Source organism: Lacerta agilis, chromosome 3 (genome assembly GCF_009819535.1).
Source record: "Lacerta agilis isolate rLacAgi1 chromosome 3, rLacAgi1.pri, whole genome shotgun sequence".
In the NCBI taxonomy this organism is placed as follows: Eukaryota; Metazoa; Chordata; class Lepidosauria; order Squamata; family Lacertidae; genus Lacerta; species Lacerta agilis.
Window position 1 is genome coordinate 115,431,905 of NC_046314.1, and position 112,919 is coordinate 115,544,823.

Sequence of the window (112,919 nt, forward strand, 5' to 3'; positions counted from 1 at the left end):
GTGTGGTGTAGTGGTTAAGAGCAGTAGACTCGTAATCTGGGGAACCGGGTTCGTGTCTCCGCTCCTCCACATGCAGCTGCTGGGTGACCTTGGGCTAGTCACACTTCTTTGAAGTCTCTCAGCCCCACTCACCTCACAGAGTGTTTGTTGTGGGGGAGGAAGGGAAAGGAGAATGTAAGCCGCTTTGAGACTCCTTCGGGTAGTGATAAAGCGGGATATCAAATCCAAACTCTTCTTCTTCTTCTCTTCTTATGAGGAACGGCTTAGGGAGCTGGGTATGTTTAGCCTGGAGAAGAGAAGGTGAAGGGGTGATATGATAGCCATGTTCAAATATATCAAAGGATATCATATAGAGGAGGAAGAAAGGTTGTTTTCTGCTGCTCCAGAGAAGCGGACACGGAGCAATGGATTCAAACTACAAGAAAGAAGATTCCACCTAAACATTAGGAAGAACTTCCTGACAGTAAGAGCTGTTCGGTGGTGGAATTTGCTGCCAAGGAGTGTGGTGGAGTCTCCTTCTTTGGAGGTCTTTAAGCGGAGACTTGACAGCCATCTGTCAGGAATGCTTTGATGGTGTTTCCTGCTTGGCAGGGGGTTGGACTGGATGGCCCTTGGGGTCTCTTCCAACTCTAGGATTCTATGATTCTACCAAACTTAAGTAATAAGGCATGCCTGGCGTGCTCTGGTCCATGGCGTCACGAATAGTCGGACATGACTGAATGACTGAACAACAGCAAACCAAACTTAAAACCATGGAGAGACCTGGTCTGACGTTGGATTCTTATCTCATTATACATGACAAAGCTATCTTTAGCCATCTCACCCCTTGCTTTTTCCTGTAAGACCAATTGCAGTCGTTAACAGTCGTCAACAGGTTTACCACACCTATCAGCCATTCACCCATTCCCACCACCCTTCTGAGTAATACCCCTCCCCACCCTCTCACTATATATAAGGGTCTGGTGACTTCTGTTTCAGTGTATCTGAAGAAGTGTGCATGCACACGAAAGCTCATACGAAGAACAAACTTAGTTGGTCTCTAAGGTGCTACTGGAAGGAATTTTTTTATTTTGGTCCAACATGAGTGGTTAGAGCACAATCCAGCAGCAAGTTCTGAAATTCACTTCCTAGTGCCTTCTCTACAAATTTAATTAATTTTGTATCTGCACAAGAATCACAGGATTGTAGAGTTGGGAGGGCAATCCAGTCCAATCGCCTTCGATCCAGGAATCGCAACTGAAGCATCCATAACTGATAACTTTTGCTTTAAAATCTCAAATGAAGGAGAGTTTGCCGTCCTCAGAGGGAGTCCGTTCTATTGTCAAACAGCTCTTACGCTCAGAAAGTTCTTATGTATTTATTAAATTTGTATACTGCCCTTCATCCGAAGATCTCAGGGTGGTTCACAAGATAACAAAGTCCTTCCTGGTGTTGAGTCGGAATCTCCTTTCTTGTAACTTGAAGCCATGTGTTCGAGTCCTGCCCTCCAGAGCAGCAGAAAACAAGCTTGCTCTTTCTTCCATGTGACAGCCCTTGAGATGTTTGAAGACGTCCATCACATCGCCTCTCATCAATAAATCAAACAGTAGCTCTAATTTGTATGTTGTTGTTGTTCCCCTTCACCATGAGGTTGAAATATATTTGGGAGCAAAGGTAGATATTAAATTTACAGCCTGCTACAATCTAAGAGAAAACATCTTTAAAATGATGTACAGGTGGCACCAAACACCAGAAAAAATGGCAAAAATGTACAGAAATAGATCCCCTTTGTGTTGGAGGTGCAATAAATTGGGTCGTACAAACATATGTGGTGGACATGTCCTGTTTTATGTAATTATTGGAATGATATATATGAAGAACTTAAAAAATTGATAAAATGTACATTCAAAAAAAGACCAGAAATGTTCCTGTTAAGTATTTTGCCAGAAGAGATTAAAAAAAACAGAAAGAGTAATATGTATGTATGGCATAACAGCAGCAAGAATGCTAGTGGCCAGAAACTGGAAAAATAAGGTTGCACCAACTATAGCGGACTGGCAAAATCTAATGACAGAATACTTGCAACTAGCCAAAACAACGGGTAAAATACGAAGACATATAACTCAAGAAGTATGGAAAGAATGGAGGATATTTAAAGAATATTTAATGAATAATGGTATAAATGGAATCCTAATGGCAGATGTAGACTGAACCTTTAAATAAGCAAATAGAAATCGAAAGATGAAAAATACGAATTATAAATGGAAATTATAACTGTACGTTATATTAATACAATATTACAAAATGCAATGGGGATAACTGGAAGTACGAGAATGTGTGTGTGCAAATGTAGAGAGTAGTTATGTATGTAAACATTTATATTTGAAGATGTAGATATATGCGACGTATATGTTTATTTTGTGTGTTTTTAACCATTAAAGAGATATTTAAAAATTTAATAATATATATATGGGAGCAAAGAAAAAGAATACAGGAAATTACGTTCCTTCCTCAATTTCTGAGTTGCAAACACAGGGTGCCAACCTTGGCCTGATCCAGCATACCTCTTTTTAAATTCGTAGTTACAGTTGGTCCACCGGCTTGGAAGTTACTCCTGTTCACCGTTATTATCTCTTACGTGTTGCAAAGAAAGAGAGAGGGAGGAATAACGTATCATTTGACAGCGGGCCAAATCCTGAATGACTGAGAACAGACTGGCTGCGTTAATGGCCCTGCTGGGGAGCTGGCTGACCTCATCCCTTCCGCTATCCTCCTACCAGGGACAGAGATTTACAAATGAGTGATGAATGAGAGTGATAGTCCCCCCGCTCCTCTCCTCCCAACCCAACTCCCTTCCCATGGAGACGGCTGTCATCTTGCTCTCTGTGACGTATGAATAAACTCCAGCCTTCGCAGCTTTCACTGGGGCAGCATATACCATGCAAGCCACCAAGGTGGGTGAAAATGCTGGTACAAGACGGCTCTGCGGTGATGCCTGACTTGGGATGAAGGAATCAGAGAGCCAAGAAAAGGAATGATGCTAAGAAGGGAGGTGCAGGAGGGTGACCCACATTTGCCAAGCTCTGAACTAGTGTATATTGCAAAGTTGCATGGGTCCTCTAGAGGTCTAGCTGCTCTCTGTTTATTTAAAATATTTCTGTAGCAGGGCAGCTCACAACACAAAACACAACACAGTAACATCCACATTAATAAATTGTGGCTGGGGAAACCCAACCAGATGGGCGGGGTAGAAATCATACACACACACACACACACACACATATATATGTGTGTGTGTATATTATATATATATATATATATATATATATATATATATATATATATACATACATACACACACAGATACGTTCAGGATGGGTCGTTTGATGTAGCCACAATGCTCTATAACCGCTTGACTGATTGCCTTCAAATTTGGACACAACATTCCTTGGCCATATGGGAAGGTTCTTAGGTACCTAGATTGCAAAAATATCACACCTTTCCCAGGATATTCGTGATTTTGTGCAAAAAGCGCCCTCCAGTGGACATCAAAGACCACAGGCTGTGATATATTTCAGAGCTTACAGGGTTAAAACTGCTCTGGTCACATGACGTGCTGTTTTTCTGTGAGTCAGCATTTGGGACGCTTTCTCTTTCTGTTCTGCTGTGCCGGGAGTTAGCCATGCCGGGTCGTTTGTGCTGTAAATAATAAAACTTCTACATAAGGAAGAAGCCGGCTCCTGAGAGATTTATTGCTGCAGCTCCTTTACACACAGACCATTTTCCTGCTACGTGAGTGACTCTGAAATAGCTAAAATTGCTCTGCTAACAGCCCAGAAACTGGGAGGGGAACGTAGCAAAGCTGAAAGCATGCTGGACACCATCGCTGGTTCTGGAGAACCAACCCAAGTTTCGTAGGCGAAAGCGGGGTCATGTGCGCGGAGGGGCGGAGCTAGCATTTTTACCAGAGGCAGACAGCATTTCAAATGGAGAAACTGTGGGGAGGGAAGCGAAAACGGGGTCTCCTTCCAGTGGGGAGGGGGGTGTCAGGCAGCCCAGGAGGAGAGAGGAGAGGGAGGCAGGGGGGTCGTCAGAGGGAAGCCGTGCACAAACTAGAGAGAGAGAGAGAGTCTGCGACGAGAGAGGACAGGGAGGGGGGAACGGGAGAGGAAAAAACAACAGGTGACGGGGAAGTCTCAGGGCTGTTTCCGCAAAATGAGCCACAGCAACGCGTGGCCGGGTCTACTAGTAACTATTATAAAATATTAAAATGCAGTAACAGCCAACCACAGTTTAGCCAATGCAACATTGGAAACCATGGCTATAAGGTGGTATGCCCTCCCTCCCCTTGCCCTCCATCTCCAAAGATCCTGGGGGTTGTGTTTTGGTGACAGCCTAAGCATTTTCTGACATTTCTTTAGTGCATTTTGATGCAGTTCTTCAATGAAAATCTCACGTCGGCTAACAATAAAAATGTGTTATGGACATGTAAGAAGTACTTTATTGGAACAGCGAGTCTGCTGTGGAAATGCATTTCTTGTGTTTTGATTAGATGTGCCATATTGTCTCCTGGACAGAGCTCAGTGGAAAACGGATTCTGTGTGTTTACAGCAGCTTGTAATAAGGCAAAAATCCTTATTGACCAGCGCCTGAAGGATATTGAATTGCAGAATAATCTGGCCTCTATCAAGAAATTTAGTGCTTGGTACGCCTATCTGCCCCCCTCCCACTTCGAATCTCGGGCACCATACTTGTCCAACCTAACCATCCCAAAATTTAGGCGGGCCTTTACACTGGCCAGACTAAATATGTTACCCTCAGCTGTGCTTGAAGGTAGATACCAAAAAATTCCTCTCGAGATCCGGCTATGCCCCTGTGGATCCGGCTATGTAGAGACTGTGTCACACGTACTCTTGTCCTGCCCCCTATATAAAGATCTGAGGGATGAGACCATCACGCCGCTCCTATCTGCCACCCCGGGCCGCTCTTGTGAAGCCAAATTGTTTTCACTTCTAGCCGACCAGAACAGCTCGATAACAGAGAAGGTTGCCAGATTTATCGAGAGAGCAAATGAGATTGAGAGCTGCTATCTGAACGACAAAAGTGTAGTCATCCGGATTCCCAAGCATAGGATTTTATTATTATCATTATTATTAATATTTTACTATTTATGCTAAGTTCCAAGAAGCTATTACCTTGAGTTTTAATAGGTTATAAGGTTTTATTGATAACCATATTTGTTGTATTTTTGTTGGTGTTTGTCTTTTGGATGCTATGGCCAGTCGGCTACGCAAATAAAGTTTGAATTCAGCAGCTTGTGCCGGAAACTGGAGATGTCACTGAGTCAGCTTCTGGCTGTGCACACAGTTGATTGGCTGGAAACGGAAGGCATCACTATGCCAGTTTCTGGCTCAGCACACTTCTGATTGGCTAGAAACTGGAGACGTCACGCTGTCACCCCCCTCATCCAGTGTTTCAACATTTACAAAATTCATTCCACCCTTAGAATAATTGTGTGTGTGTGTGTGTAGGGGCAAATTTACATTCAGCTGACTACATGCCTTGTTTTTAAAAAAATTAAAAGGGAACCAGCCTACAGAGGAAAGTGTGATACAGAATTCTGGATCAGCACTTTGTTCAAGGACTAGTATGGTGTAGTCCTTGAGAGTCAGTGTGGTGTAGTGGTTAAGAGTGGTGGAATTGTAATCTGGTGAACCGGGTTCGCGTCCCCTCTCCTCCCCATGCAGCTGCTGGGTGACCTTGGGTTAGTCACACTTCTCTGAAGTCTCTCAGCCCCACTCACCTCACAGAGTGTTTGTTGTGGGGGAGGAAGGGAAAAGGAGCATGTTAGCCGCTTTGAGACTCCTCCGGGTAGTGATAAAGCGGGATATCAAATCCAAACTCTTCTTCTAGTATGCCTGCCACATGGTTGTGAAGTTGGGGTGCTGGGGTAGGGTTGGGGTTGGGGTGGGGAGATCAGGTCATTGGGTTTAACACTCGGTCTCCAATAGGCACCACAAACAGAATGAGAATAAGCCAGCCATAGTTCATGCAAGAGGTCCCAGATTTAATCCCCAATGGCATCTCTAGGTAAGGCTACGAGAGACTCCCGCCTGAAACCCTGCCCTACATTTGGCATTCAGAGATATTTCCTGCCTCTGAATTTGGGCACCTGCACTTCAGTGTTCAAAATTCAACAGGCACCAGGCACATTTTGCGCCCGGCTATCAGCCACTTGCATCCAAGACCCCCGGGTGGCCCCTGACGTGTCCGCTATCTTGAGGTGCCTGCCTGGGGATCCTTGGATGTGGGCTGTTTTCACACACTAGCGACACAACCTGTAGAATTCTATCTGTTATGTATTGTCTGAGCAATCAGAATGAATTTCAGGAACCAGAAAGCCGTATTGAAAAATACAACTTTTGAGCCGTGTGGCCCCAGAATGGCAACTAGCCATTCCGTTTTGGCAACTGCAACCCTGGTTAAAGGAGCCATTTGGCACCTAGCTTATATACCTGAGTTTCTAACCCCTGCTGCATTGGGCTATCCTAATGAACAACCATTACCCTCCATGCTGATAGAAATGTATAAAAATTTACGGATTTTGGAATAGAGCAGTTGCTTTGGGAGACGATCATCAGGCACCCAGTCGAACAAGTACCAAGTCTGGCCGAGTATCATTAATCACACTCCATCACATTACCACCGGTCTGAACACCAAGGAACAGTAAAATGTCACCACCTCCATCCCACACAGAGCCCATGCGGCTAAGAAGCAGGAAGAGGAGCAATCGGTTTCCTGGGAGACTCACTGAAAAGGCACAAATCAGTGAATGAGAGCCTGGAGGGCTGGGAGGAGCTGGAAAGAGCTGGCGGGGTTGAGGCAGCAAAGCCGAGGAAGACGCCTGGGTCTTTGTGGGGCCTGCCACAAACTGACGTGGAACCACAGAGTGCAGAACTGGAACCTGAGAAACAGAGCAGAACTGAAGTTTTCACCCATTTTCACCCATCCCTCTCTGTGCCGAGTGCAGAGTTGGGAAAGGTTCAAGATAGGGTAACCGGCATGTGGAATATGCAGAAAGTGACAAAACGACGGGAAGAATCCGAGAACAGCAGGACCAGGAATTCGTCAAAGACTGGTGTAAATTTACGAACTATTTGAGAGACAATGATTCTCAATGGAATACGTTTATAGGACTTCAGGAAGCTTTGTAGACAAATGTAGAAATATTATTGTAATTATGAATTTTACAGTGATTCATACGCATATGATATTTTAAGCAATGATAGATTTAAGAGGTATAGATTTAAGATAGAAATTTGAAAGCCATTGGGAAGGTCTGAGGGAAGTCACGGCCAAAATGGATGAATGGATGTGAATTTATTTTTTATTCTTTGTAGTTGTCATAGATTAAAATAATAAATTTATTTATTTATTCTAAAGATAGGGTAACCGGAATGATCAAGAGGAAGGAACGGCTCCCCTAGGAAGAAAGGTTGCAGCGTATGGGACTCTGTAGTTTAAGAAAAGGGTTGCCAGTATACTTCATAAACAGGGGTGCCCAAAACTGGGCACGACTCCAGGTGGGGTCTAACAACAACAACAAACAACAACAACATATTTATACCCTGTCCACAATAAAACACCAAACATTAAAAACTTCCCTAAACAGGGCTGCCGTCAGATATCTTCTAAAAGTCAGATAGTTGTTTCTTTCCTTGACATCTGATGGGAGGGCGTTCCACAGGGCGGGCGCCACCACCGAGAAGGCCCTCTGCCTGGCCTCACTTCTTGCAGGGAGGGAACCGCCAGTAGGCCCTCGGAGCTGGACCTCAGTGTCCGTGTAGAACGATGGGGGTGGAGACGCTCCGTCAGGTATACCATGGCAGAATAAAGAGGCACGGTCATATCGCTTGATCTGGACTTTACACTAATGTCCGTTATTTTGTTCTCACGGCAGCCAGCCAGATACCCTCCAGGAAAGCCTGCAAGCAGGACATGAGCGCGAGAGAGCACTCTCGTCTTGCTTCAAAAATGTGTTCCCCAAGGGAAGACTTTCCTTTCTCTTGGTTTGCTGCATGGTTTGGGTGCCGTTTGACACAAAAGCCTGTCCCGGCATTAATTACAGGCTGCCTCCGTCTGCTGCGAAGCACTGACAAATCCTAAATTGCTCAGCACGGGGCGTGTGTGTGTGTGTGAGGATTCTCTCCGCACCCCACCCCAGTTCCCCATAGCCCATGGGCTCAGTTAGGACGCCGTGAGGCCCTTCCTTCTCAGAACGGAGCTGCTTAATTGCTGCCTGGAAGTATATATAATTATAGTTATACGGCCCTCGAAATTCTCTTCCGTTCTTGGATGGAAGATTGCGCAGGGCTCTGGCTTAGCTGAAAGAATTTGCCTTGAAGGGTAGGGAAAGGAATCTTTAAAGGGCTGGGGGTGGGTGGGGAGGGTTGGTTGCAGCTCCAGCCTTCACAGGAACATAAAAACAGCCTGCAGGATCAGGGCAGTGGCCCGTCTAGCCCAGCATCCTGTTCTCACTGTGGCCGACCAGGTGCCTGTGCGAAACTGGCAAGCAGCACCCAAGCACAAGGACATTCTCCCCTCCTGCGGTTCCCATGAACTGGTATACAGAAGCATTGCTTAGCTCGAGTTGTGGAGGCAGTGCATAACCCAGGGGTCGCCAAACGTACCTGGCCTTGGGCCGGTTCCTATAGCACTGATCGCGCGGCAGGCCAGAGGGCGGGGGAGGGTACGCCCACACACTATTTCCAGCGCACTTTTGGGTTGACGGAGTGCCGGAAATAGCTTGGGCGCATGCGCAAGTGTCATTTTCGGCACACTTATGGGTCAGCAGAGCACCTGCATCGAGAGCCAGTGTGGTGTAGTGGTTAAGAGCGATGGACTTGTAATCTGGTGAACCGGGTTCGCTTCCCCGCTCCTCCACATGCAGCTGCTGGGCGACCTTGGGCTAGTCACACTTCTCTGAAGCCTCTCAGCCCCACTCACCTCACAGAGTGTTTGTTGTGTGGGAGAAAGGGAAAGGAGATTGTTAGCCGCTTTGAGACTCCTTCAGGTAGTGATAAAGCGGGTTATCAAATCCAAACTCTTCTTAGAATCATAGAATCCTAGAGTTGGAAGAGACCCCAAGGGCCATCCAATCCAACCCCCTGCCAAGCAGGAAACACCATCAAAGCATTCCTGACAGATGGCTGTCAAGCCTCCGCTTCAAGACCTCCAAAGAAGGAGACTCCACCACACTCCTTGGCAGCAAATCCCACTGTCCAACAGCTCTTACTGTCAGGAAGTTCTTCCTAATGTTGAGGTGGAATCTTCTTTCTTGTAGTTTGAATCCATTGCCCCGTGTCCACTTCTCTGGAGCAGCAGAAAACAACCTTTCTCCTTCCTTCATATGACATCCTTTTATATATTTGAACATGGCTATCATATCACCCCTTAACCTTCTCTTCTGCAGGCTAAACATACCCAGCTCCCTAAACATATCCAGCTCTCTTCCTCTTCTTCTCACAGCAGCCAACCAGATGCCCCAAAGCTAGTAGCCTCTCCTCCATGAATTTGCCTTACTCTCTTTCAAAGCCACCCAAGTTGGTGGCCATCACTGCCTCCTGTGGGAGTGAGTTCCACAGTTTAACTCTGCGCTGCATGGATAAGTTGTTTCTTTAACCTGTCCAGCACTCAATTCTCACGGTGCCTAACCAGATGGAAAAGCCCACAAGCCGGTCTGAGTCCACCAGCATTTTCTCGTCACTTGTGAATCCCAGCAACTGGTCCTGAGAGGCATACTGCCTCCGACAGAGAAGGAAGAGCGTAAATATTGTGGCTGCAAGCCACTGGTAACCTTATCAGTGGCATTCAGGAATTTCCACCCCCCGTGTCTTAGGAATTTTGACTGTGTGCCATTCTGAGTTTTTGTGCAACTCTGGAAGTACAGAGGGGATTGGGGGTTTGTTCCGCTTCAGATTGAGGGGTGGGGGATTGCGTAAAAAGTGTCATCGTTGTAACTTTGCCTGCACGTTTTGCAGGTTTCTGTCTGGTTTTGAAAAGCTGCAGAACCTGCTTGTGCAGATTACGGACCAAGGATGTCCATGTGCCATAGGGAACGTTGCCTTGACATATCACCTTCCTCTCCCTTAAAACCTTTGATCCTATCTGCAGCCTGGCTAAGTTTCATAGAATCTCAGAACTGTAGAGCTGAAGGGACCCCGAGGGTCATCTAGTCCAACCCCCTGCAATGCAGGAATCACAGCTCCAGAATCCCCGACAGAGGGCCATCCAACCTCTGTTTAAATCCTACAATGAAGGAGAGTCCACCACCTTCTGGGGGAGACTGTTCTTCCTGGTGTTTAGTAGGAATCTCATTCCTCGCCACTTGAAGCCATTGGTTCGAGTCCTACCCTCCAGAGCAGTTGAAAACAAGCTTGCTTCATCCTCCATGTGACAGCCCTTCAGATATTGGAAGATGACCTTCATATCTCCTCTCAGTCTCCTCTTTTCCAGGCTAAACATATCCAGCTCCTTCAATCGTTCCTCATCAGGCTTATTTTCCAGACCCTTGATCACCTGGGTTGCCCTCTTCTGCACACCTTCCAGCTTGTCCATATCTTTATTAAACTTTGGTGTCCAGAACTGGACACAGGACTCCAGGTGGGGGTCTGACAGAATACAGTGGGACTATAACTTCCCTTGATCTGGGCACTAAACCTCTGTTCATGCAACGTGGAATTCCATTAGCTTTTTTTGCTGCTGCATCGCAATGTTGACTCATATTCAGCTCAAGCTCTGCAGTTTTCTCAACTGTGAATTTAGAGGTTGCTGTTGCTCATGTTTGTCTTCACCTTCCCCCCCCCCCTCCATGGGATGCAAAAGATGTCAGCAACACTTTTGATGTGAAAAACAAACAGCACAGTGGCTGAAATCTTTTGTTCTATTGAGCTATTTGCAGACATTCATGAAATGTGAAATGAGAGGCGGGGATCAGGCCCTGTTCCATCAGCTCTGCTGAAAGACCAGCTGCATCAGGCACCCCTTTGGTCTGCTTCTATTCTAGGTAAAATAATCATTTCCTATCTAACATTAAAAAGCGGTTCTCAAGTTTACTTTTGCTCCTCTTCCCTCCTTGTCCCTTTTTCCTTTTATGCCATGCCTTTTATACTGTAAGCATGCAGGCAAGGACTGTCTTGTTTTAACTGACTGTATGTAAGCTGTTCTAGGAGCCTTTTCGCCTGAAGAGTAGGGGCACAAATGCTCCAAAAGCAATCATTTGGATTTGAATTTTCCAGAATATTCAGAACAGAATATTTCCAGTTCAAATCACTCTTGCATGTGCTCACTCATCAATCTACTCCTTTCCATTCAATTCTGCATTAAAATTTTCACTTGAATGTGTACAGTGGACGCTCGGGTTGTGAACGCGATCCGTGCGGGAGGCGCGTTTGCAACCCACGCCGCTGCATCTGCGCACGCACGTGACTCAATTCGGTGCTTCTGCACATGCGCAAAGCACGATTTAGCGCTTCTGCACATGCACGAGCGCCGAAACCCGGAAGTAACCCGTTCCGTTACTTCCGGGTTCGGCATGGTGCGCAACCCGAATTCGCGCAACCTGAAGCAGCCGTAACCCGAGGAATGACTGTATTTAAAACAGGGCTTGTTTCTGAAAATATATCTTTCGAAACATATTCCGTTTCAAGACACACATTCTTGGTAGTTCCTTTTGAGCCAAGAACTATGTTGCAACATTTGGGAAGTGTGAAAGCTGGGAGGTAACCAAATCCAAATTCCCCTGGCAGGTACAGATTAGATCAGGTTGTATCGGAATTCACAAATATCAAGTCCCCCTACATATATTTCACGTATCTCAGAAAGGACCGTCCTCTTTTGGCATTGGGGGCCCGTTTGGCAAGCATGAGGTGTCTAACTTCCTGTTTCCATATCTTGAGAATAAGAGCATGCAGCCTTTGCTACTTTTTCCACCACTCATCTCACACATGGCTGGGCTTGGCTGGGTTGCCTTGGGCGTGCTACAACAGTATAGAAAAGCATCGATAACTTGCGGAACTCTCTGCCACAAGATGTGGTGGTTGCTTGCTTAGAAAGTTTCAAAAGGCCATCAAGGAGGGGGAATTCAGAAAATATGAACGTCATAGTGGGGAGGGCTGACGTCCCCTCCCCTGACACTGTAACCTTAGTCCGAATCACGGTGTAATTGTATATACCATATTTTTCACTCCATAAGACGCACCTGGTTTTTAGAGGAGGAAAGGGGGAAAGCCCTGCTTTTTTGAGGATCAGCTGAAAGTGGTGCAGCTTTTTTTGCAAAGGGAGAAGCCCTGCTTTTTTGAGGATCAGCTGAAAGTGGTGCAGCTTCTTTTGCAAAGGGAAAAGCCCTGCTTTTTGAGGATCAGCTGAAAGTGGTGCAGCTTTTTTTGCAAAGGGAAAAGCCCTGTTTTTTGAGGATCAGCTGAAAGTGGTGCAGCTTTTTTTGCAAAGGGAAAAGCCCTGCTTTTTTGAAGATCAGCTGAAAGTGGTGCAGCTTTTTTTGCAAAGGGAAAAGCCCTGTTTTTACGGGGTTCAACTCACAGTTCTGCAGCTTCTAGTCCTGCAGCCATTTCTATAGTTTCCAGACAGATAATCTAATCAGCCAGTCACATGTCACTGGGGAAACAAACAGCCTCCCTCTGCATTCAACAGTGGAGGCCTGGGCAAGGGGCTGGGGCTGGAAAGGGAGCCTTATCTCTATCCCGATCACTTGCTGAACAGCGGTTCAGCGGCTTCCTTTCAACACCCCCTTCTCTCTTTGTAAAAAAAGAGCACGGTCTGCTTTTGGCCCCATGGCAATTCGGCTCCAGGGACCATGCATCCGCTCCATAAGACGCACAGACATTTCCCCTTACTTTTCAGGAGGAAAAAAGTGCGTCTTATGGAGCGAAAAATATGGTAGTGCCCTTCCCCCAAACCCCACAGAGCTGTCTACAACACTAAAGTGAGCCAGGCACCTTCATTAAATGGTTTTCATCGTTTGCAGAAGATGCCCCTCTTTACCCACTGGGCTTCAACAATTAAGATGGGCGGAGGGAACCCTCTGCTGCACACTCTTTAGTTTCTATTGCACTGTTTTATTGAATTGTGATGCTCTGTGATTATATGGGTCATGGCCCCACCTGGGACATGAGGGAGAGGAGCAGGTAAGAAATCTCATGCGCATCTTCATCTGTTTCCTAAAAGAAAACAGCACTGTGGCTAGGACAAGGGTAGCCAATGTGAAACCACCCAGATGCTGTTGGACAATGACGGCCGTCAGGAATGCTGGGAGTTGTGGTTGCCCTGTGAAGAACGGTTGAAGCACCTGCGACTTTTCGGTTTAGAGGAAAGGCAAGGAAGACGCGACGCAGAGGTTTATAAAACCATGCACGGCAAAGAAAACTGCCCTGAGACCTCCAGGTATAGGGTGGTATATAAATTCAAATAATAATAATAATAATAATAATAATAATAATAATAATAGTAATAATAATAATAAGTGGCGAGAGAAACGATTCCCCCCTCTCTCATAGCACTAGAGCTCGTAGAATCATAGAATCCTAGAGTTGGAAGAGACCCCAAGGGCCATCCAGTCCAACCCCCTGCCAAGCAGGAAACACCATCAAAGCATTCCTGACAGACGGCTGTCAAGCCTCCGCTTCAAGACCTCCAAAGAAGGAGACTCCACCACACTCCTTGGCAGCAAATTCCACTGTCAAACAGCTCTTACTGTCAGGAAGTTCTTCCTAATGTTTAGGTGGAATCTTCTTTCTTGTAGTTTGAATCCATTGCCCCGTGTCCGCTTCTCTGGAGCAGCAGAAAACAACCTTTCTCCCTCCTCTATAGGACATACTTTGATATATTTGAACATGGCTTTCATATCCCCCCTTAACCTTCTCTTCTCCAGGCTAAACATACCCAACTCCCTAAGCCGTTCCTCATAAGGCATCGTTTCCAGGCCTTGGGCCATTTTGGTTGCCCTCCTCTGGACACGTTCCAGCTTGTCAGTATCCTTCTTGAACTGTGGTGCCCAGAACTGGACACAGTATTCCAGGTAAGGTCTGACCAGAGCGGAATACAGTGGTACTATTACTTCCCTTGATCTAGACGCTATACTCCTATTGATGCAGCCCAGAATTGCATTGGCTTTTTTAGCTGCTGCATCACACTGTTGACTCATGTCAAGTTTGTGGTCTACCAAGACTCCTAGATCCTTTTCACATGTACTGCTCTCAAGCCAGGTGTCACCCATCCTGTATTCGTGGGCATCCCCCAAAGTTAATTGTTGGAGGACTCAATGCAGAAAAAAGGAAGTCCTCCTTCATGCAGCTCAGTTGAACTGTGGAACTCCCTCACACAGGGTTTAAACCTGAATGGCTTTAAAAGAGGATTGGACACATTAAGAGAAGAGGATAGAGGGCTATCGATGGCTCCTAGCTGGGATAGCTCTGCTCTGCCTCCGCAGTCGGAGGCAGCAATGCTTCTGAATCCCAGTTGCTGGAAGCCGCAGGTGGTGTGCTCGAATCCTCCTTGCTGGTTTCCCAGAAAAGGCATCTGGTTGGCCAGCGTAAGAAGAGGATGCAGGACTAGACAGGCCACTGGTCTGATCCAGCTGCCAGGGACTGGCAGGACTCCAAAGAGTGCAGGACAGAGGCAAGGGGATCCGGGGTGTGACCCAGAACTAGTGATTTATGGGGTTGGACAACACCTGAAAGGAAGAAGCCAAGGAAGGGGGAAGAGTCAGAGCTGTCTAGAAGTGGAGGAAGAAGATGATGCACAACCTACAGACAGGTCAGTAGCCTTCCCACTTTCCCCCGCTGTGCTGTTTCCTAGAACCAGGAGGGTTTGAAGCGGGAAGAGCAGCTGTGACTTCCGTGCCAGAGAAGTCTCAGGTTACAAGTGGGCATCCCGTCAGGGGAGGGTATATAAGCTGGCAGGGGGGCGGAGTCCCCCTGTTGCGGCTGTCAGGATTCGTCCTACACACAAGTAGGACCGTGGCAGAGACACATGCCCGACTGGCATGTTCCCTCCCTCCTGGGCGACCGTTCAGGAGCTTCATAAGCATTCCTCAGCCCGAACATCACAGCGACTGATGCCAGAAGACATCAGCACACTTAGGGATCCGCAGAGGTTTGCGCAGTTGCGTAACAGAACTCAGCAACTCAGCATTTAGGCTAATCTACTTTATTTACATATAAACATACACGGAGCTCTGAAACATGGCTCCCTCTCTCTCTAGCACCAGGCAGCAAAGAGAGAGAACAAAGGACAATAGTCCCACTTCAGGAAGCAGAGTAACACAAACATCCTGCTTTCGTCACATCCCATTCCTGTGGAATCAAAACACACACCATCATCATGTGATAGACAACAATCCCATGACTGCACACAGGGAATGAATCTCCAACAGCCGCAACTGTTCCATGGGGCCTAGACTTGTGGACAGCTGCCTAGAGCCTAGAAGCATGTGTGCAAGCATATCAGAAGAACTGCAGAAGCTGTTATAGGTGCTTGTCTAGTCTCCAAAGAGTTAACCATCAGGTGTGTGCCTTCCTTGACTGGGGGGCCGCAACAGGAGAGCATTCCACAGACATGGAGGGTGCCACTGGGTGGGAGCAGGGAACCTGCAGGAGATAACAGATCTTGGACTGTTGCTTCTCACTGAGCCCAAGTCCGAGACAACCTTGCCCAACCTGGCACCCTCCGGTGACTCGAGACCACAACTCCCATCAGCTCCCCAGATAGTATAGTCATATGATGAGGCTGATGAGGGTGGGAAGCCTCGCTATCTGGGGCTGATGGGGGTTGTGGTCCCACACAGTTGGAGGGCACCCAGGTTGGAGGAAGGCTGGTTAGAGGTAGAGATGAGAGCCAGGACAAATATTGTGGGATGTGAAACACGGGAGCAGTCAAGGACAACATCACTAGAGTGGATATAGAAAGGGGATGTCTGGTCCAGCCAGTCGGAACTTCCTGTTTCTGCTGGGCTGGGACAGACTTCCTCTGCATGTGACTGGAGGTGGGTGTGGCCTCACCTGTGCAGGTAAAACAAAAGCACAGGGACTGGACGCCATCTCCATCTTTTTGACTTCGCTCTTCAAGCAAGCAACATCTGTTTAGCAAAAGGTGCTCTCTTGGCCTGCCAACAGAGGACAAAAGGAGCTATCTCCCCTATGGAATAGTCTCCAACAAGCATGAAACTTTTACTAAGCTAAAGTCTGCCTTCTGGGATCCTGTTGTGAACAGATGTGTGAGTAAACTCTTTTTTATACTTTTATAGAAGACTGTGTTGCATCTTATCTTTTAAGGGGGAAATACCAGGACAGTATTATTATAGAGGTTTTAGCGAACCTGAGCAATGCATCCGCTGTGTGTGTTTAAAAGGGGAATGATATTATTGAACTTGTAAACACAAGTTGGAATAGGAGATCTTAAACAATATATCCTCTCCTGCATCCCTGAACATCCCCACAAATATTTTATTCTGGGCTGTTACATGTGATCTCCCAGGGAAGGATGGGTGGGTGCAACCCAGCCGCTGTGCTGGGGAGCAAGATGAGGAGGCAGGAGAGAAAGAGAGAGAGAAATTGCATCCCTTCTCACCCAGTTTTCACAGCTCTGTTTATTTTGGGCAACAACCAGCTGCCTCCTCCCAATTAAACCTCCATATCTGGAGCAGAGAGTTGCATAACTGAGATGCCCAGATCTGAATATTCCCAGCCGGGTGGGGAGAAAGGGGCACATGCTGAGTCCCCACCCCCCACCCCCCAATTTCCATCAGCTTCACCCTCCTCCCAAACCCTGCCAAGCTGAAGATTCCTCTCTGGGTCTGAGTCCCAGCTTAGCCACCCCCCACAACAGCAAGCGTGCAGCAGGGCGAGAGATCCTCTAACCATAAGCAGAGTGCCATTTCCTTCTCGTGGAGGAACTGCAAGCACCTTCATCCCCTTCAGCCGTTTGGGGAGAGGGGTCTTGTGCTTGAATCCTGCTGGCTGGTTTTCCACAGGTGTGCGGCTGGCTACGGTGAGAACATGGGCCATTGGCCTCATCCAGCAGCCTCTTCTTATTGCTCTTATGGGATCATTAGAGGCAGAACTGCTAGGGACTGAACTGGGTCAGAGGACCATAGATAGATAATTGGGATGCTTCCAAACCCGCCCCCTCCAGAAACACACACAAAACAACCTATAAATTCTGCTAGGCACAAAGGCTATGTTCCATCTCCACTGCCCAAGGCAATATGCATCTGAATACGACTAGCTGGGAATTGCAAGGGGGGAGAGCGTTGCTGTTGTGCTCAGGTCTTGCTTCTGGGCTTCCCGGAGGCGCCTGGCAAAGTCCCTGTGGGGAACAGGATGCAGCCTTTGGTCTGATCCAGCCGCCAGGCTCTTCGAGCCCAAGCTAAGGATGGGGGAAGAATTTGGTTCGGTTCTCTTTTAAAGGAAAACGTACCAAATTTGCACCTTCCAAAACAAACAGCCCACCGAAACACAGACTGCCTTCCCGATCCACAGCTCTCTGAATTTTGCAATGCCATTCTGCAGCAAAGTATATGCAGGAAAAAATGAACGTACTAAAGTGTCAGTTACAGGTAGGTTGCCGTGTTGGTCTGACATAGTCAAAACAAAATAAAAAATAAAAAAATTCCTTCCAGTAGCACCTTAGAAACCAACTAAGTTTGTATTTGGTATGAGCTTTCGTGTGCATGCACACTTCTTCAGATACACTGAAACAGAAGTCACCAGACCCTTATATACAGTGAGAGAGTGAGGAGGGGTATTACTCGGAAGGGTGGTGGGAATGGGTGATTGGCTGGTGGGTGTGGAAAACCTGTTGATGACTGTTAACGACTGCAATTGGTCCTAAAGGAAAAAGCAAGGGGTGAGATGGCTAAAGATAGCTTTGTCATGTACAATGAGATAAGAATCCAATGTTCAGACCAGGTCTCTCCATGGTTTTGAGTGTGCATACTAAAGTGTGCATATGTTAACCAACATATAAACCTGGGAGAAAACAGAGAAAAACCCACGATTCTTTCAAACCCACCTGCCCTGTGCAGTTTCTGCCTTGACTTAGAATCACAGAATCATAAGAGTTGGAAGAGACCCCAAGGGCCATCCAGTCCAACCTCCTGCCAAGCAGGAAACACCATCAAAGCATTCCTGACAGATGGCTGTCAAGCCTCCGCTTAAAGACCTCCAAAGAAGGAGACTCCACCACACTCCTTGGCAGCAAATTCCACTGTCCAACAGCTCTCACTGTTGGCCTTCACCCCGCAACTGATCCAAAAGGCAAGTGTGGGCAAATGCACTTGGCCACATCCTCCCCTCGTTGCTCTTGCCTCTCTTCTACCCTCCATTGTCTTACTCCCACCCCATCTAAAGGGATGCCTGTGGGGAAACCGCAAGCGGGACCCAAGCACAACACCCCCCTCCCCTCCCGTGGTCTCCAGCAAATGGGATGCAGAAGTATTGCTGCCTCTAATTGTGGAGGCAGAGCACAGCCATCAATAGTCCTGTTCACCATGAATTTGTCCAACACCCTTTTTAAAGCCATCACTGCCTCATGTGGCAGAGAGTTCCATAGTTTAACACTGCGCTGCATGAAGAACTCCTTCCTTACATCTGTCCTGGACCTTCTAACATTCAGCTTCATTGGATGCTATGAGAGAAAGTTAGAAAAACTTTCCTCTGTCCACTTTCTCCATGCCATGAATAACTTTATAAACTCCTATCACGTTGCATCTTCCTCGCCTTTTCTCCAAACTAAAAAGTCCCAAACGCTGCAACCTCTGGAGTCACTCCAAACCCTTGATCGTTCTGGTAGCCCCTTTCTGAAATTCTTCCAATTGACTCTACAATATCCTTTTTGAAGCGTGGTGATCAGAACTGTAAGGTAAAGGACCCCTGGAGTCCAGTCAAAGGTGACTATGGGGTTGCGGCGCTCATCTCGCTTTCAGGCCGAGGGAGCCAGCGTTTGTCCTCAGACAGCTTTCCGGGTCGTGTGGCCAGCATGACTAAACCGATTCTGGTGCAACGGGACACCGTGACGGAGCCCAGAGCGCACGGAAATGCCGTTTACCTTCCCGCCACAGGGATACCGATTTATCTACTTGCACTGGTGTGCTTTCGAACTGCTAGGTTGGCAGGAGCTGGGACAGAGCAACGGGAGCTCACCCTGTCACGGGATTCGAACTGCGGACCTTCCGATCGGCAAGCCGAAGGGGCTCAATGGTTTACAGCACAGCGCCACCCGCTGTTCACAGCACTGGGGACTGGGGAGAAGATTTTTGGTGCAAAGGACCCCACCCGACCGCTGCCAGGCCTGAGGTCCTTCAGGCTCCAAGGGTTCCTGCATGCTCCTCCATGTCGCAATTTGCCTCTGGAGTAATGCAGGCAAGATGTTCGCCCTCTCCAGCTCCTTCCAGACTCCAGTCAGTGCCCCAGGCACATTCCTGAACCTATCCAACAACATGGACCTTTCTGGCAGGCTGGAATTCCCTCCCTGCCTGCCTCGTAGGCATAAATACTAGCTTGTTTATTCCTAAAGCTTGAGGTAGGGAAGGAAATTCAGGCTGCCATGTCAGCCTTTGGGGCATGGGCAGAATAAAAGCCTGGAGCACCATGCCGTTCTTCACACCCAGGTGCAATCTCAAAGCAGCGATCTTCAGGGTTCCACAGAGGTCTTCTTCAATCGGATGTTACACAAAACCGGTGACGGGGAAGGAAGAGGTGTTGATGGCAGGAGTGACACACAAACACACCAAAGCTATGTTGTTGTTTTTGGGTGGTGGTAGAGGAAGGGAGTTTGAGGTGCAGGTGGAAATAGGAGGCCTAAGAAAAAAACTGGGGTTTAGCAAAACAAAATAAAATAATAAACTAAAAATCCTTGCAGTAGCACCTTAGAGACCAACTAGGTTTGTTCCTTAGAGACCAACTAAGTTAGAGACCAACTAAGTTAGCACCTTAGAGACCAACTAAGTTTGACCATCAAGAAGGCTGATCGCTGAAGAATTGATGCTTTTGAATTATGGTGCTGGAGGAGACTCTTGAGAGTCCCATGGACTCCAAGAAGATCAAACCTATCCATTCTCAAAGAAATCGGCCCTGAGTGCTCACTAGAAGGACAGATCCTGAAGTTGAGGCTCCAGTACTTTGGCCACCTCATGAGAAGAGAAGACTTGCTGGAAAAGACCCTGATGTTGGGAAAGATGGAGGGCACAAGGAGAAGGGGGAGACAGAGGACGAGATGGTTGGACAGTGTTCTCGAAGCTACTAACATGAGTTTGGCCAAACTGCGGGAGGCAGTGGAGGATAGGCGTGCCTGGCGTGCTCTGGTCCATGGAGTCACGAAGAGTCGGACACGACTGAACAACTGAACAACAACAACAACAACAACAAGTTTGTTCTTGGTATGAGCTTTCGTGTGCATGCATCTGGTATCTGAAGAAGTGTGCATGCACATGAAAGCTCATACCAAGAACAAACTTAGCTGGTCTCTAAGGTGCTACTGGAAGGATTTTTTTATTTTTATTTTTATTTTTTTGTTTTGACTATGGCAGATCAACACGGCTACCTACCTGTAACTGGGGTTTAGCAGAGAGACGTGAAGGTTTCAGAAGATTACTAGAGCTAGACATGCATGTGAGCAAACTGACACATAAAGAAATGTGGGTTTTTATGGGGGGGGGGCATGCAAACAGAGTTTTGCATGTGGAAAAGCTGTGTCTGAATGCCTTACTGCCAATGAGAACCACACTTGTGTTCCGACCAACCCGCTTTTGAGGGTTTTGCAGTGATTGTGTGAACCTGCTCTTAGGGGCATTTCACTCCTTCTGCAGCAAGGATCAAGCCCACCAGATGGACATTCTTGACATGCAAGAAGAAGGCCTTTGCACAAACATCACAGCAGGCAACCTGGAGCGGCTGCCAAGGCTGCTTCCAGGCTGCTATTTTGCAGGAGGGGTTCAACTTGCACAGTTAAAGAGAGGCGCAGAATTCTGGGGAAAGCAGCTGCCTTGCTCCAGTGGGTGCCCTCGGGGTCCCAGGTCCCAATTTGTGAAAACAGACCAGGACGAATGCTCAAATAAGCAGGCCATCCAGAAGAGCCCCAGTAGCACACTCAGCTAATCTATGGATTTCAGATGAGCATGCCTGTGTGATACACCCGTGGGTCGCATTCACACGCTACACTTTAAAGCTCACAGGGGGAAGCAAAGGATAACTCTGGTGCACTTCTCCAAAGGCAGGAACGAGGTTTCACTTTGGGTGCTATTTTGGGACAGATTGTCCCGTGAGAACCCTACGAGTCTGCACACGGACGTAGAGGTTGCGGCTTTGCGAGAAGATGTGCCGGCTTAGACAGCCGAGTGAGTCACGTCGGGCTGCTCAACTTCCTCCCGGCACCCCCTGCCCCACCCACCCTGCTTCCGCTCAGGTTAGCTCCTTGCTGTTATTGGACTCGGTTGCTATGATTCCCCACATCCTTCTCTGAAGCCACAGCACATGGGTGCCCTCGCACATGCGCGCCCCCAAAACCTTTCCTTACCCTTTCCCCCTTCTAAATGGAACATTGACACATGCAACTTGAGCAAAAATAAAAACGAAAAAATGAAAATGAGGGGGTGGATTCTGTGTTGCTTAGCGACAATTATGCCTAGCGACCAAACTGCTTAGCGACCGAGCAAGGACCTGTGATCCCTCCTCCCCTCTCCAAAGAGTTTTCTGCAGCGGAGAAACCTTCCCCTCACTCCAAACACTTCCTTCCCAGCTTGCCTGCATTCTTCTGGTTGATAAAGGTTACCAGGAAACATGCCCACTCCTGGTTCATTGCAAAACACACACACACACACACACACACACAGAGAGAGAGAGAGAGAGAGAGACACAAACGCACAGACTCATGCGTGCACACACAAACACTCTACCTTGCGGGGGAGGCTTCCCAGCAGCCTGCCACTTGCCGCATTTTGCCGGGTGCTTGAAGCTTTAATGCTTCTCAAGAAAAAGAAAGGGAACTTTTTGTGGGGGGGGGGGTTTCATGGGGAGGGCGACCATGGGTTTGGATTGGGCCTGGGGAGCTGGAGATCGATCAGGCAGACACAACGTCGTCAAAAGGGGAGATAGGAAGCTGCCTTCTATACTGGGTCAAACTCTTGTACACCCTGTTCTGACTTACAGAGGCTCCTCTCCAGCGTTCCAGGAAAAACGCCGTGTTCGCTCCGAACTGGTCCTTTTAACTGGAGGTGTCATAACAACACAAGAACATAGCTCAGTTGGCTAGAGCACGGTACAAGTTTGTAGGTTCGATCCCCGTAAGGGACAGCTTCATATTCCTGCATTGGCAGGGGTTAGATGGACTAGATGATGCTCAGGGTCCCATCCAGCTGCATGAGTCTTTGTATGGAAATCAGCCCTGAATGCTCACTAGAAGGACAGATCCTGAAGTTGAGGCTCCAGTACTTTGGCCACCTCATGAGAAGAGAAGACTCCCTAGAAAAGACCCTGATGTTGGGAAAGATGGAGGGCACAAGGAGAAGGGGACGACAGAGGATGAGATGGTTGGACAGTGTTCTCGAAGCTACTAACATGAGTTTGGCCAAACTGCGAGAGGCAGTGAAGGATAGGCGTGCCTGGCGTGCTCTGGTCCATGGGGTCACGAAGAGTCGGACACGACTGAACGACTGAACAACAACAACAAAGGCTTGCTCTGGGTTAATCTCTCAGTAGATCATGTCCTAAAGCTGCACTGAGGATCATCTGTGGCCCTCTACCTTTTTTTCTTTTCTTTGCTGGACTCCAACTCCCATCAGCCCCAGCTACCATGGCCAATGGTCGCAGAATCAGAGAACCGTAGAGTTTGAAGGGAACCCACGGGTCATCTAATCCTTGCAATGCAGGGATCCTGCCAACAGCCATCCCGGGGGGGGGGGCCCTCAAACCACCAACCTTCCGGTTCACAGCCAGGCGCACTGACCAATTGTGCCACAGGAGAGCTTGAATAGCAGAATCATAGAATTGTACAGTTGGAAGAGACGCCATGGGTCATCTAGTCCAAACCCCTGCAGTGCAGGAATCTTTCTGCCCAATGTGGGGCTTGAACCCCTGACCCTGAGATAGACAAGATTTCCATGCTCTACCGACTGTCGAGTCCAGGAACATCTGAAGGGCCAAAGGTTTCTGAACACCTGGACTAAGAGCATTAGTTTGCTGAAGTCGTGGGGTGTTCAGATTTTTATCAGCGGCGCTGAGAACATAACGGTGCCTTCTTTCCAACTTTGGAGCGTCACTGTCCATCCATAAGCATATCCTCCATGAATCTTGCATATCCGTAAGTATATCCTCCATGCTTGGCAGGGGGTTGGACTGGATGGCCTTTGTGGTCTCTTCCAACTCTATGATTCTATGATTCTGTCTGATCTTCTTTTCAAGCCATCCAAACTGGTGGCCGTCGCTGCCTCCTGGGAGAGCGCGTTCCACGGTTTAACTCTGCGCTGCGCGAAGAAGTCTCTGCTGAAGGTTTGTAAGGACGCGCAGCGATTTAAGTTGAACGGGTGATTTGAGCAACTGTTTTGCAAAAGGAAGAGAAAAGGGGAGGCCGCCTTAAAATACATTTAGTTAGAATAACGTGCGGGCTGGCAGTGTTTTAGGAGTGGTGGGGGGGGGGGAGCAGAGGGGCTGGTTTTCTCGCTCCCCACCCCTCTTTTGTAATCCTCAGCCTCCTTTCGTCAGTTTCTCTCCTTTTAACTGTCTGTTCTGAACATCCAGAACAACAACAGCCTTTGAAACCCAGCTGGCTAAGTTAATCTAAGCAGCATCTCCCCTCCTGCAACACACACACACACACACACACAGCCCTTCCTCATCCCACTTCCCCTCCCACACCTGGAACCATAACAGATTGCATAAGAAGCTGTCAAAGAAACTCCCCGTGCCATAGTTGGAAGCGGTTCCACTCCCCCCCCTCCACTCCCCCCCACCACCGCCACCACGTGCTCCATGTTCCTCCGCAGCTCCAGCACAAAACATCATCAGGGGTTTGAGCGGGAGGCGGAGATGACTCACCGCCAGCCATTAAGGAGCGGTGTGCGCGTTTCTTTTGAAAGAAATTAATGGGTTTGCGACGGCAGGAAACCTAGAAACAAGGGCGGAACAACCTGGGCAACAGTGAAGCTTCCTTGAAAGGCCTTCAAGACTGTGCTTCATCTGAAGCTACTGCAGAGTCTCCTTTAAGGACCCAAGAAGACCCTGCAGGATCAGGCCAGTGGCCCATCTAGTCCAGCATCCCGTTCTCACAGTGGCCAACCAGATGCCCCTTTTGGGGAAACCTAGAAACAGGATTTGAGCACAAGAACAACTCTCCCCCCTCCTGTGGTTTCCAGCAACTGGTTTTCAGGACAAAATTAAAAATTAAAACATTATTTCCAGTAGCACCTTAAAGGTAAAGGGACCCCTGACCATCAGGTCCAGTCGTGTCCGACTCTGGGGTTGCGGCGCTCATCTCGCTCTCTAGGCCGAGGGAGTTGGCGTTTGCAGACAGCTTCCGGGTCATGTGGCCAGCATGACAAAGCCGCTTCTGGCAAACCAGAGCAGCGCACGGAAATGCCGCTGACCTTCCCGCCACCTATTGATCTACTTGCACTTTGATGTGCTTTCGAACTGCTAGGTGGGCAGGAGCTGGGACCGAGCAACGGAAGCTCACCCCGTGGCAGGGATTCGAACCGCCGACCTTCTGATCAGCAAGCTCCAGGCTCAGTGGTTTAACACACAGCACCACCTGGGTCCTACCTTCCAGTAGCACCTTGGAGACCAACTAAGTTTGTTCTTGGTATGAGCTTCCGTGTGCATGCACACTTCTTGAGATACACTGAAACAGAAGTCACCAGACCCTTATATATAGTGAGAGGGTGGGGAGGGTTATCTCATTATACATGACAAAGCTATCTTTAACCATCTCACCCTTTGCTTTTTCCTGTAAGACCAATTGCAGTCGTTAACAGTTGTCAACAGGTTTTCCATACCCATCAATCAATCCCCCATTCCCACCACCCTTCTGAGTAATACCCCTCCCCACCCTCTCACTATATTTAAGGGTCTGGTGACTTCTGTTTCAGTGTATCTGAAGAAGTGTGCATGCACACGAAAGCTCATACCAAGAACAAACTTAGTTGGTCTCCAAGGTGCTACTGGAAGGAATATTTTAATTTTTTATTTTGTTTTGACTATGGCAGACCAACACGGCTACCTACCTGTAACTGGTTTTCAGAAGCATCCCTGCCTCCGACCGTGGAGGCAGAGACTAGTCATCAAGGCTAGCAGCCCATGGATAACCCTCCCCTCCTCCAGGAATTTGTCTCATCCTTGCTTAAAGCCACGCAAGGTACAAGAAAGGAGATTCTGCCTAAACCCCAGGAAGAACCTGATGGCAGTAAGAGCTGTTCAACAGTTGAATGGTCTTCCTCGGGAGGTTGTGGACTCTCCTTTCTTGGAGATTTTAACGCAAGGGTTGGGTGGTCTTCTGTCATGGGTGCTTTAGCTGAGATTCCTGCCTTGCAGGGGGTTGGACTAGATGACCCTTGGGGGTCCCTTCCAACTCTACAATTCTAAGTTTGCAGCCATCGCCTCCTCCTGTGGTTCAACTATGCTCTGTGTTCTTTTATCTGCCTCAAATCTTCCAACATTCTCTTAAGATTTAGTGTCAGGAGTATAACGTATTCCTGGACACCGCAGAGTTAGACGCAGACTTTTCTGGAAGCTTCTGGCTGTTGTGAAATTGACTAGACAGCTCAACGCAGGAACTCAGCAACTCACTGGATAACTATATACAGTATTTATTGATTGAAGCAACTAGCATCCATAAGTTACTATTTACAGACTTTACAAAATAAAAGAAATAAAACATAAAATCTTTCCTCTCTTGTCTCTCTCTCTCTCTCTCTACACTGACCACTCACCACACACTAGCCACACAGCTCTCACCCAGAGCTCACCTTATCAGGAACTCACTGGCCAATCACAGGTCGTTGCTAAGGGTCTGAGAGAGAGCAGATCTGGGCTTTCTGCCAACTAGTTAATTGCTTAATTGCTTGGAGATAAGACAGCTGCATTTCTGCACGTAGGCAACTCTGAAATCTCTAACACATTCTCCTTTATTGGATGAATTGCAACTAATTACCAAACTTAAAACCATGGAGAGACCTGGTCTGAACAAAGACATTGGATTCTTATCTCATTATACATGACAAAGCTATCTTTAGCCATCTCACCCCTTGCTTTTTCCTGTAAGACCAATTGCAGTCATTAACAGTTGCCAACAGGTTTTCCACACCCATCAGCCAATCCCCCATTCCCACCACCCTTCTGAGTCATACCCCTCCCCACCCTCTCACTATACATAAGGGTCTGGTGACTTCCGTTTCAGTGTATCTGAAAAAGTGTGCATGCACACGGAAGCTCATACCAAGAACAAACTTAGTTGGTCTCTAAGGTGCTACTGGAAGGAATTTTTTAATTTTTTATTTTGTTTTGACCATGGCAGACCAACACGGCTACCTACCTGTAATGAGAGACGGAGAAAAGGTTTACCTCATCCACTTTCTGCAGGCCTTGAAAAATCTTATAAACTTCTATTATGTCCCCTCTCACCCATCTTTTCTCTAACTAAAAAGTCCCAAACGATGCAAACTTTCCTCACAGGGGAGTCGCTCCACCGCCTTGACAATTTGGGTTGCCCTTTTCTGAACCTTTTTCAATATCCTTTTTGAGGGGAGGCGACCAGAACGGCACGGGGTCCCGCCCCGCCCCCTGATTTCCTCCAACCAGGCTCTTCTTCTGTCCCCTGAGCTGGACCTGCCTTCTGCTTCTTGCCTCCTGCCTTTTACTGCCTCAGCCTTCCCTCACCGTCATGATCAGCTGCTGCTGCCACAGATGGTCCCCGATTTCTCATTTCACAGCCTCCAAATAAAATTTTAAAGAAGTATTTTGCTGCATCCGGCACAAGAAGTTCTGCATCTCTTATTCCTGTTTTCTTTTTCTTTCCTTCGCTTTCTATTTTTAGTGGACTCCATTCTTGATGTCAAACTGCAAACGTGAGGCTGGCTTGGGGGAGAGGTGGGCGGGAGGAAGGAAGGAAGGGGGTAGGCGAATCTGTCAGATTTCTCTCCTTTTTTCCATTTTCTCAGTCTTGTATTCAGTTCTCCACTTTTCTACATCAGTTTGTGGAGGTTTTTTCAAAGCCTCTGTGAAAATTCAGCAGCATTTTGGTGCAAATTTCTCTCTCTCTCTCTCTTTCTCTCTCTCTCCCCCAGACACACACAAACACATACTTTCCCTAATACACACATTTTTTTTGCAAAGCACTATTCCCTAATACAAAGCTATTGTTGTTAAGTTCATGAGTATTTGCATTTCAGTTTTACTCCTTCCCCCAGCACAAACATTTCTGTAACATTACTGGGCTGGGAGAACTGCACTACAAAATTCAGAGAAGTGCAAATTTCAAAGAAAGGCTGTCTTCACTCAATACCAGGGGCGTAGCAAGGGGGGGCATAGGGGGCGGACCGCCCCATGTTCCATAATGGAGGGGGTGACAAATTATCATGGAACAATTACTGCCCTACTAGGGCGTTTCATAAAAAAACTTTTTTTTTTTTTAAAAAAATGCCTGCTCCGAAGGTCTTACCTTACTATACTAGGGATTATATAGCTATATATGAAATTTCATGCATATCGGTTAATATCTCGACCCTCCTCCACCAAAATAGCTGTTCACATGGCTGTTTTCCTATGTCGTGAAGGCTGAAATTTCAGTTCAGTGGAGCACTTACTGTTCCCAACCCTAACCCTGTGGAAAGCCATCTAATTAGACTTTAATTTGATTTTGATATGTTTTCAGGAGGTAATTTAATTATTGTTTGATTTTATACCAATGTTATGTATCTGACATTAGCCACCCTGAGCCTGACTTCGGCCGGGGAGGGCGGGATATAAATAAAAGTTTATTAATATTATTACTTATTATTCCTTTGTAAGAAAATATGATATAACATAAAACCATTTTTGCGGGGGGGGATCAATGGGGGGGGGTGACAAGAAATTTTCCACACCGGGTACCACCTGACCTTCCTACGCCTCTGGGGGGGTGCCGAATTATAATTTTTTTGCCCCCGGGTACCAATTTACCTTGCTATGCCCCTGGTTTTGGTTCCCATTTTGTTTAGGTAGGTTCACCTTTAAATGCCAGCTGTATCAGATTTCTCTCAGTTTCTTAACAGAAGGATCTGCTGGTAGATCTCTGGGATATTTGAAGTAAATTGCCAAGGGTCTGCGGTTCTCAATCGTTTAACAGCAGCAAACAACAAAATGGCTCCCCACCCCCCCCTTCTCCCTCAGAATTAAATCCCTGCACCCAGACTGTTATTATTCTGCAGGAGGTGCATAAGGGAACATTATGTCTATTAAAGTGGATTAACGCACACTGTTGCCCCAGCGTGACAAACCCACTGAAGAAGAGAGAAGAAACAAGATTTTTTCTTTTCTTTTTGCATTGAGGGAAATGCAAGGAGAAGCCTGGGAGGAACGAATGACTAACAGGAAGACATGCAAACACTCGACAAGCAAATTGGGAGAAGAACATAAGGAGAGCCTGCTGGATCAGGCCAACAGTGGCGTATCCAGTCCAGCATCCTGTTCTCACAATGGACAACCCAATGCCCCAATGGAAAACCCACAAGCAGGATCCGAGCACAAGAGAAAATCTCCGCTCCTGTGGTTTCCAGCAGCTGGTATTCAAAAACAGTACAGTACAGTATGCTTGTGAAACATGGACCACTTATAAACGCCATCTCAAGCTCCTCGAAATATTCCATCAACAGTGTCTCCGAAAAATTTTACACATCACTTGGGAAGACAGGCAAACCAATACCAGTGTACTAGAAGAAGCAAAGTGTTTCCTGCTTGGCAGGGGAATGGACTGGATGGCCCTTGTGGTCTCTTCCAACTCTAGGATTCTATGATTCTATGGAAGATCACCAGTGTCAAAGTGATGATTCTTCAACATCAACTTGGTTGGACTGGTCCTGTTGTGCGGATGCCTGATTATCGTCTTCCAAAGCAACTACTCTATTCCGAACTTAAAAATGGAAAGCGTAATGCTGGTGGTCAACAAAAGAGGTTTAAAGACTGTCACAAGGCAAATCTAAAAAAATGTAGTATAAACAGCAACAATTGGGAAACACTGGCCTGTGAGTGCTCCGGTTGGAGAACAGCCTTGACCAAAGGTGTCATGGGCTTAGAAGACATTCGAACTCCGGACAAAAGGGAGAAACGTGCTAAGAGGAAGGTATGTTTGGCAAACCCTCACCGTGATCAACTCCTGCCCAGAAACCAATGTCCCCACTGTGGAAGGACGTGTGGATCCAGAATTGGCCTCCACAGTCACTTACGGACTCATTGTTAAAACCGTGTTTATTGAAGATAATCTTACTTGGCTACAAGGGATCGCCAAAGAAGAAGAAAGAAGATTCAGAAACACGACTGCCTCCAATGGTGGAAAGCAGAGCAGAGCCATCTTGGCTAGCAGCCTTCTCCTCCAATAAATGGATGCTCATTGTCAGACAACCACCCCAGAAACAGCTAAGAGATAATGCTCAGTAAAGATCGAACCTCCGCATAAGCTTTGTGCGACGAAATCATGATGAATGCTCACTAAACATCATTCATCTGGAGGAGCCCGCGGCATAAGTCTCTTGCACTTCGCTCTGGCTGGTGGATTACAAGCTTCCGGTAAAAACAAGCACAGCAACATGAAGTCGATTCCACAAGCCCGAAATCTGCCCATCCCTGGTTTAGGGGACCCATAATCCCTTCTTCTGAACCCCTCAGCAAGCTAAGAATGAATGACTTCTGCCCAGAGCTTGCATTTCCTGCCAGCTTGCAGGCATGTTCTCCAGAAGTAAACAGGAGAAGCTTGCAGGAGATTGGCGCTCTGCCACAAGGCCTGCAAAGCCCTGTCACTTTCGGTTTCTCTTAGCTTCTCATTTTTCTAGCCTCAGGTCCATTTTTTAAAATGTCCTCTTAAACATTTGTCATATGCAAATTTGCCTGACACACACGTTTTGCAAGCTATTTCCCTTAATATTATGTATTTTTATGTATTATTTTAATGAATCCATGCATTTTTGCACAGGCTCTCTCCTAAGGTACGTAGTTCCATACGCATAATTTGCTTGGAGAGCCGAATAACAAAATTCAGGACAGTAGGATTTCCTGTTGGTTCGCATATTATCTCAGAAAGTGTGAATTAGGTAGCTGCGCATTGGAATCTGAACCAGGTCAAATTCCTCTTCCTACTCTACACCAGGCTAATGACCAGAAGCTGTGACCCAAACTTGGGCTCTCCACCAGACCACAGGCAAAAGTCTCTGTGCTTCTGCTTTCGTTTTCTGAAAAGTGGAACCCGGGTTTAGAAATCTCTGCTTACATCATCCAGCATTTTACAACAGGGAGGGGTACCTGCAGGTTACTTTAAACCCAGTCTGATTAATTGATTTTTAAAACATTTTATCAGCTACAAAGGTGCACTGCACAGATAGACAGATGAGATATGCATGTAGCAACAGCATCCTTTTGCACTAAAATCTTCAAAGATGGATAATCTCAAAACAAAAAAAGTTTGCTTCTTGGTTTGCAACCACTGGAACCATTTGGAACCGTTCATAAGCAAACTTGATGCATTCATTTATTTGCAAAGTTGAACGAGCACAGTTAATCAAGAAGACAAATCTGGAGGCAGCCCTCCGAGTATGAACTGTTTGCACGCTTGGAACAAGAACAGTTGCGATGGAGAGGAGAGGGCAGAAAACAAAGCATGGAAACATGTTGGTACCCCCCCACCCCACCCCCGGGAGGCAGGATGGCTACAAGAAACCAGCAGTGTATAGACCAGGGGTAGGCAACCTAAGGCCCAGGGGCTGGATGCGGCCCAATCGCCTTCTCAATCCGGCCCGCAGACGGTCCAAGAATCAGCGTATTTTCACATGAGTAGAATGTGTCCTTTTATTTAAAATGCATCTCTGGGTTATTTGTGGGGCATAGGAATTCATTCATTTTTTATTTATTTTTTCACAAGGTCTGAGGGACATTGGACCGGCCCCCTGCTGACAAAGTTTGCTGACCCCTGGTATAGATACTCAAATGCCAATCATGTGCGCAGAAAGATTCTGAACACAAGAAGCTGCCTTCTCCTGAGCCAGGACTGGTAGGGGAGCTATAGGATTTCAGGTAGGAGATATTCCCAAGTCTGGCTGGAGTTCCAGTTGGAGACTGAACCTGGGACTAAGCCAGCGTCACTCCCCAGAAATGTGAACCAGCACAACTGTTTTGTGACACGAGGCCCCTGTGTAGATATATGTGCTGTGTTCAGAAGAGTTTGGATTTGATATCCCGCTTTATCACTACCCGAAGGAGTCTCAAAGCGGCTAACAATCTCCTTTTCCCTTCTTCCCCCACAACAAACACTCTGGGAGGTGAGTGGGGCTGAGAGACTTCAGAGAAGTGGGACTAGCCCAAGGTCACCCAGCAGCTGCATGTGGAGGAGAGGGGAATCGAACTTGGTTCACCAGATTATGAGTCTACCACTCTTAACCACTACAGCACACTGGCTCTCAGAGATGAGAGGGAAGAACCAGAGAGTGACTGGAAGAAGAAGAAGAAGAAGAAGAAGAAGAAGAAGAAGAAGAAGAAGAAGAAGAAGAAGAAGAACCGGGACTCAAAGCAAATTACCAAGTTAAAACAACACAGATAAAAGGATGCTTAAGCAGTCTTTTCTAGGCTGCATCAACAGAAGTCTAGTGTCCAGATCTAGGGAAGTCATAGTTCCCCTCTATTCTCCCTCACTTAGGCCCCACCCAGAATCCTGCGTCCAATTCTGGGCACCAAAATTTAAGAAGGATGTTGGCAAGCTGGACCATGTGCAGAGGAGGGCGGCCAAGGGTCTGGAAAGTAAGCCTTGTGAGGAATGGTTGAAGGAGCTGGGTGTGTTTAGCTTGGAAAAGGAGATATGAAAACCGTCTTCAGATATCTCAAGGGCTGTCACATGGAAGCAGGAACAAGTTTGTTTTCTCCTGCTCTGGAGGGTAGGACTCGCACCATTGGCTTCAAGTTACAAGAAAGGAGATTCCGACTAAACATCAGGATGAACTTTCTGGCGTTCCGAGTTGTTCCACAGTGGAATGGCCTCCCTCGGGAGTTTGTGGACTCTCCTTCCTTGGAGGTTTTTAAGCAGAGGTTGAGTGGCCACCTGTCATGGATGCTTTAGCTGAGATTCCTGCATTGCAGGGGGTTGGACTAGATGACCCTTGGAGATCCCTTGCAATTCTACCATTCTATGATTCTATCATAGCCAAAAGGCCAAGAAGCGATGTATAAGATAAGTGTAGTTTGTATGATATGGAAAGAATAGACAAATGCAGAGCCCACAAAGGTAGCTCTTACCTAGAGGACACCGAGGAAAATCTCCCAGCCGAGGATTTCAACTCCTGGCTGGAACATTGCTAGTTTAATCACACCGGAGCTGCTTTTTGGGGAGTTCTCATGGCTGCCTCTTCGTTTTCCTCTCCCTGCCCTCCTGCCACCATCATGACTCAGCACCAATGCTCTGCCAGATGTGGGTTCGGCAATCGTTTCATTCTCTGTTTGAACATGTGCAGAGAGTATAACAAACACCTGCTCCATGTTCTTGCCAGGAGCTGATTCACACATGACAACAGCGCCCGGCAGAGAATGCAGAGGGAACAGAGAGAGACTCCGCCAATCCTGGCCTCCTGAGGGGCGGGAGAGAGACGCAAGTGGGTTTTGTGTGAACACATTATGCTTTGCTGCATGCACACATTGAAATGCACCCTGGAGGGGAGCTTATGTATGTCGTGGTCCTGAGAAGGGGCGGAACCAATGATGTTCTTGTCATGTTTTCAAGATGCATATAGCTATGCTTGGTGCAGACCAAGGAAGGCATGCGGCTCAGCTATAAAGCGCGTGCATTGAATGCCGAAGGTCTCAGGTTCAACCCTGGTGTCATCACGTAGCGCTAGGAAAATCTTCTGCATGGAGCCCTAGAGAAAGGCTCTGCTGCTGGATCAGTGTGGACAATGCACTGCGGGAGAGACCAATGGTCTCACTCCAAATAAGAAACCTTCCTCCGTTCCGTCCCGTGATGTGGTTGTGGGGACTTGCAAGGGCGTCTTCGGTTACGGCTTGCAGACTTGTGTGTTGTGTTGCAACCTGGACATGTGGAGAAGCAACCGCGCGGCGGTCTCGCCACACGCCGGACACTGCCCGGAGCTCTCAAGTCCATGTTCTCATGTGGGGGATTTCGTTAACACAATGGGGAAATGGCGCAAGGCACTGGGCTGCCATGAGGGCCTGAAGCCTCGCCATACAGAGTCCAATCCAAGCTGGTGCCCTCCAGGTATTAGGTAAAGGTAAAGGGTCGCCTGGCCGTTAGGTCCAGTCGCGGACGACTCTGGGGTTGCGGCGCTCATCTCGCTTTACTGGCCGAGGGAGCCGGCGTACAGCTTCCGGGTCATGTGGCAGCATGACTAAGCCGCTTCTGGCGAACCAGAGCAGTGCACAGAAATGCCGTTTACCTTCCCGCCAGAGTGGTACCTATTTATCTACTTGCACTTTGACGTGTGGCCAGCATAACTAAGCCGCTTCTGGCGAACCAGAGCAGCGCATGGAAATGCCGTTTCCCGCCAGAGTGGTACCTATTTATCTACTTGCACTTTGACGTGCTTTCAAACTGCTAGGTTGGCCCTCCAGGTATTATGGACTTCAATTCCTATCAGCCCCCCATAGGTGTGGCCATTATAGCTCCAAACACCTGAAGGTCTGGTAAGGATGCTCTATTCCATGGTCTGTGGCATATACTGACCAACCCCAGCCCCTTCCGAGCACTGCCGGCTGATGGGAGTTGCTAGCTGAGTTAAAATAACAAAACCACAGAATTCTGGAGTTGGAAGGGACCCCAAGGGTCTTCTAGTCCAGCCCCCTGCAATGCAGGAATCTCAACTAGATCGTCCCTGACAGATGGCCCTCCAACCTCTGGTTAAAAACCTCCAAGGAAGGAGAGTCCACCACTGCTCATAGAACTCTGCCAAACAGCTCCTACCATCAGAAAGTTGTTCCTGGTGTTTAGTTGGAATCTCCCCTCTCTTGGGCCTGATCCAGCAGGGCTCTTCTGATGTTCGAAATAGGGTCAGGGGAGAAATCGAATTCGGTTCACATTTAAAGCTGCGTCTATCAAATCCATACTTTTCAAAACAATATGGGGACTGAAATACAGCCATCCGTCAAAATTCATCTGAATTGTGAGAGGCAGTTCTCCATTCAACCAACCTTGGTTTTATAAAAGCATATGTTAGAGGAAAATAGGGTAAAAGTAAGAGACAAACTGCTTCTTGGGAGAAAAGCAATGACAAACCTAGACAGCATCTTAAAAAGCAAAGACATCACCCTGCCAACAAAGGTCCGTATAGTTAAAGCTATGGTTTTCCCAATAGTAATGTACGGAAGTGAGAGCTGGACCATAAAGAAGACTGATCGCTGAAGAATTGATGCTTCTGAATTCTGGTGCTGGAGGAGACTCTTGAGAGTCCCATGGACTGCAAGAAGATCAAACCAATCCATTCTTAAAGAAATCAGCCCTGAGTGCTCACTAGAAGGACAGATCCTGAAGTTGAGGCTCCAGTACTTTGGCCACCTCATGAGAAGGGAAGACTCCCTGGAAAAGACCCTGATGTTGGGGAAGATGGAGGGCACAAGGAGAAGGGGACGGCAGAGAATGAGATGGTTGGACAGTGTTCTCGAAGCTACTAACATGAGTTTGGCCAAACTGCGGGAGGCAGGGAAGGATAGGCGTGCCTGGCGTGCTCTGGTCCATGGGGTCACGAAGAGTCGGACACGACTGAACGACTGAACAACAAGAGACAAACACATATTAGGACAAATTGCTTGCAAAACCTAGACAAAACTGCCAAGGAAAAAGCATTTATCCAGAGAAATTTGCACTGAGACGTTGAGAGATTTTCATGAGGATTAAAAAAGGAACCCCGCAGTTTGCTGCAGAAATATTGCGAACCAGATTTAAGATAGGAAAAATGAGAACCAATGTCGACAGATTCTTTCATCCCTTGTGCTAAAGCTATTGCCACCCCCCCCACCCTGCTGTGGGACACTGCAGAAGTACCCCCTTGTTCCTTGCAACTGGGGGACCATTTTTGGACTTCAGGGAAGCCCAAGGCTTTCACTAAAGGAGTCTATAGTCACCCCATCCACATCAAATATTTAAAGCACATTTAAGTAATGTGTTTTTCCCCAAAGTCCTGGGAACTGAACTTTGTTAAGGGTTCTGGGAAGTGTGGTTCTGCGAGAGGTGATCTCCTGCTGCCAGGATTATTATTTTGTTTTGGGGGGGGGATGGGTGGTGGGAAGCCTATGCTAGATACATCTGGACAGGACCTTTCAGAAGCCTTCATACAGATTGACACGCCCCTGCCACGCACACTGAGAAAAACCTGAAATGGGTGGATTTGCGATACCCCAAACGTAACCTCCATTCAGAACTAGAAGGGCTTGGGGGAGAACGTGCCTTTCACACACACACACACACACACACACACACTCCACCCATCGCCCATCCACTCGCTCCCATGGTGACACTCACACAGGCAGCTGAAATACTTGGTGCAGAAAGGAAGAGGTAGGAGTTTCTTCAGAAGAAAGGGAAAAGGGGGAACGCGATGTTCTCTAGCAGCAGCTGCTCTGCTAGAACACTGAGGAGAACGGGAGCCAGCCCAAGACGCAAGGACAAAAAAAATACTGGTACTCTCGTGCGGATGATGCCGCCAAAGAAGGCGTGGAAAGGAAGCTGCCTTAGAGGTGGCCGGGTCAGGCTCTGTGTCCCCCTGGCTCAGGACCGCTGACCCTTCCTGACCGGCAGATGCTCTCCAGAATCTCAGGCAAAGAGAGATCCTTTGCGCCAAGTCCTTTCAAATCATAGGTGCCGGGGGTTTAGACTGGCACCATCTGCATGCAAAGGAATACCCCCCAGATACCCAGGGGGACCAGCTTTCATTCCTGCAATCGGTGGGTGGGTGCACCCCCTGACTGTAGGGCTAGGACGTGGAAAGCAGGCAGGGCAGGGGGGACATCAGGCCTCCCCACATTTATTGAAACTTCTGAACAGAACCTCGGTTCAGAGGCTTATGAAGAAGAAGAAGAAGAGGAAGAAGAAGAAGAAGAAGAAGAAGAAGAAGAAGAAGAAGAAGAGGAGGAGGAAGAGGAGGAGGAGGAGGAGGAGGAGGAGGAGGAGGAGGAGGAGTTTGGATTTGATATCCCCCTTTATCACTACCCGAAGGAGTCTCAGAGTGGCTCACATTCTCCTTTCCCTTCCTCCCCTACAACAAACACTCTGCGAGGTGAGTGGGGCTGAGAGACTTCAGAGAAGTGTGACTAGCCCAAGGTCACCCAGCAGCACATGTGGAGGAGCGGGGAAGCGAACCCGGTTCACCAGATTACAAGTCCACCGCTATTAACCACTACACCACGCTGGCTCTCGGTGTGATAAATGCATGGGATACAAAGGCAGAGGCTAGGATCCTCCTGACACTGTTTCTACAGGGATACATGATTAGGGGTCATAGTTCAGTGGCAGAGCACCTGCTTTGCATATCATGCCGGCGCTGGTGATTTTAACATTTATATGCAGCCCATCGGACTTGGTTGTGCCAGCCACTCGGGGTGACTTCCAACAGCCAGATGGCCGGGTACAAATAATAAATTATTATTATATGATTATATTTAAAAACAAAATAGAGAAGGTCCTGTCCTCAGCATCTCCAAGTAAGTTTGGGAACATCCCTGAACAAAACCCTGGAGAGGAGCTGCCAACCAGTGTTGGCAATACAATGCTAGCTAAATCAATGGTACACAGTAGCTTCCAATTATTTTAATCTGAGAAATTATAAGAGTGGGTTAAGGTTAACCCACCTATCACCCAATGTTAGCGTCATGATCCAATATCTACTTTCAGCATATTAACTTTTCTCAAAAACAGGAGATTTCTCACCCAGCTGCGTCCATATAAGACGGCGTGTCTATTCCTGTCTTCCCATCTACACCAAAGGTGCCCAAACTTTTCGGGGGGGGGGGCTTTCCCCTTGGTTCCATGAATTCATTCCCAGTGCTCCCTACCCTACCTTATAAAAAGCATTATATAGGATAGCAGTTTGCATGACCCAATAAGGAAGACAGTAACACAATAAAATTCAAAACAGCAAAAATTAATTGCGCATTTATTCAAAATCCTCTTACAGCTATTTGGTTAACTTCATTCAACAAAACTGAAAAGGGTGTATACATGGTATCTAACTCTGGTTAAATTAGTAAAAATGTACAGAACTAAAGAAAATAAGTGTTGGAAATGTAGGTACATTCTTTTCATATGTGGTGGGATTACAAAATTGTTAAGGTTTACTGGGAGATGATTTATAATGAAATGAAGAAGATGTTTAAAATAACCTTTGCCAAAAAACCAAAACCTTTCCTATTAGGTATTACAGGAATGGATTTACCAAGATCACAAAAGAAGTTGTTCATGTACACAACCACGGCTGCACGAACATTATTAGCACAACACTGGAATGAAGAAAGTGTCCCAGCTAAAGAAGATTGGCAAGTTAAATTAACGGAATATGCTGAAATGGCAAAATTGACAATGAAATTAAGAGGAAGAGAGGACAGCGAATTATAAGGAAGAATGGAAGGACTTTACTGCATATATACAGAAGCAATGTACAGAGGTTAATACATTGGCAGGATTTTAAGAATACTTGTACCGTGGCACCTCTGGTTAGGAACAGGATCCATTCCGGAGCCCCGTTCGTAACCTGTGACATGCGTAACCTGAAGCGCCGTGTCTGCGCATGTGCGCAACACGATTCTGCGCATGCGCGTGACGTCATTTGACGCGTCTGCGCATGCGTGAACCGCCAAACCTGGAAGTAACACATTCCGTTATTTCCGGGTTTGGCGCGTTCGTAACCCGTGTTGTACGCATCCTGAAGCATTCGTAACACGAGGTACGACCGTAATTTTATTACGAATGGACAATAAGTAATTCAAATGGTTAAAACTTTATAATGGACATGTAGTACATTGATATACAATGGAACCAAGGAAGGGAATAGGGGGAAGTCAACCTGTTTTGTTGTTTTTATTGTTGTTTGTTTTGTTATTGTTATTGTTGAAAAATTAATGAAATGTTATGAGGGGAGGGACTTCATTCGACAAAACGGATGGACTGGACCAGTGGCGCCAGCTTTTCAGTCTGATACAGGCAGCGACCAGTTGACGCGCATCCAGTTGACATGCGGCCACAACGGCGTGCATCACCACACCCCGGAAGTGGCTAGAAAAGGGGACGGGACAGAGGGGGTGAGGGCTGTCAGGATATTTGTACACACCGAGCTGCAAAAGCAGCAGCAAGGCCGACGTGACTATGCGTCTGTTTTTTGTTATCCTGTGAGAAAGCCACCAGTCCTATCCGCTTTCTCACACATGTGATGTTATTGTACTTTACTTTCACTTCTGGCTCGAGAGATGCTGGACACGCAGATGCGCAGCTCTGACTTACTGAGCTGGCAAGCAGAGACATACTCTGCATCTTATCTACAATAAAGTAGTTAATGGCTTGTGGTGTGTTGTTCTTCACGCTGGGGAACAATCGCATATCAATGTGCCCCTGGACTCGAGTAGCCAGGAGTGCACTCAGGCTTCGTCCCTGCCTGGGGGGTCAGTCTCACAACTTGCCCCAGCGGGACGTTGGCTGACAAGGGCGGGACATAATGGGGAGGGGCGGGCTTCTGCACGCTCCGCCGGTGCACATGAGGGTCAGGAACGCAACCCCTGTGCAAACAGCCGTTGCCCGCAGTCATTCACACCCCCAGCAGCCCCTTGCTGCCCCCTTGCCTCTCCCTTGGACTGCAAGAAGATCAAACCTATCCATTCTCAAAGAAATCAGCCCTGAGTGCTCACTAGAAGGACAGATCCTGAAGTTGAGGCTCCAGTACTTTGGCCACCTCATGAGAAGAGAAGACTCCCTAGAAAAGACCCTGATGTTGGGAAAGATGGAGGGCACAAGGAGAAGGGGACGACAGAGGATGAGATGGTTGGACAGTGTTCTTGAAGCTACTAACATGAGTTTGGCCAAACTGCGGGAGGCAGTGAAGGATAGGCGTGCCTGGCGTGCTCTGGTCCATGGGGTCACGAAGAGTCGGACACGACTGAACGACTGAACAACAACAACAGGTAACTCCCTCTGCTGCAGGGCGAAGTACAACCCACTTTGGGACCCACTGATCTACACAGCCCTTGAATTAAGCTGACATTTATGTGTCTGTGCTACGTACATCCCTGGCCCTGATGTCTACTTTTGGTACAGAACAGGAAATATATTAATATCAGTTCGAGATATACATTGCGCCTCGCTTCCCTCACCACAGGCACGTGCTATAAATACATATCACATGCAAACCGCGCAGACACTCATTTTGTCTTCCTCTGTCTTGCAGAGACAAAAGAATCAATGCTCAGCCACAGAACGTGCTTCTGCCTCACTGTGACCAAAGACACCTGCGGACAATGAAATTTCACAGGGTCTTGCTCCCAACAACAGGCTAGGCTAGGCTGGGTTCCGGCCATTCTGAAGCATGGTCAAGCAGACGAATGCCCCAGCCCTTTCAGAAGGGATGGGGGATAGGATTTCGACAGGGGGTTCGGCTCGAGCTAATGATAATCCCCAGGGCTCTTTGGAGAAGCCAACAGACACAACCTTGGCCCTCCAGATGTCTTTTGGCCTACAACTCCCATGATCCGTAGCTAGCAGGACCAGTGGTCAGGGATGATGGGAATTGTAGTTTGAAAACATCTGGATATTGAGGAAGCCTGGTCTAGAAATTGACTGGCTACCTCATCTACTGGCTACCTCAACTACTACTTATCTTTCTAGTTTTCTGTGCCCCCCCCAGTGGGGCTGGACACTTAATAGTGCAACACAGCGCCTGGTGAAAGTTTAACAACAACAACAACAACAACAACAATTTATTTATACCCTGCCCATCTGGCTGGGTTTGCAAACTTCATTCAGGCAGCGGAATTTTTGACCTATTCTTCCCCAAAGAAGTTTTGGGAGGGAGGGGGTTAGGTCCTGGATGTGGTAGCCTTTTCATTTCAACACCACCAACCCCAAATTATCATCAGGTGCGTACACATGAATCCTATTAGCTGGGATACAGGTATTTACACAATGAGATTCCACACTTAAAGACACATACATCACAGGGTGTACAGCTGTAGGAAAATCCGCAGCAAAGGTTTGGGGGGGTTAATCCTCCCCTTTCCAAGGTGTGGCCTTTTTGGTGGTGATGGGGAGGAGAGCTCTAGGCTAGTAATCAGCCCCCACAGTCTCTATCAGCCGCAAAACGCCCACACGTATATTTTAAAATCAACAGCATAAGTACAGTATTGGAAACAGGCAGTACAGTTCTTCTTGGCAAAGCAGTATGATCCCATCTTACACAAGGGCTCATTTCCAAATATTCGAAAAATTAGAGTATCGTGGAAAAGTCCATTTATGTAAGCAACTGTTTTCATTAGCTACTGGAGTTTAATATATGAGATAGACTCATGACATGCAAAGCGAGATATGTCAAGCCTTTGCTTGTTATAATTGTGATGATTATGGCGTACAGCTGATGAAAACCCCAAAGTTGAAATTGTGAATTTGGGGTTCTCATCAGCTGTATGCCATAATCATCATAATTATAACAAATAAAGGCTTGACATCTCTCGCTTTGCAGGTCATGAGTCTATCTCATATATTGGTTTCATCTTTTAAGTTGAATTACTGAAAGAAATGGACCTTTCCACGATATTCTAATTTTTAGAGTTTCACCTGTATACAAGAAAATTGCGTATACTGAAACCCTAGGAACTTCCTGTGGTTAGTGGGTGAGGAGGGGAGAGAGAATCCTCCCCCCCCCCAGAGCCTAGGGATTGCCGATCAGAAAGTCGGCAGTTCGAATCCCCGCGATAGAGTGAGCTCCTGTTGCTTGGTCCCTGCTCCTGCCAACCTAGCAGTTTGAAAGCATGTCAGTGCAAGTAGATAAATAGGTACCACTCCGGTGGGAAGGTAAACGGCATTTCCGTGCGCTGCTCTGGTTTCGCTGGCCACATGACCCAGAGAAACTGTCTGCGGACAAATGCCGACTCCCTCGGCCAGTAAAGCGAGATGAGCGCCACAACCCCAGAGTCGTCTGCAACTGGACTTAATGGTCAGGGGTCCCTTTACCTTTACCCAGCACAAAAGAGCTTTTAAGCTCTCTGCCTTGCTTGGGGGGCAAGGCCCTCTTGGCACGCCGTCTCTGGGATACTCATGCAAGATCTCACAGGACCATCTGAGTTCTCGCGAGATCTCTTGCAAGCGTCCCAGAGCTGGTGCAGTAAGCAGGCCTTGCCTCTTAAGCAAGGCAGAGAGCTTAAAAGCTCTTTACGTGCCAGGTAACCCCAAGCAGACCCAGCACAAGAACAGCTTTTAAACTCTCTGCTTTGCTTGGATTGAATTTGCACGATTTCAGCCAGCCTGCCTTCAACTGTGTACAGTTGAAATCAGGCAAGGTATAAACGTGCGCAAGATATAATCACCGCGCTGCAACTCTTTGGGGCAGGAAGAATCAAATATGGGGAGCGAGCTCAGTTGCACATGCCAAACGGAGGGCTTGTGCTGAGATTTGCATGGGGAATGTTTGAGCAGAACGTAAATCCGGACCTCCCTCAGCTAAATAATAATAATAATAATATTTATTATTTGTACCCAGCCACTCTGGGCGGCTTCCAACAAAAATCAGATACAAAAATATCACACATTAAAAACTTCCCTGAAAAGGGCTGCCTTCAGGTATTTTCTGAATGTCAGGTAGTTGTTTATCTCCTTGACCTCTGATGGGAGGGCGTTCCACAGGGCGGGCGCCACTACCGAGAAGGCCCTCTGCCTGGTTCCCTGTAGCTTTGCTTCTTGCAGTGAGGGAACCGCCAGAAGGCCCTCGGCACTGGATCTCAGTGTCTGGGCTGAACCCCAAATAAAACTACGCTGCCGTCTCCTCCAAGATTCTTGAACTGGATCCTTGTTCTGTGTTATCTGGGATCGCAGCATCTTCACCAGGCATAGGCAAACTCGGCCCTCCAGATGTTTTGGGACTACAACTCCCATCATCCCTGACCACTGGTCCTGTTAGCTGGGGATGATGGGAGTTGTAGTCCCAAAACATCTGGAGGGCCGAGTTTGCCTATGCCTGATCTTCACCATGCACCGAGACAGCAAGTCAATACACCGGGGGAGGCTGTTTTCCCAAATCCTCCCTGTGCCATGTGTGTGTGTGTGTGTGTGTGTGTGTTATTTTGAAAGCCAGGACTCAGCTCTAAAACTAGCTGTGTAAAGTGCCTTTTGCATTGCTAGCCTATCCCCTGAGTTTGGAACAGAGGGAAAGGGTTCCTGGACAAAGGGCCATGGTGTGTAGCCCTGGCAAGCCTGGCCAATGAGCAGGGATGGTGGCAGTTATGGTCCAGCAATGTCTGAGGGGCACCCTGTTGGCTATCCCTGAAGTGCCCTGCTCCCAGCACTTCTCTCCTTTGGAATCAAGCGTTGCCCCGATGCCTGCCTTCCAGTCACCATATACTTGTACACATGCCACCCAATAATAACGGCCTCGTCCCTCCCAACCCAGTATGTGCAAAAGTAAAGGGAATCAGGTTTCTAGATGCTGCAGGTTTAAAAGCAAAACAAGTGTCATTCCAGAAGACACAAAGCATGCACCTCAAGTGGCTGCCACCCTCTGCACCAGCAGAACCCACTGCAAAATCTGATATTTCACTGCCTGGGGTGTGGGTGGGTGAGGATGCCGTTCCAGCTCTCCTGGTGTAGAAGCCACCTCTCGTTTTTTCCCAGCCCTTTTGCTATCCTACCTCTCAAACATCAACAAATGATATTTCCCAAATCTGCAAAAAAAAAAAAAAGCAACACCAACCCACCGTTCTGCACACATGGCTGTGCAACCAAGAAGAAGGCAGGCCGATAAGGATAACTGAACGTCAGTGAGAAATGTGTGGCTTCAGGATCGGATTGCTGCAATGCACTCTGCGTGGGCCTTCCCTTGCGCTCGATCCAGAAGTTGCAGCGCTGTTGCCGACAGGAGGGAGACCCTGTCGGAATGCAACACCTGTGCTTGCAGACCTGCGCCGGTTGCCCAGTTGCTGCCGGGCAAAGTTCAAGGTGCTGCTATTCGTATATAAAGGAGCCCTTAACTGCTTGGGGCCCGTTTCGTTGCAGAATTGCATAACCCATATAGGCCCACTCGACTCCTTCGACCTGCAGAACTGGCACCATTCCAGGTGCCACGCAATATTCGATCCAGGTTGGTAAGAAATCCATATTTTAGTGGGTGTGGCAGTACCAAAACTCTTTAACTTCCCATCTACAGGTGCCTTCGCTGTATTCGCTGAGAGCCAGTGTGCTGTAGTGGTTAAGAGTGGTAGACTCATAATCTGGTGAACCAAGTTCGATTCCCCTCTCCTCCACATGCAGCTGCTGGGTGACCTTGGGCTAGTCACACTTCTCTGAAGTCTCTCAGCCCCACTCACCTCACAGAGCATTTGTTGTGGGGGAGGAAGGGATAGGAGAATGTTAGCCGCTCTGAGACTCCTTCGGGTAGGGATAAAGCGGGATATCAAATCCAAACTCCTCTTCTTCTTCTTCTTCTTCTTCTTCTTCTTCTTCTTCTTCTTTCCAGTGCCTGCTTAAAACCTTTCTAGTTACAAGTAGGTAGCCGTGTCGGTCTGCCATAAAAGGTAAAGGGACCCCTGGCCATTAGGTCCAGTTGTGTCCGACTCTGGGGTTGCGGCGCTCATCTCGCTTTATTGGCGGAGGGAGCCAGTGTACAGCTTCCGGGTCATGTGGCCAGCATGACTAAGCCGCTTTTGGCAAACCAGAGCAGCGCACAGAAACGCCGTTTACCTTCCCGCCAGAGCGGTACCTATTTATGTACTTGCACTTTGATGTGCTTTCGAACTGCTAGGTGGGCAGGAGCTGGGACCGAGCAACAGGAGCTCACCCCGTCGCGGGGATTCGAACCGCCAACCTTCTCATCGGCAAGCCCTAGGCTCAGTGGTTTAACCCACAGTGCCACCCGCGTCTGCCATAGTCGAAACAAAATAAAAAATTCCTTCCAGCAGCACCTTAGAGACCAACTAAGTTTGTTATTGGTATGAGCTTTCGTGTGCATGCACACTTCTTCAGATACACATGCACACAAAAGCTCATACCAATAACAAACTTAGTTGGTCTCTAAGGTGCTACTGGAAGGAATTTTTTTATTTTGTTAAAACATTTCTGTTTAGGAAAGCCTATCCAAAGATGTAGAAGTTGCACTTGTGCTATCTCTTTTCAGTTACTGTTGATTTTAATCATCTTTTGAATGTTTTTACATACTTTGCTTTAACTGTTTTTTAACAAAAAATATTAATGTTTTATTTTATATTTCTGTACACTGCTTAACCCACCCCCCTAAAAATAGGATACAAGTCTTCTTAAATAAATAAATGATTTTTAAAAATCTGTCTCTCGCAGCATAAGCAACCAAGAGTCTTGTGGCACCATCTTAAAAGCTAATAATTTCATAGTTAGGAAAGACCCTGCTTCACTAGGCTGTCCCGTGAAAGCTGTTGCCACGAGAAAATTCCATTTAGCCTCTAAAAGGTGTCACAACATATTGAAATTAATATTTGTTTTTCAATGTACTCGATGGCTTTGTTTTGTAGCGGAATCAAGAGAGTTATAATTACATCGGGGGAGTCTGAGTACTTCTGTTAAATGATGGATCAGTTGCATATGTTTATCTATGCAGCCATAATTTTCATTATATTTAAGCGCCACAATATTCTTTCCTTCTTCTAAAAGTTTCATTCCAATATGAGAAAGCGGGGCCTGATCCAGGGAGGTCCAGTGCAGTTTGGGGCCTGATCCAACGAGGCCCAGCACACTTCCCCCCCCCCCCATTTCTACTTATGGCAGTGCAATCAGCCAAGCCTTGGAAAACCCCGTGCCACCCTGGGGAAACGAGGACACCGGCCACAAATCTGTCACCAGCATTGCCTCCCTGTTTCTGGCTAGGAGATTCTGCAATTGCTCTGATTAAAGAAATAAAATCAAGTCTAAATTTCTACCACCTCAAAAAAAAACAACAACAACCAGCTTTAAAAAAACACAGATACCGGGGAATAATCAGACCCGTCGCAAGAGCCGTCCTCCTTACTGAGCCAGTGAGCTGGTTTTGCATTCTTCGTTCTAGTGATACGGTTTAAGATCCTTTCCACATGAGAGAATTGTAACCCAACACCACACACACACATACATTGTCTGTGCTTTCCCAGAAGTGCGCCTGGGCTGAAGCCATGCGATGAAAACAAAGGCGCAAACACACCGCAACTTTCGCGCAAATGCCTGCGCAGCTCTGGAGAGCGCTTGCCTGAATGCACAGCCCGCGACATCTCCCAGTATCGTTCCTAAAAGCAGGCAGCGCTTGGGTTTCGGGTTGATGCCTGGCCGGCAAGCCAGAACACGCAGTGGCCCACGAGGCAGGAGACTCTGGAGGAGGAAGCCTCGAAATAGGTGCCCCACGGCAGCGAACACCGATCCTCGCCCAGCCGGCCACCTCGCCCTTCGGATCCCCACCCGAAGGGGTGTCTCTCAGCAGCCAGGCTGGGCCTGAAAAGGGGGGGTCCTGGCACATCCAGGCACTTGCACATCTGGGGGTGGGTAAGCCCAGACAGCTGGAAACAAACCTCGCCACCGCCCCTGATCGTTTTGCCTCCTACCTTTCTGCCCACCTTCGAAGCCAGGGCTGTCTGGAGGGTCCCAAAGCACCCCTGCCTCTCGCAGGATGGTCCCGCTTCTCCTGGGCACGGGGGGGGCAAGGGGTCAGGGCCGAAGAAACTGCCTGGTTGTCCCTGTAGGCCCCATCGGCCAAGCGCACCCTCCTTCCCCTCTCCTACTTCCTGGTTGCGCCTACCCTGCAGCTATGTGCGAGTGTGTCAGACTTTCTCCAGCCGACTGCCAAAGCTGTAATATTCCTCCGAGCAAGTAAGGAACCTGCCTTGACAAGCAACACAAACACTCCCCCCCCCACCCTTTCTTTTTGCAACATCTCTCTTGTTTGAAAAAGGTCAGGGAGACTCACCTGAGGTAGATCCGGGCTGATCTTTTTGCAGTTGCCTCTCTCTCTCTCTCTCTCTCTCTCTCTCTCTCTCTCTCTCTCTCTCTCTCTCTCTGCCTTCCGGAGAGATTTTCCTCCTACAAACCAGAGCAGGTGAACAGAACTTTTGAGCTGGCTGCCTGAGCTGAGTGGGAGGGATGATTCGGTCTGGCGGTGTGTTTTTCCTTCTCTCCCCCTCACTTTTTTCTTTCTTTCTTTTTTTCCCTTTTCTGCTTTTTTTCTTTTCCTTTTTCTTTTGTACATCTAACCACTCCCCTATTTCTGTCTGCCCACTTCCTTAAAGAGCTCAGAGGAGGAGGAGAGAGTGTGAAACCAGGGCATGAATATTCTACAAGTGGGGGGACTCCTTCCGAGGGAGAAGGAGCAAGCAGAGGAAACAAAAATCTTGGGTCTGCCTATCCCAGAAAAGAAGGGAGATGTGGCCTGCGATGGGTTCTCTTTCGCAGAAAAAAAACTTCTGTGGATGCAGCAGCGTGCAAGCTTTCGAGTCACACAAGAGTCTGCCAGCTACCAGACAAAGAATTCTGCGTAATACTGATGTTTGCACATTCTAATGGCAATAAGATAGTACCTTTGAACAGGTCCCCTAGCAGTGACCCAAATTTAAAGCCTAAGCATGGCAAAACCAAAACCAAACCCTAGCAGTTTTTTTTTTTTTTAAAGGAATGGAGTTTCATTCTGAGCTAACAGCTTCCGACCCTGACAATGGGTGGAGAAGGTTATTAAGCACTTGCAAAATAAGTGTACTCCATTCTCAGGATTGAGTAGCAGATCTGGAACATAAGGGAAGCCTGGCTGCTGGACCGGACCAGTGGCCCATCTATTTATTTTATTTATATTTTATTTATTAAATTTCTATTCTGCCGAGGATGGCAGGGTGCTCTGCAATATGAAAACACAACGAAAACTTACACCATCTAGCTTGCCACCCTCTTTTCACAGTGGCCAACCAGACGCTACTGCGTGGAGCTTAGTTGCAGAGAGAGAGAAAAGAATGCTTTAACGGTTTTCAAAATGAATCAGATGCTGATAGGAACCTGATCTTCTTTCTTGAAAAAACGTGAAGATTGAGAATGTTGACTCAGGGAAGAAGAGCCGGGTGCCTGGGCCAGTTTGTTTGGGTTTTCTTCTTTGCAGAAAAGCACGCTCAAGGCCACCGGCCTCCCTGTGGTTTTAGCTGCATGACTTTTGAGAAAAGGCAATAGTTCAATGGTGGAGAATGTTTTTTGCATGCAAAAGGTCGCAGGTTCAATCCTGGCAGCAGCTCCAGGTAAGTCTGGGGGAGACCTCTGACTGAAACTCTAGAAAGTCACCGAGCTAGATGGATCGGGGGTCTCAATTCCTATATTCCTATGTGTTGGGCTCCAGCTTCCAACCAACAAGAAACTGCTGGGCTCTGTGTCCTGCAGGTGCTAGGAACCAACAGTCTTTATCTCCCTGCGGCCACTACCCCTCAGTTGCCAGCTTCACACCTAGAGCAGCTCTGGGCACCATGCTCAAATCTAGAGGACTCCACCTTGACAGCGGGATTAAAAAAAATTTTTTTTTGCAAGCCTAGAGTGGGAGTTCATCATGCGAAAGGCTGGACTGGATGAATCCAAAACCGGAATTAAGATTGCCGGAAGAAATATCAACAACCTCAGATATGCTGATGACACAACCTTGATGGCAGAAAGTGAGGAGGAATTAAAGAACCTTTTAATGAGGGTGAAAGAGGAGAGCGCAAAATATGGTCTGAAGCTCAACATCAAAAAAACTAAGGTCACGGCCACTGGTCCCATCACCTCCTGGCAAATAGAAAGGGAAGAAATGGAGGCAGTGAGAGATTTCACTTTCTTGGGCTCCATAATCACTGCAGATGGTGACAGCAGTCACGAAATTAGAAGACGCCTGCTTCTTGGGAGAAAAGCAATGACAAACCTAGACAGCATCTTAAAAAGCAGAGACATCACCTTGCCGACAAAGGTCCGTATAGTTAATGCTATGGTTTCCCCAGTAGTGATGTATGGAAGTGAGAGCTGGACCATAAAGAAGACTGATTGCCAAAGAATTGATGATTTTGAATTATGGTGCTGGAGGAGACTCTTGAGAGTCCCATGGACTGCAAGAAGATCAAACATATCCATCCTTAAAGAAATCAGCCCTGAGTGCTCACTGGAAGGACAGATCCTGAAGCTGAGGCTCCAATACTTTGGCCACCTCATGAGAAGAGAAGACTCCCTGGAAAAGACCCTGATGTTGGGGAAGATGGAGGGCACAAGAAGAAGGGGACGACAGAGGACGAGATGGTTGGACAGTGTTCTCAAAGCGACTGGCATGAGTTTGGCCAAACTACGAGAGGCAGTGAAGGATAGGCGTGCCTGGCGTGCTCTGGTCCATGGGGTCACGAAGAGTCGGACACGACTGAACAACAACAACAACTACAACAGAGTGGGAGATAAGGCTCTCTGCCTTGCAACTTAGATGTTCCCAGCTGGCGAGAAGGGCAGATGGGTCAGAGGTTAAGGTGGTGAGTTTTCTCCAAAGGGCTTTGGTGGAATAATAGAGCCTGTTCCCTGTAGGTTTTGCCATGTTATGCTGGATCCGTAACTAGCTCTAAAAGGGAGCATTGACAATGCAAAAATCTCCCCCTGCAGCTTGGCTTTTAGAGAACTCGTGTAAGCGAACCAAGCCACACGGGGCAGGGGAGTTCTGCTGAATGCAGCCTCTTCTTCGGAGCAGGGAACAGGCAAAGCTGGGAAACGCAGAGACTGCAAGCAGCAGCTTCTCTTCCCCGACATCACAGCCCTCTGGAGACAACCGGCCTCCGGGCCCCAATGGAACAAAAAAGTCCATTTGCAGCGTTTTTCCTTTTCCCCCTCCAAGACCTCGAGAAACCTCTGAGCAAAGCTCCATAAATCACCACTTCCTCCTCAAAAATGGCAAAAATAGGAAATAGTGAAGAATGCCACCCAGCAACCCTGGAGCACTGGGGCAGAGAAGTATTTCTTCCCATTTCCCGTCACTTAAAAGCATGAACTTACTTTTCAAAGGGTGCCCGTCCGTCTTTCAAACAAGCCACTGTTCCAAGGGAAGAGATGCCTGTGGAAGGAGGCAGGTGAATTCTGAGGGACGTGATGGGGGGACCTGGAAAGATTTCAGAGTTAAAAATAACAGCACAGAGAACACCCACACACCCACAGGTTCTTGTGCATGTGCTGCCACCATGTGGCCCTGAAGGGCAGATGCTGCAAATGAGAGAATGTGCCTACGTACTTACATGAGAAGGGCACTTTCCTGAATCCAAAAACCAAAGCCTCGTTCTCAGTGCATCAGACTGCAAGCGGGACAAGGGGGTCCACGTGACTGAATGCAACTCCTTTCAAAACAATTAGGATGGTACCGACACATCCTTGCAGTTAGAAAGCTAGCTTCTCAGGGTCAATGGTACCAGCCTTGCCATCTCCCTGATATGCTAGTTTTCCGTGTGTGAGGAACTGTTTCATATGGAAGGATGTCCCATCGTGCGAGCCTCTACTGGTTGTCTGAAGTGGCACAGTCCAGGTCCCCATAATTCTGAGCAGAAGGGAGGTGATTCTTGAATGCTTTGTACCCACCAGGATGTTCCTCTGCAAGGTGGTCGATTTGTGCAGTTGGATGCCAGCAGATATCTTGCATGGTTCAGTTTGTTAGAGGCAAAAGCACCCTGGAATTGCGAAAATAACGTAACAGAAATTTAGCCAGTTCCTCTTCTGAGATAAAAGGTAAAGGATCCCTGGAAGGTTAAGTCCAGTCAAAGGCGACTATGGGGTTGCGGCGCTCATCTTCTCTCTGCGAAGATGTTGCGAGGATTCTTCCCACGTGTTCCTCAGCTCAGGAGAGTTCTGACTGCACTCCAGGCTGTCAAAACTGTTTTGGCCCAACTTCTCAGCCACACTAACTACTTCCTTCAAATCTTCATCAGTGTCAAACTTTCCTTCTTGGGATTTTTGGGTCTGGATATCAAGCTGTGGGAATACGTTTTTAAGGTGCTCCTGCACCTGTTTGTTTATGTTTACTTTAAGGTAACCTTCCGTGTTAGGAAGGAAGGGCAAAGGATCCAGCAGAGAGTTTGCTGCATGGATCCCTCCGCGTTTGGGGCAAAGTGCGCCAATTTAGCCAATGTAAAGGTCAGTTGATAGTTTCCCGCCCAGAAACTAGCTTAGAGACAAGGTTGTGATTGGTTCTTGTAAATGTTGTGACGATGTTTGATTTCTTAATAAATAGCCTCCGCTCTCTGTAGCGTGTGTGGAGAACGCGCGAGACAAGCCAGAGAGAAACCGAAAGTAAAACCAGCCGCACAGAGCAGTTGAGAGCTTCTTCACCATTGACTGCAGTCTCTTAGTTTTTATTTCTTTTATTTCAAAAGCGTTTATTTGGCCTTCTAAGTTTTGGCCGCTACCTAGCTTAGCCTATCCTTCTCTCCGGAGACCTCCGGAACCTTCAGATACCTGCAGAAAACCTTCGGAAACCTTCAGTAACCTTCAGAACTCACGACAACTACCTTCAGATCATAGCCAGCGGACCCTTTCACGACACAGTGGGAGCAGGAACTCTGGGATTACTGGTCATCCCATCTGCTGGCTATCCCCACATCAAGCCTTATGAGGAACGGTTGAAGGAGCTGGGTATGTGTGTAGCCTGGAGAAGAGGAGACTGAGAGGTGATATGAGAGCCATCACAGGTAAGAAGCAGCAAGCTTGCTTTCTCCTGCTCTGGAGGGTAGGACTCGAACCAATGGCTTCAAGTTGCAAGAAAGGAGATTCTAACTAAACATCAGGAAGAGTTTTCTGACAGTAAGAGCTGTTGGACAGTGGAACGGATTCCTTCGGGAGGTTGTGGACTCACCTTCACTGGGGGATTTAAAGCAGAGGTTGGGTGTCCATCCGTCATGGATTCTTTAGCCAAGATTCCTTCATTGCAGGGGGTTGGACTAGATGACCTTGGGGTGTACCTTCCAACTCTATGATTTATTTTGAGTCCTAGGAATGTACATTCCAGACCCATAACAGATTCATGGTTGTAGATGTACACCCTGACATCCCATAGTTGAATGCATCAGCCATCAGCGACTTCCAGATGTTTCAGACTATTGCTCTCTTCAGTCCCAGCCAGAACGGCCATGAACACCCAAAACATCTGGATGGCACCAAGTTGGAGACAGCTAAGCAGCTGTTGAGAGGAGCCGAGTCCTCCTGATTTGTGATCAAAAGAGAACTCTCAGAATTCTCAACATCCCCATCAAGCTGTTGTCCCCAACCTCCCTTGCCAGGGCATTAAAATTCACAATAAAACCCATGGATGGCTCAGTCAGAATGTGGCAGCCAGACTGGTGACTGGGAGTGGCTTCCAAGACCATATAACACCGGTCCTGAAAGACCTACATTGGCTCCCAGTACGTTTCTGAGCACAATTCAAAGTGTTGGTGCTGACCCTGAAAGCCCTAAACGGCCTCGGTCCAGTAGACCTGAAGGAGCGTCTCCACCCACATTGTTCAGCCTCGACACTGAGGTCCAGCTCCAAAGGCCTTCTGGCGGTTCCCTCACTGCGAGAAGTGAAGCTAGAGGGAACCAGGCAGAGGGCCTTCTTGGTGGTGGCGCCCTCCCATCAGATGTCAAGGAAATAAGCAACTATCTGACTTTTAGAAGACATCTGAAGGCAGCCCTGTTTAGGGAAGTTTTAAATGTTTGATGTTTTATCGTTCTTTTTATATTCTGTTGGAAGCAGCCCAGAGTGGCTGGGGAAACCTAGCCAGATGAACGGTGTATAAACGGTGTATAGACTGGAAAGAGAAGTTGCTGAATTGCAACTCATTACCAAACTTAAAACCATGGAGAGACCTGATCTGAACAAAGACATTGGATTCTTATCTCATTATACATGACAAAGCTATCTTTAGCCATCTCACCCCTTGCTTTTTCCTGTAAGACCAATTGCAGTCGTTAACAGTCGTCTACAGGTTTTCCACATCTATCAGCCAATCCCCCATTCCCACCACCCTTCTGAGTAATACCCCTCCCCACTCTCTCACTATATATAAGGGTCTGGTGACTTCTGTTTCAGTGTATCTGAAGAAGTGTGCATGCACACGAAAGCTCATACCCAGAACAAACTTAGTTGGTCTCTAAGGTGCTACTGGAAGGATTTTTTTTTAAAAAAAATTTGTTTTGACTATGGCAGACCAACACAGCTACCTACCTGTAACTGGTGTATGTATGTACCGTATGTATGTATGTATAAATAAATAAATATCATTAGCAAAGCAAACTCTTAATCTTAGGATCGTTGGTTCGAGCCCCACATTGAGGTTGGACTAGATGACTCTTGGGTCCCTTCTAACTCTACAATTCTATGATTTTATGAAAACCATTATTTATTTCATCATCCTGCAAAAAAAATCTACAGAACTCAAGCAACCTCCAGCAAGAACAGGGGCAAAAATTAAATGGTTATTCACATTTATTTCCTTGGTTTCTGTCCTTGCTCCCGAGTTTGTTCTTGCATAATCATCTGTGGCCTCTTGTTATCAAGATTGCTCTGTATTTTGTCTATCTTTGCTAACTAACGGTTATTTGGCTTCGATACGGCTGTTGAGTACAACTTATTCACTCAGGCTCTTATCACACCGCTCTCTAAACGTGCCATGCGTCAATTTCTGTTTTGCCATCTGCCTTTGCATGCAAGATGAGCTCGCTTGCTAAGAATATTTGGAACGATCTGCTTTTGGGCCAACAGTTAAATGATGCCCAGGGAAGTGAATTATGTGGGATAAGCCATGGGAGAGCAGGTGTGGTGTAGTGGTTAAGAGCGGTAGGCTCGTAATCCGGTGAAGCGGGTTCGCATCTCCGCTCCTCCACATGCAGCTGCTGGGTGACCTTGGGCTAGTCATCCTTCTCTGAAGTCTCTCAGCCCCACTCACCTCACAGAGTGTTTGTTGTGGGGGAGGAAGGGAAAGGAGAACGTGAGCCGCTTTGAGACTCCTTCAGGTAGTGATAAAGCCGGATATCAAATCCAAACTCCTCCTCTTCTTCTTCTTCTTCTTCTTTTCTTCTTCTTCTTAATGGAAGGATGACTACCTTCTGCAATTGCAGAGGGCACTCTTATTTTCCAACCCAGGTAAGGAACTTTTTTCAGTCCAAGGGCCACATACCCTTGTAGAGAACCTCCCAGGGGCCACATTCCAGTGGTGGGCAGGCTCAGAGGCTAAAGTAAAAACCAGGAGAGATCTTTTTTTTAAAAAAAAAAAAAGAGAATGTTTTACCAAGGATGTTATTTTTATTTCAATCAGCTCTGGCGATTGGCAAGGTGGAATATATTTCTAGATATATCTGGTAAGGAGGAGGGGAAAACGAGAATAAAATGTAAGATATTTCCTCTCCTGCTAAAACAGGAGAGGAAATTCTTCATTTGAAAGCGGACACTCTCTACCAGCAGGAATGGCTTCTCAGTAAGGAACTCTGCGTGCTTAGCATAGCCTCCCCAAGCCTGGCGCCCTCCGGGTGTCTTTAGACTACAGTTCCAACCAACTCCAGTCACTGGCGTAGCAAGGACGGGGTGTAGGGGGCGGGCCGCCCCGGGTTCCAGGGGAGGGGGGTTGACACTCCCCGGCCACTCCCCCGCCACCCAGCACCCCGTCCGCGCTTCTTTACGGACGGACAGGGCAGCCCCACAAGCCACCGCTCGCTCGCCCGAGAGCAGCAACGCCGGCCCGGATGCACTACGCGTGCCCGGAAATTCTGGGCATGCGCAGTGCATCCGATGTGCGTCGTGATGCCCCACCCCTAGGGGGGTGCCTCCGCTTCGCCACCCCGGGCGGCGAAGAGGGTTTCTCCGCCACTGGCTCCAGTATCATATGGCTGTGGTGGCTAGAATTGGAGTCCAAAACAGCTGGAGGAAGATTGGGGAAGGCTGGGTTAGAATTTAGCCTGGAGAAGAGAAGGTTAAGGGGTGATCTGATAGCCATGTTCAAATATATCAAAGGATGTCATATAGAGGAGGGAGAAAGGTTGTTTTCTGCTGCTCCAGAGAAGCGGACACGGGGCAATGGATTCAAACTACAAGAAAGAAGATTCCACCTAAACATTAGGAAGAACTTCCTGACAGTGAGAGCTGTTTAGCAGTGGAATTTGCTGCCAAGGAGTGTGGTGGAGTCTCCTTTTTGGAGGTCTTTAAGCGAAGGCTTGACAGCCATCTGTCAGGAATGCTTTGATGGTGTTTCCTGCTTGGCAGGGGGTTGGACTGGATGGCCCTTGGGGTCTCTTCCAGCTCTAGGATTCTAGGATTCTACTCTTTACCATATGCGGCGGACATGTGCAGTGGTAAAAGCTTTCTGGGAAATGATATATAATGAGTTAAAGAAAATGTTTAAGAATCCATTTGTCAAAAAACCAGAAGCTTTTCGTTAGGTATAATAGGTGGAGAGAGACCAAAAGAGGACAAAAGAACTTTTACGTATGCAGCGACGGCAGCGAGAATGCTTCTAGCCCAGAGATGGAAGGATGGAGAAGTACCGACCAGAGAAAAACGGCAGACTAAACTGATGGAGTATGCAGAGATGGCGAAACTGACAGGGAAGATCAGAAACCAGGAAGATCAAGTATTCCAAAAAGACTGGAGTCATTTTTTAATCGATCTAAAAGACGACTGGAAACAGTTAAAATCATTGGCAGGGGTGGAATGACACTTGTAACATGGAATTAATTATGGCATCTATGGATATATAATATATGGATAAGGGTGAAAGATGCAGAATACTTTATTTTAAATATGGAGCCCATGGAGGGAGGGAAGGAGGTTCAGAGGTTTGAAAGAACCTTTTATTTTAATGTTTGTAATGGTTAAAGTTATAATGTATGAAACTATGTAAAACCAATAAAAATACTTTTTTAAAAGAGAAAAAAGGACAAGGCTACTTTCCTGCTCTTCGCAGCTCCTAAGAACGTAAAAAGGGCTTTGGTGGATCGGGCCAATGGCCCATTTAGTCCAGCATCATGTTCCCCCAATGGCCCAACCAGATGCCTGTAGGAGACCCACAAGCAGGACCTGAGCACAAGAGCATCGCTCTCCCTTCCTGCGGTTTCCAGCAACTGGCATTCAGAAGAATTGTTCCCTCTGAATGTGGAAGCAGAGCATAGCCACCCTGGCTAGTAGCCATCGACAGCCGTTTCTTCCAGGAATTTGTCCCATCCTCTTTTAAGGCCTAGAAAGGGAGCAAGCTCATCTGCATTAAACAATTCGTAAAGGTTGAAGAAATGAGGGATCAGATCCCCCTCTCTAGCGCTGAAATTGTTAGCATAGGAACAGCCTGCCGGGTTGTTGTTGTTCAGTCGTTTAGTCATGTCCGACTCTTCATGACACCATGGACCAGAGCACGCCGGGCACTCCTGTCTTCCACTGCCTCCCGCAGTTTGGTCAGACTCATGTTGGTAGCTTCGAGAACACTGTCCAACCATCTTGTCCTCTGTCGTCCCCTTCTCCTTGTGTGAGAGCCAGTGTGGTGTAGTGGTTAAGAGCGGTAGACTCATAATCTGGGGAACCGGGTTCGTGTCTCCGCTCCTCCACATGCAGCTGCTGGGTGACCTTGGGCTAGTCACACTTCTCTGAAGTCTCTCAGCCCCACTCACCTCACAGAGTATTTGTTGGGGGGGGGGGGAGGAAGGGAAAGGAGAATGTGAGCCGCTTTGAGACTCCTTCGGGTAGTGATAAAGCGGGATATCAAATCCAAACTCTTCTTCTTCTTGTGCCCTCCATATTTCCCAACATCAGGGTCTTTTCCAGGGAGTCTCCTCTTCTCATGTGTAACAGCCTTGATTCCTATGTTGCAAGGGGTTGGACTAGATGGCCCTCAGGGGTCCCTTCAAGTTTTACAATTCTGTGATCTGATCCAACCAAGTCTTTAAGGTCCCCACGTTCCTCTAACCAGGTGAGGCGGCATTGCCATTCACATCAACAGTTGCCTCTCCTCACCTTTCTATTCTGCACTGAGAATGATCACACACTTGCATAAATAAACAGCGAGAGACAGGCAGAGAAAGAAGCTCAAGGGCAGGGTAAACATCGTGCATGAACAGTAAACGCCCAAAGATGTCCCTGTCACTCCAGTTTTCCATCTGTAAACAAAGCTTCATACTACTGACGTACATACCTCACCAGGATGAGGAGATGAGTTAGGCTGCTGTCACAGACTCAACGCCTGAACCTCAAATGGGCTCTGGGAAGCTTGCCATGAAAGGCAAGTGGGATGGGTCAGAGTTTACTCGGTTCTTCTTATCCTTCCTGTGCTCCTCTACACTCCCTTCGTAGAATTCCAGCTAGGGATAATCATCTATAAATTGGCTGGCAGTTATGGTGCTGGAGGAGACTCTTGAGAGCGATGAGAAACCTAGACAGCAGAGACATCGCCTTGCCAACAAAGGTCTGTATAGTTAAAGCTATAGTTTTCCCAATAGTAGTAGTAGTAGTAGTAGTAGTAATAATAATAATAATAATAATATTTTATTTGTACCCCGCCCATCTGGCTGGGTCTCCCCAGCCACTCTGGGCGGCTTCCATCAAATATTAAAATACATTTAAAATATCACGGATTAAAAACTGGATGTGAGAGCTGGACCATAAAGAAGGCTGATTGCCGAAGAATTGATGCTTTTGAATTCTGGTGCTGGAGGAGACTGCAAGAAGATCAAACCTATCCATTCTGAAGGAAATCAGCCCTGAGTGCTCACTGGAAGGACAGATCCTGAAGTTGAGGCTCCAATACTTTGGCCACCTCATGAGAAGAGAAGACTCCCTGGAAAAGACCCTGGTGTTGGGAAAGATGGAGGGCACAAGGAGAAGGGGACGACAGAGGACAAGATGGTTGGACAGTGTTCTCGAAGCTACTAACATGAGTTTGGCCAAACTGCAGGAGGGAGTGGAAGACAGGAGTGCCTGGCGTGCTCTGGTCCATGGGGTCACGAAGAGTCGGACACGACTGAACGACTGAACAACAACAAATAACAGTAGTGAGACGCACAAGTCTAGGCAGTGTTCATGGAAGTTCAGGGCTTCCCAGATGACAAGACCCACCCACCTCCCTGATGGGGTTCAAAGCAGAGCAGAGCAACATGTTGGGCACCAGCTTAGCAGCAAATGTTGCCGAAAGGAGGTGTATAAGGCCCCATCCAGCCCAGAGGGCCTTCTGGTGATTCCCTCACTGCGAGAAGTGAGGTTACTGGGAACCTTGCATAGTGGCAACCACCCTGAGGAATGCCCTCCCATCAGATGTCAAAGAGATAAGCTAACAATACAATCTTTAGATGACATCTGAAGGCAGACGTGTAAAGGGAAGTTTTTAATGTTTTAGATGAAGGGAACGCTGTGGATGTAGCCTATCTTGATTTCAGCAAGGCCTTTGACAAGGTGCCCCATGATATTCTTGTAAAGAAGCTGGTAAAATGTGGGCTAGACAATGCTACCATTCAGTGGATTTGTAACTGGCTGACTGACCGAACCCAAAGGGTGCTCATTAACGGCTCCTCTTCATCCTGGATTGAAGTGTCTAGTGGGGTGCCACAGGGTTCTGTCTTGGGCCCAGTCTTATTCAACATCTTTATCAATGGGTAGCCGTGTTGGTCGGCCATAGTCAAAAACAAAATTAAAAAAAAAATTCTTTCCAGTAGCACTAAGTTTGGTCTCTAAGGTGCTACTGGAAAGATATTTTGTTTTATCTTTATCAATGACTTGGATGATGGGCTTGAGGGCATCCTGATCAAGTTTGCAGATGACACCAAATTGGGAGGGGTGGCTAATACCCCAGAGGACAGGATCACACTTCAAAATGACCTTAACAGATTAGAGAACTGGGCCAAAACAAACAAGATGAATTTTAACAGGGAGAAATGTAAAGTACTACACTTGGGCAAAAAAAATGAAAGGCACAAATACAGGATGGGGGACACCTGGCTTGAGAGCAGTACATGTGAAAAGGATCTAGGAGTCTTGGTAGACCACAAACTTGACATGAGTCAACAGTGTGATGCAGCAGCTAAAAAAGCCAATGCAATTCTGGGCTGCATCAATAGAAGTATAGCATCTAGATCAAGGCAAGTAATAGTACGACTGTAATCCGCTCTGGTCAGACCTCACCTGGAATACTGTGTCCAGTTCTGGGCACCACAGTTCAAGAAGGATACTGACAAGCTGGAACGTGTCCAGAGGAGGACAACCAAAATGGTCAAAGGCCTAGAAACGATGCATTATGAGGAACGGCTTAGGGAGCTGGGTATGTTTAGCCTGGAGAAGAGAAGGTTAAGGGGTGATATGATAGCCATGTTCAAATATATAAAAGGATGTCATATAGAGGAGGGAGAAAGGTTGTTTTCTGCTGCTCCAGAGAAGCGGACACGGGGCAATGGATTCAAACTACAAGAAAGAAGATTCCACCTAAACATTAGGAAGAACTTCCTGACATTGAGAGCTGTTGGACAGTGGAATTTGCTGCCAAGGAGTGTGGTGGAGTCTCCTTCTTTGGAGGTCTTTAAGTGGAGGCTTGACAGCCACCTGTCAGGAATGCTTTGATGGTGTTTCCTGCTTGGCAGGGGGTTGGACTGGATGGCCCTTGGGGTCTCTTCCAACTCTAGGATTCTATGTTTTTATATTTGCTGGAAGCCACCTAGAGTGGCTGGGGCAACGAAGTCAGATGGGCAGGACACATATAAAATAATAATAATAATAATAATAATAATAATAATTAAAAGCCTCCCTAGAATCAAGTTCTCAGGGCCACTAACAGCAAAAACAAAGGCCAAATTTTAATGCATACAATAAAACTCACAATGTCAAAGCAACATCAAAGCAGTTTGCAGTTCTGAAGCCTGATGAGGAGGGATCCGCCTTTGGCCAAGCCAGACTGAGTGTCTTCCCCTAATACTAGATTTTCTCGTTCAAGATGCATCGAAGACAGTTTTGAATCCAGCTCCCTTGAGTGTTTGCAGTTCTTCCCCCTTTTGCACCCTCTGCCTGCCAACAACGCTGGCTGTCGGGGTGGGGAGGGAGGCATTTCGGCCGCCTCCCTGGTGTCTGGCTCGTTGCCCCGAGCACCTTGACCCAATTTCTTTGCCAACTTGGAGAAGCCTTCTTGGCACAGGTATGAGATCTGGCTCGCTCAACCGGCTCGGAGCAGCTGCCTTTCCCCCAGCTTGAGCTGGGCGGAGCCTGCAGGCTGCAGCCCCGTCCTACTCGCCTCCGGGACATAAAAGGAAAGACGGAGGCTCCGGACCTCTTTTGCTCTGCAGCGGGGGGGCTGCCAGCTACTTTTGCAAAAAAACAAGAGACATCTGCAAACAGTGGCCATGGCTTCCTTGTTCCCGGGCGAGCTGGCCCGCAGCCCCCGACGACGAAGGAACACAAGGACCTGCTGCCAGGGGTGCCTGCCTGCTTCTCCCAGCTATGAGCCAAGGTAAGGGACGGGAGGAGAGATTTGGGGTGGGGGAGGTATCCCCTGCCCCGAGGATGCTGCAAGGATGCACGCGCGCCACCTGGACCAGCAGCCCGCGTGGCCCGACCTGGTGGCCGCAGCGGTGGCTTCACCATTCGGTCCTCGCGTCTGGCAAACTTGGCTCCGGAGTCGCTCCTGATCGCCTGCCAATAACGGCCGGTTTACACGAGTAGCGCGCGCGTTTTCCTTGGGAAAACATCTGCTTTCCCCCCTCCCCCGTCCCTTTTATTCCCGGGTTGTTGTTTTTAAAATTAGAATAAAAGCTCGCTTCTGCTTTCTTTCGCGCGTAGAACGTGCAGCCCCAGCCCAAGTGCACGTTTACTCCGAAGCAAATCACGTGGAGCCCAACAATACTTGCTCCAAAATTATTTGTTGCATTTATACCCCACCTCCCTCCCCGGAGCTCAAAGTGGCCCACATACATAGTAAAGTACATTTTATATCCTCACAACAACCCTGTCTACAGGGTGACCCAGCTTCATGGCCGGGTGTGGGGTGGAATTTGAACCCCGGTCTCTCCCAGTTCCTAGCCACCGAACTGATTCAATGTTTGCAAAATTGTAGCAGCTCCTGTTAAGTTTCTCAAATCCAAACGCCCTTGAATCGAATTTTGATCGTCCGGAACGTTCGAAGAGATTTACTCCGGAGCGAGTGTGTCTAGACACGCGGTTGAAGCCCCTCCTTCCACGGAAGCGTGCTTGGGATGGGAACCGCCGGAAACCCAAAGCCGCTCCCTAAGAAGTCCAGTTTTTTTCCAGAGCGCTCAGCATTCAAGGGTGTGGGTCTTTGGAGAGATCCTAGGAAACCGGGGGCAGTTACTCCCGAGTAAACGCTCTCCTGGGGCTGCTGATCAGCCGCTTGCAACGGCAAGGCCTATTCCTGAGTAAAGGCGGTGGTGCAGAAGGGAGCGCGCAAAATCCACTTCCCCGCCTCCGGGGCTTTCTTATTTGCTGCGTCAATTCCTGCTCAAGAGGAAACCCATTTCCACCTCGAGAGGCTGGGGCTTGGAAAGATGCCCTGGATGGGCGGCACCCGCTCCTTTCCCCACTGGCCTCATGCGCTGTCAGTCAAAATCAGTTTCCGTATTAAAATGACAAAATAAACTTAGGGTGGGGCTTTCCCTGGAAAGTTTATTAGCAGCCTGCAGCTGTGAGTCATAAACTGGGGGAGCAGCAGCAACAGCTGGTTGCCTCTTGGATTTTTGCAGCTGAGAGTTGTTCCTTTTTCTCCTGCAGCAAGCCCATGGCCAAGCAAGCCTCTTTGCCTTTTGCCCGGCCATTGCCGCCTGCTACTACCATCAAGGAGGAGCTGCTGTGCCCCATCTGCTACGAGCCCTTCAAAGATGCCGTCACCCTCCGCTGCGGGCACAACTTTTGCAAAGGCTGCGTGAGCCGGTCCTGGGAGGACCAGGCCCACCATGTCTGCCCCGTGTGCAAGGCAGCCTGCTCCCCCGAGGAGCTCCGCACCAACCACACCCTGGCCAACATTGTGGAGATGTTCCTCTTGCAGGAGAAGAAGCAGCAGCAGCAGCAGGGGGAGGCTGGGGAGTCCTCTGCCCTCTGTCCCGTGCACGGAGAGGAAGCCAAGCTCTTCTGCCTGGAGGACAAGGACCTGGTCTGCTTTGTGTGCCAAAGCTCCAGGCAGCATGTGGACCACAGGATGAGGCCTGTGGCAGAGATGGCCAAGAACTACAGGGTAAGCTCCCCTGGGGGTCTGGATGGTGCAGGAAGGTCCTCTAAGAGTTGGCGGGCTCTCCGTCATTGGAGGTTTTTAAGCAGACCTTTCAAGGGCCACCTGTCATGGATTTTTTTTTTTTAGTTGTGATTGCAGGGGGCTGGACTAGATAACTCTTGGGGGCCCCTTCCAACTCTACAATTCCCGGATGCTATAAGAGGGAGGAGCCGTTTGTGATTTGAGATCAGCCCAGGCTGGATGTGGGGAACCTTTGGCCTGCTAAATGTTGCTGAACTACAATTCCCATTATCCCTGGCTGTGCTTGCTGAAGTTGGTGGGAGCTGTAGTTCAGTAACACTTGGAGGGCTGAAGACAGATGGACCAGAAACCTATCGTGTTCTACCTTGGCTGCACACAAAGGCTGCCTTATATCTCTGCAACCCCCTTCTGATGGATGTTTAGCAATGCCAGCCTCTGTGCCCCCACTTGCCCATCTTTTAGGCCAGACAGGATGTTGCGTTTGCCATAGTGATGACGGACACCCGCTGGCGAATTCCTCTCCCAGCCACCATAATATCCTCAAGTACCACTAGCTGCATAAATTGGGGTCGCCTCATATCAAAGCCTTCTCTTTGACAATGATTGGGGGTGTAGGAATTTGTTGCATGAGAATCCTGCTTCATGTGACATGAGTGATGTGGGTCCCTCCCTCGGGAGGTTTGTGGACTGTCCTTCCTTGGAGGTTTTGAAGGAGAGGCTGGATGGCCACCTGCCATATACAGGTGAAACTCGAAAAATTAGAATATCATGGAAAAGTCCATTTATGTAAGCAATTGTTTTCATTAGCTACTGGAGTTTAATATATGAGATAGACTCATGACATGCAAAGCGAGATAGGTCAAGCCTTTGCTTGTTATAATTGTGATGATTATGGCGTGCAGCTGATGAAAACCCCAGAGTTGAAATTGTTAATTTGGGGTTCTCATCAGCTGTACGCCATAATCATCACAATTATAACAAACAAAGGCTTGACATATCTCGCTTTGCATGTCATGAGTCTATCTCATATATTAGTTTCACCTTTTAAGTTGAATTACTGAAAGAAATGAACCTTTCCACGATATTCTAATATTTCGAGTTTCACCTGTATTATCTTGTTGCGATTCCTGCATTGCAGGGGGTTGGACTAGATGACCCTTGGGGGTCCCAACTCTGATACCCCATAGCAAATGGGATGGGGAAGGCTGTAGCTCAGTGACAGAGCAACCGCTTTTCATGCAGAAAGTCACAGGTTTGATGATTTGATACCGGTTAAGATCCAGGCATCTCCGGTTAAGGCTAGGGAAGGTAGACCTTTGTTGGAGAGCCTTTGCCAGTCAGTGGAGACAAGGCTGGGCTAGATTAACAGTCCTGCCTGGAAATGAGAGGTGCTAGGGACCTTCTGTATGTAAAGCAGTTGTTCTGCCACTGAAATACAGTTCTTCTCTGGACCAGTGGATTGGGCTGATGGAATTTAAGGATTATGGGGCTGCTGAGGTGCCAGAAAACATTTCTTAATCCTTCTGCCTGCTGTTGAAGTAAAATACAACTCCTCTTGACTATTGCAATATGTATATTCATGCATTAAAAACCCAAACAAACTCGCAAATGGTCCCTTACGAAAGCCGAGGACCACAATCACTAAAATGACATGCACTTTAAAAAAAACCCTGCAGAAGCGTTTCTATTTTAATGTTATAACCTATTTTCCACCACAACATTCTCCAGGGTGGTTGTAGAAACACAGAGCTTTGGTTATGGAAAACAGCAGCAACTTGGATCCTGCAACTATTTCCAGCTTAACGTATCTCGCCGCATGTAATACTTCCTCCAATTCAAAAGTTGGGGAAATATTCCCAAAATAAAAATGCCCACTTTATGATGGAATGAGATAATGAAGTGACCAGGCAGTTTCCGAGGGAGAGGGTTTCCAGCTGCAGAATCACACACTGGGGAAGAGCCCCACTGAATCATCAGGAGATCTGCTGAAGTCCCCATTTAAAGCTATTTCTCTAGAGAACTTATTGCCCTCCAAATGTTGTTGGACTGCAACTGTCATCAGCCCCAGACATGGGGAGATGTACTTCAGGCCAAGAGCAACTGTGTGGACCCGCAGAATTTATCTCTGAAAAACTCCATGTGGATGTTGTAGGGCTTGCAAGCTGACTTGAAAAATAAAAACAAAAATCTCTACAAACCAGATGAAAATCCAGTGTAAAGTGCCAAAATTGCTAAACCTCCGTGGGTGGGGCAAACCAGATTTTGTGCCAAGTTTCCTGGTGCTTTGTGAAATGCCAACAGTATTGCTTGTTTCAATTTGGCAAATTTCTTTGGTTCCTGGCTATTTCCCATGTGGGTATCCTAAAACTTTTTGCAGTATACTGAAAACGAGCCTCAGAACCACCAGTGGAGGGTTGCCCTGATTGTGGGCATTAATGCAGATTAATGCAGTCAAGCTTTGCTTTGGAACTGAGGCTCCGAATGGATTTTGAGTCCCAATGGGGAGATGCTCTTTGAGGTGGTTGCATTGGGTTGCTGTATTGAATGATGGCTGTTGTGGCTTGGAAGAAAGGATAGTGAGCTTGAAATGGGTTTTGAAGTGGCGGGAAGGGATGGTGGGGGCTAAAGGAAGCGGTGTGCATTTTGAGTCACACTTTCCAGGCAAAGTTTCCATCTGTCTCTGACACAGTATGAGTTGCTGTGAGTCACCCAGCCTCATGTCTTATTCCATTCTCCATGGATTAGGAGGGAGAACAGCATGGCATATAATTCAGTGTGTAAGAATGACAAATTGGGCTTGTGTTTTGGGGAGCACACCCCCCTCCCAAGTTTTGATGATAATAGTGTGAACCAGAGACCACCAGGGCCATGTGATGTGTTTTGCTCCCAAAGCACTTCTGTCTGTCCCCTGACAGCCCTCTAAGGCACAGTGAAGGGTTTACCCACAGTAGATTAGTGTTGTTCTTGAGCTATTAATAATTAGATCCCACATGTCCTAGAAATGTTGCATGTTTCTTGAGATTTTGCATGTAGTGGAAAGCTTGTGGGTCCCAGTTCTGTCTCCATCCATTCATGTCATCTAGTAGTCCAGCCCCCTGCGATGCAGGAATCTCAGCTAAAGCATCCATGACAGATGGCCATCCAACCTCTGCTTAAAAACCTTCAAGGAAGGAGAAGAAGAAGAGTTTGGATTTGATATCCCGCTTTATATCTACCCGAAGGAGTCTCAGAGCGGCTAACATTCTCCTTTCCCTTCCTCCCACACAACAAACACTCTGTGAGATGAGTGGGGCTGAGAGACTTCAGAGAAGTGTGACTAGCCCAAGGTCACCCAGCAGCTGCATGTGGAGGAGCGGAGACGCGAACCCGGTTCACCAGATTATGAGTCTACCGCTCTTAACCACTACACCACACTGGCTCTCTACCACCTTATGAGTCCACCACCTTATGAGGGAGCCTGAAGATGAGCTGTTTGTAGTTGTTCTATGTTTTTTGAAGATTCATGAGTGTTTTATGACAGAAGTGCAGCCAACTACTACTAGGGACTGGTGCTCAAGCATTTCAGGAGAGTTAATTCTGTATTGTAAGAGATGAGGTTTCCCTTTTCCTAGAAATAGGAAACATGTAGTATAAGAAGCTAAGCTCTTTCTTCTCTGCCTTAATTCCAGGCTAAGTGCAAAGACATGGAAAGCTCCCTGCAGGACAAAGTGCAAGAATTTGGAAGAATAAAGTCTGATTACAGGCTCATTGCAAACCACAACAAGGTGAGCATCTGACTCTGAGTTCCCAACTGTGCAGGACAGTGTTCTAGGGCATACCGAGAGACCTCCCCTTCCATGATGCTTGTGTGTGGCTAAGGATTGGGAGGGACAGGTGTCCTGTTCTGTATTCAAGCATTCCCTGCTCTGTACTGTGAATATATACTGTACTGTCTTTCTTTCTCTCCCCTGCCACCCACCCTCAGGAAGAAAGTGCTAGATTGGAGAAGGAGATTAAAAAGCAGTTTGAACAACTGCACAAGTTCCTGCAGAATGAGGAGAAGACTATGCTGGAAGAGTTGCGGGAGGAGGCCCAGAAGAAGCAGGACCTGATTGAAGACAAAATCAGGAAGCTATCGGAAGAAAGCAATGTCTTGGTACAGGAAGTTGGCCAGCTGCAGGCTGACCTGAAGGAGGATGATGTTTCCTTCCTCAAGGTAAGGCTGGTGGCATCTGGCTCCATATCCCAAATGAAATGGGAAGATTTCTTCCTTCTGTACCCCCTCCCCCCCAAAAAAAAACCCCTATTCCTCTGAATGATGCCTCTGATTCTGAAGACTTGTCCTCTTAGTAGGATGATGTACAGCCCTCCCCCAAACCCCCTTGAAACTTTTAATAGAGTTCCTCAGTAATGGTTTATTCTCTGATTCCACCTTCTTCTTTATCTTACAGAAACACAAAAACCGGAAACGCAGGTTTGTTGCTATTTATTAGATTTCTAACCCATTGTGAAGGAAATACAGGATTTTTAGCTTTAAAAACAGTCTATGTGGTTGACTTGGGGATTATGGCATGAATACGTTGCCTCGCAATTTTGCCTGTCTGGAGAAACAAGTTGAAAGGTGTCACAATTAACGGAGGTTTGGAGGTTTGTGGATTAAAATGCAGAACAGGAAGTAACTCAAGGCTTTCATTAGCCCACAACTTACATTGACATTCCGATCAAGGTGGGTCTCAGGATACAAGGAACACACACGCCGACACGTCTTACGCCTTCCAGCCAATCTAACATATGTAGATAGAAGGGACAGCTCAGTGTGAGGGAAAGCAGGATGCAATTAGCCTGTTTTATTCTACTGTACTCTAGTTGCTCAGTTTGGGTAATTGCTCTGTATGCATGTAATTAGTCATATGTTTAACTCCCCCCCCCCATAACAATAACTCCATTGTTTTAAAACAACCCATTTGTGTGCATGAATGGGTTCCATCTTCCTTTTGTACTGAATGCAGAAGCTATTCTCAGAACACCCCACACAATGGAAAAATGTGTGTGGGTTTTTATTTGGACTATTTTATAATCTGAACCATCAGCACAATCATAGTCTAAGGGCAGCTAACAGAAATGTAATAAAAACGATACACAAATTAAAAACAGCAAAAACTTAGGAACATCTCTTCCCTGCAAGAATGGTTAAAAGTTTTTAAAAACCCAAAGGTTGTAGATTCTGGGATCTTTAAAACCTGGGGAAAGAAATGCATAAATGATAGTAATGAGGGTGCCAGGCAAACCTCCTTGGGAAGGATGTTCCCATAGGTAAGGAAGGAGTCAGCACTGAAAATGCTTTTTCTGCAGTCACCAACCTCCTGCTTCTCAAGATAGCAGAGGCACCCAAGGAAATCTCAGATTTCTGAGCACTGAAGCACCCCGGAAGAGTGATAAGAGTCTTCTGATAATGTATTATTTTTAAACATGCAACAAAGAAGGCTCAAATCTTTTTTTATAAAATTAATTTGAGATTCCCACAAATCCTGACTGGGGGAGGGTGTAGGTATGAGATAGGAAGATGGCTGATTTGCAAGTCTTTTGAACATGTGATCCTAGACACTTGCATGCAGAAGAAGGCTTGGGATTGGTCCGTCTATAAGCTGCTTGGTTTTTCTAAAACTGGGTCCCCCTTGCTCACCTCTTTGTTTGTCTGAATTTGTGTTTCCTAGAATTGCCTGGACAGTAGAACATCCAGAAGCAATTCCACCAGGGACTCTGATAGAAGTCACCAAGTATTTGGACTCTTTGCAGTATAATGTATGGAAGAAGATGCTGAATATCATCAAAGTTGGTAGGTTTCTTAGATGCCAGGGGGAAAGGAATCTGTGACTCTTCAGCTAACGTTTTTCGACTCCAGCTCCCAGCAGCCCCATCCAGCTGAGGGAAGCTGTAGGTCAGCAATACCTGGATTAATAAATGTCACCTCACCTCATCCCTTCCGTAGAACACATTGAGGTGGCTTATTGCAAGTAGTGGTGCTAATTCCATAATGCCCTTTCCTATAAAAAATAGGGATGCATAAAATAAAACCCCTGTAATATTCCACCCCTGCTTGTCCTGACTGCACTGAAATATAAACTCCAAATGGAGGAGAATCATACTTATTTGGGTACAATGAAAACTGGTTGGGCGTGTATTAATAGGTGCTCAGTTTGCATGCTTTATTCTAAGCAAATCCTCAACTTCTGGCACAGAATGTTGTGACAGGATGTGGGTATGTTACTTTTTAGTGGTGCTCTAATATATACCGGTATTTTACTCTTGAATTGGTTCCTAGGATATCTAGTGACAGAAGTACTCCTGAATTGTACCTGTTTTTGTGGGTGAAGATTTTTCACACCTGAATGAATTATATGCCACACTTAAATTTTTTTATTTATTATTATTATTATTATTTGTACCACGCCCTCCCTGGCCAGAGCCAGGCTCAGAGCGGCTAACATCCTATAAATAATACAATATGCACAAAACAAGCAATCAATCGATTAAAATACATCCCAAAATTAATTCAAATAAATTAAAATTAAAACTTAACAAATGACAATCCTCAGGTTAAAATTGAAAGCGGTTAAATTCCAGCCAGCATATTGTGGCAAAAGGAACTGTTCCTTCAGTGCATAGTTATGGGTGAAATGTGGGATTATATGTTGATAACCGCGATTAATAGAGTTAGGGAATAGTCTCACTCCTTGCTCTTTTATCCATGAGCAGACAGTGGGCAGCACTGAGGAGAGATTAATGACAGGTTGGGCACAAATTAAGCAATGTTTGAGTTTTGTCTTTTTTTAAAAGCAGCTTTTTTTGGGGGGGGGAGCCAAGAAACAGTGAGGTGCCAAGGAATGTGGGCACATGCATACAGGTGAAACTCGAAAAATTAGAATATCGTGGAAAGGTCCATTTATGTAAGCAATTGTTTTCATTAGCTACTGGAGTTTAATATATGAGATAGACTCATGACATGCAAAGTGGGATATGTCAAGCCTTTGTTTGTTATAATTGTGATGATTATGGTGCACAGCTGATGAAAACCCCAGAGTTGAGATTGTTAATTTGGGGTTCTCATCAGATGTATGCCATAATCACCACAATTATAACAAATAAAGGCTTGACATATCTCGCTTTGCATGTCATGAGTCTATCTCATATATTGGTTTCACCTTTTAAGTTGAATTACTGAAAGAAATGAACATTTCCACTATATTCTAATTTTTCGAGTTTCACCTGTATGTTAAGAGCCGCAGAGGAGTGAGCTGCAGTGGAAAGTTGCATTTCCACTCAAAAATCTTCTCTACAGTGCTGCGTTGAGTATTGTTTGGTGAGCAGCAGCTTATTGCAGCCATTAGAGGGCAGCAGTACATGGGTAATCTACATTGGCCTGCACCAGCCTGGTGCCCTCCAGATGCTTTGGATAACTCCCATCAGTTCCAGCCAGCACAGCCATGCTAATGGAAGTTGGAGTTCAAAATATCCAGTATTCGTCTTTTTATTTAATTTTAAAGAAGGGTGCTGACATTTCACAACACTATTCATAGTATGTGGGCAGAAGCTCGCAAGTGAATTGAAAACAATACATGTCCCAGGCCTCCATGCCATGTAGTAGGCTGACATGGCTTCTCAAGAGCAGGTTTACTCATGAGGAACTATCCATACTTGTGTCCTCACTATGTCTGCTGCCTTGTTTTATTCTCTCCTGGCTTTTCTGTGCCAAGAGGTGTCTAGGAGGGGACAAATTGGAATAGTACAATTGTGAGGTAGATGCTGACTTAATGGGATTTTTTTACCCACCCTTCATCCTAAGATTCCTAATCATTCCTGCATTGCAGAGGGTTGGACTAGATGACCCTTGGAGTCCCTTCGAATTCTACAAATCTTTCATTCTATTAATTATTAACGTGTTATCAACATAAAAACTTATAGTTGCTGGAAGGCAGTTATAAATATGAATAAATATGTAACCTAGTAAATTGGAAATAAGGCATACAAATTACCTTACCTTACCTTACAAATTACCTTGTATTTATTAATTCACTACAATTAATTATGAGCATAGAGACTGAACATCTTTCCCTAAGAGAGCCAGAACACATATTGAGAAGCAATAAAACAGAGGATACACCTGTTGGAGGCAGTATCCAATGAACACATCCCATCGGAACAAACATTTCAATTTGTTTAACAGCACTTCCCCAATCTCCTTCCATTGTAATGTGCTCCATGCCTGCCCAAAATCTGCTCTGAAGGATTGGGGGAGCTGTAGAACACATTGGGAAGGGGACACAGGAGAAGGGGGAAAGTCCCATTACACAAGCAGAAATCCTTGCACTGATGGGACACATTACTTAGCACTACTTTGGGTACAACCCATAGCTTTGCTAGATTAAAAAGTTCTCCAGTGAGAATGCCTAGCTGAAATTTGAAGGGGGAGAGACAGGGCAATACAGGGGCCAGCATTTTATTTTTGCTGCCACCCTTTTTGGGGTAGCAATTCTCTTCCCACCTGTATTAAGTTTTGCCTCCAAGGCAATAAATGCCAATGTGCCCATCCCCATTTCAACTGGCCATGTCTTATGAGATAGTGAAAATGAAGGGAGGGGATTCAGTTCAGTCCTAATCAGTACCGGGCTCAACTTGTTCAGAATTTGGTTTCTAACAAGTTGCCAGTCCACTGCCTATAGCCACATTCAAGTACTGTACATTTGTTTCCAGCATCTGACATGCCTTTGTAAATGGAAGTTCCAATTTGGCTTCCATCCTTGCTATTTTACAGCAGGTAAGCCTGTGTTTAAAACACCCAGGCCCGATTTGGTTTGTCTTTTAAATTCCCTCTTTTCATATTCCTCATATGTAACGATTGTCTCCTTTTGCAGTCCCGTTCAGCTTTGATCCCAATACAGCTGAGAGTTGGCTGGAAGTTTCTGACGATCTCACCAGCATTAACACCTGCAACTACAAGCTGGTGGTGGAAGTCCCTGAACGCTTCTCCATGGGCATGCCATGTGTCCTGGGCTCCAAGAGCTATTCCAAAGGGTCTCACATTTGGGAGGTCGACATTGGCAGCATTGAGTACTGGTACATTGGAGTGGCCAGTAAATCCTGTGGCCACTATTGGAGCTTTGGCTGTGATTCCCGTTTGGGGCTTGGCTACATGTACCGCATGCATGGTACAAAGAGCAAGAAAAGCCAGTCCTTCCAGGCCATCCTGTCAGAGACTGGGCGCAGGAAGAACCTCAAGAGAGTGCGAGTGGAGCTGGACTGTGACGAAGGGGAGCTCTCGTTCTATGACACTGAGCAGAAGAGCCACATCTACACATTCCATGACAAGTTTGGAGAAGTCTTTCCATACTTCTGCATCTGCAGCGTACATGCCAGGTCACCACCTGAGCCATTCAAGATCTGCCCGCTTCAGATTCATATCAAGAAAGACTATCCAAACTGAGCTTATGTTCAGTTTATCCCTCCCTGTGCACCCACACATCCTTGCAAAAGCTTGCCTATCCTACCTAACCAACACTGAGGCAGTAAAGAGAACTTGGACTATTCTTCAATATTTATGATATGGAGACATTCCCAGCAAGGCCAGGAGAAGTGGCTGTCTTAAGCTGCGGTTTTGGAGCTGCCATTCAGATTTAATCCACTCTGGAAGTTCTACACAATCTTCCTTGTGAACAGAAAGGCGCGCAAGAGCAGCTTGCTAAGGCGAAACCTCTTTATGTGCAGATAAATCGGGGGGGGGGTACTTGAGCTGCCCAGTTAAAATGTGTGTTTGTGTAAGGGGCTGTGTTTTATTCACAGTGCAATCCACGCCCCAACAAGTTAATGTAGGGACTTGGCACGAGCATGACAGCACATGTATGAGATGAATCTAGCATGCTGCTGCCTACAATGAGAAGGGAGGCGGCAGGCAGGCTGGCTGTCATTTTAATGGGGTGGATGGAGGAATACTGCAGAATGGCTTTCTTGCTGCCTAACCATCTGGCAGAAGCCTATCCCTGTTCCTCCTCTCTAGAGCAGCAGAGGCGGCTGTAATTAAGCCCTCATCATCAAACCATCTCCTACTCTGCACCAGGCACAGCAAAAGATTTATAGGGACTTGAGAAAGGGCTTGAAATAGACAAGGAGGGTCCTGATTGGCTCTGATCTGTCAGCATTATGTCACCATCACCCAATCAAAAGATACCACCTCCCCACTGAGCATGTGTTGGAAGTCTAGCAGGGGAATTAACCCTTTTATGGCTCTCAGCTTTGGAGATTTTTGGTTACTTCATATTTCCTGGCATGGTTTAGAGGGTAAATCTGTAACTGTCCCATATCTCCTGACCCCCCAAAGCATTGCTGTACCTTTTTTTTTTTTAAAAAAAAGCTGCATGGCAGGCAGGCATTTCATCATATGAAGTTTCCTACCCAACCCAATATGAGTGATGGCTCGTTTGGAGTAGGAAAAGCACCCCCCTCCAAAAAGCAAAACAAAATGTGACACTTAGTTTGCAGCACCAGAGCTTGAGGAAGATGCTGTATAACTGTGATGGGGAACCTTTTTGGCCTACCCACATCGCACCCCTGCCCTGCAGGTAGGTGGTGCTACTCATCTGTCAAAGTTGGCCTGCAGGGAAATAGTGACCAAGCGGGATTGAGCTCCTAGCCAGGGAGTTCAATCCAGCTCTCCAGCTGCAGGTCACATCTGATGTTGGATGTTGGGCATATGGATGTGGTTTGTGGAAAACTGCTTGTGCTTCATTTAGGGGGGAATATCTGGCCAAATTCAACCCATGGGCCAGAGGTTCCCTGCTGTATACAATGGATATGGTTTAAACAAATTCTGTATGTTGTGTAGTCTCCATGGAAATAGGTAGGCAGCTTTTAAATCAACATATTTTTTGCTGGGCTGCATGCTGTGAAAAGTGACAGGTTTTTGTCAAGCTGCTCTTAAAAGCCCAGGAACAGGGGAAAGCGGTTTCTTTCTGATCTGTTGGCAGCTCCATTTGGGATTGTCCTGGTGGAAGTGTTTTACTCATTTGCTCACCATATCTGGAGCTGTAAAAGGAATGCCATTTCAGGATAGATTGGCTATGGCTGTGCCTCTTCCAGCCTTGTTTATACGAAGCTTTGCTCACTCATGTGAGCCGGCTTAAGTTCTAAAAGCATTTCATCTGCTCTCTTGTGGCATGAATTGTTTAACAGGGAATTGATGCTCCTGCCTCTCAGCATATTATCCAGAGCCTTGTACAAAAAAAATGTTAATATTCAAAACAACATGATTTCCTAAACAATGGATTGACATTGTAATTAAAATAAACACTTGTGTAACCTGGTAAGTTGTTCAAAAGGAAACATTGAAATTGATCATTTCACGTTGCAAATGCATTCAGAACTTTTAACTGACAACCACTCAAGTGCCTTAAAACATTCTGTAGAACGATACTTGAATGGCAGGTTGGACTTACCATGAAATGTCCTTCTGGTCAGCAGAGAGTGGAGCACACAGGAAAGAGTTAACTTCCGGAGATAGTCAGCACTGATTGACTGATCAGCCAGGGGAAGTGGAACCTTACTGCAACTAGTCAAAACAAAACGAACAAACAAAAAATTCCTTCCAGTAGCACCTTAGAGACCAACTAAGTTTGTTCTTGGTATGAGCTTTTGTGTGCATGCACACTTCTTCGAAGAAGTATCTGAAAACGTGTGCATGCACACGAAAGCTCATACCAAGAACAAACTTAGTGGGTCTCTAAGGTGCTACTGGAAGGAATTTTATTTTTATTTTTTATAAAACTAACAGTGAGAGATAGTTGGAGCCTCAGAGTTCCTGTTCTAGACTGATCAGAGGAACTAGCCCCATGAAGCCTAAGGTCCCATCTAGGTGGGGCTGCTGCACTCTCCAATGACCAGAAGGACACTTTACATATCCATATTATATTTTCTAGTGACAACAGATAAAACTCTGAAAGGCCATCTGTAATTTCACTGGTAACAACAACAAAGGACTTGAACCAACGGCTTCAAGTTACAAGAAAGGAGATTCCAACTAAATGTCAAGAAGAACTTTCTGCCAGTGAGAGCTGTTTTGACAATGGACTCCCCTAGGAGGTTGTGGGCTCTCTTCTTCCTTGGTTTTTAAAACAAAATAAAATAAAAAATTCCTTCCAGTAGCACCTTAGAGACCAGCTAAGTTTGTTCTTGGTATGAGCTTTCATATGCATGCACACTTCTTCAGATACACTGAAACGGAAGTGTGCATGCACACGAAAGCTCATACCAAGAACAAACTTCGTTGGTCTCTAAGGTGCTACTGGAAGGATTTTTTTATTTTATTTTGTTTTGACTATGGCAGACCAACACGGCTACCTACCTGTAACTTGGTTTTTAAGCAGAAGTTGGATGGCTAATAACCAGAGTGTAGCTGTTGGTTTTTGTTCTTGTAACCTTATGGAACTTAACTACCCTCTCTTCCAGTTCTGTATTCCTTCCTGTCGTTCCAGAATATTTTCTGTTCTATGGTTCTTCGGTCAATGTCACCCAAATCCTTGATTTCAGCGTTTGGGAAATGCAGCAAAACAAAAATTCTAAAAACAGTTATGTAACTTATATAGTTTGTTGTGTGTGTTTCCTTTCCTGAATCAGAGAATCCATTTTCTTCTCTGAAAAAGCCCCTTGCCATTTCGTTTACTGCAGTGCCGCTCCCTGTGTCCCTTAGTGACACAATAACACTGTCACATAAAATTCCAACAAAGGAAACTGAACCACGTGCTGTTGGCTAGCAGCTAGCCATAACTAAGACCGCAAAGGGGCAGTGGCCAGTCACTGCTGTATTGACAGAAGTATTAGCGCTCAAACATGCACACACATCCTCCCACCTGAAGAGGATGACCAGTTGCAAAGGGAGGCAGCAGGGCTTGGCAACTGCAGTTTGTACTTTGAGGATGGAAAAAAGCTACACCTGCTGGAATTTCTTCTGCTACACATCTGTGAAGGAAATAGGACCTGTATTTTTTTAGTTACAGGTAGGTAGTAACCTTTTTCAGCAGGGGGCCGGTCCACTGTCACTCAGACCTTGTGGGGGGCCGGACTATATTTTGGAAAAAAAAAAAAAGAATGAATTCCTATGCCCCACAAATAACCCAGAGATGCATTTTAAATAAAAAACACACATTCTACTCATGTAAAAACACCAGGCAGGCCCCACAAATAACCCAGAGATGCATTTTAAATAAAAGGACACATTCTACTAATGTAAAAAAAACACAGATTCCCGGACCGTCCACGGGCTGGATTGGGAAGGAGATTGGGCCGCATCTGGCCCCCAAGCCTTAGGTTGCCTACCTCTGGTCTATAGGGTCACCATATGTCTGGAATTTCCCAGACCTACACGGAATACTGCACTCGGAAGCAGCAGCGCCCGGGCAGAAACCGGAAAAATGCATGGGGAAATCTGTATGCATGGCAACCCATGCTGGCAGTGTTGTTCTTGCCAATTTTCTTTTTAAAAAAATAGCTCAAAACTGTCATATTTTTGAGGCAAAACTTAAAAAAAAAGCTCAACATGTTTTGTGTCTGGATTTTCACTTTTCGAAATACGGCAACCCTAGTTTTGCCCCAAAGGCAAACTGTTCTAATTCCAGCTAACTGCCCCTCATATATTCCCATTTCTTCTCCCCACCCCCCAGAACTAGCTTCCTCTCAGCAGCCATTCTTTTAGCCCCCTGTTTGTCTGCAAGTTTTTAATAGATTATATGCACATACTTTCGTAGAATTAAAACTCTCTAGCTTAAATCCCAAATAAAGCTTCAGTTCTATTAATGTTTACTTGTTTCTTAATAGGTCCCTTCCCTCCCCCTTATGTTCTGGTCTGTTCTCATTTGATATGTAAGCCACCTTGAGTCTTTGTCAGGGAAAAAGGCGGGGCATTAACAACAACAACTATTATTATTATTAATAATATTTATTTATTTATTTTTCCCTCCCCCTTATGTTCTGATATGTAAGCCGCATTGAGCCTGTCGGGAAAAGTTGGGGCATTAACAACTAATAATAATAATAATAATGATTTAATTACTTATTTATTATTTATTTTTCCCTCCCCCTTATGTTCTGATATGTAAGCCGCATTAAGCCTGTCAGGGGAAAAGTTGGGGCATTAACAACTATTATTATTATTAATAATAATAATAATAATAATAATAATAATAATTTATTTACTTATTTATTATTTATTTTTCCCTCCCCCTTATGTTCTGATATGTAAGCCGCATTGAGCCTTTGTCAGGAGAAAAGGCGGGGCATTAACAACAACAACAACAACAACAACGAAATACAAAACAACCATGGAACCCTTTTTATGTACGCAGCCACACCGGCTAGGATTTTAACAGCAAAAAATTAGAAAGGCGACTAAATCCCCACAAAAATTGACTGGCAAGCGAAGAGGATAGAACATTTAGAACTCGCAAAAATGACTGGGAGAATGAGAGGAAACTTAAACCAGAAAGTCAACAAATAATGCAAATCTCCTAACAGATTTAGATTGAATCTTGAAGTATATGGAAACTATATAAGTAAAATTTCTTTTGATAAGTAATAGAAAAATAACAATCATACTGAAGTGCGTATAGATTAAGACAGTGTTTTTCAACCACTGTTCCGCGGCACACTAGTGTGCCGTGAGATGTTGCCTGGTGTGCCGTGGGAAAAATTGAAAAATTACTTTATATATAGTCAATATAGGCACAGAGTTAAATTTTTTAACATTTTCTAATGGTGGTGTGCCCCGTGATTTTTTTCATGAAACAAGTGTGCCTTTGCCCAAAAAAGGTTGAAAAACACTGGATTAAGAAGGTGTAAAAAGTACAGTGAGGTGAATGGGAAGTTAATGATATGTTCAAAACAAAATAAAAAATAAAAAAATCCTTCCAGTAGCACCTTAGAGACCAACTAAGTTTGTTCTTGGTATGAGCTTTCCTGTGCATGTACACTTCTTCAGATACTTATCAGATAATGAATGATACGTTGTTAGTGTCTATGTTTGTCTATGTGGTTTTTGTCCTGTTTATGTTATATGCTATATGTAAATTGTTTTGTAATAAAGAATTGTTAAAAAAATAACTATTATTATTTTGATGATGATCCCCCCCAGCGCGGGATTTTTCACTCCGCCCTCTTTTTCCCCTCAGCGAAAGCCGCCTAGAGGAAAAGGGCGGGAAAAGGAGAGGCTATTGCTCCGTGCTTGTGAGGGGAAACGAAAGGCAGGGCAGCAGTGCGCTTCAAGGGGGAGAAGCGAGCCCGCCACAATAGAGAAAGGGATAAATTGTAAATGCTTGACGGGTAGTAGCCACGTTGCCCGGCATAACAGGTTGCAGTCAGCTGAGGGGGACGGCGATGGCGGCAGCAGCAGCGCCAGCTCCTGAGGAAGAAGGAGGGCATTGAGGAAAGCTTCCTTCTCATGGAGGCGCCCTCCTCCTCCTCCGTGCCCTGTCACGGCGCCTCCAGTTTCCAGAACTTTCGCCTGGAAAAGGCACCTTTCCCTGTCACCTGGGCGTTGATCTTGGTTATTTTCTTTAGGTACCAGAAGAAGGGAAATTTCTCTCTCCCTCCTACTCTCTCCTCAGAGAAAAGACCAACCACTGATACCTCAGGGGGGAAAGGAAAGGCTCCTTTTAAAGTTTCCCCCTAAAACTGAAGTAAAATAAAATAAAGAGAGCACCAGAACCCAGGCATCTGCACCTTGCTGCCAATCCAAAATCTGTTTTCACACCCTGTTATTCTGACATTACTTTTTTCTAAAACTTAAGAAACATTGCCAATTTTTTTTTAAAAAAGCATTAGTTTTCCTTAACTGTGTGCTTAATAATAATAATAATTTTATTTGTATGACGCCCTCCCCGGCCGAGGCCGGGCTCAGAGCGGCTAACATAATAAAAACAACACAATATGCATAAAAACAGACATCAATTAATACATCTTAAAATTAATTCAGACAAGTTAAAATCTGGGCAGGTGGCAATTATCAGGGTTGGAATTGAGAGTGGTTAATACTTGGCAGGGCCAACTTTTTCCACTGAACATACAAGGACCTGTGAGCAGGTTGGGGGCCTCTTTCGGGCTTGTTTTATATATTTCCATACCAAAAAGTGGAACGGAGGGAATACAGAAATCCAATGGTGTTGCCAAAAAAATAATAATGCACCAGCTTTATGGTTACCCAATTGCCCTTAGGGTGTTAGATGTTGTTAGGCTGCAATCCTATATGCACAGACCTGGGAGTCTGCACCATTTAATTCAATGGGTTTTTCTTCTGAACAAATAGGCATGGGATTATTTGCTAAAGATGGGGTGGGGGTGTTTAGAAAGCCTGGTGTTAAGCTCAGTCTGCAGGGTGTTTTTGTGTGTGTGTTTTGTCTTTCAGTCTTAAAACAGTAAAAGAAGAAACAGTTTGGGGAAATAAAGATTAATAGAAGAAGAACATCTCAATAGAGGAACTCTGCCTCAGCTCTCCCATTTTGCAGTATGGATTGGTTTCATTGCAACCAGTGTTTCAGCCAGGAGGGATCTGATTTTTCTGTTACCAGCTGTGGACATATATTTTGCAAAAAATGTGCTGGCTCAGGTAAGAGCACCAGCATGTCAGATCTACCTTATCTGGGACGCATTCAGACATGCCATCATATCCTTTAAGCCGGTGTCACAGGACCCTTTGATTGACATTCAAACAACCACTGATTCCCGACCCCCTACAGATGTGCAATAAACCTTCATTTCAATTTCTTGCACGTAACTTTGTTGCTTATGTTCCTGTTTATATCATTTCCCTGCTACATTCCACAGTCCGATGATAATATTAAAAAATGCTAGGAATCTTAACTCCATGGTGGATCAAAAATAATTGAATGTTTAAATTTTCAAAAACATTGAGTTAATCTTAATGCTGCAATTTTTATATTAATCATTTCTGGCCTGTTTTAATGAGTAGAACAATTTTAAGACAATCTAAGGACTTTGAATCTAAAGACTAGTGATTTCAGAGGACTGATCTTTTGGAACACTTCTTATCTAAAGTAATTTTCAGTATGTGTACTAACTTTCTGTATTTGAATCCTGACAGATAAATGCCCATCTTGTGGAACAAGCACAAAATATTTGCTTCTTAATGATAGTGTAAGTTGTGGCTTTTACTTACCTTGAAGCAGAAGATGGTATATCCCTCCTTAAGATGACCTCCCTTAGATCCCCAAGTCTTTAATAATGTATCAATCAGTGGTGAATATCCCCTTCTGTGTGTTTCTCCTTACCCACAGATGCAGCCAGAAGCAAAAAAGTTTTTCAAAAGTCCCATTGAACTTGTACTCGGCCATATTGCCCATATTTCTCAGGTAAGAGTAAGGGCTTGTCCATACTTGCGCTTGTCCTGCCACTTTCCCCCTCGGAAAACCCATTATTTACTGCTGCATCAGAGCAAACAACATTTGGGTTTTCTGCAGATTAGCATTTGCTCTGATTCAGCAGTAAAGAGGGGGGCTTTCCCAGGGAAAGTGACAGGAAAAATAGAAAACCTCTTGGACTTGTGCTTTCCAGGCACAGGACAAGTGAATTTTGGATAAGCCCTAACAAACCAGACACCGGTCCTGAAATTCATTCTTGATCCTGGATTCTAAAATGTGTGGCACTGACTGTCAAAATGAAAGACAATGCAGGAAAGGAAAGCTCAATAGCTTTGAGTCTGAAGTTAGCAATTAGTTCCTAATTCCTTATTCAAAAGTTCAGAACAGAGCCGCATGAGAAGTCTGAATAACAAACTGAAATTTATATGCATCTCTACCCCAAAATAGTTGTGAATTCCCATAATTTATCCCTCCCATGGTTCTCTTCTTAGGTGTGGACTTTCCAGAAAAGCCAGATGGAGCTGCTTGCCTCTTTTTATGAATACCGTGCTTCAAAGGCTGAAGGAGCCCTGCAGCAAGTTTACCAGAAACTAACTACACAGGAAAAGTGAGGCACACAGGTTGCAAAAAGAAATTAAAAAAAAGGTCTGGGGGAACAGCAGGGATTATTTAAGGCTGCATGGCCTGCATCTGCACATTTTACATACAATAATCTTTCTCCTTTCCTTCCTTTCTGAAAGAGGAGTCATGTCCGTAAAACCATAGAAAATATCCCATTTTTTTAATTATTTTTTTTTACTATTTTGTGAAAGAAAACTGTTCTTTTCTGTTTGGTGGACAAGGGCAATTGGTCAGGAGTGCAGCAAGCCCTCGTGATAATGTGAACATTTAACATGAGTCAATAGACTGAGAATAGGAGTGTTTACTTCTGCTCCCTCCTAATTTAAAATTTATCGACTTCCGGCGGCTGACGCCATTGCGGGTGGTCGTGGGCTGCTTCGGCTGCGAAGCACCCAGTCCATCCCGGGGGTTAGGAGCCCTGCTACCGCAAAGCGGGCTCCGGTTGGGGTGCGGGAAGAGCGTCCCGCACCCTGGGCTCCCCGGCTGTGCCCGTTGTGGCTCCGAACCCTTCCCCCGCTCCCCCTGTAAAGGGGGAGTGGGGGTGAAGGGACGATGGAGCCGGGCTATAGGGGACATGCCCCAACCGGGATGTAAATGCGGCGACAAAGCCTGTGATGAGCGTCTAAGTTCTACCTGTCCTTAATGAGCTGTTAAGAACCCAGAGGCGGTGAGTAATTGATTGACTTTTTGTATTCCTGGAACGATCTGGGGGAAAGAAGAAAGGCAGCCCGCCTCCCTCCCTTCGGGAGATGAAAGGAATTAACTCTTTAAGTGACTGCTGCTACAACAATCGATAGAAAGTATCTGGAATTTGAAAACTGAGACTGTTGAGATTTCCCTTCGGGGGTTAACTGGGGAAAAAATATCTCCATTTGAAGTTTTGGTCTTTATACTCCGGCATCGGAGAAATGGCGACGACCTGGACTTTCGTGGGAAAAAACTGAAACAAAGAAAGGAAGAGACAGGAACTGAAACTTGATACTCACCCTCCCTCCTAAAATGCTGGACTTTGCGCTTGCACTGGTATCGAGCTCTGGTTTGGAGGATGAGGAAATGCTTACTGTCTTGCAACTGGAACTGCTTAATCGAAAACTACAAATTTTGAGTGGAATTATAAATGAAAAGAACTTACTTTCCACAGAAGAGGCTTTTCAAAAGTTTTACACAATGGAAACAAACTTTGGCAAAGAGCTGGGAGGGGCGCTTGAAGGATGGTTTGAGATGGCTGGGCAACTCCGAAAGGAAGGGGGGCCGGTTTCTGGGGGTGGCAGCCCTGGAACGGGAAAATTTACAATATCCAGACTCCGAGGTGGCAGCTCGGGGGCAAGGGACATGGAATTAAGATTTCTACAAGAAGAAGAAGAAGAAGAAAAAGAAACGGAGAAACCCAGAATGGAGGGGAGGAACACCCTGAGGCTCGATGCGGGGTTTGTTGTGGATGCAGCCTGGACCTGTGGACACTTAGAGGAAGACAATTGGAGATTTGGTTCTGGTGAAAGACAGAAAAAGACAATGGACAGAGGGGGAGTGGGTTGAAATATTAAATGTACAATCCAAATGGTCTGCCATGGTATCCGAAATCGGAGTGTGAAGTCTGTTAATTACAAGTTTATTTTAAATAAGTAAGGAGATATTGAATCTTAAGTTAAAAGCAGCATGATAAAGGATAGAAGAAATAAGTTTAGCTATAAGAATACTTTGTTAAGATCTAGGTTATAATGCAAAGATTAAGACAATTGTGTTTTTTCTTTTTAAGTAAAGTTAAATTTTTTACAGAGAAAAGTTGTTAAGGAAATAGTATATTGATTTAAAACCGAAGGTGTATAGGCGGGGGAAGTCAAAAGTCAAGATTCAGAACTAGAATTTTTTTTTTTGCAAGGTATATAGATAAGAAGAAGAATCCTGACATTATGTGTATTTGTATTTGTTTTTGTATTTGTAGGTGTGGGGTTGGGTTTGTGTTATATTATGAAAATGCTAATAAATTCTGTTTAAAAATTTTTTTTTATCAAACTTTTTTTTAAAACAAAAGTTAGGGCAGAAATTATGTGATCCTAGAGCCATCCCACCAACCCCTCTCTATTAGTAAACCACTTTGAAGGTTTTTGTTTTTACAATCATGCAGTGTATAAATTTTATGAAATACCGTAAAATAACAATAAATCAGTACAAAAGTACAGTGGTACCTTGGGTTACATACGCTTCAGGTTACAGACTCCACTAACCCAGAAATAATGCTTCAGATTAATAACTTTGCTTCAGGATAAGAACAGAAATCGTGCTCTGGTGGCGCAGCGGCAGCGGGAGGTCCCATTAGCTAAACTGGTGCTTCAGGTTAAGAACAGTTTCAGGTTAGGAATGGACCTCCGGAACGAAATAAGTACATAACCAGAGGTACCACTGAATTCTGCAATAGTGATTAAAGGGCCACGGTTGGGAATGAGAGGAAGGGAGGTGTGGGATATTGCTAGCTGCTTTGCCAATACATCTATCTTGTGCATCAAATGCTTAGGGAGCTGGAGGCATTACAGAAGGAGAACAGGGAACTGATGAAGAATCTCTGCTCATTGGAGGTAGGAGCTGTTTGTTTGGAACAAACCCAATTCTGTGTGTTTTGCTTCCTGACCCCCTCTGCCAGGAAAGAGGGAAACATTTTCTCCATGGCAAATTCTCCACTCTTCCTACAGGATTCCCCACATCATTTCCAGGATAGCAGGTCAGTGTTTCTGTTCTGATCTTCTTGGACAGTTGCCAAGAATTGCAGTGCATGGAATGGAGCAGGGGTGAAGAATCTCAAGCCTAGCAGCTGAATGCAGCTGTACAGGCTTCTCTTTCTGGCACTTGTGGACCTTTCCAAGGCCAAAAACCTCATCCCCACCTTCTTCCTCTTCTTTGGCAATCACTCGTAGTCGAGTAAGATTGTCTTCCATAACACGGTTTTAACAATGAGTCTGTAAGTGACTGTGGAGGCCAATTCGGGATCCACACATCCTTCCACAGTGGGGACATTGGTTTCCGGGTGGGAGTTGATCACGGTGAGGGTTTCCCAAGTGTGCCTTCCTCTTAGCAAGTTTCTCCCTTGCGTCCTGAGTTTGAGTGTCTTCAAAGCCCAAGACACCTTTGATAAAGGCTGTTCTCCAATTGGAGCGCTCACGGGTGTTTCCCAATTGTTGGTGTTTATATTACATTTTTAAAGATTTGCCTGAGAAGTCTTTAAACCTCTTTTGTTGACCACCAGCATTACGCTTTCCATTTTTAAGTTCGGAATAGAGTAGTTGCTTTGGAAGACGATCATCAGGCATCTGCACAATATGACCAGTCCAGCGAAGTTGATGTTGAAGAATCATTGCTTCAATATACCCCTCAATGTGTCACCAAACTGTAATAATGCCTCTAGCTTGCCTGGATGGAGGGTAGAAATGTGGGAGAGATTTGGGTGTAGGTAGAGATCCCTGACTTTTACTCTGCATTTGTTGCCCCAGCCACTTCTGCGCATGACCCTGCCTGTTTCTCAGGCAGAAAAGGGCTTCTCACCCTTGCTTTAGAGGCTCTTCGTATCAGAGGTGTGCTGGGTTCGAGGCCCACACTGAACATCCTGAGCAAAACAAGCAAGATAATATGGTTTCCACTTTGACTGAACGAAATTTCTTTTAAATTGTTATAGAAACAGCACACCGAGGCCAGTTGCCATCAAACCCCCCTTACAGCCAGGTAGGACGTTTTCAGTTGAGGCTTTGGGACAAATGTGTATTTGGTAGCATAGATTATTGTGGATGAGCATGTGAGTGTGTAACAGTAATAGTACCACTGTATTCCACTCTGGTCAGCCCTCACCTGGAATACTATGTCCAGTTCTGGGCACCACAGTTCAAGAAGGATACTGACAAGCTGGAACATGTCCAGAGGAGGGCAACCAAAATGGTCCAAGGCCTGGAAACGATGCCTTATGAGGAACGGCTTAGGGAGCTGGGTATGTTTAGCCTGGAGAAGAGAAGGTTAAGGGGTGATATGATAGCCATGTTCAAATATATATCAAAGGATGTCATATAGAGGAGGGAGAAAGGTTGTTTTCTGCTGCTCCAGAGAAGCGGACACGGGGCAATGGATTCAAACTACAAGAAAGAAGATTTCACCTAAACATTAGGAAGAACTTCCTGACAGTGAGAGCTGTTGGACAGTGTAATTTGCTGCCAAGGAGTGTGGTGCAGTCTCCTTCTTTGGAGGTATTTAAGCAGAGGCTTGACAGCCATCTGTCAGGAATGCTTTGATGGTGTTTCCTGCTCGGCAGGGGGTTGGACTGGATGGCCCTTGGGGTCTCTTCCAACTCTAGGATTCTATGATTCTAACCTTTGCCTATGTGGGTCTATGAGGAGGTAGAATAGAACTTGCAAATAGTCAAGTCGAACAAAAAATTAGACAAAACAATACAACTGCTAAGTTTGATATCAAGCAGGCACCTTCACTGTATTCTTTTTGGAGCCTGCCAAAAATGTTCCTGTTTAGGCAAGCCTACCCAGATGCTTAGAAATGCTGGTGTGAATTTTAATCTGCTTTAGTATTTAAACTTTTAGCATGTTTCAATGTATTGCAATTTTTTCCTGATTTTATTATTTTATCTTTTTGTAAACCACTTTGAGGTGTATAAATTTTATGAAATAAATGGAAAAACAAATAAAAACATGAATTATGCAATGGTCCAAAGAGTCCGAATAGAAAATTAAGGCAATTCTTGCGGGCAAACTTTGAAGTCAGCCAATCTACATATTCCTCTAGTCCACTAAGATGCTGGACTATTCAGAGTTGATTCTTCAAACAACTTTAGTCCCCAAGTGACAGGACTAGCACTGTCAATGGCAGACAAATTTTTTAAGCTTGAAGGAGGTAGATAAAAGGTGACAAGAGCTCAGAATTGTTATTCAGCTCCCCAACAGACCAAGCTTCCCCTCCTAGTTCTCTGCTGAGTGACTCTGCCCTCCAGGGCTAAATCAAGCCCATCATGGGGTCTATACGAGCCTATGTTACAGCTTTGCACATGTATAAATGAAAGTAACCTTGACTGAGGAAGAGAAAGCAAATGTGCTTCCATGATACTGCATACTGTGCTAGCATATATGGAGGTATGAAAATCAGATTAAGAGCATGCATGCCTTTTTTTGTTCTTCAGCATTTAATACCTTTTAGTGAAGTCACTGTCCTTCAGAGACTGCTGTTCCTCTTGCCCTAGGATTCTTATCTAGGATTCTTTAAACAGAGTTGTCAGGAACTGAACTGGGATCTTCTATATGCAAATGCAGTCATTGATACCACTAGGTTCAGCTTCATGCTTCCTCTTCACAGTAATCCACTATCTCATACTTTGCAGTTACACTACCATCTAGTTTCCGGCAGTCCAGTGAAGTGATCAGGTAGGCACATAAGAAACTTAATATTCTTTGGACGTGATAAGTAGTGGGGAATATGTAAGCTTGCTCAAAATTCCAGAAAAACATAAGGGGGAAAACAAAGTTCTCTAATCCACATGGCTGTAGAAAAGGAAAAAATAGAAATATGTATTCAAGAATTGAATTGATTCAGTCAATACAAGGAGTATTTGCTTTACATAGGTTCCTTTTCCTCTTGTATCATGCTTCAGGACACTTGCAGCTGTGACATCAGCTGTTACTTTTTTTCAAATTCCTTAACTGTGAAGTTTGATCCAGATTCAAAGTTTTTCAACTGTTCCCTTGCCTTGTTTTCCCCAAACCGGACTTGGCAACTATAGAAATCAAGTTTATGTAGCATATGATTTTTCCTTAATATGCACACATTGGTTAAGTCCAATCACAAAACCTGGATGTCTATCCAGCCTTCTATTCCCACTAAGGACCGCTTAACTTTTTGTACCTCTGTGCCTCATAGCCGCTCCTCTTCCATGGAGTGCATCTCCTCAAGAGCCAGCCACCCACCAAACTGGCAAGTGAGTACCCACACTGCTATCTTCCTGTTCCCAGGTATGGAAAAGAGAGGATGGGTATCTTATTTTTGCCTTCCAGACTCACAATGGGGATGTCTCATTTTGCCCCCTCAGCTTGCTACAGGAACCACCTGGATGACTAATGGCAGGATGACTCCAGATAACCCTAATAATGGTAAGAAATATGGAGGGAAAAGGTAGGTTTTAATGCTGCAATGGGTATGGAAGACAAGATGACAACACAGGGTTAGGACGAACAGAATGGAGCTCTCTTCTTCTGCAAGGATTTCAGGTATAGCCTCTCCTGGGGCAAGACACCACTTTTGCAGCCAAGCTGGATAATGTGGTGGTGGGGAGTTATTACACCAATCTGATTACATTCCTCTATCCCACATTAGTCACTTTAAATTAGTCACCCAAGATGAGACCTTACATGCTAAAGTTAAACCTTGTTCTTCTCATACCACTTTTTCATAGATTCTCTGTCATTCCATACTATGTATAATACCTTAAATTCTATTTTCTAGCTACTCCTTCTCCAGCGTCCACTAGAGGCTTATTTCACAGGTGAGTGAGAGTAAGATGTGCACTTCTCCCCGCCAAGATGCTACTACTGTATCATCATAAAGCAGCTGTTTAGGTGTCTTATTACTGTACTTTTCACTTCTCACTGTCATATAAACAAAATAAAGTGCGATCAGAGGCAGCAATGCTACTGAATACCACTTGCTGCAAAGCACAGGAAGGGAAGAGTTGCTCTTGTGCTCATGCCCTATTTCCCGCAGGCATCTAGTTGGCCACCATGACAACACGATGCTGAACTATATGGGCCTTTGTCCTGATCTAGCAGGCTGTTCTTATGCTCTTAATAGAGGCCTAGCTCCTCAGGATGCAGTCCAAGAGGCTGAGGTCAAACAGTTTATCCTGTCCCAGATTACAACTATATCAGTGTTCAAGTCCTTATTGCTTTTGACCCTCAGATCAGGTGGAGGGGGACCATATGCCAGAACATCACAGCATTGAGAAGCTGCACCCCATACAGGTGAGAGGGAATGCACCTCCAGGTTGTCATTATTTTGCAGTAAGGTTTCACACGCATGCCAGAACTTTAGGTTTGTGCAGTTAAAGTGAATTAAACTTCTTTGTTGCCCTAGCACAATAATGCTGCTTTGTCAGTCACTTTGGGTCACTTTTGTGATAAGAGAGACAAAATCATCATCCTCCATTTTTAATCTTCATTCCTGTAAAAAGTTTTCAGGCTGCAAGACAATAATTTTTCATGTTGAGATTAATTTTGAGCACAATTTGCCCCCTCCCCGGCTTGAATAAAGCAACCAGCAATCAATCTCACACCTCAAACCTCCACACAGAGCCAGACAGGTTTCTTCATTGTACAGAGATAGTTTTCTCCCTAAATCAAGATTGCCAAGTTCACATATGATGATAAAGTTCATTATTTGTCACTAAAAGTTTTCTTGTCAATAACTGTTTAGTAAGTAGGGTTAGTAATTGAAGTGTGCATCCTTGCAACTAGCTTACTGTATTTTTCCCTCCAGGACCACATGTGCCAGCAGAGCTCACCAATAATAATGGGGAGGACTGAAGTAACTGCTTTTAATAGCAGCATCATGGAAAATGTGTCACCACCATCACCTCATAGCTCACTCAGGAACAACCTGTTAAGAAGGACATGAGATGCTTAATCTGCACAGTAATAAATATCACACAAACTCAATTGTTACATCATCAGCATCTTTTTATGTGTACAGTCATACCTCGTGTTGCGTATGTTCCGTGTTGCGTATGTTCGACTCACGGACCTCCGCGACCCGGAAGTCCTCCACGGAGCATGCGCAATGCGCGGGTGCGCAGAAGTGCAAAAACCTGTGAACTTCCGGGGTTTTTGTTTGTTTGTTCGCGTTACCACTGTATACCACTTTCCCACAAAATTGTGCCCAAAGTGGCTCACAACATATAAAGTGAACAGTTAAGAATAACTGAAGCAGAGCCAAAGAGGAGTTTGAAATTGACAAATCATATTAACCTTAATCTAACTGGTCAGAGTTTGGCCAAACTGCGAGAAGCAGTGAAGGATAGGCGTGCCTGGCGTACTCTGATCCATGGGGTCACGAAGAGTCGGACACGACTGAACGACTGAACAACAACAACAACAAACTGGACAGAATTTGCTCTGCTGTCCATGGATAATAATAATAATAATAATAATAATAATAATAATAATAATAATAATAATAATTTATTTATACCCCGCCCATCTGGCCGGGTCCCATCTGGTTTGCAGCATGGATCTATAATTTATGACCAATTCTTATGGCAAGCTACATTCAAAGTCAGACAGTACAATGTGAACTTGTGCTGTTTGTCCCAGAAATGGCTATTCAGGGGTATGCTGCTGCTGTATATGGAAGTTCCTGTGGGAAGTTCAGGGAGGTAGGAGAGGATATATTGTTTAATAATATTCTTCCTAACTTGCACTAGCAAGTTCTTTAACTTAGCAGAGTTTTAAACATTCCCCTTTTATATTGCAGAGCTTGCTGCAGGCTAGTTTTTGCCTCTAAATATAAGATTCCTGGTAATCCCTTATATCCCTCTTAAAAAGAATAGGCACGACACAGTCTTGATTAAAAAGTATAAAGTAGTTTACTCACAATCATTCAGTTCACAGATGGAATCCTGAAGGCAGATTTAGGTTACCAAATATATACACGTGGAACTACCCCATATGGGGGTTAATCCCAGTGACTCCAGACTGGCAGTCACTGGTGCTCACACGTCAAAAGCAAGATGGAGAAGAGGAAGTATGCTGCCTGCCTTGCCCCTTTTGTTACCTGGACAGGTAAGGTCATGCCCACCTCTAGTCACATGCAGAGGAAGTTTGTCCCAGCTCAGGAGGAAACAGGAAGTTTTTTACTGGCTGGACAAACATCCCTCTTCATGTCCACTCTAGGAATGTTGTACTTGACTGCTATGTGTTTCACATCCCACAGTTCCATCTGCTTTTGTGCTGCTCAGTTGAAAGGTTACAGAGGCTGACCCATTTCAACATACGATAACATTTTCATGTGGCACTTCAGACATGCCTCAAACATGCAAACAAAGGAATTCATGGGCATACATTTCCCTTTGAATGTTTAGGAGTGTGCATAAACATGCCTGCTTCTCATATATAAGAAATATTGTACATACATCTGGAACAGTGGCGGAGGAAGCCTCTGCACTGCCTGGGGCGGCGGCACAGAGGCACCCCCCTGAGGGTGGGGGACGATGCGTGCGTCGTGACGTGACTTCATGACGCACGTCAGATGAGGCATGGAGGCGAGGGGTGGGCCAGCGAGGAGGGGCGTCATGCTTGTCGCTGGCATGACCCCCCGACAAGCTGGCCCGCCCCTGGCCTCCATGCTGCGGCTCCGCGGGGGGGGGGGGGGGAAGGGAAGCAAAGCAGGCGCTTGAACGCACCTGCTCTGCTTCCCCCTTTTTCTCTTTTCAGTGGCTCTTTTTCAGTGCGAGGGGCGGGCCAGCGAGGAGGGGGCGTCACACTTGTCACTGGCATGATGCCCCCTCCTCGCTGGCCCACCCCTCACGCCGAAAAAAAGCCGCTAAAAAGGGGGAAAGGCGGCATGCCCCCCTTTTAGGGCCCGCCTGGTAGGGCAGGGTAGGATGGGGCCAGCCAAAGTGTCACCCCCCCCCCCCCCTGCCCCCTTGCTCTGCCCCTGATCTGGAAATTGGTGTGCTAGAAGTGACAGAAACAGTTGGCTGTTTAAAGAACATAAGGCGACCCTTGTTGGATCAGGCCAAAGGCTAGCTACTCCAGCACTCTTTTCTCATAGGAAAGCTCACAAGCAGGACCTGAGCACAATAGCACTCTCCCTTCCTGCAATTCTCAGGAATTGGTGTTCAGAAAAATTATGAGCTCTGACAGTGGAGATAAAACCTAGCCATCCTGCCTGGTAACCATTGGTAACTTTTATCTTCCCTGTATTTATCTAATCCTTTTTAAAAGTCACCCAAGCTGGTGGCCATCATCACTATTTCAGCTGCCTTGTCAAAGGCACAATTGTGCAAGCCTCTGGAGAAAACCAGTAGCTGGGTCAGCCAGATCACACCACCAGCCTGAGTGGAGCTGTCGAATTTAACAAATCCATTGTCTTCCTGTGTGACCCTGTTGTTCTTTTTCCTGCTTGACTTCTTTGTTAGTCCAGGTATGGTGATGATCAGGATGTATTTAACAACAAATATAAAAACCACCAAATTTCTAAGAGAGCTATCTTTCAAGAGATTGGAACGGAAAACCTCACTCCTTTGCCACTTCCTCCTCAAGTCACTTGTTTCTTTTCTTTTCTTTTTGTTTTTGTTTCATTTCTCTTTAAGTTAGGGTTGCCAATTTTTTTTTTTTTTTAAATCTTCTTGTGCCCTTAAACAACAAGTAAGTGATAGTGCTACCTCTGTGCTAGGAGAACCTCTCCCTACTGATTTCAGCTGCTGTTAAATGCACAGTCACAAACCAGGCCCCCATCGCTTGACAACTGTACTTTCAATCAACTTCCTATGAGGTGGAGCTGATTTCCTCTCCTGGAAAGCCTGCACTTTGAAATGCCACAGTAGGGTGCTTACTGATGAGTAGATATGCTTGCATGTCGCATAGGAGGAAGGGCTATAGGCCAGTCCTAGAGCTTTACATTCAAAAGTTCCCAATTTCACTCTCCAGCATCTACAGGTAGGGGTGGTAAAGTCACCTGCCTGAAGCTCTGGAGCATTGCTACCAGTCAATGTTGACAATACTGAGCTAGATCGGCCAATGATCTGACTCAGAAGGCAGCTTCCTATCTACAGCAGCAGTATGATGTATTAATATGCTTGCTTTCATTCTTCTTATTCTGTTTGTTACCCACCCTTCACTGCAAGGTCCCAGGGAGGATTGCATCTAAAAAAGACAATTCAACCCAATAAGATCAATAAAGCAACCTCACTCCAAAATACCGCACCATGCAATATCTATCTACTTACATGTGAAAGTGTGAGTTGACATGTTTAAAGGCTGAGATTGGGGCCCCCCTCTGACCTGAGGACTTCCAATACAATCTCTTGGCTTCTACAGCTATAGAAAAGCTCCTAGGAATACATTATTATATACAAAAAGTGCACTAAGGACAGTTCTTCCCCTGCTCATCAACTTAGCAGCTTCACCCTGATTGCAGAAATAAAATCCAGCCAAAGCAGTTTTTTTAAACCCCTAACTCCACTTCCAAAAGATGCTCAGTCTTAGCTTGTTTCTGGGCAAAGATGTGGCAACGATCATTTAGTGCCCAGATATGTTTCTTCTCTGTGCTGAGTTGGATAACAATTGCTGGTTTGTTATAGAAGGGTTTATTGTGTCTTCGTAGCATCCATGGAGATGACCTATATTGTCCCTGGAGCACCTTTTCCTTCCTAAGCAAGCATGCTGCCTGTCTTGTCCTTCTGCATCCGAAGATCCCTTCTTGGAAATAGCATTTTGTGTGTGTGTGTGTGTGTGTGTGTGTGACATCATCCCGGCACACCTGGCTCACCCGAGGAGTTACTCAGGCAATTCTGTATTCCCAGGAAGATGCTGCCCAATCAGCAGGCTTCATGAGCGCAGCCAATCGGCTGGCTCGGAGGTGATGTCATGGTGAGAGCTTGGCATCCTGGCGGATGCTAAGTGGATCTTTTAGCATCTTTTCCTGGAAGGAAGCGAGCAAGAGGCTGGGAGCGGCTGGACCAGGTGTCGATCTGGCAAGGGGGTGAGTAGCATCAGGCGCAGGAGAGGGACCCCACAAGCAGCTGCAAAGGCCAGGGAAGTGGGGAGCGGACTGAGAAAAGAAATAATATTTCTCCCTAACATTTAAATTATTTCCTGGGGGAGGGGGGCAAATGCTGGACCCTCAAAAGCAGGGGCTAGAGTTGGAGGAGGGGTAGGCATGGGAAAGGACCCCAGCACACCTTATGCCCGCTGGCTTTGGGAAGTCAGTACAAAATTTTCTGCACCCTCCTATCTATCTATCTATCTATCTATCTATCTATCTATCTATCCATCCATCCATCCTTTCTGCAGATATATATATATATATATATAGAGGGAAAGTAATATAAATTTCTATAGTAAACCGTGTGGTTATTTCTATTTAAATGGCTCTGTATTCCTTTTTCTTGCCACGCTATGCTCACCTTTTATCAACTACATTATTATTCGTCCATCTCTTAATCTACCACATTTTCTTTTTGTCACCATGTGCTGGCATTGGGCATCCAACTGCCCCCCCACCATACTTTGCCCCCCCCTTCCCTTCCTATATCTCACCACTTAGAGGTTTTTGTGTATGTGGGTGTGAGTGAGAGTGCCCATACCCATATAAGAAGAAATTGCTGCTTTCCATTTGTTGCAGTCACTATAACATAACCTGTGTCTGTGGTCCCAGCAAGGCGGTTTTGTTCCTCCCAATGCAATGTGAAAGACTGTCATTAACAAAAAGGGGTGGGCGCCTTGTGGCTTCAGGGATATCCACAGAGATGTCAGTGTAGCTTTAAGAAAAGAAAGTCAAAGTCAGGTCAGTTTTCATTGGAAGTCAGCACTTTTTTTGGGGGGGGGGGCATTTATGTCTCTCTCTTTTCCTAACTGCTCTTCCTACTTCTACTTCCACACTTGCAATTAACACACCATAATGCAGACCCAGCGACAATGAGCAGGGTCTTCCACAATTGCCTTCCACAATTTCGTGGGAGAGCAGGGAATTTCTCTACTCTCTCTCACCTAAAAATAGTGAGTTTCTGGTCCCTGTGGCTGCGAAGACGAGCAAGTGGGTGAGCAGCACTTGATTGCTGACATCAGAGGAGGGGCTGCAGAAGGTTTCCTATAGTCAGGGGTGGGGCTTTTAGTGCCCTGCAGAGTTCCCTCTTGCCCAGCAAAACCAAAACTATGCAGAAAAAAAACCCGAACGAAACAAAAGCCCTAAGAGCAATGCTACAGTTTCCTTCCCCTATTTGCATTATATTCATTGATTGCAGGACCCAGCTTTCCTTGTGCAGAATCTGGATTGCCCAGATGCCTCATTTCAGGGGGCAGCAGCGTGGAGTGCCTGTGTGGTCTCAACAATGAGCACAGAATCGGCACTCACCTCCTCCCATCCCAGTTAGCCATTGCTCTCCAAGCTGATAGGCAGAATCTTCTCTTCGCTGCATACCTTACGGTGAAACAAACCCCCTTCCCCTGGTTCTTCTGGGCAGCAACAGGCGATCCCAAAGTCTGTTCCATTTCTTGGAGGGGAGGCAGACCTCTCTCGCCAAACTCCTGCTTATGGCCCCTCGCTTTACTTTTAACTCCTACAGGTCATATTCAGCCTAGCCTCAGTCCACTTCCGCAACTTTTCCCGCAGAGAAAGACCACTTGACTAGGGAAGAGTGGGGACATCGGGGCTTAATATTTATTAGTCAGGACTCTCTGGGGTTTAGTTGAAGAAGGACCAGCTTTAACTGTAATTGTCGAGTCTTTGAACTAGCAAAGCAGTAATGGTGAAGTGGCTCTAGAGAGCATGTGCAGAGTGCTTTCCCCTCCGCTCCAGAGGAGAAATGAGAGTATGCAAATATGGATGATTGCACGTGTGTGTGCTTTAGGCTGTGGATTTCCCAACATGTTACATGCACCATGTCTGCAAGCGGTTGGGGGTCATGTACAAATGAGGGTGGGGTGGGGGTCATGTACAATAGCCTTTATCCCTCCCCAGGCTGACAGCGGTGTTCAAGCTAGAGGGGAACTCGTGGCTGCCATCAGAGCCATCTTCCACCCTTACGTCACCAAATCCTTACTTTTGTTTCCACGAGGCATGGCAAAGGGAAGGGAAGGGGAGGCAGCTGCTCTCTGCTCTCCCGCCTGTCATTCAAGGGAAACAGCAATGCCTTGCTTGTCAAGGGTGGGTGGGGAGAGAGAGACCCCCTTCCTGAAATCAATGCAGGAGTGGGCGCGCTGGAATTCTTTGGAAAGGGGCGGGAAGGGGTGGAGGGGCTTCCAAGGGGAGAAATTTCGTTCGCTCGCTTTTGCAAAACCTGCTGTGTATGAAGAAGCCAAAGGAGGGCACTTAAAAATAATAAGAATAATGTCAGAGGGCGATCTTTGCTTCTCCTGGAGTCTGACACACCTAAGCACGGAGGCTGACCATGTGGCAAGAGCCGCTTATTCTTCCACATGCTTTTTTCTTTTTTGCCAAGTGTGCAAACGATTATTTCTGGGGTGGGGTGGGGTGGTGGAATAGGATAATTGCTGGATCTGAGAAAAAAATTGTAAGTTAGATTTTTGCCTTCTCACTGCATGCATATTGTTATTTTCTTAATTTCTGCTGGGTGCCTGCCTGCTGCGAGCGATGAGTTTTGGGGGAAGTGGCAGGGGAAAGAAGCCAATGGACACCCCCCCCCATACTTACACATGCATGCAAAGGCGTGCTGTGGAGCTTCCATTTTGTAGGTGGCTGCGAAGCGAGGTCTCTCCCGTCATGCCCTGCCTGCTTGCAGCTCGAATGAGCTCATCCTATATTATACAGGGCTGTTGTTTCCTCCGCACTGCCTTATTCATTAAGCTCAGGAGCATCCGTGGCGGAACCACTGAAAAGATGGGCAGCGTCCTCGCTCTCTGTTTCTTCTCTCCCATGCCTCTCTCACATCTGCACCAGCTAGTTCTAGCAGAGGGCAGTCCTCTCAGTGAAGGCATCTTCTGTTTGAAGAAGGGATGCCTGGGGTGAAAGTTGCCCACCAGCAATTAACACGTGATGGACAGCAGACTGAGGAAGAACAAAGCTCACCTGGTCACAGTCTTCCCCACTGCGTTGCATTTCTGTTTGAATTCTGCTCCTTGTTTCTGAATTTGCACCTGCACTTACCTATTGTCACCAGTGAATCTATTTCTCCTTCTGTCCCCTTTCCTCCGTTCCGATGCTGTGTAGGTGGCCACCCTAATTAGCTGGTTTCTCACCCAACCCCACCCACACCTCCAAGCTGGCCTTTTCCTAAAAGAGATTTTCATACTCATCATCTGGTTAGAGCCAAGGATAAGCCCCCGCAGCTGTTGACAAAGCTGCTTGTGAAGTCATGACAAAGGAAGGGGTGGCCTGTCAGCCACAATTAACACTCCTGGAATGAGAGGGTTCTGTGCTGAGCACCATGGAAAGGAAGAAGCCATGTGAGCGTCTTGTCTTGGGGGTGGGGCGGGGAATGAATCCTAGAACTGTAGAGGTGGAAGGGATCCCCAAGGCTCATCTAGTCCAACTCCTGCAATGCAGGGATCACTGCTGACAGATGGCCACCCAGCCTCTCTTTAAAAGCCTCCAAAGGAGAGTCCACACCTTCTGAGGGAATCGGTTCCACTGTCAAACACCTCTTGCCATCAGAAGCTTCGCCAGAGGAACTCATAGGACAAGGTGGGATGACATGATTTCCTTTGAACATGTGCAGAGTGTCCCATTCCTCTCTACCAGCCAGCTTCCAGACACCTGGAGGAGCTTAAGAGAAGGGCTTTATGCATCCATGGTGGCTAATGAAGAGAATTAAAAGCATATTTAAAATGAAAACAAGCTTGGGCTCCCCAGAACCTTGTCCTCAATATCTGCTTTCAGTGCCATGTGCCACGATGTAACCCTGGAAGGATAGGATGAAGCAACAGCAAAGAAAACAGTGGTCTTGAGCAGGGGTCCCCAAACTAAGGTCCGCGGGCCGGATAAGGCCTGAGCGACTTGTTTATCCGGCCTGCGGCGACCCCCGCTGCCCGCTCTTACCAGCGCTGCCCTGCGCAGCTGCCCACTTCTGGGTCGTAGCAGCACCGGAAATAGCTTGTGCTCATGCGCAAGCGTTATTTCCAGTGCACATCCGGGTCGGAGGAGGTCCGTGCACATGCACACAAGCTATTTCCGGTGCTCCTCCGACCCGAAAGTGTGCCGGAAATAGTGCATGCACACGCGTATGGGTGTGCACTCCCCCACCCTCCGGCCCGCCACGCGATTGGTGCTGGAGACACCATCCCAAGGCGCGCATTAAGTTTGCTGACCCCTGGTCTTGAGCATGTTCTTACCTCTCAATCCTGTGATAGCTGCACCACTATGTGCTGTAGCCAAGTGGCACAATTGATCAGGTGGGGGCAAACACACCTCCCTGCTGCTAATGCCCCCCAATTCCACACACACACCCATCGCAGCAAATGAGGTGTCAACTTCCATTTGCAAAGATGTCTTCTGATCCCATTCTCAGAAGGACTCTGTGCTCTGTTCCCGACACTACACTCGGTGGCTTTCCCTCACTTGCGCTATGCAGAATACCTACCCAAGAACATAAGATGAGCCTGACTGCTGGATCAAGCCAATGGCCCTTCTAATCCAACCTCCTGTTCTCACAGTGGCCAACCAGATGCCCCTTCTGTGGGAATGTTTAGGAGTGTGGATGAGTATATATTATTTATATATCTCAATCCCAGCTTGTGTGAGCAAGCTCCAAACTTAGCAGAGTTTACATTCCCTTTTAAAACACAGCAGAAAACGTTTGCATAGGCTTGCTTAAGCCAGCTATATTCCTGGTATATTCCCCTTGTTCCCTCTTAAAAGCAAAGATACAAGACAGCACTGATTATTAGATTTAAAAGGAGTTTACTTACAGACATCCAAGAGTCACAGTACATGCTTCAAGGAGGCAGACAAACTTAGATAAATGTATTTACATGCAGTGAAGCTGCTTCCATGTGGGAACAGGCTTCACCTCTGCTTCTCTCAGCTGCAGGCTGAGAGAGAGCATGCTGCTTCTTCAAAGGATGAGGCAAAAATGGGGAGTCTTCTTTGGGATGTTGTTCCCAGGTAAGACCACACCTACTTCTGGTTCCTGTAACTCAGTCCAGGTAAACAGGAAGTTAAGCCTGGAGGACTGAGTTACCTTCATGTCCTCTCTAGGAGTGTTGTGTTTGGCTGCTCTGTGCTTACATCCCACAAACCCCTTCTCAGACGAACACAACATACAAACATATACAACTTTATTCAACCACCCAGAGTCCCAGCTTGACACGTAGATTCTGGAAACTCTCTCTTGGGAGGGGCTTCGTCAGGATGTCCGCAGCCATCTCATTGGTGCAGCAGTACGACAGTTCCACAAGTCCATCCTGGACTGCCTGACGTATATAATGGTACCTCACACCTATATGTTTTGTCCTGGCAAGGAACTTTTCACTCTGAGTCAGTTTTATGCAACTCTGATTGTCCTCCAGCAAACTGACAGCTTGCTTTCTCACCAAACCAAAGTCCTTGATGAGTTCATCGAGCCAGGCAATCTCTCGGCACGCTTCCGATGCAGAAATATATTCAGCTTCTGTGGAAGATAATGCTACACAGTTCTGTTTATAACTGCCCCACACAACAGGTCCATCCCCAAACATAAAAACATGACCACTTGTTGATTTATAATCAGCATTATCCCCAGCCCAATCTGCATCAGTGTACCCCACCAACTTAGGGTCACTGACAGCTGGCAACCTTAATTTACAGTTCACCGTACCCTTCAGATAACGCACCACCCTCTTCACACCAGCCCAATCATGCTCAGTGGGAGAACTCACTTTCCTGCTAAGAATCCCCACTGCATTGGCTATGTCAGGTCTACATGTGGTAACTAAATACAAAAGTTTACCAATTACCGACCTATATTCACTGTTATCTGGCAACAGCTTCGAATCCTGCTGATTCTTCAGGAAGTCTGTGGCCATGGGCGTTGCAACTGTGTTTGCATCTTGCAACTGCATGCATTCAATCAGTTCATTTATTTTCTGCCGCTGGCTGAGAAGAAATGATCCGTCTTCTTCTCTTTCCACTTGGATTCCTAGGTAGTACTTGACGTCTCCTAGTTCTTTGACTCCCACCTCTTTGCTGAGGTGTTTCACAATTTGCACATAGTCTCTGTTATTAGATGTTGCGATAATCAAGTCATCAACGAAAGCCAATATATAAGAAAATTGTCCATTACTTGACTTACTGTACAAGCACTTGTCAGCGTTTCCTTGCTTGTATCCAAGTTGCACCAGCATACTGTGCAATTTCTGATTCCAAGCTCTAGCAGCCTGCCTTAATCCATAAAGTCCTTTTTCTAATTTGCAGACTAGATGAGCCTCATTCGGTTTTATAAAACCCTTAGGCTGTTTCATATAAATCTGTTCTGTAATCTCGCCATGCAAAAACGCAGTCGAAATATCGATGTGACGCACGTCCATTTGCTTAGAGGCTGCTATGCTCAAAAGCATTCTCACGCTACTGTATCTTACAGTTGGTGCAAACGTTTCATCATAATCTTCACCATATTTCTGTGAAAAGCCTTGTGCTACTAGTCTTGCTTTGTAGCGTTGCACTTCCCCTTCTGACCCCTTCTTAACCTTGAAAACCCACTTGCAGCCAATGGCTTTCTTACCCGGAGGTAGTTCTGTGAGGGTCCAAGTCTTGTTTTGACGCAGTGCATCCATCTCCTCCTGCGCGGCCTTCTTCCAGAGACTAGCTTCTGCAGTTGGCATCCGCTGAATCTCTTCCCATGTGGAAGGTTCCTGTGGTGACGCCGACCCTGCAAGGTAGGACAACCTTACCGGTGGAACACCTCTGTTGGTTCTGGATGAGCGTCTGACCTCTGGTTCTGGTTCCTGAACCGCATCAGCTTCTTCATCATCCTCCAACGCTGGCATGTCCCCTTCTGGATCCTCTTCGTCTCTGGAGCCACCAGGATTCTGGTCCTCTGCGTCTTCTGGTGCATCACCTGTAGGGGGCGCTATGACACTAGAAGGCAGATTAGTACTTTGTGGGGTTACAGAAGGAAAGTGTATAAGTTCTTGAGTCCATTCTGACTCTTTGGAACAGTCAATGACAGTCTTCCTTGTGTCAACCTTTGCAGACTGGCTTTCTGAAAGATCAACCTCATAAACATTATTGATTAGCTTTCCTTGGATATACACTTCACCATGCTTGGTTACATTGCATTGTCCATTTTCAAATGTGACCTTGAAACCTTTCTTTTCAAATGTGGATACACTAAGTAAGTTGCAGTTCAATTCTGGTACAAACAGAACATTAGACACTCTGGTTCTAAATGGTTCATTGTCTACATTGAATTCCAAATGCACAGAACCTGCACCTTTCGACTTCAAAATGCGGCCATCTGGTATCTGAATTTCAGATTCTTCATCATTTAGTTCATCAAAGTACTTTTCATTAAAACAAAAATGGGAGCTCGCTCCAGAATCTAAATACCACTTATTATGCACATTTTCATAATTCTGGACAGCTAAGCTCCTTTCTTGCAGCAGCATGTTGCACTCATGCTTCCCCCTTTTGTCCCCTTCTGGCTTAAAGGGGCGGGGTTTGTTCACTTTAGGAGATTTACAGTCCTTTGCTATGTGACCTCTCCTCTGGCAGTTAAAACAAGTTATTTCTTTGGCCTTTTTAAATTGCTTTGAAGCATAATTACAGTCACTTCTCCTAGAGTTGCGTTCTTGAGAATCCAAGCTTTCTCTGCATTCCTCTCTTAAGTGGCTGATTAATTCATTAAAAGTCAGATCTTTTGTGTGATCCATTAGGCTTCTAAATGAAGAAAATGCTGGTCCTAGCGATGCTAGCAAGAAAGTCACCTTAGTCACTTCATTAAGAGCTTCAGGAGTGAGAGCAATTCTTTGCACAATCTCTGAAAAACTCTTAACATGCTCTGTGAACTGCTCTCTGGAGTTCATCTTTAACTTGAGCAATTTATCTAGCAAATGCCTGTAGGAGTTCTGTGTAGATGCTCCATAAATCCGCTCAATGTCTTTTAAAATCTGGGATGCATCATCCTCAATGTTTATTAAGGATAGATGCTCATCGCGAAGTGCACTTAAAATTATGTGCTTGGCTTCGCTATTCTTCCTTTCCCAGGCTTCAATTTTGGCTAAATCTTCTTCTTTATCTCCTGTAGGCTTTTCATCTTTTATAGCCTGCAGAACGTTCCTTGCACTCAGATATACCATTAAGCGTTGCTTCCAGTGCACAAAATTATGGTCGTTCAGCAGCATATAGTTTGGCCTTGCTTCACTAACAAAAGCTACACTAGCCATCTTAAAATTCAAAAAGTTGAAAAAATTTCAAAAATCCAAAAATTTGTCAAAAATTCCAAAAACAAAAACTCAAAAATTCTCAAAAATACAAAAACCTCAAATAAATCTTCACTGCCTCTGAGTACTGTAAACTCTGAGGGAGGGGAGGGGGGTTAATCCCTTTTCAGCACAAAGAACAAAGACAAAGAAACATGTGCTCACCAGGAAGTACTTTTAAAAAAAATCTAACTCAACTCAAAAACACAATCCAATGCAATCCTTCAAAAATACACAAAAATATGCAATACTGGGCCCATAACCCTTTGTGGGAATGTTTAGGAGTGTGGATGAGTATATATTATTTATATATCTCAATCCCAGCTTGTGTGAGCAAGCTCCAAACTTAGCAGAGTTTACATTCCCTTTTAAAACACAGCAGAAAACGTTTGCATAGGCTTGCTTAAGCCAGCTATATTCCTGGTATATTCCCCTTGTTCCCTCTTAAAAGCAAAGATACAAGACAGCACTGATTATTAGATTTAAAAGGAGTTTACTTACAGACATCCAAGAGTCACAGTACATGCTTCAAGGAGGCAGACAAACTTAGATAAATGTATTTACATGCAGTGAAGCTGCTTCCATGTGGGAACAGGCTTCACCTCTGCTTCTCTCAGCTGCAGGCTGAGAGAGAGCATGCTGCTTCTTCAAAGGATGAGGCAAAAATGGGGAGTCTTCTTTGGGATGTTGTTCCCAGGTAAGACCACACCTACTTCTGGTTCCTGTAACTCAGTCCAGGTAAACAGGAAGTTAAGCCTGGAGGACTGAGTTACCTTCATGTCCTCTCTAGGAGTGTTGTGTTTGGCTGCTCTGTGCTTACATCCCACACCTTCTGGGAGCCCCACAAGCAGGATTTGAGCACAGGAGCCCTCTCTCCTCCTGCACTTTCCAGAAACTGGTATTCAGAAGCATTGATTCCTCTGACTGGAGGCAGAGCCTAGCCAGCATGGCTAGTAGCCATCAATGGCTGGCTGGAAGGCCCAGCCCCTTTTCACGTGTGGCAGAAATGATGGTTTTTGGACATGTGTATTGCTAATGCAGTGCAGGAAGAGGGCAAATGCGACACAGGTTATGGTCGATGTGCCTTTGAGCACAAAACCGGATCTGAGCATCACTTGTGAACAGACTGGGACTCCCCCCTCATTGTAGGCTGGGAAGATCTCTCCACAGCTGCAGCCTGCTGAGTCTTATATAACCAGTGAGTGGGAAGAACTTTGACAGAAGCTGTGTCAGATGGGAAGGCAATGGAGGCTTAGCAGCCTGGTTTTGCTCTGAAGCCTGTTGCCAGAGCATCTACAGCTATATATGGATTTTGTCCAGCTGGGATGTAGGTTTGGAGGTCACGCAAATGCCCCAGACATACCGTGCCTGCTGCGGGAGTCCCCAGCAGAAAGCCTAGCCCGGCTGTAGTTTGCTGGAACAGGGGCAAGCAAGTGTGGCACCTTCAAGAAATATGCGACTACAACTCCCAGCATCCTCTGCCATGGGCTGTGGTGGCTGGGGCTGATGGGAGTTGTGTCCCAGCAACTTCCATAGGGCACCCCATTGGCTACCCCTACGTCAGACTACATGGCACACTAAAAGTCAGACCACTTTATGGCCCCGGGCTGGCTGACCACAAAAAGTAATAATGAAACCTCATGATTTCTCTTTGGTATCTCATCCCCCACTCCCCGTCCCATGACATTTTGGTTGGATGCTTTGCCCTGCCCACCTTTCGAGACAAGAGTGTAGGGCCCAGAGATCCACAAGAACTTTTTAAAAGAGAAATCCTTCTATCTCTTCTCTGCAACAGAGCAGCTGTCCCGTCCCCCCCCCCCTTGTGTATGGAACCGAATGGCTCCCATTGTCTAGCTGTGAAGGCTGTGTTAACTGGGGTCATCGCAGACCTGGTGCCATTCCCTTCCAAGCGCTGATTCACACTGTCAGGTGGCCTCTTGTGTCTATGAGTGCCCTTCTCATTGCAGGGGGTTGGGCTGGATGGCCCTTTGGGTCCCTTCCAACACTACAACTCTATGATTCTAACTCCAGAAAGCTACCTTTGCCAAATGTTGTAGAGATACCTGCATTGGTTACAATACCCACATGTTCCTATCTTTACACAGCCTCTGAACATATGCCAAGTGCTTGTTAGGCCACTCTGTCTATCCCTGTATCTTTTCCAAGGGGGGGGGGGAGAAAATCATCTGGGGATATTAAACTTCTGAAGAACAGCGATATTATTACTTACTGCAGTGGGGGTGGGAGGGTTGAACCAAAAACACATCGAATTAGTAATACAGTGGTGCCCCGCAAGATGAAAATAATTAGTTCTACGAATTTTTTTCGTATTGCGGTATTTTCGTCTAGCGAAGCGGCAATGACAGCAGCGCTTTCGCTAAACAAACAAAGACGATTTTTTTTCGTCTTGCGAGGCAGCCCCATAGACTTTTTCGTCTAGCGGGGCAGCCTTCCGCAAGATGAATGCCTTCGTCTAGCGAGTTTTTCGTCTAGCGAGGCATTCGTCTTGCGGGGCACCACTGTAGTCTAGCTGTGAGTAGCTGCATTCTTGCAAACAAGACCTGATCAACAAAATCAATGCTTCACAATTGTAGAGGGGAAGGCAGTTGTCTGAACCAGCCCTTACATTGAAGGGTCTCTGGAAAACAAGTGAAGAAGTTTATTGAGGAGTGGTAGGCTCTTAACTGGGATTGAACAGAGGGACGCAATAATAGCCTGCTGGATCAGGGAGGACATTTCACTGCCTGACTTTGCCTCTCCTCACTTTCATAAACAAATAAGGGGGTTAAATATTCAAATGCTATTAATTTGTACCAATCACCTTTTGCATTTTTGCAGAACCCAGCCTAGAATCTGGTTTATTTAGTGCAAAATTTAAAAAATTTAATATCTATATTATGGTAGCTGTGAAATAGCCCTGCCAAAGCAAGGTGCCAGCATTGGTTCCTCCATGCTTCAGCATACAAACTGTAGCATCTTGACATTATGTTTTCCCGTTTTTCCTGGAAAAGTTCAAAGTACAACTCGGTAACTAAATTCACCTTTGTTCATTTGCTTTCTTTCATGTCTCTACAGATTGCAAGCAGGACACAATCTCTGGCTACTCAGATACGCGCTCAGACAGCAGGAGGCCCAGAACACCAGGCACCATGACGCTGGCAGGTATGGAAACCCGAGTGCTCTCACTGCTTGGCCAATAAGCAGGTCCACGGAGAAGATAAGAAGACCCTTGTCTTGGATCAGTCCAGCATCTTCCTTCACACATTGCGCAACAAATGGTCAAATGCTTCCACCAAGCCCATGACTAAATATAGCACCCCTGCTGCTGTTTGCCCCTTGGGACGGGTGGGTCAGAAGGCAGGGAGACCACCAGAAGGTGCCACCAGAACTAGTGACAGGCAGAGCTGATTCATTCTAGTTTTGTACCCATCCAGGGACAGCTGCCCTGCTATGCCCCGCACCCACGCCTCCCTCACGCGGGTTGTGCTGTAGTGGCAATGGTTTTTGGAGAGATCTCACAGAAAGCATGAGATAATCTGTTGGGCTTTTGGTTTTTACTGGAAAAGCCTCAAAACCAGTTTAGCACTTGGAGTGGTGTCCAGCTACGCTTCCTTCTGCGTTTCCCTGCTTCTCCAGTGCTTTAGCAGAGTTGTTCAAACTTCTTACTTCTTCTTGCGCAACGGTATGTGTGCCTTGTGCCTCAGAGCCTGCCAGCAATAAATTCTACAACGCCTGGCTTGTTTAAAGTCAAGCAGCTTTAATTTACAAGCATATAAATCACGGAGCTTCTCCTGGGCTTACGGACGACATGTCCGCTCCCGTTCAAAACCGAAAGTAGGACTGACAATAAACAGTGCGTCACATAAATCACATAGGCATTCGCATACAGCAGATACCCCGGGTGTTGTGACACATCTTCCCTGTGGGAGGGGCGTACTGTTGAGTTTATTTAACCCTGAAAGCTCCAAACCTCACATAATCCAATAATTTGGTAAGATCTTGCATAATGTGTGAGATATCAGCAAGATCTCACAAGACCTCGTCTGAAAGCACCATTGCCCCTCTGCCAACGGAAGGGTGTCAACTTCCAATGGGCAGGGGCACTGCCTCATGGCCTTCCGCCACCTGAGGCAGCTCCCTCAGTCCACCTTATAGGTGTGCCGGCCCTGTCCCCATCCTCCTCTCTGCTGAGTTCTACAAGGGAAGCAGTGAAATGAGGAGGAGGAGGAGGAGGAGGAGGAGGAGGAGGAGGTAGATGCCAGGCAACTGTATGGATGGGAGCCTGTTTGGTGATGGACTTTGACCTTTCCTGACAAAGTGTTTTTCCCCTCCCTGCAGCCTACAAAGAAAAAATGAAGGAGCTCCCTTTAGTGTCTCTCTTCTGTTCCTGCTTCCTCTCAGACCCCTTAAACAAACCATCTTATAAATACGAAGGTAAGTGAGGCAACCACCGACCCTTTAACTCCCAGACGCTTGTGGGTTTGGGCCTGCCGCTCTTTGTGTCCCATTTGATCAGCTCCTTCTGCCCGTGATCTTTTCCACAAATGGCGGGTGGCACCACTCCCCCCTGCCTCCCTCTCCCATGGGCTATGAGAAGGTAATATATTATATATGATGATATATTATGAATCCAATAGACATGCATTATGCATTCTTATACTCTAGACAATGCCAGCAGACATGCCCACACCCTACGAATAACACAGGAAAGGCTCCATTTCTTTTCTTTTATTAAAAATATGTTTTTATAAAACTGAATTTGTGGGATTTTTTTTTTTTTTTTTACATTTACATGTCACTTAGGTTTAAGCTGCTCTGTAGTCGAGATGGTCCCAAGTGATCAAAGCAGCCAGGCATCCACTGCCAACCCTGGCCTTGTTACGAATGTAATCTAGGTTAGTGGTTCAGTTCTGACAACAGCTGCTACAAGCACTCGCAGCAGGAGAGCCCTCTGCCACCTCTTTGCGCCTGCTCCTGGCAAGGAGAGAAACATCATGGTCCATTCCCTCTCCAAATACCTATTTCATTTTTATTTAGCGACCACAGAGAAAGAAGCAGCTGGATCATAGCCCCTTCCTGTAGTGAACTGCCCTGGGATCTTCAGATGAATGGCGGAATATAAATTTAATAAATACAATGATAATAATGAAAAATAGTGGGGTGGAGAGAAGAATAGGCTCCCCAGATGCCGAGGAGGGGCTCTTTCTTTGTTCTTGTGGGGTTCATGCTTTCTACTCTGAAGTCTGGAAGCCTTTCCCAAACTTGCTTGTTTGGTGAAGATCTCCTCCATGTCTGCGAAGTTGTCGAGGGTACCAGGGGCGCATTTTTCAGAATTCCCCCCCCCAAAAAAATTGTTCCTTGATAATTTGTCACCCCCTCCATTATGGAACCTGGGGCGCCTCCCCCCCCCCGATACGTCCCTGGAGGGTACTGGGAGGATGATCCAGAGTGCACAATCTGTTATCACAGGACAGAACTCATGTTGATAGCAGCCTGGTTGCAGGGGCAGACTTTGTTCTTTCAAATTTCAGTGGCGCTCTGTGTGAGCCCAAAATTTGTCGCCCCTTGCTTCTCGCCCTCCGTTCTGCTCTGTTCACTATGTCATAGTTGTGACCCCCCCCTGCAGCGCCCCCTTGGCTCAGCTCCCAGTGCAGGGGAACCGGTCACACTGCCCTAAATCCTCCTCTGTTGATTGGAATCAGATCCAATGTGGGGACTGCCCGCAGACTGTCTCGCCAGAGTGGTACATGCTCTAGTTATCTCCCGCTTGGACTACTGCCATGCGCTCTATGTGGGGCTACCTTTGAAGGTGACCCGGAAACTGCAATTAATCCAGAATGCGGCAGCTAGACTGGTGACTGGGAGTGGCCGCCGGGACCACATAACACCGGTCCTGAGAGATCTGCATTGGCTCCCAGTACGTTTCTGAGCACAGTTCAAAGTGTTGGTGTTGACCTTTAAAGCCCTAAACGGCCTCGGTCCTGTATAGCTGAAGGAGCGTCTCCACCCCCATCATTCAGCCTGGACACTGAGATCCAGCACCGAGGGCCTTCTGGCGGTTCCCTCACCGCGAGAAGCAAAGCTACAGGGAACCAGGCAGAGGGCCTTTTCGGTAGTGGCGCCCACCCTGTGGAACGCCCTCCCATCAGAAGTCAAGGGAATAAACAACTACCTGACATTCAGAAAACACCTAAAGGCAGCCCTGTTTAGGGAAGTTTTTAATTTGTGACTCTGTATTGTATTTTGGTATTTGTTGGAGGCCGCCCAGAGTGGCTGGGGAGACCCGGCCAGATGGGTGGGGTATAAATAAATTTATTATTATTATTATTATTATTATTATTATTATTATTATTATTATTATTATGATGTCTGGCGGGTGTTTGGCAACTGTGGAAGTTCCCAGGTTGTGCTGGGGGAGACTTTCTGTCTGAACCACTGGAGAGCTCAATAGACCAGTTGTCTGACTCTGAATAAGACCCCTTCCTGTGCTTTCTCTAGCTGGACGCCCTGAGTTATTCCCAGCATCATTTCCTCCATTAACACATGATTACATCCCAGCCTCTCCCTCCCTCTTCTCTTCCAGTAGACACCGTAGACCTCACTTGGTGCGTCATTTCTGACATGGAGGTCATCGAGCTCAACAAGCGTACCTCTGGCCAGTCCTTTGAGGTCATCCTGAAGCCACCCTCCTTTGATGGGATCCCAGAATTCAACGCCTCTCTGCCCCGGCGGCGAGACCCCTCCCTGGAAGAGATCCAGAAGAAGCTGGAAGCGGCTGAGGAGAGACGCAAGGTGAGAGCCTGCTCAGCACCCAGTTGAAAAAACGTGGCAGGCCTTTCAGGGGGCGGGACGTGGTTTGGTCATACAGGGGGCTGGGTATGGAACTTGCCGTCTCCCCCATGTGCCAGGAAAAGGGCAACTGGAGGTAAAGACGCCTGCAAAGTGAGGTGTGCAAAAGTGCTTTAAGAAGCCTCCCAACTGGGGGTGCTTCAAAGGAGGAGGCTGTCGTCAAACCCAGCAAAATGCCAAGCAGCTCTCCAAAATGCTGCCAAAGCATTCTGAGGTCAAAAAGGCACCGTGTGTTGATGATACAAGGAAGGCTCCTGTAATGAGGAAATGTGTGTGGTTTGCCAGCCTGTGAATTATTGATCAGCCATTAGGTGGCATCTCTCCGTCTCCCTGCCTGACCTTGGCAGATACTCAAGAATGGACCTTGCCAGCCACAACAGCCGGATGTCAGACTGAGACGAATGAATTCCTGTCCATGGCTCTGTTTCCTTCCAGTCCGAGTAACCAGATCCAACATCGACCCCTTTGCTGTTCCGTATGTGTGGGAAGTGGTAGCTGCCCGCTGCTTCCTGTCTGGAAAGAGATTTAGAAAGACTTCGTTGCAATGCTGAATACAGTAGCTCACTTCCTATAATCCCACCCACAGGGCTGAACACACTTGGATGCAAATGCACTTTGATAACCACTCAGCAATCTTACCCAGATTTATAACCAGCCACTGCTCACAAGTCGTGTTATTCCCCCTTTCAAACATAGCCACATCTATGTGGTTTGACAGTGGAACGGTCTCCCTTCGGAGGTGGTGGGCTCTCCTTCCTTGGAGGTTTTTAAGCAGAGGTTGGGTGGCCCTCTGTCATGGATGCTTTAGCTGGGATTCTTGCGTTGCAGGGGGCTGGACTAAATGTCCAGGGGGGGGGGGAGGGTGTCCTTTCCAACTCTACAATTCTATGATTCTAATTCAGAGACCTGGGAAGCTGCCTTACACACTGAGTAAGGCCGCTAGTTCATCCAGCAGGGGATTGCCTATAGTATGGGTCAGATCCAGTACACTGTGGGATGTAAAACGCAGGAGCAGTCGAACACAACATTGCTAGAGTGGACACAAAAGGCATCTTAGTCCACCAGCCGGAACTTCCTGTTTATTCTGGGCTGGGATGGACTTCCTCTATGTAACTGGAGGTGGGTGTGATCTCACCTGGGCAGGTTAATACAAAACCACAGGGACCAGGCTCCATCTTTCTCTTTTGGACAATGATGCTCTCAAACAAGCTGTATTGCTAGGATGCTCTCTTGGCTTCCAAGAGAGGACAAAGGGACTGTTTTCCCTTATGGAAAATGTTACTTTTACTAAGTTTAAGTCTGCCGTCTGGGATCCAATTGTGAACAGATGGTTTCTCGTGAGTAAACGTTTTATGCTTTTATAGAAGACTGTGTATTGTCTTATTTTGAGAGGGATTGATGGGGAAAATACCAGGACATTTATTACAGAGGTTTTAACAAACCTAAGCAAGCTATCTGCTGCGTGTATGTTTAAAAAAGGGGAATGAGAACGCTGCTAATTTCTGGGACTTGCAAACACAAGTTGGAATAGGACACCTTAAACAATATATCCTCTCCTGCATCCCAAAACATTCCCACATACACGTCCACTGACAGCCAGCACCTCCTCCAAGGTTTCAGATTGCAGGCTTTCCCAGCCTCACCTGGCAGTGCTGGGACCTTCTGCACACAAAGGAGATGCTGTGCCACTGAGCGGTGGCCCTTCTTGAAAGCTTGCAAATTTATTGGCAGTTTACAAACTGAAAACAAAGGTCAGTGGAAGGTAGACTCCCCAGCCTGCCTGCTTGCCTACCTCAGATGCTGGCTCAAACGGTCCAAGAAGATGAACACTGTCAGATTCATGCAAAGGCAGGGAAGGTGGGAGACCCTGAAGGAAACCAGGGTCCGTAAAATCAACAGTAAATCATCAAGTGATTAGGGGGAAAGCACATTGGTGGAAATGACAAGGCTTCCCCACCATATTTCCTTACAGAAAGGTTATATGGACAGAGAAAAGGAAGTCCTTCAAGCAGCGCATTGTTGACCTACAAAACTCACTCACACAGCAGATAGTGATGGTCAGCAACTTGGATGGCTTTGAAAAAGGATTAATAATAATAATAATAATAATAATAATAATAATAATAATAATTTATTTATTTATACCCCGCCCATCTGGCTGGGTTTCCCCAGCCACTCTGGGCAGCTTCCAATAGAATGTTAAAATACAATAATCTATTAAACATTAAAAGCTTCCCTAAACAGGGCTGCTTTCTGATGTCTCCTAAAAGTCTGGTTTTCTCTTTGACATCTGGTGGGAGGGTGTTCCACAGGGCGGGTCCCACTACCGAGAAGGCCCTCTGCCTGGTTCCCTGTAACTTGGCTTCTTGCAGTGAGGGAACCGCCAGAAGGCCCTTGGCGCTGGACCTCAGCGTCCGGGCAGAACGATGGGGGTGGAGACGCTCCTTCAGGTATACTGGACTGAGGCCGTTTAGGGCTTTAAAAGTCAGCACCAACACTTTGAATTGTGCTCGGAAATGTTCTCCTCTAGGAGAGGGCTATTGATGGCTACTAGCCACGTTGGCTACGCTTAGCCTCCATGGTCAGAGGCAGCAGTGCTCCTGAATACAGGTTTCTGGAAGCCACAGGAGGGGAGAGGGATCTTGTGTTCAAATCCTGCTTGTGGGTTTCCCCACACACATTTGGTCAGCCAGGTGGCTGGACTAGATGGGTCATTGGCCTGATCCAACAGACTTTTCCTATTTTTTATGTTCAGATTTGATATGGGGGAGCCATTCTGAAATGTATAGGACTCCATGCAGGGGAAAGAGATGGGTGGATTCCAAAGCCATTTCACAGGTGACAACAAAAGAGCAGGAAGGCTGTAATGCCGTTGCAGATCCCCCTTTCGCAGCCCTCAATCAGTTTAGAAGCAAGACACAAGCAGAATTAGAACTTTAATTCTTTTGCCCCCTGCCCCTCACTGGGGAGAGGCTTAGAAGTGTCTTTGACATGTGGGAAATCGGGAAGATCCATACTCGCCTCCCAACAGTGGGGATTGTGTCAAAGGATGACTGTCCTTGATGCCTTGTCTTGCTTTGTGCGTTTAGTACCAGGAAGCAGAGCTGCTGAAGCACCTGGCGGGGAAGCGAGAGCACGAGAGAGAGGTCATTCAGAAAGCCATCGAGGAGAACAACAACTTCATCAAGACGGCCAAGGAGAGGCTGATGCAGAAGATGGAGTCCAACAAGGAGAACCGGGAGGCACATCTAGCTGCTATGTTGGAACGCTTGCAGGAGAAGGTGAGGGGGGCCCAGCTGCAACCTCACTGCGGGAGGTGTGGGTTGGGCTAAGTCAGAGAGATTTGCAGGATGGAGGCAGCACTGCTCCTGAATCCCAGTTGCAGGAAACCTCAGGAGGGGAGAGGGCTCTTGAGCTCGGGTCCTGCTAGCTGGTTTCCAACAGGCATCTAGTTGGCCACAGTGAGAAGAGGATGTTGAACCAGGTGGGCAATCCCTGCACTAAAACGAACCCATTGGATGCCACCCTGATACAATATCAGAACAACTTTTAAAATACTTTGTTGTTGTTGTTGTTGAGTCGTGTCCGACTCTTCATGACCCCATGGACCAGAGCACGCCAGGCACGCCTATCCTTCACTGCCTCTCGCAGTTTGGCCAAACTCATGTTAGTAGCCTCGAGAACACTGTCCAACCATCTCCTCCTCTGTGGTCCCCTTCTCCTTGTGCCCTCCATCTTTCCCAACATCAGGGTCTTTTCCAGGGAGTCTTCTCTTCTCATGAGGTGGCCAAAGTATTGGAGCCTCAACTTCAGGATCTGTCCTTCTAGTGAGCACTCAGGGCCGATTTCCTTGAGAATGGATAGGTTTGATCTTCTTGCAGTCCATGGGACTCTCAAGAGTCTCCTCCAGCACCATAATTCAAAAGCATCAATTCTTTGGCGATCAGTCTTCTTGATGGTCCAGCTCTCACTTCCGTACATTACTACTGGGAAAACCATAGCTTTAACTATACAGACCTTTGTCGGCAAGGTGATGTCTTTGCTTTTTAAGATGCTGTCTAGGTTTGTCATTGCTTTTCTCCCAAGAAGCAGGCGTCTTCTAATTTCGTGACTGCTGTCACCATCTGCAGTGATCATGGAACCCAAGAAAGTGAAATCTCTTTAAAATACTTACACAGTACAATTGCATCTGACTCAGAGTTTTGGTTCCAAGGGTTCTGCATCCAGCATTCCCAGAACCTGCACACTGAGTGGGTCTTGCCCAGCAAGCAAAGGAGAGAGCCTCAGCATTTTTCACATGGAGTAACCCAAGCAGATCTGGCACGGAAAGAGTTTTTAAGCTTTCTGCCTTGCTTGCCAGGCAAGGCCATCTCCATACACTGGATCTAGAAGCCTAGGGATGCTCACACAAGAGCTCGAGGGAGCTCAGATGGCTCTGCGAGATCTCGCCAGAGCATCCCAGAATGGGTGTGCTGAGCGGAACTTGCTCCCTCCAAGCAAGGCGGAGAGCTTAAAAGCTCTTTATGCGCTGAGTAACCCCAAGCAGACCTGGTGCAAACAAACCTTTAATTCTCTCTGCCTTGCTTGCATTTAACATGTGCAATTTCAACCGCCTATGGTTGAAATTGTGCAAGTTAAAAGTGTGCCAGATATGACCATAATGCACCTGTCTGCACCCTCCTCTGTGAATATGTTTAACCCAGTTTGGAAGCCACCTGAGCAAGTGACCACCCCCTCACCTTGGCGGTGTCTCCACAGGACAAGCATGCTGAGGAGGTCCGGAAGAACAAGGAGCTGAAGGAAGAAGCCTCGAGGTAAAGGAGCCCCACTCCCCGCCGGGGGGGGGCACATGACACTTTGGACTGACAGCTCCAAAAGAAGAAGAAGAAGATGACGATGGCAGGCAGCTGATGTGGCAGTGGTGGTGGTGGTGGCGATGGCGGCAGCGGCGGCTGCCTCCAAGTGCAACGTGTTGACTGACGGATCGGGACTGTCCTCTGCTTTCGTTGTTTGTGAATGTGAAGAATTGGTTGGTGGCAGCATCTCGTGTGTTTCAGGGAGGGAGGGGGAACCGCAAGGGGAAGAAAGAGCTGGGAGGAAGAGCTGGGTGTTTTGGGGGTGGGCGGGAGGGGAGGGGGTGGGCATGGATGACTGGAGACACATACCCCACAAAAACATATATATAATGGTGCGGATGTTCTGCCATTGTCCTGCACTTGCAGTGTCCAATATGGAACCCAACTGATGGAGGGGGCGGGGCGGTCAGAATGGCAGACTCGTATAAGGGGGGATGTGAAGGCAGGGTTGTGGGGTGGGGTGGGGGCAAAGAAGAAAGAGATGTAGACTGACTCTGGTGACCCAGGCCACCGAGAGCAAGCAGAGGGAGCTGAGTCACCTCTGTGGTGAGTGTTGTCTTGTGTGTTTTGCCATTAATGTCGATCACCACTGTGAAATGAAACACCCCCATTTCTGAGTTCCCTGCATAATCCTCCTTCCCTGTTGCTTAAACTCCCAGGTGTTGCAAGCCTGATGCCATTTAACTGGTGGTGGCTGTGGTTCTGAACGCACAGGCCTTTGTTTTTAAAGAATAATTTCCTAAAAAATATTTTGCCAGAGATTCGCCGTTGTCAGATACAGGCAAAGTTCCCTTGAACCTCCCTGCCCTCCTTGAAATCTGAGCAGATGAGAGGAAAGTTCCTAATTGCCGCATGAGTCCAGAAATTATTGCAAGGTCACAGTCAAGCTGGGACTTCTTGAGGTGTACAGTTTGGCGCCCTGCTCCTTGGGATGATGATGTGAAACTGCTCTGGGCAAAGGGTGAGGCATAAAACCTTATGATGACTAAAAAACAATTAAGACCACCTGATTTGGATGGGATGCCTTCAAGAGAGAGATCGGGTCACCTCCCGGAGAAAGAAGGACAAAAACGATTGGAGCAAAAATAGAGAGAGAAGTTGGTTTATAGGGGCCCTCCAACTTTAGAAGATAAAACCAGCAGATCTGGTATTAAAGGCGGATAAGAATTTTGGGGTGTGGAGGAGGACATGCTTAAGCAAATCTTCCCAGTTAAAAATCCCTTGTAAATTCAGATTGATATCCTCTCTCCAGTTGCAGTTCCCTTCCCAGTTAAGAGAGCTGTTTGGTTTAAAGATTTTAAGGGGGGCACAGGGCAGCTGGAATGAATTTGGCCTGGTTATTTCTTTAGAAATTGTCTTCATGACAGGGTTAAATCGCCCACAAATGCATGTTGTTGTTGTTGTTGTTGCTGCTGCTGTTGTTTTAAATTGTGACACACTGTTTTGATTCTAGAAAATCAGCTCTGGGAAGGGATGATTTAGAGCCAAGAAAT

The 112,919-nt window shown here is 46.6% G+C and overlaps 3 protein-coding genes and 1 long non-coding RNA gene across 5 annotated transcripts; all 4 read left to right on the forward strand.

Moving 5' to 3' along the window:
• Window positions 1–59,743: 59,743 nt before the first annotated feature.
• On the forward strand, window positions 59,744–72,934 carry TRIM35 (tripartite motif containing 35). The gene is made up of 7 exons (XM_033145213.1): window positions 59,744–59,850; window positions 61,125–61,584; window positions 65,271–65,366; window positions 65,567–65,797; window positions 66,033–66,055; window positions 67,296–67,417; window positions 70,494–72,934. The coding sequence occupies exons 1-7, from the start codon at window positions 59,744–59,746 to the stop codon at window positions 71,060–71,062; spliced, it is 1,608 nt and encodes a 535-aa protein (XP_033001104.1). The 3' UTR covers window positions 71,063–72,934.
• Window positions 72,935–78,020: 5,086 nt separating this feature from the next.
• Window positions 78,021–86,140, forward strand: LOC117044679 (RING finger protein 212B-like). Its single transcript, XM_033145489.1, has 11 exons — window positions 78,021–78,223; window positions 78,719–78,771; window positions 78,912–78,986; window positions 79,487–79,602; window positions 82,129–82,189; window positions 82,304–82,332; window positions 83,281–83,327; window positions 84,967–85,021; window positions 85,515–85,572; window positions 85,684–85,744; window positions 86,097–86,140. The coding sequence occupies exons 1-11, from the start codon at window positions 78,124–78,126 to the stop codon at window positions 86,138–86,140; spliced, it is 699 nt and encodes a 232-aa protein (XP_033001380.1). The 5' UTR covers window positions 78,021–78,123.
• A 325-nt stretch (window positions 86,141–86,465) lies between these two features.
• LOC117044752 lies at window positions 86,466–87,306 on the forward strand. Its single transcript, XR_004426342.1, has 2 exons — window positions 86,466–86,611; window positions 87,126–87,306. It is a non-coding gene; the product is annotated as an uncharacterized LOC117044752 (long non-coding RNA).
• A 3,916-nt stretch (window positions 87,307–91,222) lies between these two features.
• STMN4 (stathmin 4) lies at window positions 91,223–111,453 on the forward strand. Of its 2 annotated transcripts, none has more exons than XM_033145215.1 (6): window positions 91,223–91,349; window positions 102,797–102,883; window positions 104,060–104,155; window positions 106,308–106,513; window positions 109,660–109,851; window positions 111,329–111,453. In XM_033145215.1, the coding sequence occupies exons 2-6, from the start codon at window positions 102,871–102,873 to the stop codon at window positions 111,386–111,388; spliced, it is 567 nt and encodes a 188-aa protein (XP_033001106.1). In that variant the 5' UTR covers window positions 91,223–91,349; window positions 102,797–102,870; the 3' UTR covers window positions 111,389–111,453. The 2 variants fall into 2 exon arrangements, with proteins under 2 accessions (XP_033001106.1, XP_033001105.1); XM_033145214.1 differs by having other exon boundaries at window positions 91,225–91,349; window positions 106,305–106,513.
• Window positions 111,454–112,919: the final 1,466 nt, after the last annotated feature.

Excerpts from the sequence above, each read along its gene's own strand:
- TRIM35 (XM_033145213.1), top strand. The coding sequence starts at position 59,744 with ATGGCTTCCTTGTTCCCGGGCGAGCTGGCCCGCAGCCCCCGACGACGA. Across the intron at positions 59,851-61,124 it reads TCTCCCAGCTATGAGCCAAG|CAAGCCCATGGCCAAGCAAG; the intron begins GTAAGGGACGGG and ends TTTCTCCTGCAG. Across the intron at positions 65,798-66,032 it reads ATGATGTTTCCTTCCTCAAG|AAACACAAAAACCGGAAACG; the intron begins GTAAGGCTGGTG and ends TTTATCTTACAG.
- LOC117044679 (XM_033145489.1), top strand. The coding sequence starts at position 78,124 with ATGGATTGGTTTCATTGCAACCAGTGTTTCAGCCAGGAGGGATCTGAT. Across the intron at positions 83,328-84,966 it reads CAAACCCCCCTTACAGCCAG|CATACTTTGCAGTTACACTA; the intron begins GTAGGACGTTTT and ends AATCCACTATCT. Across the intron at positions 85,022-85,514 it reads CAGTCCAGTGAAGTGATCAG|CCGCTCCTCTTCCATGGAGT; the intron begins GTAGGCACATAA and ends TGTGCCTCATAG.
- STMN4 (XM_033145214.1), top strand. Across the intron at positions 106,514-109,659 it reads CGGCTGAGGAGAGACGCAAG|TACCAGGAAGCAGAGCTGCT; the intron begins GTGAGAGCCTGC and ends TTGTGCGTTTAG. Across the intron at positions 109,852-111,328 it reads TGGAACGCTTGCAGGAGAAG|GACAAGCATGCTGAGGAGGT; the intron begins GTGAGGGGGGCC and ends GTGTCTCCACAG.